We start from the raw sequence: 144,179 nt of genomic DNA, 5'->3' as shown, positions 1-144,179 counted from the left end.
ATTTGGTATCAGACGCTTGACAATGGCTTTTTCGTAAATGCAATGTTATTCGTAGTTGACCGTGAAATAAGACTCAAATAATCGGACTTCGTATTTAAATCGTTTCCAAAGACTGCTGCGGTAGGTGCGGACTCAAATCTAAATTCTCAATATTAGAGTAATTTTGCCAGCCATGTCAATACGTCGTACAGAGGTGACTGTCTACTAAACATAAAAAGTTTACACAGTTAGTTAAATCAGATATATTCAACCAATAAGCCTACAGTTAAATAATTCTACTTACTTTCATAAATATAAATTCTTTACAGAATCGAGTGCCTAGTAAGATTGCAACTCGCAGTGTTCTTATATAACATCAAATATGGCGGTGTGCCAGTCAATGAAATATACGTGCTTCACGCACCACTTATCCAAGACCTCTCCTTCTTAATGAAACATAAGAGTATCGTAATTGTGTTTTTTGTTTTATCAGCGACATAGCGCTGCAGTTCTGTGCCATAGGCTTCATTTATTTGTCAGAGATTAATTATTTAATTAAGATTTCGCGTTTCCGAGGAAACTCACGCACGGCATGCAAATGTGCCTTTATATTGCCCCCTGAATTGCGAGGCGAAAGGACACACCTGCAGGCGAGCAATTCACCTAAAGGTACAAGAAAATCTAAGTTATCTACAACTATTTACATGACATACATTATACAGTATATTATATACAAAATTTGAATGACGCGCGTGCGCCGTAAAAGTTCTTATGTTGGCAAAATAGAGGGCGCGCATGCGCAGAAGCGTCAGTATGCCTCCGGCACTGCCGTTATATCGTAAATTTAGATCACGCGGCTCAGTATTGCGGTTCATATTGTTCGTGTGCGCGCGCATTTCTTAGTCGTTGCACAAAGAAAATATTCCACCAAGATTACATATGAAGACCACATTCTATGACAGGTAACTTAGTTTTAAAATTACAATATTTGTTATAATACAATACAACTTTAGATTGTTGAATGTTCTTAGTTACATAGTATTGCACTTCAAAGAAAAATGTCTTTTTGTTTCAGGTGCGTTGACCTATACACATGGTGTCGTTATTACAGTTTATATTCATCTGCTGCACAATAATTTTTACAGGTTAGTGTCGTCGTGGTAAAGTTTTTTTTTTTTTTTTAATCACAGTAACATCGCTGTATAACAACGTGATTGATACATAAGCATATCCATTTCCTATTTCCATTATAGTCGTTGTGATGCAGTTCGTTGTGACAAAAGGCATTGTTTATTACAGGTCAGACGTGACCCGTCGAGTAATTGGTCCATATGCAGTTCGTTTTCGATATTCCGTGGAAGCTTGGTTGCAGAACCTCGGACGGCACATAGCTGGCGTCGATCCTTGGATAGTCCAGGTAAGTGTGTCCGTCACATTTCGAGAACATTCCATTCCCTGAAGTTCCAACCAAAATTCTTCCACTCGTCGTGTTGTTTTCTGGACAGGCACGTTGTGACCATTTAATCCAGTTAACATCTTGAAGTTAGATACTGTAGTAATGTCACTAGACGATGCACCAATTACGCACTTCACATTTTCAGTTTTTTTTTTTTTTTAAATATAGCTCACCTAAATGTTCGTAGTTACTTATCGAAGAAATCGTTCATCGCGTTTACAAAGGTACGATGCATCATGAATGTCATTAACAGTTTCTTTCACATAGGTTTCTGCGTAGTTGCAGACTTAGTAATGTACGTTAATGTCCGTGAACAGTGGTTCACTACGCATTTTTTTTTAAGTTTTTTTTTTTTTTTACATTTTGGCACTCGTTATTGTTCAAATTTTCACATAGTAACAGTTACATTATACATCAGTTAAAAAAAACATAAGTAATCATACATATACACATCACATATTTTCTTAGCGTAAACATAATACAGTTACACATAAACATGTTTACATCATCATTACATAACTGTAAATTATTACATTGTGTCACATTTGATTACATGAATTGCAGATATTTACGTCCTCTTTAACGGTTTTGCTGGGATTTTATCGATGTTTTTTGTGATTTCATCTGAAATTAAGATAGGTTAGACACAACATTCACTACATCAGTAGGCAAGACCAGGCGTTTTCACTACTCAATAAATATTCAAAATAATAAGAGACGGAAAGCTGTTAGATTCCTCGCGTTTTGTGCGTGTGTGTATAGTGTCTGTGTGGCCTTGGCTACTGGTAGATGCTTTTCTTGCTGAGAGATGTGCGTCTAATCTATTTCTCGAAGTAAAAGATCGCTTCACAGATGACGTCTGTCGGTTCGTCAGGTGTCATACCAAGTCAGTGGTACCTACAGTCACAAATGTTCCGTGAAAAATTAATATATCATTCACTGCTACGGAATCATAAATTTTACTTTAATATTCAGTCTTCTCGGTGGTGCCGCGGCGTTGAAAGAAAAGTTCTTCTGTCTTCAACTGCGTCACTGGAACCGCTGAAATGAAAATTTTCTATACTACTTATTATCTGTGTTGTAGCAAACAGAGTTTTGCGAGTTGCTTAGCAATGTTTTCATGGGTATGACTTTGACATTATTTAGCATGAAATGCTCTAAGATCTCGGTGTGCGTATAGCCCAATAAAATTTTTGTTAGTTCTAGGATGTTGTAACAGATACGCACCAGGATGCGGTATGTTAACAATTTGATAAGGTCCTTCATATAGCAGACGCCACTTAGCATTGCGTCGTTTGAGTGCTACAGATTTATGGTGAGTACGAAGTAGTACAAGCATTCCTTCCTTGATTTTTGTTTTCTTTTTATTATGTTTTTGTGATGTTTGTTTCGTATCTGTGCGTGATGTGCCAGTGTAGTCAATACTTCTTTTATTTTCTGTTCAGGTGTGATTTCCTTGTCTGACAACTTAGGTAATGGTTCTATCCATTGATCGTTCTGTTTGCAACTGAACATGATCTCGTTAGGTGTGTAATTTGTATTGTAAATATTTAAGTTATTGTGTACGTCTTCGAAAAGACTTAGGTAGGACACCCAATTAGTATGTTTTGATGAAATATAGGTCCTCATGAATCGGTTTAGTTCTCGGAAAAGTCTTTCAGTCGCGTTACATTGTGGACTAAACTTTGAAATAAATATACTTTTAATGTTATTGTTCTTCAAGAAATTTCTCCATTTGTACCCAGAGTAGTATGCTGCATTATCTGACAGAATTGCTTTAGGTTTTCCCACGTGCGTCAGGTAATCACTTGAGAATCTTCGTATTATAGCATTTGCAGTGGCGGATTTTAAAGCATAAAGTTTTACATGTTTAGAAAAATATCGTAAAAAGCTAAGATATATTTGACACCTCCAGAGCTTGCTGGATGCGGTCCACTGATGTCAGTACATAGAATTTCCAGGGGTTTACTCGGTAAAATAGAATGTAAATCTGTTTTTGTGGATAAATTCTGAGGTTTTGATTTTTGACATATGACACATGTTTTCAGTTCCCTGTAAATTTTTCTTCTCATATTGCTAAAATAACAGTACGTGCTGAGCTTTGCCAAACACTTTTTCCTCCCATAATGACCCCAAACTAAGTGTGTGTGCCAAATCAGATTACGTTCAGACTCTTTGGGAATGCATACACACCAGTTAGTAGCATTTGGATGTCGGCGATAAAATAACACATCATTGTGTAACTTGTAATACCTAGTCAAAGGATGATTGTGTTTTTCTACCAGTAATGTTATTATCTTATACCAGTGAGGATCAGATTTTTGTAATTTAGCCATGTTTCTGCACATATCAATATAATATTGGTGATACTGCTTGTCTTGCATTAAGAGAATCCTGTAGTCATTTATATTTTCTAAGTCACTGTTGGTTTCATTCATACCTTGTGGAAGTCTAGACAAAGCGTCGGCAATGGTGTTGTCCTTACCTTTTATGTACCTAATTTCAAAAGAGTAGTTGTGAAGTGTAACTGCCCATCGTGATAGTCTAGGATGTACAAGTTTACAAGTTAACAAAAATGTCAGGGCCTGGTGATCGGTATAAATTACTGCATGTTTTCCAAATAAATAATAATTGAATTTCTTGAATGCCCAGACTATGGAAAGTGTTTCTAACTCAGTAGTGGAGAATGTACGCTCACATTCAGTTAGAGTACGACTTGCAAACCCAATAATTCTTATCTGTTCCTTTTCTTTATTCTTTACAACTTGAAATAAGCAACAGCCCAAGCCAGTACGTGAAGCGTCACAAGTCATACAAAAATCTAAATTGAAATCTGGATGGCTCAATATGTTTGCATTTACTAAAGCATGTTTAATTGTATTAAAGTTATTCTGGCACTGTTCCGACCAGATCCAAACTTGATTCTTTCTGAGTAGATTTAGCAGATGTGTACTGTTCAAAAGTGGTTGTGGTAAAAAACGTCTGAAAAATGAACATAGCCCAAGGAATGATTTTAACTGCCTTTTAGTTCGAGGGCTAAGAAAGTTTCTGATAGCATCTAATTTACTGGGATCAGGACGTATGCCCTGTGAATTAATGATATGTCCTAAGTATTTTATCTCACTGCAACCAAATTTTGATTTTCTAAGATTGGCTGTGACTCCAGCTTGTGCAAATTTTTCTAAAATTTTTTGAAGTGTGTCAACGTGTTCATTCCAAGACTGTGTAGCTATCAGTATATCATCTACATAGTGTGTGACTGTCTCAACTAAATCATCGCCAAGCACGGTATCCAGGGCTGTAATGAATACCCCAGAACTGACATTCAATCCGAAGGGTAGAACACAAAACTGATAGGTTCGCCCCCCGAACATAAATGCAGTATATTTCCGAGAATCAGGAGTGATACCTACTTGCCAAAATGAATTAGCGAGAACTATTGTAGAAAAATATTTTGCATCTAGAAATTTCTGTAATTGCTCTTCTAAATTTTCGGGTTTTGTGTGAACCGGTAAAATTATTTCATTAATTGCTCGTGCGTCTAACACTAGCCTAATGCTACCATTTGATTTTTTGACAACAAGTAGAGGACTACAGTAAGGTGAGGTGGATGGTTCAATGACCTTCCAGTCTAACATTTGTTTTAATTCTTGCCACACAGCAGGTCGTTGAGATAACGGTACGTTATATGTCTTGTGGTAGAAGATCTTGTGAGGCTTAACTTCAATCTTGTACACATACGTGTTGATAACACCGAATCGTTTGGTAAAAACTTGTAAATATTTGGATAACACTTCCTGTAGTTTTATACGTTCATGTACACTGAGAGCTGTAGCTTCATTTATCTTACGATCAAGCAATGTTTTCAAGTCCATTAGCTCTGTGTCAGATGAGTGTGTGTGCGTGTCTTGAATGTCATTGTCAAGTACTAACTGAACCTTGTACCCTGTACAGTGTTTGTCATGCTTTAGAGTTCTCCTGTCCAAATCAATAATAATTACACTGCCTTTATCATTTAAAATGCATTTACCTTTCGAGAAGTCTATAATGCAGTCCTTCTCGCTCATAATATCTATTCCTAATATGCAATTTGTCACAAGGTTTTGTACAACCAGGAATGGCCATTGTACGGTTCCATTCCCTATTTTAATGTTTACAAAAACTTGCTTCGTAACCCTACATGACTTATTACCTAGAGCAGTAGTTATTTTACAGTTTTGGGCAGGAAACTCAGGCACAGGCTCCAATTCACACATCTTTTTATAGAAATTAAAAGACAAAACGCTCACAGCTGCAGCTGTATCTAAGATAATAGTAGCTGGAATCCCGCCTACTACACCAGTAGTAGATGCTAAAACAATTTCATTTGTGTTTGAACGACATTGTGTACTGTCCTGCAAAAGTTCATCTGATATATTGTTATTGTGGTTGTATCTTATAAATAAAACAGGTAGTTTTTGTTTAGAATTATTAGGCATATCAATATTTTTTTGTTCAATTGTGGTGTCAAATTACTGATTAACATTGAAGTCACCCCCCAAGAATTCTTCAGCCACGACCCGGGCCATAGAAGTGACTGTTTCTAGTTTGTTGGATTAGCATTTGTATTAGGTACTGACACAGATTGAGGTTGTGTATCAGGTGTCATTTCTATTATATTCACATTCGGATATTGCCTGTTGTGATCTCCAAACTTTTGCGGTTGTTGTTGCTGTTGCGCATTATAACTTACCTGTCGGTCGTAAGGTATGCTCCAATTTTGTCCTGGTGGCTGCTGTGGTAAAGCAGTGTTTGAATGAAAGTATTGATCGCTACGAGTCCAGCCTTGATGCTGTCTTGGCTCGTAGTTATTATTATTTCTATTTCTGCTTGTGTTTTTGTTGTTACATTTGTATCCGTTGTTACCGTTGTTGTTATTACCGCGGTGCCTTTTGTATGGATTGCCGCATGGAGTGTTATTACTGTTGTAACTGTTGTTCGTATTGGAATACGCGCGTTGATTTTGATTTCCGTATTGAGACGGCATGTGAGTTTGCTGTTTTTGCTGTACCGCGTATCCAACTATGGGCGCGCCGGAATTGAGTTGGCAAGCCTGCATGTTTTGCATACCACTAGTATAAACATTGTGGCTGGTGTTTTGCCGCGCGAAGCGCTGATCTTCTAGTAACATGTCGACCGAATCTAAAGCTGTTAAAAAATAATCTGGATCGTCATCCGGAATATGTAAGAGTTTTTCTTTAATGTTGAAAGGCAATTTGGCCTTCAACGCACGGAGTATATCACGTGTTGCGACTGGTTCGTCTAAAAAATGTCCCATGTTCAAGTATTTTTCAAAATATCTGCGTAAGTTACCATTTTTACTGTTAAAAGTTTCAGGTTCTAAAATTTGTCTCCTGAGTCGCTCCTGGACGGATTGCGACCAGAATTTGTTCAGAAAGGCACGCTCAAACTCACTGTACGTGGTACATACGTCAGCTTGACGGTATGCCCAGACAGCTGCATCGCCTTGGATGTAACCGATAATATATGAAATCTTTTTCCGGTCACTCCAAGTGCGTGGAAATGCGTTACTAAAAGATTTAAGAAAAATCACCGGATGAATGGTTCGTTTTTCTGGGATAAAAGCCTGAAATTGCCTGTGTTTTATTAAGCTTTCTTCTTCCTTTGCATTATGATATGGATTTCTTCCACTGTAATTACTGCAATGTTCAGCTGGCGAGTAATTACGATAATGTTGCTGTGGTTTACCATGATAATAGCTTGTGTTTGTGGTTGCACGTCGTGGTATGTGTTGCAGTCGTGGTGTGTTTTGTTCTTGTGTGTTTGTCGTGTGCGGTATGTGTGCGTCATACTCGAATGTATATTGGTTTCTGAACTGTACATTTTGACTGATATCTTCGTTACATTCAGACTGTGGTTGATCGGTGAATTGTCTCATGGGTGCAGTGACGGATTGTACTGCGTCACTAATCAGCTGTTTGTTATTAGTGATGTATTCCGCTACGGAGTCGTGCACAATTGTTGGTAAATTTTCACGTATGCATCTATCAAAATGTTTGTCTTTGTTCCCTACCCAATCATGAAATTCTTTATTAATATTTTGAAAATGAGCTGTGGCATCAGATTGTAAGCTGTCAGTCAGGTGTTGTTCAACATCGTCAAATTTATTCTGCACGTCAGTAATTCGTTTTTCAAGGTTGTCGTGTACTGAAGGATATGTTTGAATTTGTTCAGTAAGAGCTTCACACGTGACATTAAGGTTTTTTAATTGTGTCTGTAAAAGTGCTACGTCATTTGTAGTCTTTTCTTGTATCGTATTAAGCTTGGAAAATTTCGTACTGAGCTCAGTCATCTGTTTGGTCAGTGTGGCGTCTATAAGTTCTACACGTTTACATAAAGTGTCATTACCTGTCTTGATTGCTATGAGATCAGATTTAATTTCGTCATTTTGTGCCTTTAACTGTGTCTTTAAGGTTGCCATGTTTTCCGCGTTCTGTTTCATTAGCATTTGTAACATGTTGGCAATGTTTACTGTTTGCAAGGTCTCTGCCCCCGCCGCGTCATTAGACGTGACGTCATGTATTAGCATGGGCTGTGACTGAGACTTTGAAATTTTTGTGGTGGACGGCCTTTTGTCAAAATTTCCGTTAACACTTGCGTCAATATTTGATGAATCGTCACTACCGGTTGCTGTCGTAAAGTCATTTTCTAACACTTGTCTCTCGTCCGAGTCGGATTGCGTCTGAATAGTCTGTCTTTGCTGTTCCATCTTTACGTATTGTTTTCTAGTTATGACCATGCCACACGTGATATATGTTTCAAGAAAATAATGTTTGACACTGGTTTTAAAATAAAATGCAGTTGAGCATGAATCGCTCGTAGCAACAATGGCTGTTTGTTAATTTAGAAATGTAAACTGAATATGGGATTATTGTTAATGCCTGCTGTCCGTGTTACAACGTATCGTACAGAAGTCGGTCATATTGTACACTCGTGTATTGGTATTGTTGCAGAAGTTATTGTTTAAGGAAAAGTACTGAGAATGAAATTTATCATTGAAAACTGCTACGCGCGAAAGAAATACTACAGAATCTACTGAAGAGCTAATACACTGAATTATGCGTCTGGTCAAGCCTGCCAATGCAAAGATGTTGCGTCTTACCTTATTTTGCTGGAAGCTTCATTGCGTCTTCCCGCAAAATTTTATAATTGGCAAATATCTTCAGATTTTTGTTATTTCTCATATAGTCAAGTCCAGGTCCAGAAAGTTGATTTTTCACATGAAACAAAGAGAACAATGTAACAAATGACAAAATAACAAGTCCGACACGCAGTCGCCAATATAAAATAAATAAAATAAAATAAAATAAAATATTAATTTTTCCATCTGTATGATAGTGATTGGATGTAATTAATATTTGCTTATCTGGAACGTGGACGTTTAATTATTTGGTATCAGACGCTTGACAATGGCTTTTTCGTAAATGCAATGTTATTCGTAGTTGACCGTGAAATAAGACTCAAATAATCGGACTTCGTATTTAAATCGTTTCCAAAGACTGCTGCGGTAGGTGCGGACTCAAATCTAAATTCTCAATATTAGAGTAATTTTGCCAGCCATGTCAATACGTCGTACAGAGGTGACTGTCTACTAAACATAAAAAGTTTACACAGTTAGTTAAATCAGATATATTCAACCAATAAGCCTACAGTTAAATAATTCTACTTACTTTCATAAATATAAATTCTTTACAGAATCGAGTGCCTAGTAAGACTGCAACTCGCAGTGTTCTTATATAACATCAAATATGGCGGTGTGCCAGTCAATGAAATATACGTGCTTCACGCACCACTTATCCAAGACCTCTCCTTCTTAATGAAACATAAGAGTATCGTAATTGTGTTTTTTGTTTTATCAGCGTCATAGCGCTGCAGTTCTGTGCCATAGGCTTCATTTATTTGTCAGAGATTAATTATTTAATTAAGATTTCGCGTTTCCGAGGAAACTCACGCACGGCATGCAAATGTGCCTTTATAAACGAAAACTAATTTCTAAATTGGTTTCCAATCTAGAGTGTGGATTTTCCTGCGACTACCAATTACTGCCACGTGTGTTGTTAATTCCATTCCGTATAAACGCGTCTTCATCAGCGAATAGTATAAATGGAAGCAAATGTCGATTCTCACATAATCACTGAAAAATTTTAAGTAGCGTGGCATTGCCGCCAATGTGAATGTTGTGGACCCGCTGTACGTGAAATGGGTACATGTAATTCCGTCATACACGTGTTCGTGGGACACTGATGCGTGCAGAAAGTCATCGTGTGCTTGGTAGTAGGGCTATCCCGCACCATTTCGACAATGTGTTGCTTTTCCTGCGCCGGTTTGTGAACAACACCTTCAGAAGAAAAATGTGAATTTGGAAGGGTATCTGTTTGACAATGTGTGCTTACAGCTGTGGTAAACGCTCTATGGTCAGAAATTCCACGTCCCGGAAAGCACCTGCGCTACAGCAGCAGGTGCACTATCATCACAGAAAATGTAGACGTATACTATGTCTGCACATTCTTCATTAGTACAGATGTATGGCACTTTAGCCAGTGCTTGAGAGACATTTAACCGATACCTCTCTCTCATGCACTCTCACTCCTTATGCATGCTTCAGTCGCAGCACACGGCGGGCAGCTAAGCGTTTGGCTCTAAGCACTACGGGACTTAACATCTGAGGTCATCAGTCCCCTAGACTTAGAACTACATGAACCTAACTAACCTAAGGACGTCACACACACCCATGCCCGAGGCAGGATACGAAGCTGCGACCGCAGCAGCAGCGCGGTTCCGGACTCAAGTGAGTGCCTAGAACCGCTCGGCCACCACGGCGCAGCTAAGCGTTTCAGTGTGTTTGTTTAATGGCAGAAAGACATCTCGAGTAAAGAGGTTGAAAGAAGCGAAGCAGGTTGGGGTAGAATAAATCGGCAAAAAAGTTGGGTGGGCGAAACCAATAAGTGCGTGGTACTAGGCCAAAAAACAATGTCTTAAATGTGTTCTATAGAACACACCATAAGGCATACTCATATATCAATATGAAGCTTTTGTTTCAAATGGCCGTTCCTGCCTATTCCTAGATATTGACAATTTTTCCTGGGAAACGATGGCAGTTGTAAGTAGCCTGTCTGTATGTTTGTATGTGAGCAGCGCTATAGACTTTATTAATATCTTAGACAGCGGTCTGCACCCACGGCAAGAGATTCTAGCATTTAGCGAGCTGATAGAGAAGGGCTTGGACATGATTTTCTTACGGGAGGCTCAGTGTTGGTAGGACACGTATTGGAAATGGGGATGGATGAAGGTGGTAGTGTTTAGGTAGTGGAATTATTGACAGCTATATAATTTTTTGAACTGGATGTCATATGAATAAGGTAAAATCTTCTAAATACAGCCGCGCGGGATTAGCCGAGCGGTCTCAGGCGCTGCAGTCATGGACTGTGCGGCTGGTCCCGGCGGAGGTTCGAGTGCTCCCTCGGGCATGGGTGTGTGTGTTTGTACTTAGGATAATTTAGGTTAAGTAGTGTGTAAGCTTAGGGACTTATGACCTTAGCAGTTAAGTCTCATAAGATTTCACACACATTTGAACGTTTTTTCTAAATACATTATTTGCTCTGTCTGTTGCTAACCATATGCTTCTTAGTAGTTAGAGTCTGTAGTAGTTAGAATCTTTTTATTTAGCTAACTATAGTTGCTGCTAGCTCTAATTGCTGTAGTTCGTGTTATGAAGATTTTCTGTGAGGTAAGTGACTTACGAAAAAGTATGGGTTACTGTTAGGATTCCCCCATGAACCATGGACCTTGCCGCTGGTGGGGAGGCTTGCGTGCCTCAGCGATACAGATAGCCGTACCGTAGGTGCAACCACAACGGAGGGGTATCTGTTGAGAGGCCAGACAAACGTGTGGTTCCTGAAGAGGGGCAGCAGCCTTTTCAGTAGTTGCAAGGGCAACAGTCTGGATGAATGACTGATCTGGCCTTGTAACAATAACCAAAACGGCCTTGCTGTGCTGGTACTGTGAACGGCTGAAAGCAAGGGGAAACTACAGCCGTAATTTTTCCCGAAGGCATGCAGCTTTACTGTATGATTAAATGATGATGGCGTCCTCTTGGGTAAAATATTCCGGAGATAAAATAGTCCCCCATTCTGATCTCCTGGCGGGGACTACTCAAGAGGATGTCGTTATCAGGAGAAAGAAAACTGGCGTTCTACGGATCGGAGCGTGTAATGTCAGATCCCTTAATCGGGCAGGTAGGTTAGAAAATTTAAAAAGGGAAATCGATAGGTTGAAGTTAGATATAGTGGGAATTAGTGAAGTTCGGTGGCAGGAGGAACAAGACTTCTGGTCAGGTGACTACAGGGTTATAAACACAAAATCAAATAGGGGTAATGCAGGAATAGGTTTAATAATGAATAAAAAAATAGGAGTGCGGGTAAGCTACTACAAACAGCATAGTGAACGCATTATTGTGGCCAAGATAGACACGAAGCCTACGCCTACTACAGTAGTACAAGTTTCTATGCCAACTAGCTCTGCAGATGACGAAGAAATTGAAGAAATGTATGATGAAATAAAAGAAATTATTCAGATTGTGAAGGGAGACGAAAATTTAATAGTCATGGGTGACTGGAATTCGAGTGTAGGAAAAGGGAGAGAAGGAAACATAGTAGGTGAATATGGATTGGGGCTAAGAAATGAAAGAGGAAGCCGCTTGGTAGAATTTTGCACAGAGAACAACATAATCATAGCTAACACTTGGTTTAAGAATCATGAAAGAAGGTTGTATACATGGAAGAACCCTGGAGATACTAAAAGATATCAGATAGGTTATATAATGGTAAGACAGAGATTTAGGAACCAGGTTTTAAATTGTAAGACATTTCCAGGGGCAGATGTGGACTCTGACCACAATCTATTGGTTATGACCTGTAGATTAAAACTGAAGAAACTGCAAAAAGGTGGGAATTTAAGGAGATGTTACCTGGATAAACTGACAGAACCAGAGATTGTACAGAGTTTCAGGGAGAGCATAAGGGAACAATTGACAGGAATGGGGGAAAGAAATACAGTATAAGAAGAATGGGTAGCTTTGAGGGATGAAGTAGCGAAGGCAGCAGAGGATCAAGTAGGTAAAAAGACGAGGGATAGTAGAAATCCTTGGGTAACAGAAGAAATATTGAATTTAATTGATGAAAGGAGAAAATATAAAAATGCAGTAAATGAAGCAGGCAAAAAGGAATACAAACGTCTCAAAAATGAGATCGACAGGAAGTGCAAAATGGCTAAGCAGGGATGGCTAGAGGACAAATGTAAGGATGTAGAGGCCTATCTCACTAGGGGTAAGATAGATACTTCCTACAGGAAAATTAAAGAGACCTTTGGAGATAAGAGAACGACTTGTATGAATATCAAGAGCTCAGATGGAAACCCAGTTCTAAGCAAAGAAGGGAAAGCAGAAAGGTGGAAGGAGTATATAGAGGATCTATACAAGGGCGATGTACTTGAGGACAATGTTATGGAAATGGAAGAGGATGTAGATGAAGATGAAATGGGAGATATGATACTGCGTGAAGAGTTTGACAGTGCACTGAAAGACCTGAATCGAAACAAGGCCCCCGGAGTAGATAACATTCCATTGGAACTACTGACGGCCTTGGGAGAGCCAGTCCTGACAAAACTCTACCATCTGGTGAGCAAGATGTATGAAACAGGCGAAATACCCTCAGACTTCAAGAAGAATATAATAATTCCAATCCCAAAGAAAGCAGGTGTTGACAGATGTCAAAATTACCGAACTATCAGTTTAATAAGTCACAGCTGCAAAATACTAACTCGAATCCTTTACAGACGAATGGAAAAACTAGTAGAAGCCAACCTCGGGGAAGATCAGTTTGGATTCCGTAGAAACACTGGAACACGTGAGGTAATACTGACCTTACGACTTATCTTAGAAGAAAGATTAAGGAAAGGCAAACCTACATTTCTAGCATTTGTAGACTTAGAGAAAGCTTTTGACAATGTTGACTGGAATACTCTCTTTCAAATTCTAAAGGTGGCAGGGGTAAAATACAGGGAGCGAAAGGCTATTTACAATTTGTACAGAAACCAGATGGCAGTTATAAGAGTCGAGGGACATGAAAGGGAAGCAGTGGTTGGGAAGGGAGTAAGACAGGGTTGTAGCCTCTCCCCGATGTTGTTCAATCTGTATATTGAGCAAGCAGTAAAGGAAACAAAAGAAAAATTCGGAGTAGGTATTAAAATTCATGGAAATAAAAACTTTGAGGTTCGCCGATGACATTGTAATTCTGTCAGAGACAGCAAAGGACTTGGAAGAGCAGTTGAATGGAATGGACAGCGTCTTGAAAGGAGGATATAAGATGAACATTAACAAAAGCAAAACAAGGATAATGGAATGTAGTCTAATTAAGTCGGGTGATGCTGAGGGAATTAGATTAGGAAATGAAACACTTAAAGTAGTAAAGGAGTTTTGCTATTTGGGGAGCAAAATAACTGATGATGGTCTAATTAGAGAAGATATAAAATGTAGACTGGCAATAGCAAGGAAAGCGTTTCTGAAGAAGAGAAATTTGTTAACATCGAGTATAGATTTAAGTGTCAGGAGGTCGTTTCTGAAAGTATTTGTATGGAGTGTAGCCATGTATGGAAGTGAAACATGGAAGATAACTAGTTTGGACAAGAAGAGAATACGAGCTTTCGAAATGTGGTGCTACAGATGAATGCTGCAGATTAGATGGGTAGATCATATAACTAATGAGGAGGTATTGAATAGGATTGGGGAGAAGGGAAGTTTGTGGCACAACTTGACTAGAAGAAGGGATCGGTTGGTAGGACATGTTCTGAGGCATCAAGGGATCACCAATTTAGTACTGGAGGGCAGCGTGGAGGGTAAAAATCGTAGAGGGAGACCAAGAGATGAATACACCAAGCAGATTCAGAAGGATGTCGGTTGCAGTAGGTACTGGGAGATGAAGAAGCTTGCACAGGATAGAGTAGCATGGAGAGCTACATCAAACCAGTCTCAGGACTGAAGACCACAACAACAACACTGTTAGGATTTCTTGTAATTCAGGGCCATTCTTTTGTGTTATTATTTGAGGCCATGTTGTCACTGTATAGCAGTGAGATGGCGTTGGGCTTGGATATTGTGGGTAATAAATTAATAGGTTAAGTTTGAGTTGACTTCGTCAGGCAAAAGTCTGTTGGTCAGTATTTTAAATGATAAAAATAAGTTAAGGCTCAGTAGTTTCACCTGCTCAGTAGTTTCAGCTACTCAAAAGTTTCGCAGTCACTAAATTTGTCTGATTGCGGATACGCTCGTATTTTATTCAGACTGCGCTGAACTGTATCGAACGCCCCGAAAAGTCGAGGAACGAGGCGTCAGCCCAGGCGTCGGTATTTACCTCCTTCTAGTTATCTTGGACGAAAAGGTTATCATATAGATTATGTTTACACGGGATATGTCGGTACCCTAGATATTTGCTGAACTGACTCTCATCGTCGAACAGTACAGGAACATATCTTCTGATCACATGCATTTGCTCGTACGTCAGAATGTTTTGAAGGACTTTTGAGGGTAACTGTGTGGTTCCCAAAATCAGTTGGAGCAGTGCACTCCTTGCACACTGCTGTGGGAGAGTTTCGTGAGCTGTGGGTGGCTTTTGGGCTATTGTGGGTCAGGATAGTTGCTGCAATGACTTTAGTGGTTCGCGGAGTCCAAGTCATGGCTCGTCACTACCATCATCAGATCCATATGGTGTGCTGCGCGCTGTAGCAAAGGTGGGGTCTTTCTAATCTTTATGTTTTCTTCCTCCCAAAATTATTATTATTTTTTTCAAATTCTGTGATATCTTCGATATCCTTATTGATATGGGATGTGCACAATATCTAAACATCTCGAATATTGACTCGGGCTTTATCAAAGTTAATTGTATTATCTATTACATTCATTTAGTTATCAGAAGTATAATTAACTAATTAGTTTGCCAAAAAACGTGTTAATTACAAAATATCAGCAATTTCATATTTCGATATCATTGTTAATATGTAAGCATATATCCGTTTACTGACTTCCTGGTAAAGTACATGAAAAAACTATTTAAATAAGTATTCCTACAACCAACGACGAAAAATGCACGGTCCAGTCACATTAATGTGACCACCGCCTATGTTCAATGTCAACGTGCAGTAATCACTCATAGACAGCAAGTGGGAGCACCAGCACTGGACGGTATGTAAAGCGTGCCAGGGGACTCGGACAACAATGCAGTCGTTACCGTAATGAGGAGACGGCGTGATTCATCCGAAATTAGAATTACATTATTACCTTCAGCTGCTGACGGGCGTTGATATATGTCAACGGGAAAAGGTGAAAATGTGTCCCCGATGGGACTCGAACCCGGGATCTCCTGCTTACATGGCAGACGCTCTATCCATCTGAGCCACCGAGGGCACAGAGGATAGCGTGACTGCAGGGACTATCTCGCGCACGCCTCCCGTGAGACCCACATTCTCACCGTGTATGTTTACACACTACATTCGTAGTGCCCACCCCAACACACTCATTATTCGTGGAAGACATTCTTACCAAGTCCCGTAAAAGTTCGGGGAATATGTGTGCACAGAAGAAGAAGGTCGTGGTCGGTCTTGCCAGAACTATATACTTATATGTATATGGTGTATATGTATACGTATATTCGGACATGTCCGAAAGAACAGACACCATATCCATATATTATTCATCCGATGTCCAAAAAGGCATGATAATTGTGTATCTGGCCAATGGTGTAAGCATTTCTGAAACGGCTAAGTTTGTAAACTGTTCGCATGCTGCTGTGGTTAAAGTATAACGTGCATGAAAAATTGGGCTATCCAAAACGGGCGCTGGGCAACTGTGGGTCACCACGGACCATAGATGACACTGTTGAACGACGACTTGGGAGAGGTGTACTGTCAAACAGACGTGGAACTGTTGTCAGGGATATAATGAGCCAAGGGGCTACCGATAGTGTTTGCCCAACGGCCGTTCACTGAACGTTACTACTTATGGTCCTCTTGAGCAGGGGTCAAGCAGCCTGCAATGTGCCGCAAGTACTTCTACTAGCATCCACTGGATGATGAAAGATGGCCTTTTCAGGTAAATCACGTTTTATGCCCTATGGGGCAGACGGCCGTTGGCGTGTATGGCGTGAAACATCCGGAAGTGGACACCCTGAAACAGTTGTTGGAAGGGTCCAGGCTAGAGGGCGTTCCCTGGGTGATCTCGCCACTCTGGAAGGCACAGAGGATCAAAACAAGTATGCATCTATCCTTGGCGACCACATCCACGTCCACTTTTCCTTAGCACGATTGCATCTATCAACAGGACAACGCAACATGTCGCAGTGTACGCGCATAGTTCGAAGAGCAGCAGAATGAGTTTACCGTACTCCTCCGGCCACCAAGTTCGCCGGATTTAGACTCAACCGAGAATCTGTGGGCGCACCTCGATCGGACTTCGTTCTATGGATCCTGAACCGAGAAAGCTACTGCAGCTGGCCTCGTCACTGGAGTCGGTATGGCTCCACATCCCTGTCAGTGCCTTCCAGAACCACACTGACGCTCTTCCTGCTAGGCCCGCAGTGGTCCGCACTGTAAAAGGTCGTTATTCAGGCTTTTGACAGATGGTCACATTAATGTATTTGGACGGTGTATGTTAGTAACATTCGCGCTCATTTAGTTTCGGAGTAATTAAGATCAGCAGATACAACATTATTACTGAAAGACATGCCTATATTTTAGCAAGCTAACCAGCGTAATTCAGCCTAAATTATTATTATACCTGGAAGTCCTCTTTAAATTTAATGTCAGTCTGCGTAAGGTTATAAAATGTGCAAGACCTATGTCCGTCAGTACGAGGAAATATACTGCAGACGATGTAGTAAAAACTACGAGTCGGAAAATTACCGCTTTTTATCTAAATCTCTCCTCTGAGAGACCATTCAGTAGTTTAGTATCTATTAATTGATTTATTGGACAGTAAACGTAGAATTATAAACGTGCACTGAGCCGAATTTCAGTAACGATCGGCATCTACTGCGACAGTGGCGTCACAATGTGAATTGTGGTATTTCCAAGCGATACTGCCTGTGCATGTGTTCCTCATTCTGACGTCATTATCTGCTTGAAGGACAGTGCAATGATTGACTAATACAGCGAATGTGTTAATAGCTTACTTGCCACACATTAATAATTTTGTTTAATTACGTCTGTTACTGCACTCGAACAATGCTGCAGAAAATCAGTGCAGTATGATGCTATCCGTTTATCTATACCGTAATTACAGTAAATGAGACTCGAACTGGACGTAAGTTGTAGCTCATTCAGCATTCAGCATCCACGTGCAGATTAAGTGGGTGATCTGCAAATTTGGTGCAGAACGCATTGCTGACAATCGCCTATTATTCAGCCAATTTCGACGGAGGCGGAACTAACAAGGGCAAATTTGTACAGGTAACGGATATGTTACAAAGCTACGAGGCTGATGACTAATCAGTAGGTGATGGGGCACTGACCTGCGTCCTACTTCTTGTATTTTCCTTTTGTGGGAAGACTGGAGTGACATGCACTAAGCCTTGAAGCAGCAGTTATTGTTTGAAAAAGCCGTCGTTAATAACGGGCACCATGGATTTTTTCTACGCGACGCCCTAATTTCTTAAATACGAGGAGAATGCAAGAGTGATCGGTTAGCATTTCAGACTCACTGCAGCATTTCGTTTTAGTTTTTCTGGGTTGTTGTAAGTTCCTTTTTTTTTAAATTTCATTATGAACTAATCAATGTTCAAAGAAGTGGGATATGGAAGTACTAAGGAATGAAGAGATATTTTTAAGATCTCTGAGGTTAAGGATACTCCCACAATGAGTAGCTCAATATGCAGTTCAGTTGAAGAAGAGTGGACATCTGAGAAAGGACTAGCAAAGAAGTAGGAGAGAAAAACGTAGGTACAAGGAAGGTAACTGCGAAGCAACCGTGAGTAAAAGAAAATATACATCAGTTTACTGGCGAAAGAAGGAAGTACAAAAATATTCAGAGGAATTGGGAAATATAGAAATACAAGTCACTTGAAAATGAAATAAACATGAAGTTCAGGAAGCTATGGCGAAATGGGTACGTGAAAAATGGGAAGAAATCTAAAAAGAAATGACTGTCGGAAGAACTGACTCAGCATACAGAAAAGTCAAAAATTAAAAGCAAGGGCGGTAACATTAGGAGTGCAATGGGAATTCCACTGTGAAATGCTGAGAAGAGAGCGGATAGGTGGAAAGAGTACACTGAGGGCCTGGATGAGAGGAAGAAATTATCGGATGACATGATAGAAAACGAAACAGGACTGGAAAGAGGATCCAATATCAGAATACAGAAGAGCTTTGGAGGCCTTAAAATGAAATGAGGCAGAAGGAATGGATAACATTCCACGGGAGTTCATAAAATCATTGGGGGAATTGGTAACAAAATGACTATTCATGCTGGTGTGTAGAACATATGAGACTTGCGACATACCATCACACTTTCGGAAAAACGTCGTCCAGACAATTCCGAAGATAGTTATAACCGACGAGTGGAGCAGTTATCACACAACCAGCTTAACAGCTTATGCATCCAAGTTACTAACAAGAATAATGTACAGAAGAATGGAAAAGAAAATTAAGGATATTTTAGATGACGATCAGTTTGGCTTTAGAAAAGATGAAGGCACAAGAGGGGCAGTTATGATTTTGTGGTTGATAATGGAAGCAAGAATGAAGAAAAATCAAGACACGTTCATAGGATTTGTCGAGATGGAAAAAGCGTTCGACAATATAAAGTGGTGCAACATGATCGAAATCCTGCGAAAAATGGGGGTAAGCTGAAGGAAAAGACGGGTAATATACAACATGTACAAGAACCATGAGGGAACAATAAGAGTGGAGGACCAACAACGAAGTTTGCGGGTTAAAAAGAGTGTAAGTCATGGAAGTAGTGTTTTGGCCCTGCTGTTCAATTTGTACGTCGAAGAAGCAATGACGGAAATAAAAGAAAGGTTATAAACTGAGACTGAAATTTGGGATGACAGTATATCATTGTTAAATTCACTGATGACGTTGCTATCCTCAGTGAAAGTGAGGAAGAATTACAGAATATGTTGAATGGAATGAACAATCTAATGAGTACAGAATATGGATTGAGAGCAAATCGAAGAAAGACGAAAGTAATGAGACTAGTAGAAATGAGAACAGCGAGAAACTTAACATGAGAATTGATGATCAACTGGCTCAAATGGCTCTGAGCTCTATGGAACAACATCTGAGGTCATCAGCCCCCTAGACTTAGAACTACTTAAACCTAACTAACCTAAGCACATCACACACATCCATGCCTGAGGCAGGATTCGAACCTGCGACCGTAGCAGTTACGCGGTTCCGGACTGAAGCGCTTAGAACCGCTCGCCCACCGTGGCTGGCCTAATTGAGGATCAAAAAGTATATGAAGTTAAGGAATTTTGCTACCTATGCAGCAAAATAACCTATGACGGACGGAGCAAGGAGGACAGAAAAAGCAGAAAAGCAGACTGGCATTGGCAGAAAGGGAATTCCTGGCACAGAGAAGTCTACTAGTATCACCAGGTCTTAGTTTAAGGAAGAAAATTCTCAGAATGTACGTTTGGAGCACAACATTGTGTGGTAGCGAGACGTGGACTGTGGGAAAGCCGTAAGAGAAGAGAATAGAAGCACTTGAAACGTGGTACTACAGAAGAATGTTGAAAGATAAGTAATGAGCAGATTCTTCGCAGAATCGGCGAGGAAAGGAATACATGGAAAACGCTGTCAATAAGAAAGAACAATATGGTACGACATCTATTAGGATATCAAGGAATAACTTCCATAGTACCAGTGGAAGCTGTAGAGGGTAAAAAGTGTAGAGAAAAACAGAGTCTGGTATATATCCAGCAAATAACTGAGAACTTGGGCTGAAAGTGCTACGACGAGATGAAAAAGGTTAGCACTGAAGAGGAATTCATGACGGACTACATCAAACCAGTCAGAAGACTTACAACTCAAAAAGATAAAAAAAGGTGGTATATTTTACGCCAGTTATCTGAATGTCATTCCTTGGCCACAAAACGTGTTTCCTGTTCTTATTGCGTAGTGCTTGTTGTTCTTTCCCAGACCAACGCACAGGTACCGAACGTCCCAGGCCAGGCGGTAGCATAACTCGCAATGTGCGGTCACAGCTGTCCGACGTGGCTCCCAAACCGGTTGCTGGGAGACCGCCGGTTGTGACGGCGCGGCCCACCCCAAGGCGCTGATTTCGAGTTGGTGACGCGCGCTCTGCTGCCGTCTCTCAGTAACTTCCGGGAATCATTTTGCCGAACGCAGCACTAGTGAAAGTATTGCTCTCACTATTATTGTTGTTGTTTTGTTATTATTATTCACGTTTGGGCTCTAATGGGACACGTTGTGTTCGATGTGGCTAAAATCAAACTTTCGCTGATTGAGAGAGCCCCACATGAAAAATGATTGATCGTAGGGCAATGAAACTTTGTGGAAACATTTATAAGGACATATGGAAGAGAAATGACCAATAAACTAGTGTAAGGAACATATTTTAATTTCCACGTGAGAAGGTCACATTAGTAATTGTGTAACACGGATACGTTTCAGGTCACAAGCGTTGCTCAGTGTGACGACGATTTGCATCCTCGGCAGTCTGGAATCGCACTAGAGACTCCTCTACTGCTGCCTGAAACAACGGTGGACCAAGGGATGTTCAGCTGTCGTGACACAGCTGCTCAAAGGTCACACATTGCATCCAATATTCTCTGCCATAGCAAGAGTAACTTCTTCAACAATTGTGGCGCAATTCGGCATCATTATCTCCTAGGAGCAATCACCAAATCGCCACTTAATTCGAACTTCCGTCTCACGTTCTTCAACCCCAGTGTGGAAAGAGGACTTCTTCGAATTCTTCTAATGCGTCGATGCACGCGAAGAGCGACGGCTCTATTGTTGTTGTTTTTATAAAACAGCTCTACGAGTAAAGCCCAGCTCACCTTGTCCAGATCCGTGTTGACTTCTGCAACCGTAATGCACACTGACGGCTGTGTTTCAGTCCAACGACGCCGTAACACTACCGTCGCCCGGCGGCATGTCACGACCTAAAAACGACGGAGAGGCTTCGTCCCGCCGTAGCCCTCAGTTGCCCACAACCCCACAACAGGCCACAGCAGTCCACCCACCCCACCGCCGCCCCACACCGAACCCAGGGTTATTGTACGGTTCGTGCGGTTTGGCCGCCAGTGAACCCCCCCCCCCCCCCTCCGCACCTCCGGGGGGGCGTACGTAGGAATAGTGCTTGGGCAGCAATCGCCGACACAACGTAACTCATGCGGAATAAGGGGATCTAACCTGCATTCGCCGAGGTAGATGGAAAACTGCCTTAAAAGTCATCCACACACTGGACCTCGACATTAATCAGCCGAGCGAATTGGTGGGGGGAGGGGGGGGGGGGGGCGGCGGCATGCCTTCCCGCTCGGGAAGCAGTGCGTTAGACCGCGCGTCTAGTCGGGCGGGCGACGGTACGTTACTAACAACGCAAATCCTGCAGTGCACAGTCTAAACAGCATTCTTATGGAGATGTGTACCCACACGGTAAATAGCTTTCAGACTATATTGGCTGAAGTAGTGAAAGTTTAATTATAACTACTCTGTATAACGAAGCGCATTTTCAGAGTATTGTTTGTGTCCCAATTACTTTGCATGTCTCAGTATGGGCTTCCTCCGGCTCTCCAGACCAAGTAACTTTAGTCTTCTTATGTTAGACCGACGTCATTATCATGAATTTTATGCGTGAAATATTTTCCGTCTCCTATATCGGGTTATTTATTCTCCTACATCAAATTATTCATTGCAGAACTTCGTATTTTCTTCAGAAGACTGTTGACATTCCTAAAATGGACCACTTAGTTTTCAACTAGCTGTAAATTACCTAGAGGCGGCAGAACGAACCACAAAGAACAGCCGAAGAAGTACCTAAACTGTAAAAGGAGACAGGTGAAGAAAAGGGGACACATAACAACAATGTACTGTACTCCCTTAGTATTTTCTTCCTGCTGCCATTCTGAGTACTTCTCTTGGTGTCATATGATTCTTAATTAATCATATCAGGTTACTGCGACCATGAAAGTAAAGAGTCATATCCTCAGGCCGGAAATGAAAATTACAGCTGTCAGAAAAGTGGTGATATGAAGGTGAGGATATCACACATTACTTGCAGAGAAAAACTCAATCCTCCACGAAATATTTGAAAAGATGTGATCAAGCAGCTAAAACCTTTCACCACAAGGCAGGTCTACACTACCAGTTAATGAACAGTTTCTTTCATGCTAGGTTCAAATGGTTCAAATGGCTCTAAGCACCATGGGACTTAACATCTGAGGTCATCAGTCTCCTAGACTTAGAACTACTTAAACCTAACTATCCTAAGGACATCACACACAGCCATGCCTGAGGCAGGATTCGAACCTGCGACTGTAGCAGCCGCGTGGTTCCGGACTGAAGTGCCTAGAACCGCTCGACCACAGTCGCTGGCTTCATGCTAGGAATAAGATCGCCCACTTATTAAAAATTTACTGTAGCTTCAGAACAGCAACAGATAATACAATGAACTCGACTTAATCCGTATATATAATAAAAATTGCTGCATCTATGTGTTTTACCGATCTCCCGCTATATCACCGGACCGGTTTCAACCAACCTCGACACACATATCACTTACTGTCTGGAAAGAATCGCTGTGGTGATAGGACCCACTTCTCTTTCAAAGGTGTGGGGGTGAAAAAGTATCGTAGCTTACGACGCGTAAATAGCCGGAATATGTTCTGAAAGTATCAGAGTTTGATAGTATTTAGAGAGTGGCAACAAACTTTAAAAATAATTTCAAACCTTTACGAGACTTTTTGTCACTGACAGCCCCCACACAGTGATGAGACAAAAAACGTTTATTGCTTACTATAGTTTCGCTGTTCATGCAGTAAAACTACCGCATCACGTTTTAATTTATTACTTCTTTACTACTGACTCTATTCGCAGCGCGTTTCGCAGACGATATCCACATATACCAGTGGATGCACCTGAAAAATTACACTTACTAATGTGACCTCCGCTTTTGTGCAATAACCACGCACAAATGGCAAGTGGCAGCACTGGCCGTGGAGGGTATATAAAGTGTGTCGGGGCAACGCGGAAAACGGCGCAGTCGTTGTCACGATGCCGAAACGGAGCGATTTATGTGTTGTAGAAAATGGCATGCTCATTGGCTTTCGGGGTAAAGGTGCAAGCATTTGCGAAACCGGTAAATCTGGAAACTGTCCGCCTGCCGCCCTGGTTAAAGTAAACCGTGCATGGCAAAATCGTATAACACAAAGCCGGCGCCGAGGCAACTAAGTTGCACAACGGGACGTAGATGACGGGGGTGAACAACAGCTGCGGAGATGTTTACGGATGAACGGACATACAACTGTTGAGCAAGTTACTACGCAGATGAACCAAGGGGATACCAACAGTGTCTTGTCAATGACCGATCAGCAAACATCGCTGCACATGAGCCCCCGCAGCAGGCGCGTGGTTCGTGCGCCCTTGATGATTGCTGTTCATCGGCTATAATGGCTGGAATTTGCACGCCATTACCGCAACCAGGCGTCCACTGAGTGGCGACAGGTGGCCATTTCAGATAAATCACGTTTTATGCTCCATCGGACTGATAGCCGTTGTTGTGCACGCTGTGAAACGTTAGTCAGCTTCAACAGTCGTCAGTAGTGTCCAGACTGTAGGGCATTTCTTGGGTGATCTCGTAATTCTCCAAGGCACAATGGACAGACACAAGTACGCATCTATCCTTGGGAACCATGTCCACCCCTACAAGCAGTTTCTTTTTCCTTGGCGCAATAGCATCTACCACCAGGACAATTGAAGGCGTGACTGCACGTGCATGGTTTGAAGAGCCCCAGAAATGTTGACCATACTCCCCTTGCTACCAAATTCCACTACTTAAACCCAATCCAGAATCTGCAAGACCACCTCAGTTGGTCTGGTCGCATCATGGATCCTCAACCGAGATAACTAGCGCAGCTGGCGAGAGAGCTAGAGTCGACATGGCCCCACATCCCTGTCGTCACCCTGCAGAAACTCACTCTCTCTTCTCATGTCTAGCGGCGGTCCACAAAACGTGCTTTTTCAGGGATTTTGAGAAACGACCAGATTAGTGTGATTCGTCAGTGTATGCCGGCGCGTAACCGAGTTTTGAATTCGGAGAGTGCGTCCACACATGGAGCACCCTCTTCTTCACCTGAGGATGCCCGACATCTATAACAATCAGACGTCTTGGATTCACTGTCACTGATCATCTTCCATACAGTCCCGACTTGGCCCCATACAGTTTTCATCTGTTTGGAAATCTTAAAGAACACTTTCGAGGACTTCTCTATGCCAACAAACTCAAAAATTCTACGGCGACGGTGCCAACAAACTGGTCTCTCGTTGGGAGATATGTATTCTTCACGAAGGTGGCTAAACTAAACTCCTCCCGAACAGGCCATGAAGGCCCAACGGTACTGATCGACCGTCGTGTCATCCTCAACCCATAGGCGGCGGTGCCTACTGTTGTGGACTGGCAAGACAGCCAATCCACAGTGACGGGTAACCGAAAGGCACGCGCTTAAACTCACGCAGGCTGGCGTGAGGTCTGAAACAGGATACGTAATGAATGCTATAAAGAAAAGTACGTAGCTGCTGGAATACTTAACTTTAATCCACAATTGGTGAACATTGGTCTTATTGATGTACATGCTTCATTAGATACATAGCAAAGGATAAATGGCGCTTTGCTAGGTCGTAGCAATTGACTTAGCTGAAGGCTATGATAACTATCGTCTCGGCAAATGAGAGCGTAATTCTCAGTGAACCTTTCCTAGCAAAGTCGGCTGTACAACTGGGGCGAGTGCTAGTAAGTCTCTCTAGACCTGCCGTGTGGCGGCGCTCGGTCTGCAATTACTGACAGTGGCGACACGCGGGTCCGTCGTATACTAGCGGACCGCGGCCGATTTAAAAGCTACCACCTAGCAAGTGTGGTGTCTGGCGGTGACACCACACCTACGTTGAGAAAAAAGTATGCAGTCATGAGGTATAAAAATGTAGAACGTTAATTAAGTTAGTTTCATTTTAAAAGGTTTTAAGATTTTCGCTTAAAAAATTCTAAGAACTTACTTTTCAGCACACCCTCGTATGATCTAGCTATAGTTATGCCACTATTATGGGGGGCGTCTACCGCACACCGCCCAGTGGGCGTCCATATCAGCATCACGCCTGCCACCCGCTAGATTTAATTGTGTCACGTCACCTCATGCCGCCGCCCCACTCTCGAGAAGAAAATACAGGACTCCGTGAAGGCTACACTTATTGTAATGTTAACTCACTAATGGTGCCTGGTTGGATGTAAGAGGATGTCTGAAGACCTTCGTCTATTCAGCTGCAATAACTGCATAGATCAATAAATAATTAATGATAATAATGAGTGCCAACATATATCTTCGAGTTATCGTCTACATTTCGGTGCTGAAACTTCGTTCTGTCGCAAGAGTAGTTGCATGGGAGCGGGGAGGAGAGGGGCGGGATACCACTGCCTTCACAGGTAGGAAGGTCACAAAACTCACACTGAAAACGTCACTGCCGGCCGGAGTGGCCGAGCGGTTCTAGGCGCTTCAGTCTGGAACCGCACTACCGCTACGGTCGCAGGTTCGAATCCTGCCTCGGGCATGGATGTGTGTGATGTCCTTAGGTTAGTTAGGTTTAAGTAGTTCTGAGTTCTAAGGGACTGATGACCTCAAATCTTAAGTCCCATAGTGCTCAGAGCCATTTGAACCATTTGAAAACGTCACTGCACGTAAGGGTTTGAAGAACATCCCACTGACGAGATCACAATACGTCACGTTCAAATTACGTGTCACACCGCCATGGATACATTCGTGCCACAGGTTTCCACTGGTGATCACATCTAAGGCAGGCAGCTTTCGCCAGGAGCAAGTCGCGAGGTGCCTCAGTACTCACTGGGTACTCGGGTTGAGTAATCGGAGAAAGGCGGGCCTGCCACCAAAAGGGCGGGCGTCTCCCGCATACAGCGCAGCGGGCGTCCACATCAGCGTCACGCTTGCCACCCGCTAGATGTGATTTTGTCACCTCGTGCCGCCGCCCCACCCTTTTCTCCCCCGAGATGAAAATAGAGGACACAGTGAAGGCTACGCTACAAGAACAAGAAATGTGGGCCATAAATGTCCACTGAGATTCTCTTTATATATACACGTTTTTCTTATTGATATTAAGGGCAGAGCCTAGTTTTACTACGTTTGTTCTCCATCACCCTTTAATTACGTACACACAAATTTCGTCTACATCGTTACTGTAAAACGCAGATATCCCACGGAAGATACCAGCGATCCGTAATTTCGACTTGCTAGAAAGTCAAAGACAGGCTATATTCCTTTGCTAAAACAAAAAAAAATGTAATTGTATTTTTATTGTTTGAACGCTAGCACCCTCCTGTCTTTTCTCCCGTCTTCCGCGCTGGAGAGTTTAGTTATTCTGTAAGTGTCTGTCCGTGTAGGTATTTTTCGCTTGCTTTAAATACTAACTAGTATCTGTGGCTGATTCTACTGTTGTTATTTATAGAGTACTTCCCTTTCCTCGAATTTTGACATGCATATGCATTCATTCATTATTTTTTAGAATATTCGACGGCTGGAAGAACGAAGTCGATGCCGACTTGTCTTTTTGTCTTTCAGCAAAGTACAGACCGGCCCTGAGATACATTACCAGTCATTTAAAGTACCTTGCAGTAATTTTTGTGCAAGTTTTGCTGAGAATGAATCACTCATTAGTCTCCAAACAACGACGTCGCTGATCTTCAATATCAGTCATACACAGGCTCCCCCTTTATTTATTTAATCGGTAGTGGTAAAAAAACGTCAAGTATTCTCATACTGCACTCTGTACTGAACGTATGTACTTTTTTTTTCGAAGCAGGAACCCCGTGGGATAACAGAGTGACGTACCACCATCAAATAAAGTGTTGGCCTCTGGTAGCGGTTGTTCTCTTCATCTGATACATACATGTCATTTAATACAATTCAGTTCCGTTGCGCCTCTGAAACTTTTCACTGCTTCATCAGGTATCAGGAAGTCTCAGGTTCGAGTCTCACTTTGGTACTGTTTTAATCTGGCAGGAAGTTTCGTTTTGACTCTTGCGCGATCTGAGGTGTCTTGCCACGGTTCGTGCGGCTTCCCCCGTCGGAGGTTCGAGTCCTCCCTCGGGCATGGATGTGTGTGTTGTTCTTAGTTAGTTTACGTAGTGTGTAAGACTAGGTACCGATGACCTTAGCAGTTTGGTCCCTTAGGAATTCACACACATTTGAACATTTTTTTATGTCTATTAAATATCGGTAAGCTTAACATCTAAATTGGCGACCACGAAGAATTCGAAGTTAAGGAATTGTGCTACGTTGGAAGCAAAATAGCAGGTGATGGACGAAGCACGAAGGGCATAAAAAAAGTAGTTATCACAGGCGCAGAGGTAATTCCTGTCCAAAAGAAGTCTACTGAACATTGTCGTTAATTTGAGGAAGACATTTTTAAGAACGTACATTACCAGTACAGCGTTGGACGTTAGTAAGGCGTAGAAGAAGAGAATATAAGCGTTTAAAATGTGGTGCTGTAGAGGGATGTTGATAAGTGAACTGGTAGGTTGAGGAGTCAAGAGGTTATCGGTTTCTCCATGTTCGTAGGGTGTTGTTATTCTGCAGCTTTAGTCAATTAATAAAGAGCAGCTTCATTTGCTAATAGGTACTTTATTAAATCGACTACTGGTTCCGGCCTTTACAATCAGGCCATTTTCAAATGGAATTTGAAACGTGTTTTTTTCATTGACTGAACGAAAAGGTTCCATAGTATCAGCTAAGAAAGGTATGAAAAATACTGAAAAGAAGACGGGACAGGATAACAGAACATTTGTTAAGACATCAGAGTATAATTTCCATGGCACTAGAGGGGACTTTAGATTCTAAGACCTGAATACATAAATTGAAATACATCCAACAAATAAGTGAAAGTGCAGGGTACAAGTATTACTCTGAGATGAAGGGATTGCCACACGGCAGGAATTCGTGGCGGGCCACGTCAAACCGATCAGAAGACCTGTGACTCAAAATAAAAAATAATAATGGCAGATCTTATTGCTTGATTCGCGAAGCCGTGAAGTCACGCCTCACAGCAGCTTTCAGTTGTTGTTACAAATAGACTTCAGAGGCAGATTATTTAGTAATAAATATGAAGTTGCAGTATAGAGTAATTCGAATAAAAAATTCTGTAACCAGGCCTCCAGCTTTCATTGATTTCGGAGATACAGTTGGTTACAGAGATAAGTTTTCGTTTCACGTGTTGGTACTCAAGTTGCTATCGGTTCAGTTATCGACTGTCATTTTTGTTTATGAAGTTCCAGTTTTGAAGTTGTGCTTCAGTTTATATAATCATTTGTTTTGTTGCTCAATATTATAGTACTGTTTAAGCATGCCGCACGAACTGACGAGTGATTTCCCTAAATCGCTTCAGGCAAATGCCGGGATGGTTCCCTTGAAAGGGCACGGCCGATTTCCTTCCCAATCCTTCCCTAACCCGAGCATGAGTTCCGTCTCTAATGACCTCGTTGTCGACGGGACGTTAAACACTAACCACCACCACCACCACCACGAACTGACGAATACTGAGTATGTGGATATAATATTTGTATACCGGTTTTGTAACAGAAACGCAGTTGCTGCTTGTATGGAATATAACAGGCGATATCCTAAGAGCAGAATGTCACATGCTAGAATGTTTCGTAATGTTCTCACAAAAGTGTGTGGGACTGGAACTGTCCCCAGCAGTGCAAATGAGCAGACTGTAGTCGAAGTAGAAGGTATTATTTAGTTGGTAGAACTTGCTCCTTCTGCAGGCTCAATCGATATTCCAGACGAATCGGTGTCCCACATACAAGAATATGACGGACATTTCGCATGCACGGCCTCTGTCTTTGTCATTCATAGTGAATTCACCACCCTCGAGAAGGAGTTGAAGATAGACGATTGGAATGTTGTCTTTGACTAATTGAAAAACACAGAGTAATTCCACTAATACCGTTTACTGATAAACCACTTTCACTCGTGACGATATCAATAATACTCGTAATTTACAACCGTGGTTCGACGAATACCTAGATGGCTTTCTGTATACTCATTTTCAATAACTCTCTTCTATAAATCTGAGGTGTGCTATGACAGATAGTCAGTTGATTGAGCCTGTTTTGTTACAGCATCTTTCTAAGGGCCACTTTTCTGGACTTACTTGATAACGAGCTTGCAGTATTATTGGAAAAGGTTCCTATGAGGATGGTATGCTGTACCAGCAAGGCGGGGCCTCTGCATAGTCTTGTCGTCAAGTGACACATCACCTGAACGTAGCATTCCCTGGAAGATCTATCTGCAGAATTGGTTACGTTTCGTGGCCACCAAGGTCCCTAGACGTTACCACTTTTGATTTTTGCCTGTGGTAATTGAAAGACAGCATCTAGAAAGGAAATGCAAACAGATGAGACGAACTGGTAGTTCGCATCGTGAATAGCATTGCACTCACAAAAGAACACTATGTCGATGTAACAAAACCTAAACGTGGTGCTGCCAAGAAAAATTGAAAGTGCGTTGAAGGCGAATGTGGACCTTATGAACATGAACTCTCGACATAATCATCTGCTTTTGTTTAACATCTTCTGTGCGTATTTATCCGTATTAAATTCTAATAGCTGTAGCTCTGTCATCAATAAGAGCTAGATAAGTCTACATTTTGTATGGAATGCTTAATTCGAATTAGCTACAGTGCTACCGTCATTGATTTTTGCCTGTGGTAATTGAAAGACAGCATCCAGAAAGGAAAAGAAACAAATGAGACGAACTGGTAGTTCGCATCGTGAATCTACATCTACATCTACGTGATTACTCTGCTATTCACAATAAAGCGCCTGGCAGAGGGTTCAATGAACCACCTTCAAGCTGTCTCTCCACCGTTCCACTCTCGAACGGCAAGCGGGAAAAACGAGCACTTAATTTTTTCTGTGCGAGTCCTGATTCATCTTATTTTATCGTGATGATCATTTCTCCCTAACCGAGCGAGGTGGCGCAGTGGTTAGCACACTGGACTCGCATTCGGGAGGACGACGGTTCAATCCCGTCTCCGGCCATCCTGATTTAGGTTTTCCGTGATTTCTCTAAATCGCTTCAGGCAAATGCCGGGATGGTTCCTTTGAAAGGGCACGGCCGATTTCCTTCCCCATCCTTCCCTCACCCGAGCTTGCGCTCCGTCTCTAATGACCTCGTTGTCGACGGGACGTCAAACACTAATCTCCTCCTCCTCCTCCTCATTTCTCCCTGTGTAGGTAGGTGCCAACAGACTGTTTTCGCAACCGGAGGAGAAAACTGGTGATTGAAATTTCCTGAGAAGATTCCGTCGCAATGAAAAACGCCTTTGTTTTAATGATTACCACTCCAATTCAGGTATCATGTCTGTGACACTATCTCCCCTATTTCTCGATAATACAAAACGAGCTGCCCTTCTTTGTACTTTTTCGATGTCATCCGTCAGTCCCACCTGATGCGGATCCCACACCGCACAGCAATATTCGAGAATAGGCCGGACAAGCGCTGTGTAAGCAGTCTCTTTAGTAGACCTATTGCACCTTCTAAATTTCCTGCCAATGAATCGCAGTCTTTGGTTTATTCTACTCACAATATTTTCTATGTAATCGTTCCAATTTAGGTTATTTGTAATTGTAATCCCTAAGTATTTAGTTGAATTTACAGCCTTCAGGTTTGTGTGACTTATCGCGTAATCGAAATTTAGCTGATTTCTTTTAGTACTCATGTGAATAACTTCACACTTTTGCTTATTCAGGGTAAGTTGACACATTTCGCACCATATGGATATCTTATCTAAATCAATTTGCAAGTCGTTTTGATCATCTGATGACTTTACAAATGGTAAATGACAGCATCATCTGCAAGCAATCTAAGACGGCTACTCAGATTGTCTCCTATGTCGTTAATATAGATCAGGAACAATAGAGGGCCTATAACACTTCCTTGGGGAACGCCGGATATTACTTCCGTTTTACTCGATGACTTTCCGTCTATTACTACGAACTGTGACCTTTCTGACTGGAAATCACGAATCCAGTCGCACAACTGAGGCGATACTCCGTAGGCACGCAGTTTGGTTACAAGACGCTTGTGAGGAACGGTGTCGAAACCCTTCTGGAAATCTAAAAATACAGAATCTACTTGACATCCCCTGTCGATAGCACTTACTTCATGAGTATAAAGAGCTACTTGTGTTTCGCAAGAACGATATTTTCTGAATCCGTGCTGACTACGTGTCAATAAATCGTTTTCTTCGAGGTCCTTCATAATGTTCGAATACAGTATATGTTCCAAAACCCTACTGCAAATCGACATTAGTGATATAGGCCTGTAATTCAGCGGATTACTCCTACTTCCCTTTTTGGGTATTGGTGTGACATGAGCAGTTTTCCAGTCTTTAGGTACGGATCTTTCTGTGAGTGAGTGGTTGTATACTGGTATAATTGCTAAATATGGAGCTATTGCATCAGCATACTCTGAGAGGAACCTGACTGGTATACATCTGGACCGGAGGCCTTGCCTTTATTAAGTGATTTAAGCTGCTTCGTTACTCCGAGGATATCTACGTCTATGTTTTCTCATCTTGGCAGTTGTTCTTGACTGGAATTCAGGAATATTTACTTCGTCTTCTTTGGTGAAGGAGTTTCGTAAAATCGTGTTTAATAACTCTGCTTTAGTATCACTGTCATCAGTGACTTCACCGTTGTTATCGCGCAGTGAAAGTTATGATTGCGTCTTGCCATTGGTGTGCTTAATGTACTACCAGAATCTTTTTGGTTTTTCTGCCAGATTTCGAGACAGAATAGCATTGCACTCACAAAAGAACGCTAAGCCGATTTATGAAAACTATACGTGGTGCTGTCAAGAAAAATGAAAAGTGCCTCGAAGGCAAATGTGCTGTTTATGTAATCAATAGAAACTAGATAGGTCTATATTTTGTATCTAATGCTTTATTCGAATTAGTTATAATGCTACCGCCTACTAAAATAATTACTGTTCCTGTTGAAACGTCCTATATATGGAGTGTAGAAAATGACAATGAACAAATAATGGCTTCTCTGGTGGTTGGCCTCATGTTAACCATATAGTTTTACGATGCATCCTCCACTATGAGCGACAAAGAATTTACGGATGGTCCTACAGTGTCCAAGTGTATTCTGATATATGTCACGTTCTGGCCACAGTGCGAAGTTTTGCGGTGAGGCTGCTTGTTATTCAGTACACCTGGTACATGCATGGGCCAGATGGTGAATATCGATCTGCAGTCAATAAAAATGTCAGCTAACTATGATCTTCATGTAGACCATTCCCAAGAGGACTTGACATAGACGATGTAACACTTGGCTTCTTAAAGACTGGACCAATGGGCTGGTGAAACAACGCATTGGCATTAGCGTTGTTAGGTGTGGATTTGTAATGTATTTTTTAGTTGGAGCAACTGAGGAGTGAGGCACATCACTTTAGACGTTGTGCTGTTCGCTTTTATAGCCTACTTGCTGAGTATCCAGCACTGTCCGGGTATGTATTTATTTCAGTCTTGTGTTAGTCCATTTCCTCCTTTCATCTCTGTTCACCTCTTTTCCTCCCCAACCTGTCCATCTTCTCCTGTCCTTCTCCCTGTATATCTGCTCCTTCTCCCTCTCTTTATCCACTAGATCCTCCTCCCTTTCTCTGTCTATCCCATTCTATCTCCCCAACCTCAGAGCCATTTGAACCATTTGACCTCCACTTTTTCTATCCGTCTCCTTCTTCTTCTCTCTGTCCTTGTAATCCTTTTCCCTTTCTCTTTTCACCTCCTCCTCGTCCTGCTTTTTGTGTCCACCACCTCCTCCACCCTCTCTGTCGATCTCCTCCTATTCCCTTCTCTCTCTGTCACCAAGTCATAGCCCCCACCAAATAGCAGGCTAGTTGTTCTTACTCCAAAAGCAATTTCTTTGGCTGAAATAGGTTCAAGGATTTAGAGGAGCTTTTTATCCATAACACAGCCAGAGTACGCACATAATATTTAAAACATATTTGTACACATATTTATCCTGTATCTGTAGCCAATTCTGCCTTGCAGTTTCGTTATCATGCAGCTCCATCTTTATGACGCCTTATCTTCTGAACAATGTTTGGTTCAACAATATAATTTTGCAAGTAAATTGAATGATATATGTATGAATACTGTCTGCAAAATGTGTCGTGAATGGAAGTAAAAATAAAGGAGTAATAAATTAAAATGTCATACCTCATTCGGCGGTTTTACAGCACGAACAGCGAAAATTTATTGAGTGATAAACATTTTTTTTCTTTCATCTTTTCTTCTTTTTCACCCTCAACCCTCTAAACCTCCTTTGATAGGTAGGTAGTTCTTATCCTCCACAGTGGTACTTTAAAGACTACAAACGATGTGTGTCCCAAGTTTGATTGAAAGCAGTACAGTGGGTTAGGAGAAGATGCGAAACATACATGTTGTTGGGTTGTTTTTGGGGAAGCAGACCAGACAGCGAGGTCATCGGTCTCATCGGATTAGGGAAGGACGGGGAAGGAAGTCGGCCGTGCCCTTTCAAAGGAACCATACCGGCATTTGCCTGGAACGATTTAGGGAAATCATGGAAAACCTAAATCAGTATGCCCGGACGCGGGATTGAACCGTCGTACTCCCGAATGCGAGTCCAGTGTCTAACCACTGCGCCACCTCGTTCGGTAAACATACATGCATACATACATTTTTATAATATACATCGATTACACTTTTGGAATATTGGCAGTAAGGGCTGATGGAGCGATTAGGTGGAAGTGTACTGCACATAGGTAGGTGTGAAATTTCATGATGCCACATACGATGGCTAAGACCACTCATTCTATTCAGGAGCAATGCTTCTGGACAGACGTAAATGTTTTTGAAGCATACGTGATCGGCTGCCCAAACTCTTCTTTTGAGACAGTTCTACTCCGCAGGATCATTGAACCGTGAATTTACATTCAAAAAAGATTTTTTTAAAGAATTTACTTTATTTACTGGGGATTCATCAAGAACATTGACACATTTAATCTACATCTACATCTACATCTACATTGATACTCCGCAAGCCACCCAATGGTGTGTGGCGGAGGGCACTTTACGTGCCACTGTCATTACTTCCCTTTCCTGTTCCAGTCGCGTATGGTTCGCGGGAAGAACGACTGTCTGAAAGCCTCCGTGCGCGCTCTAATCTCTCTAATTTTACATTCGTGATCTCCTCGGGAGGTATAAGTAGGGGGAAGCAATATATTCGATACCTCATCCAGAAACGCACCCTCTCGAAACCTGGCGAGCAAGCTACACCGCGATGCAGAGCGCCTCTCTTGCAGAGTCTGCCACTTGAGTTTATTAAACATCTCCGTAACGCTATCACGGTTACCAAATAACCCGGTGACGAAACGCGCCGCTCTTCTTTGGATCTTCTCTATCTCCTCCGTCAACTCGACCTGGTACGGATCCCACACTGATGAGCAATACTCAAGTATAGGTCGAACGAGTGTTTTGTAAGCCACCTCGCTAGGTGAGCGTGGAAGCAGTTGCCAGGAAGTAACTGATGGAAAATTACTTTTAACAAATGTTAATTTTATTCCTAAAAGCTTTTTCAAAACAGATTTAAAATTATAAGCAGAAAAGCACCCTCGAAATATCAAGTCACAGTTTTATTTAGAGGCAAAGAACAATATTAACAATATGAGCCTTCGGGCTGAGAACCTTGCCTGCTTCCTTTCAACACGGCCGTAGTCGTGACCGCTCACAACAACCTCTGAAAGAGTGCACTATTGCAAATCTGCAACACACCAGATTACTTTAAACAAAAAAATTTATAACAGCTCACACAAACACGTAAACTATGTACCCCGTAAGAGGAATGGAAATGGTACAACCCTCAAATTATTTGCCGCCGAAAGTGCAATTTTTTTAAAGACTCTTACGGTGGAAGGGTGGCAAGCTTATAACCTAAAATGACTATTTAAATAAAACCCATAAAATGCAGACTTACATAAAATGTTCATGCTTTACATTACACATATACCACCTCGCAAGATGATAAGCAAGATAGAAACATATTTCAAGAATTCGGCTTTTAAGCAATAAATTCGTTAACACCTAATCCGACAAACATGACAGAGTCAGCTATTAACGTATGGCAGATTGACAGGGGGAGGGGGGGGGGAGGGTTAGTAAACAACCCGAACCGCAGATTTCTCTAAACCTCCCAATTCCACAACGGAAAAACGGACCACCCAATCCACAATAACCACCTTCCCGCGGGTGGGCAAACGGAGAAGAATGGTGGGACGACCCCAAAACAAAGCGGCTGGTGACATCACCAAGAAAACAAGTAGAATTTAACAAGGAAATGAAACAATATATCTCCAATCACTTAACTTCTAATAAACTGCGTTTTTTGGCGAAGACCTGGCGCTCTCCCGAGGCGCCCGCTGCCAGCCGCTTCAACGGACGCAGGAAGGCACACCGATCTCCCGTTTCACGGCGTCGCAGCTCGCCCCGGCCAGACCGACGTCACGGGTTGACTCCTGTTGCTCTCGTGTCGGCCGCGAAGCCACTACCCCTTTCTATACGGCGCTGCCCACTGGACTCACGTTGGGACCTCACATGCGCCGACGCTCAAGGCGTACAAGTCATCTGTGTCTCAGTGCGCTACCAACCAACCGCCCAATCCAACCGCCAATAACCGTTGCCGGAGGACTGGCGGCCTAACGCGCAGACTCAGATGCAGGAACTCAACCCTGACCGGGCGACCACTAGCTGAGTTCTGTTACTGGTGGAGTGGCAAGACTCTCATTTTCTGGCTTTAGGGTTTGATCCAAACGACATACTAGGACTCCAACGACAAACAGACACTAATTGCCGCACAAATGCAAACGAGAGACAGACCAGCAACTGGTGACGCGAGACTGACCTAGCCTCACTCCGACTGCCCCCGTTAACGTACGGCAGACCGACCGACAGACAGACACACACTGCCCGACACTGAGCCGACTAACCAACTGACTAGACTCAGACTGACAGACTGACCGCCTGCGGAGCCTTAAGTGCCCCTTAAATGCACGTGAACAGGCAACTTTCCCACCAGAGGGAGACACCAAAGCGGCGATTGCCACAGCGGCGCCACCGCCAGAAACGGAACTTTACGCGCTGCGGCTGCGGCGCGCTCTTCAAAAAAGCAAATTTTACCACGGCTCAATCATGCTACCATCTACAGTCAGTTGGGTCATCTATTCCCTTAGTTTTTTGTGGACCATGTCATAGCTATTTATTCCGCTGCTTTGGTGGATGGTTGGAGTTTACACAATGATAGCTGAATGCAACATAAATTTCATGTAATAGTATTTTTGCTCATGATACTTTGCAACTTATTTATAATCATAGGTGCTGGTAGCTGAGTGATGAGCCATAGGATTGATGATCTATTTGTTTAGTACACTATCTGACAAAAAGTATCTGGACATCCCCAACAGATGTCATTAGAGGTGGATCCGCCAGTGTAAAAAGAGGGCTGGAGTATTTTCTTGTCATTAGAGAAGCAGTAACATCAGAAAGCGTTAGCCAGAGAGCTCAGTGACTTTGAACATGGTCTCTAGTCAATGAATGTTACCTCAGTAACAAATCTGTCAGAGACATTTCAAGTATACGAAACCTGCTCAGGTCGACTGTTGGCGATGTGACTGTGAAGGGGAAACTCGAAGGAACGACTGCGTCTAAAACAAAACCAGGGAGATCTCAAGTACTGCAGGACAAGGGACGTCGACCATTGCGGAGAGTAGTAGCTCAGCTGAAGGAATTACTCTTTATTTCCAAAGTTCTACCACTAGTCCAGCTAGCTCAATGAGTGTGCATAGAGGAATGTGGTACAATCGTCCAGCAGCTCCTCATAAGCTCCACATTTATATAGTCAGTACTATGTGATACTTCAGATTGTGTCAAGAACCACGCTGCTGGACAGTGGATAACTGAAAAAGAGTGACGAATCACACTACACCCTGTGAAAATCCGATGTAAGAGTTTGGATGTGATAACTGCCTGAAGACGTTACCCACCATCATGTGTACTGCAAACAATGAAGTACATGGGAGGTAGTGCTATGGTACGGGGTTGGTTTCCGTGGCTACAGTGTGATCCGCTTAAAACATTTTACAGTATTGTGTATTGCATACAGTAAAGGAACAGTTTGGAGACAATGACTATCAGTATGACAGTGCACCCCACCATAAGATAGCGTCTGTGAGGCAATGGTAAGTGGACAATAACATTCCTGAAATGGAATGGCCTGCCCTAAGTCCTGACCTGAATCCAGTGGAATACTTTTGCGATGAGTTTGAACATTGACTTGGCTCCAGACACCAGCGTTCAAACTCACAACCTTCTCTAGTTTCGGCTCTAGAGGATGAATGGGCTTCCATTCCTCCAAAAGCATTCAGACTCCTCACTGAAAATGTGACCAGCAGAGTTCAAGCCTTCATAAAGGTGAAGGGTTGGCATGCCTCGTACCCACTAATACATGTCTAGATGCTTTCTATCAATTAACACATGTGGCTCAATTATATAATTTCGGTCTGGAAGCACTTTCTTTGATCAAGTTGCAGGATATCCTCGCTGCTAGAAGTTTCTTGAACAAGATATATAGACCTGATAGGTATTCCTGTCGATTAATGGTTCAAATGGCTCTGAGCACTATGGGACTTAACATCTGAGGTCATCAGTCCCCTAGACTTCGAACTACTTAAACCCAACTACCCTAAGAACAGCTCACACATCCATGCCCGAGGCAGGATTCAAACCTGCGACCGTAGCACCAGCGCGGTTCCGGACTGAAGCGCCTAGAATCGCTCGGCCACAGCGACCGGCTTCCTGTCGATTAGCTTCTGTGATGATGAAGATGATGTCAAAATAGATACGCATGATGATATGTTTCTTACCAATTCTTCTAATATCTTTGGAACAGCGATGGCACACTATCGATGTGGAAAGGCATGTACTGACACTGATAGTGACTGAATGGTGTAGTGATAACAGCTATCTTTCTAGATCCCAGGAGATCTGTAGGCATGCACCTTTGAGATCAATAGTTGAGAACCACTGTCCTCTGGAGAGCTTGGCTAAGAGTTCTTTGGGGTGTGAACTCTTAGCAAAATTGTGTACAGCTGACACATCTTCCCAGAAGTGCTTACACTGTTTGTAAAGGAGAGGCATCTTCTGTCGATAAATAACCTCATACAGTGGTAATTCTGTAGCTTGATGCTCTTATGAGTTGTAGGCTCCTACCACATACAGTAGCAGAGCCGCCAAGTGGGTATGGTGACTATGGGCGTAACAACAATGTCCCTATGTTCCTGTGCATCTGCTCTGTCCTCCCTTTCACTTGTGAATTTGGTGCATTTGTCCACAACTTCCGAAATCGTGAAAGTAGGCACAGCTGTTTCATTAGTTCAGACATAAAATTGGTACCCTGGTGAGCTAAGCTCTCTGGTTTCCCAAACACTCAAAATCTGTTCGTTAACTACTGCTTGAGCTACTATCTCTGCTTGCTGATATGACACAGCAAGCAAAGATAAATAACCCAGAAAGAGACGAACTATAGTCGAAACGTATCAGTTCCCCATCAGTGTCCATGAAAGAAACTAAAATTAACGATACCAATTATTTAGAATGATCTGCTCATCTCTGGTAATCTCTGTAATGAAATTTGCTAATGGCGTGGTTCAGCCCTTTGTGCACAGGGTATGCAGTTTTTTAAATATTTCTTCACATCATATCTGCACATTTTTCACCAATAGTTTTATGCAATGCCCTCCATACCTTACTAACTTAGGGTCATGGGCCAGCCTCACTATTTCATCACATAGGCTTACCAGCACAATTATGCATTGTTTGCGAGTAATTTGTAGAATATTCCATCGTCAGCACAGAACCACTGACAGCTGTAGGAGAAACACCAACGCATTGCCTCACGTGCACCTGCTTTGTATTACATCGGAATTAATCTCACTAAGTTGTAAAGCTTATTGGATTCAACAGCTAGTTGGATATTTAGGTCCATCAGCCATTTTAATGCTGTGTGATGCATTACAGCTTTAAGATGCTTACCATGTACACTTATGAGCCATTGCATTCTGACCGCCTGCTTAATAAGTTGTTTGTTTGTCTTTGAATACATCACTGATTCTGTATATCACGAATCCGACAGTTTGTTGGTAGGTTTTTGATGGTATGTGGCACTATATGTAAATTACGGGCCGCTGACTTGTGTACGCGGTGATGGCACCAGATAGCGACCCAAATGGGTTCCATAGGATCCACATCATGTGGATTTGGTCGCCAGGAGTTCATTACAATGCTCTTCAAACCACTGTAGCACTGCCCAAAACATGGGCCAGCCTCGCTATGCAATCGCTATCTCGGAAGACATCGAACATAAAGGGATGCAAGTGTTTTGCACCTGTCAGCGTGTCTTCGATTACAGTCATAGGTCCCCTGCAAGCACCCTGCCGCGCGGGATTAGCCGAGTGGTCTAAGGCGCTGCAGTCATAGACTGTGCGGCTGATCCCGGCGGAGGTTCGAGTCCTCCCTCGGGCATGGGTGTGTGTGTGTGTGTTTGTCCTTAGGATAATTTAGCTTAAGTAGTGTGTAAGCTTAGGGACTGATGACCTTAGCGGTTAAGTCCCATACGATTTCACACACATCTGAACATTTTTGAATGTCACCCATAGCATAATACTGCTTCCAAAAGCATGCATCTATTGCATACTGCACATTTTGAGGCACCGTTCACCTCGATAACGGCATTTGTGGAAACGACCGGCGACCTAGTGTAGAAAAAGTATGATTCACCCAAAGAGCCGACACGTTTTCACTGATTGGCGGTCGCATCCTGGCGGTACTGCGCCCACTGCAGTTGTAACTGACTATGTCGTTGGGTCAGCAAGCATACCTTAAGGTATGCTTGCTAATGTCACAAGATACCATGAACTGCTTTTGATAACATGGGAAAGTGAAACCCGGTCTAGAGGTCAGTAAGTCTTCATCACAATTCAGAGTATACTGAAACTTTATTCCCTTCTTTAACAGGCGTATAAACGGGTTTGTTAATTCTGCGTGCTTTAACACAAACGTTTTGTAATAATTAGCCAAATTTGAAAAGTACTGCAATTATTTTTCTGTCTTGGCAGCAATAAATTCCTGCATGGCTTGTGTGAACTCGACGTCTTTTTGCGCTTCATCCTGTATGATAATGTGGCTCAATTAGTGAATTTCTTTCAATAGGAAATGACACTTTTAGAGACTGTCAGTTGTACTACGTGCAATCAACTAAAACATGCCATATATGAGCCATGCATTCTTGGATGTCTTTAGACAATACTGTATTATTGTGTAAGCATACAATATACTGTCTCAGTATGAAGCTCCATAGTGCTCCGTCCAATAGGCATTGGAAACTGGCCAGTGCATTCTTCAACCCAAATAGCACTGTGGAGCACTACCAGTGGCTGCATGGAACTGGAAATTCAGCCTTGGGTTTGGCCTCATGTACTTCCTGCAACCGATAGTACCCACTAACAACTATTGTTTTATGTCTCTATCGCTTACTTGCAAATATGCCTGGTATGGTAACTTGCTGGTTATGGACTACCAAGCAGCATGCAGTACCTAGGCAGGTAGCTTGCCATAACGCTGTGCCAGAATATTACCACAAGTGGCTCTCTTATAGGAACGACCCCTTTCCCTTAGCACACCCCTTTAGAACACTCCCCAAGACATACAAGTCAGGCGGACACCACAATCACCAAATATGTAAGCTGCCTATCTATCAGTGATTGAGCATGATGGGACAGAGGCCAGGTTAGGCTGCATTACCAGAAACATACATTAACAATTGTGAGAATAGCAGACAGTAGTATGGAACACTATCCTCCAAAAGCATCTGATACATCTATGGTCGTTTCGTTCAGGCTGCATTAAAGTTGCAGAACAGTTACATAATATTAGATTTGCTGTACAATAATATATGCATAGGGGTATGACCCTTGGGTAGATCATATACAGTATGTGAGTCAAGCTTCATGTAGCGTCGTTCTTTCTAAGAGTTCACAATTTCTTTTTGTAATTTATTAGACATGTTCCATTTGGTCAGTGCTGTAGGATTATTCACCTCTTATATAAGTTTGCAGTCTTTCGTTGCTGCTATTTTTGATGGTCAGGTCACGACATAGTCCTCTTCAAACCTTCATAGTTTGACGTTCATCTTCAGGGTTCCACCCTGGATGGGTGTCGAAAGGACAGTGTTGATGAATAAAATATTCATTGGATGAGTATTCAAAACAAATATTGAAAGAGAGGGGGACTCATATTATTTTTGCTGGTTCACCACAGTTTTTACTTTATTGTTGTTTATGTTCCTTGCTCTCCATGGCTGGGTGTTTAATTCCTTGATAGTGAGTATCCACAAAGACGTAAGCCCGAGAGGCTACCTCCGGTGACATTTGATAAATTCTTCGATATTTCGAACGCTTTCCGGAATTTACTTCTATAAATATTATTAGGCTGGTGTATAATTTCCTATCTTTTTGTTTTGCATTTTGGTATTCCAGCTACTATGGGTTTATTTATCGATTGTCATTTTTGTTTGTAGTTCACTTTTATTATTTGATTTAACATGTTGTCATTTTGTCATTTGGACATAGTGAGTGGAGCTGTGGACGCTAGAAAATGAAGCGCCAAATGGAAAAGTAGGAACATTCCAGGCATATTCTGTTTGAGTTCAGTGGAAGGGTGACAGCAGCGGAGGCACCCAGAAACCTGTGAATCGTGTATGGGAATAATGACATTGGACACAGGATGGCAAGAAAATGGTTTTCTAGTTTTAAGGAGGGTCTTTTTGACATTAGAGACTCTCCACGTTCAGGACGACCTTTGAGGTTTGATGAAGATCGTTTAAAAGCATTAAACTACAATGATGCAAGTCATTATACTCGAGAATGTAAATGGGAAGAACTGTGATCATTCCATCATCGTGCGACATTTGTATGCAACGCGGAACGTTTAAAAATCGAGTATATGGATACCGCATGCTTTAAACCAAAATCCCAAAAATCAAGGGCCGATGATATGTGCATCTCTGCTTGCTCTTTATCAACTGGATCGAGAATAACATTGACCATTCTCATCCTGTAACGCTACTGGTGACGAGAAATTGTGTCTTTATGCCAACATAAGGAACATAAAGGAATGGCTGAGCCCAAACAAAGCAGCAAATCCCCGTTCAAATCCTACGTGTATCTACAAAAGATAATGTTATGCATTAGGTGGAACAGCGACGGTGTGGTGTACTAAGAATTGTTTCTCCAGGGTGTAACCATCACTGCTGGCATTGTTACCAACTAAAACATCTTTCATGCGCAACGAAGAACAACGACAAGGAAGACGGTGTGAAGCTACTTCACGATAACGCCTGCTCGCATTCTGTTAGACTGACCGAAAAGACTACAGATATTGGATTGGGAACTCATTCCGCATCCATCTTATTCACCTGACCTTGCACCCGCAGATTTTCACCTTCTCTGCAATTTATCGAACAGAGTAGAAGGAACTTTCTTTCCAGATGAAAATGCAGTTCGATCAAGGCTTGACGAGTTCTTCGCCTCAAAACACGTGATTTCTACCATCTCAGAATCGAAAACTTAGCGTTGGCAGACTCTTGTAAATAGTGAGGGAGAATACGTCTATAACTAAAGTCTTTGTTATGTGTATGTTATGGAAAAACGCTACGAACTTACGCACCAACACAATACTTTCTCTGGCGGGCACGCGCATGTTCTTGAGTTTCGAAACCTGGTCACATTCTTCTTCATGCTCAACTACCATTGATTTTACATTTTTTGTCATTCGTAGTCATTGACCTATTCCTTTATTGTCCTTTTAGTTTCATCTGTATACACCATACTCCCGCTGTGTGGAGGTGTTTTTCTTGTGTTCACTGAAATATGTAGTCTTTATACAATTCTTCCGAAGGCTTATGTCAGTGCAGTTGATTACTCTAGTGAGAAATGTTAACAGAACATAATGAACAGCAGATCCTTCGTTCTTCTTGTTTACAATATTATTGTTAGCATTTCGTTTGAAGGCCGTATTTATGAGTAGGTCATCATAGAAGTTGGGCATCAATGTTTCTCTGAGGACGTGTAACTTTGATCGCAACCTTTTGCTCTTACTTATGTGGAATGCACGTGAAACCAGAGTGCTGAGGATGGCTTGCCTTTTGTAAGTGAGCGCCACGGTGCGTCTAAATAGTGAGCAGCCATCCAGGGTCACCATTGTAATCTTGAAGGAGCGCAAAGCATTGAAGAAATCTGAAAAGCAAACTGACGCGGTTAACGACTGGTAGTATTTCACCATCGATGTTAAATGTTTTGGAAATTTGTGGTAAGTTCCTATTTGACCAAACTGCTAAGGTCATCGGTCCCTAGGTTTACACACTACTTAATCTAACTTAAACTAATGACAACATACACACCCATGCCCCAGGGAGGTCTCGAACCTCCGACGGGGGGAGACCCGCGAACCGTGGCAACGCGCCCTAGACCGCACGGCTACGCCACGCGGTCAATGATGTTCAATTCCTGTTGTTGTTGTTGTTGTTGTTGTTTGTGGAAATCTCATCATCTCTGTAAACTACATCCTCTTCAGTCTGCTTGTCGTAGTCAACCTTTCATCACCATCTACAGTTTTTACCTCCCTCTCCCCCTCGCATATTTTCTTCCAGTACCATACAAACTATTTATTGATGCCTCAGGAGGTGTCGTGCAAACCAACCTCGTCTTTTAGCCAAGTTGTGTCATGAATTTTGTATCTCCTTGATTCGGTCTAATACCTCGTCATTAGTATTCTGATTTACTCATACAGTCTTCATCATTTTTCTGTTCTAATCTATACTGTTCATCTTGTAAGTTTCACTTCCATGACTCGCTACAATATAGATAAATACTTTCAGAAGAGACTTCCTGTAAGTTAAGTTCATAGTGTCAACACATTTCCATTCTTCAGAAAATCCTGTTTTTGTTATAGCCAGTCTTCTCTTTACGAAATTATCAGCGATAGGCGATATACTGCAGATCAAAGAAATACTACCTCCCGTCTCCAGTTTTAGTCAATTACAATGTATCACTACGATCGTACTGAAGATATAATACCTCCGATGCTCATACTTCTGAATGAAACATGCAACACAGTCTATACTGTATCAAGCACTTCCTTTTTTCACTTCTCACAATAAGGAATGAATATCATTTAGAGCATTTCACCGGGGTGCCAGGTTAGGATCATGATACGCACTGATGGAACCAAATCTATTGAAGAAACAGGACTTGCATGCATCTGTCTCACCGTGGAAACCACAGCTGTGTAAAAAGTTCATCTTCAAACGAAAAGATTTATAGCCAGTGTTCTACCAATAAAACTGGCTCAGATATTCATTTATATTCATTTCATATTGTCAACGATATTTTGAAAAACTTGGAAACGAACTCTTCTCTCTTTAATGTACAGAATCTAATTTATCAGTGTATAGAACAACGCATAAGAGTGATACGTTTCAGTGACTGCATTTAGGAGTCATAGACATCGAATTAGTCGACAAATTGTCGAAGAGCCGTGTGACGAAAATGATATCGTTAATTGTACGTCTAGATTATAAGACTTTGTAACTACAGCAAATAAAAAGACATTTTATAAATGTTACCGATTATGGGAATATGAGAGGACGATACTTCGTAAGAATTCGAGCGTTCATACCTAAAAGAACATGATATTCGAAGTTCAAAGTTGCAACAAGAATTAGAAACGAACAGAGACTTCACGCTCCACCTCCCCACAGAATGAATCTTTTAACCTCTCCATATTACGAACATCAGACTTTGATGGCAGATCTGAATCACGTACTGCTCGTCTGTTTCCCGTACGGCAGCAAGCAGGCCAAACTCTGTAAGACAATCATCAAACTGGGAGGAATTCCTGTAGCCGCAAGCGTAACAAACCTTTTTCAGCCGTTATCTGTCTTCACATCGCAGTATACACTATCTGCCAATGGAAAATCCAGGATGTAGTGTACCAATATTATGAGAAGGAAAGTTGCTATTTGCCATTTAGCGGCGATGCTAACTCGCAGATATGCACAACAAAAGGACTCTCACAATTAAAGCTTTCGGCTATTAAGGCCTTCGTCAACAATAGACACATATGCACAAACACACACACACACACGCATACATACACATACACATACACATACACACACACACACACACACACACACACACACACACACATACACACACACACGGTCACGCAAAACGCAACTCACACACACGACCCTGACAAAGAAGAAGCGCTTGTAAGAAGACGAGGAAACGAAACTACAAAGGTTGAGGAAGTGTATGGATGGTATTTCAGTGCTTACAAAATCGAGTCAAATGTACGAAAAACTGGAGTATGGGCCTAGTCATCGGTATGACGTTGCACATCTTCTGGCCCGTATGTATGCACTGATTTGGTTGGCAGAGTGTCATAAAGTCTCTCCTGAGGGTAATTACTTCACAACTGTTGTAACTTTCTATTTAACAAAGAGATTCGCCAAAAGGTCTTGCAAATTTAGAAGTTATTTTATTTAATTTTTGCCACTATTTTCGGAAATTCAGTTTGCACTTCTCAGATATTATCGATATTGGCATACTTGGGCCATATGTTTCTGAATATCGTGAATTCTTACTTCATGTGCTTCCTTGGGAGACTTGACTACGAGGAAGCACTTGAGGTAAGAATTTACGACATCCAGAAACAGGTGGCTCAAGTATGCCAATATCGATAAAGTTTTGAGAGGTGCATATGGAGCCCGAAGATGGCATACTGAATTGACGAAATTGGTGGCGAAAATTAAATAAAATGACTTCTCAATTTGCACAGCTGTTTGGCGAATTTCTTTGTTAAGTATTTGACCAGCCGCTGTCCCACGTCCGCAATGAATCAACAGAGGCTGTAACTGGTCCTTGATATCCTGAAAACTGGTACTGGGATGGGGTTGACGTCCAAGCTGGTTTTGTACATGTTCTGTTGGGGACAGATCTGGATATCTTGATGGCCACGAGAGTACCTCAACATAACACAGTTCACACAGACATATTCCATGCGTGGGCGAGGACTGTTATGCTGAAAACAGCACTACGATACTGTCGCGTGGGACGTACCACGTGAGAATATAGGATGTACCTCCGTGCCATAAGAGTTCCCTCAGTCACTGTCAGTCGTAACTTGTAGTCATACCCGATGGCTCACCTCACCATGACGCCAGGAGTAACTCCTATTTGCCTGTCCAAACCGTTGGAAGAATGGAAAATCTCCATACTCACCGGTGATGGTCATCGCTGAACATAATGTGATCACATTCAACAGCAGTCTATGTTCCCGGTCACCGCATCACTGAAAACTCATCCCTTTGTGTAGTGTCAGCCTACACATGGGATGATAATTCTCAAGTTCGGGTGCTTCCAGTCTCCGACCAATGCTGTGGGAATGTTGCAAGGAGACCATTACTCGTTCTCGGGTGGCAAGTGCGTATATGAGGGGTTATGATGTTGTTGGTGCACAAAACAGGGATCCTCCCTTGTGATAGAATTGTTCGGAACTTTAGGACATGTACACCTGCCCTCACATCCGAAAACCCAAAAAATCTGGATAATACACGATTAGACCAGCTGGCCAAGTGGAGACTCACAGTGAAGCCCCTATCAAACTCAGTCAGGTGCTGATAACGCAGACTCTCACGAGTACTCGGATCTCAGTGTTCTTCACAGTAATCACTAAACATCTGCTGCTGCTCACCCGTTATATACTCTACGAGATCTGGTAACAATACTAAACGCAAGCAGCACTACTGCACTCTGATAGCCGTTCTACAAGTCACGGAGAATTTCAAGCCTAATTGTTTACATATGCACCGACGGTGCATACGTGTACGAAGTTTTATTGACATCCAACCACCTTTCTGGATACCTCACTTTTTTGGCAAGCCGTGTATTTTCAAGAGACAGGCTCTTACCTCGAGATGTGAAGACAGGCACAGTAGCGCATTATTTGATTGACCCCACAGGTGTGCATTATTCAACTGATGCCAGAGGAAGTAACCGCTTACACTCATTTTCACAACTGGTGACTTTTCACAGAGGCTTACCTCGAGATGTGAAGACAGCGAGCCACAGTACCCCATTATTTGAATGACCCCACAGGTGTGCACTAGTCAACTGATGAGCTGATGCCAGAGGAAGCAACCGCTGGCACTCATTTTCATAACTGGTGACTTTTCACAGCGATCTCTATTCCTGTTGTGTATCTCCACAAATAAAACATTTAAATATTATTATACATGAAAAATGATTGCCAAGTACTAACAACCTGGGCTTAAGAACATTGTATCGGGTGATAAAGAAATAATAATAAGAATTAGAATAAGGAAGTGTCCGTATGTACGAGGGTGTGCTGAAAAGTAGTGGTTCCCAAATTTTATGTGAAAACTATTAAAGTGGTTTAAATAAAACAAAGATTATTAACATTCTGAATCCTTGTTCCTCATGTCTACATATTTATTCCACAACACAATCGCCCTGACGACGAACACATTTCCCCCTACTAGAGATCCGTTCCTTGACAATGTAATGCAGAATTTTTGACTTTACGAACTTGCATAATGCTACAAGTGAAAAATAGGTCCGCAACATCTCTTGCAATTGAAATGAATGGTTGTAGTTCCGTCATAAGTTGCAACTTAAGATGGAGATACAACTATTTATTTCAAGTTTTATTTTCTTGTCGGAGCCACAACCTCACCTCTTGCACCACTTCATCGCTATCAAAGCGATGTTCTCGAAGGATTTTTTAAGTTTTGGAAACAGATGAGAATCGGGTGGTGCCAAGTCGGACTGTATAGAGGCTAATCGGTAACAGCGAACCCAAAGCATCGAATTGTTGCAGATGTCACAGCGCTAGTGTGTGGTCTGGCACTGTCAAAAAGGAGAGGGTCTCCACGTGTGAACGAACTCTTCGGATTTTAAACTCGATTACAGCACGCTGTTTGTCACGCACCGGCACAGTCACGTTACACACCACCGTGTTACGCGCCATTATTCGGAGTCCTCTAGCGGCAGAGGCCTGCAGATACAGTATGTAGACTTGTAGAATGACTATGTAAAGTGTTAATAACGTTTGTTTTATGTAAAAAGCTTTAAGATTTTTCACATAGAAAATCCGAAGACATTGCTTTTCAGCACGCTCTCGTAATTGAGAAAAAGAGTGGGTGGTATAGAAACTTTGGTGTAAACAGCTCGAATGAATATATAGTCTGTAAACATAGTAACAGTGTAGAGTATGTAGCTGAGTAGTTAGAGCCGCGCGAAGTGGCCGCGCGGTTTGAGGCGTCATGTCACGGACTTAAGTGGTGTGTGAGTCTAGGGAACGATGACCTAAGCAGTTTGGTCCCTTAGGAATTCACACACATTTGAACATTTGAGTAGTTAAAGGCTAAATAAACAAAATAAAAAGTTATTCTCTTTTCTTCAGTTGCTGTCAGTTTTACAGTTGTCGAAAGAGCAAAGCTCATCTCCCATACTACTTTTAGTGTCTCATTTCCTAATCTAATTCCCTTAGAAGCACCTCATTTAACTCGACTACATTTGTTGGTGTGCATCTAATAAGTGTCAATGTTATGGTTGTAACACTAATATTGATGTTACTTATACTTATCTCATGCATGTCTGCTTACATTTAGTGTGACTTCTGTAAACAAGCTATTTGATGTAACATGCATGTGAATGTTTTACTCATCATTTACAGCACCTTATGCCAATATAATGAATCTTTGCACGTAATTTTAAAAATAATGTTCTATAAAAGAATGAAAGTGTTAAAACTTTGCTTGTAATGCTGCATAGGAATAGTAGGTTTGCAATCATGTAAAACTTGGAGGCAAGTCCCTTCACAACGAAACTTTCTTGGCTGAAACAGAAAAGGTGGAATTGGCAGTCGAACTGCAAGGCTCCATTGTGGGAACAGTCAGTCGGTGGTTGGCAGCCAAAGCGTTCGCATCTTGCGAACGGAATCAAGAAGAGCAACAAAAATTATTTAATATAGAGCCTCGGATGTGTAAGTAACGCTACTTGCATATATCTTGGAAATAACAATCAGTAGAAAAAACATAATTATCTGAAAACCTTTTCATTGACAGCATTTTTCAACACGTGATCTGAGAAAAGAACTTCATGTGCAAGTTAGTGGTGCTCCATCACAAGCAAATGCATATTTTACTTGTAATGATCATTACTTTGGTGCTTTATTAAACAGATAGTATTGAGAGCCAGTGGTTCCAAAAATGGTTAATATTCCTGCTTTGTTGTTCATACCAAACTACTGCTAAAGAGTACTGTTGTCTCCTGTCTTATTTGCAAAACAGAATTTCAGTGTCCAAATATAGACAATCACAGTCGTTAGCTTTCTTTATGAACAGCGCTAGGACTTGGTACAACTTTGCCTAATTCGCCTGGCGACCATTCTCTTTTACGTAATTGCAGTTTACTTATAAGTGATAGAATCTTGGCTCGAGTCCCGGTCGCTCTGCTATTGCTTCCTTTCAACAGCAATCCTTTGAGAAACGAAAAAAGTCCGATACTTTCCGTCATGCACGATCACGGTGAAATTAAAATCCTTTCACAGGAGTAACATTATCGGTCCACTGCTAATTTAATAGTAGGCGATAATGCTATATTTGGCTTTTCCCGTGACATGACTACGAGTATCGTAAGGAGAGACTGTTATGTGGTCTTTAGGACGACGAGTGGTCTGATGCAGGTCTCCACGCTAGTCTATGCTGTGCAAGCCTCTCTATCCCTGCATCTCTACTTCAACCTGCAACCAACTGAACCTGCTTACTATAATCAGTCATTGGTCTCCTACAATTTTTATTCCCCACTCTTTACTTCGTTACGAAATCGCGGGTTTCCTCTATGATTCAAGAGGTCTCACATCAAACGACCCTTTCTTTTATCCGTTTGTGCCATAAAACAATCTTCTCCCAAATTCGATTCAGTAGATTGCCTTTAGTTATTCGATCGCTCGTCTCATTCTCAGCATTTCTATGTGGCAACACATTTTGTAAGCATCTACTCTCTTCTCATCAGTATTGCTTGTCACTCACGTTTCACTTCTGTACAGGGCTCCAGTCCAGTTAGTAACTTCTGCAATAATTCCTAACATTTAAATTTGTGTTAGGCGTTAACAAAGTTCTCATTTTCAGAAACCCTTTTCTTACCGTCGCCATTCTGTATTTTTTATCCCCCACACATCACCCATAGTCGCTATTTTTCTGTCCAGTCAGCCAACACGTCGATTGCTTTTAGAGTACCATTGTCCACTCTAATTCCCCCACCACCACCCACTTTAAGTCAACTGCATTCGTGTGATCTTTCAAATTCTTTGCAGTCTCTAACCGAAACACAATGGCATCGGCCAAACTTGAAGTTCTACTTCTGCACTCCACAAACCACCTTACGATGTGTAGTGGAGTGTTCTTTCATCTGGTACCACTACCTCTTTGCTGTATTTTTCACCTTTACCTGCTCCATTTGCGAATGTAGCTTGGGAAGAATTATTTCAGTAAACTTCCTTATAAGCCAAATTTCTTTGATTTTTTTCTGGTTTCTGACATTTCACTGTAGGTACGTGGTGGGAAGCAATATGTTGCCTGTCACTTCCTGGAACATATCATCTCGTAATTTCAATAGCAGACCTATCCGTATTGAACAAGACTTCTCTTGTATCGTCTGCCAGTGGAATTTATTGAAAATCTCAGTAACGCTGGCTAAAGAATCACGCGGGGAAACTCTGATCAAGAAACCACTGCGAGAACCCTGCATGGAGCAACTAAATGGCTCTGTATTCAAAAAGAAAGATTGTATATTGTCACATAATTTTTTCAATATGTATGCAGAGCATGTTATGAGGGATGCCGCATTAGATGAAGAATGAGTCGGAATTAAAATAGGTGCAATGAATATAAATAACTTTAGATATGCAGAGGATATCTTCGTATTTACGAGGAGCAATGAATGTTTTATAAAATTTCGGGCGTGCAGCGGCATAACTCTCACTTCTTCTTCTAATATTTCGGCTGTATATCGTCCAGTCAGCTTCAGACTGAGCCGAGATTACTGACGCTCCAGCACGTGCTCCGTCCTTTTAAATCCGCAGACGACTCCACTGCGCATACGCCCACAGATACACAAGGCGCCAGAGACGTTGATCAGCGGCAAGGAGGTATTACATATGCATGGAATTAGATCTGTGGCTGCACGGTCGATCCGCGCGGTGATATCAATGTATCACAGCGATGTGCACCGTCGTAACGTCTCTGTGAGTTTATTACAAAAAGTACCGGATTCCGTAATTGGTCGAAGCTGAAACCGCTATCTCTTTTAATTAAAAAGAGTAGAGGTAGCACCTTTAGCTCGGACAAATCATGGAATCCGGCACTCTTTGTAGATGACGCAGGAGGCCTCGTCCGATGATGTCCGATGTGTGGTCGACTGAAGACCTAGAGATCGAGCAGGCCAAGGCAAAATGTCGACACTCTGTAGCAACAGCGGTATGTGGCCGAGCGTTGTTCATGAATGGCAGCACAACAGGTCGAATCACGAGATTTGCCGTCAGGATGCTTGGGATAACCACGAGAGTGGTCTTGCTGTCATACGAAATCGCACCCCAGGCCATAACTCCAGATGTAAGTCCAGTGTGTCTAGCATACAGAGACGTCGGTAGCAGGCCCTCAACTGGTCTCCTTGTAACCAACACACAGCCATCACTGGCGCCGAGGCAGACCCAGCTTTTATCAGAAAACGGAAGAGACCTCAACCTGCCTTCCAATCTCCTCTCGCTTGACGCCACTGAAGTCGCAAACGGTGGTGGTTAGGGGTCAGCGGACTGCACGCTACTGGCCGTCTGACTCGGTGGTGTCCTTGAAGTAACAGATTTATAACAGTTCGTTGCGCCACTGTGGTGCCAACTGTAGCTCAGATTTCTGCTGCAGATTGCAGGCTTTGAAATAAAATTAAATGACGTGTGATGTGGTGGCCCTCAACTACGCACCCTCTGACTCAGAGTTGAAATATTAAAAGTATGGCTGGTTTCATTGTCTAGGGGCTGGGATACGTGGTTGCCGCATTACAAGCCAAATAGTGCTGAGTCTAAAGTATACAATATGAACATGCACATGAATCGAATGGTCGAAGGTTTCTATCACTCGGCATTTGCGAATTTTGAACGTTACATACACATTTATAAATGAAACATTGCAATTAAATAAAGTCTGAAAGTACTATTTTAACTACTCTAAATGATGAGTACGTTAGCAGAAGTACTTTTGTGAATGCCGTATATTTCTGCAAAACATCTGTTGGTGTCGATGGTCCAGCAATTAAATTAAATGTAAGTTGAATAATAGAGAAACAGTAGATCCGTACTGCAGGTAATTAGTTATGAACGACAACATAGCTCGCGAGATATTCACTTCTAAAAGCATACTATGTCTTCACTGTACAAGCCACGGAAATCTCACAAGTTTACAAGTCAGCACAGCCTTAATTTCCAGCACCGTCTCGTGTCCTGTCCCGTACTGTCCGTGTCCTGTGCCGTCCTGCTGAGAACTCTTCTCCCGCTTCCATCCAGTCTTCCCATTCACGAGCGCTGTGATTGGCTAGAGCGCTCCGCTCGCGCCATGTCTTCAAGCCAACACACCCGCACAAACATAATGAGACACATTCGAAATACTGGATTTACATTTAAATAACTTGAAATTAAATAAATATTCCTACGGCTGGACCATAAACACGCTCTAACATACATTATTAGATACATAAACAAATTAAACAAAAATTTATCAAAGGAATAGAATAAGAGGTAGGCCAGTAGCCTAATGTCTCCGTGCTTTCTAAAACACAGTAAATATTTGACCAATTTCTTCACGAATAGTATATATCAGATATAAACAAAGACATAGACGAATAAATATATTTATAAGCATGCTGCTATCGTTTTTTCGTGTCACTGTGGAGTACTTACGGCCTGACGCCATCGATTGTAATCGGCCAATTTGACCTCCAATAACTCATGTACTATTCAAGTTACATGCCTGTAATTTATACCAATTTAGGTTAACACTAATAGCTTTCCAAAGACACGTCGATTGACAAAATCGGATGAACCGTATAGATTTTGGAAATTCATTGCTGGATGTTACTTGTATAATTTACAGTCGGATACAAAACTATAAACTAATAAAGATATTGAAAATCGTATTACACCATCAGGATCGTCGTGCAAGTAATGGTAATGTACATGTTTCTTTTTGAGGTTTCATGATTCCTCTGGCTACTATTAATCTCTATATGAACTGTGAAATGTCGGCCATTATGGTCTCACGAAGTCCGCCATCTTTGGAGGAGAAGTCTCTTTCATCGACACAGCGCCACCAGGGAATTCCCAGCCACGTGTTCGATGGACCAGGGCGCCACGGCTCGCCCGTTACCTCACAAGATATAGTACGATGCGCCAGAGCCGTTCGCCGAACCCGATGGTCTTCCTTCTTGGCAGTGCCACGTGGCCGCCTGGAGCCCGGTCTTCCTGCGACTATACATTCTCGTGACCGCTCGTGTCGGCAATAATATACACTGGCTATATTCCTACCAAGGCTTTCTGCAGTATCGCAGAAGAAACATGCAGCTTCTCGTAGCCCTGTTACACGACCTCATTCAAACTCATCGAGGTATTGATAATGGTGTCTTTGTCGCCTTAAAGGCATTCTTCACTCTCATCAACTCAACTCGTCCAATCTCAAACGTAACTAACACTCATGACTGTTACAGCTTTACAGAGCGCATTTAAATCAAATTTGCAAATTCGCATACTCATAAAGGAATTACTAGCGTCAGTCTTATGCAATAAGCGTGAAATTTGAAAAGGCTTCAACTTTCAGAGGTAGAAACACGCCTACCAACTTTCGTTGATGTCGTACAACTCCTTTTTGGTATCGCGATTTTCTTCCGTCCGGGTAGTAAGAACTGTGGCCTTTCCGACTGTGATGTACAGGTATGGGACGTGGACCATAAAAAGGTGGAACATCATATAATATATTTCTGGAATTGTGATGTTGGTGGGAACTCCTTAGATTTCGATGTATTGCAAAGAGCGAATTGGTCAGTATCACAGATTGTTTTTGGATGGAGTGATGCTGCAGCAAAAACTGACCTACTTATGGCACATTATGAGAGGACATGATTCAGTGGAAAGGACGTTAGTGCTGGGGAAGATAGAAGGCACAAGGAGAAGAGGACGGCTGAGGATGAGATGGATTGACTGGCATCACAGAACTAATGGATTGCAAGCTGTAAGGTCTCCGATAGTGTTGGACGGAAGAAACTGACGTTCTTCAGTTGATGGGGTCTCGGAAATGCAGAATCGGCTCAATAACGAGAAAGAGAGAGAGAGAGAGAGAGAGAGACCCATTTATGTCGTTTCAGGTGCTTTTTCCTAGGTATTTTGCAGTAGTTTCTGTTTCCGTCGTAATCGATTAATAGTGGATTTACTTGCTTATATACACCGTACCATCAAAAATATGCAGACAGCCCTACGTTACGCGAAACTGGCCACTAGATGTCACTAAAGGCGCAGCCGCCAGTGTACGTAGAGACAGGGCACCTTGCGGTGCCAGTAGAAGCAGAGTGGGGTAACCAGCAGAGCTCAGTGAGTGCGAACGTGGACCAGTAACTGGATGTTACCTGAGTAAGTAGGAAATCCGTCCCAGACTTTTCAACCATTCTAAAGCTCTCCAAGTTGACGATGACACGATTGTGGAGTGGAGACAGGAAAGAAGAACACAGCTAAGTCAGATCCAGTTGGACGTCGCGTACTGACGGACAGTAGCCGTCGAATATTGTCGAGCTTGTAAGACGTCGCAAGAAATCAGCGGAACGAATCACTGACATTAGGAGTGCTACCATTATTCCAGCCAGCACTGTGAGCTCTGAGTACAACCACCGAGAAGCATCTCATGAGACAAACACAATTTTGGGGTCATTTCTAAAGGACGCTTGAGGTGATGTAAAGTGCGACGCTACCGTGGTCTATGTTTGGAAAAGAGTGATCTCTAGGTCTACATCTACATCCATACTCCGCAAGCCACATGGCGGTGTGTGGCGGAGAGTACTTTGAGTACCTCTATCAGTTCTCCCTTCTATTCCAGTCTCGTATTGTTCGTAGATGCCTCTGTGTAGGCTCTCTCTGATTTTATCCTCATGGTCTCTTCGCGAGATAGAGGGATCGATGACGCTATAGCCTTTTACAGTCCGATGGAAGTGTCTGGGTTTGGCCAAGGTCTGAAGAACGTTACGTGACATCAGCTGTAGAGCCAATAGTGAAATTTGGGGAAGACGCCGTTATGGTGTGAGGGATTTTTTGTGATTAAGGTGTGGTCCCCTTAAGAAAAAGGTATCTGTAGCCGTGGAATGATATGAGAATATCTCACAGCACTGTGGACTGGGTATAGTAGAAGAACATTCCGGAGACAACTGCTTGTATTAGCAGGAGGATGCACTCCGCCATAACGCAGCATGTGTGTGGCAAAAATTTGTGGTCAGTAACAGTTCTGAAACGGACTTTTCAGCCCAGAGTTCTGATCTGTATGGAGCGGAACGCCGTTGGGAAGAGTTAAGAAGTCGAATTCGCTTCAGACTGCAGCGTCCAACTTCACCACCTTCTCAGGTTTCAGCTCTTGAGCAAGAATGGGGGACCATTCCTCCACAGAGATTCAGACGCCTCCTTGAAAGTGTTCCCAGCAGAGTTCACGCCGTGCTAAATGCGAAGGGTGGACACACCCCACATTCATGTCCTTAATAAGTATCTGGATACTTTCGAGCGGGTAGTGTATGCACAGTTAAATTTAATTTATTTTCGAAACTTGTGCTGTGTTCGGTTTCGTTAGTAACAAGATGTAAGGGCTGATCGACAGGAATTCGGTCTACCTCTTATACAGTGAGCGCTATAAGCCGTTAGGTGCGCTCAGCAGCGGGTAGCGCCGTTTGGAGGTTCGCAGTCGACCCTCGGCGCGGTCCAGACAGCAGACAGGCGGGCGGCCACGCAGCCTTCGGCTGGAGCGAGGCTGCCGGGAACCGGTCTGCTCTCGCACACTGCTCTGGTTTCACTTTCGCCGCCCCCAGCTCCCCCTATAAGAGGGCGGCGCGCGGCCGCCGGCGAACGCTCTTCGCTCAGCGCAGCCTCCACTCGCCAGCACACCTCACAGCTTCCTCCACCTCACCTCACCAGGAGCACGCTACGCGGCGGGGCTTCGCCATGAACAACACGCTCAAGGTCAGTAGTGCTTGCGTCTGTGTCTAAAATAGAGCCGAGTGTCCGTCAATAAGTGTTCTATCACCACTAGTAGTTCAGAAGAGTCTTGGAAAAAGCACCGACGTGTGGCAGTACTCATAAAAAAAATACCTCCGCGATCAGATCCAGTGCAACATCTGCCGCGGCCGGAACATAAGCCAATCTTATATATATATATGTTCTGGCCGTGGCAGATATATATATATATGATATCGATCACGCACTCAGTTGTTGCAGTACGTATTTGCTACAATTTTCGCTTTCACCGACAGTGGGAGGAAAACAAGAAAAGTGTTACTCGCGAGGAGAACACGGCAAGTGCCATAACCCGATTTCCAAGAAGCTTCGCTCAGTGGAAGAGGCATGAAAATAAGCGAAGGCGTGTCTCAGCTTATCCGTAGATACTCGACCGTTTCTAAGAAACCGACGGTCAATGTTTTCGAGGTACTTCATTTATATATAAGGCTCATCGGCCATTTGACCATCTTCTTCTGTACGGTGCACAAACAGTGCCCCGAACTCTTACGGCAATCGGCAAAAAGCCGCGAGTAATGAGTATAATGGCCATGGGCACTATGAATATAGTGCGGGGCAGTGAGTTGGGAATTTGGGTTTCACGGGAGGCGTGCCAGAGATAAGTCCCTGCAGTCGCGCTATCCTCTGTGTCCTCGGTAGCAGATGGATAGCCGGCACGGTAGCTCAGCGTGTTCGGTCAGAGGGTTTAGCTACCCTCTGTAATAAAAAAACTGAGTGAATGGATCAACGAACAACCTGACCAAGTGTCATCGGACGTCCACCACGAAGAAATTCATCGAACAATATAGAACAAAATAAGATAAAAAAAAGATTAATAGAGCGTCGTTTGCCATGTAAGCAGGAGATCCTGGGTTCGAGTCCCGGTCGGGGCACACATTTTCACCTGTCCCTGTTGTCGAATATCAGTGCCTGTATGCAGCTAAGCGTAGTGATTTAATTGTAATTTCATAAGTAGTTTAACAAGGAAGCAGCTAATGGAAGCGGCGGCTCCGTGATAACCGTCGCAGCTTCACTCTTTTGCACTCAGTGTTCAAAACCCGACTATTTTTTTTAATTTTTGCGTTCATGTACCGACATATATCCACAGAAGATTGCTATACGAATTTCTTCCAATGTATATTGAAATAAAATTCTCCGTATTCGTCTGCCAATCGTATGGTGAATGAATTAAAAAGATAAAAGACAACAAATGAATGGAAAAAATTTATTTGAAGTGGTTTTTGGTGAAATTTCTGTGGTGTGTCTTGATTTATAATCAATAGCAAGCACCAGTTTTCGGAAAAGTGAGCCGTTATCCGTGGTTTGTCACTAAATTATTGCTGATACGAGAAGTCTTCAACAATAGTAACGACGTTTCTTTCCTGAGGCAGATTCATAGGAAATGTCGCTGTGTCAAACCTGCCTTCGCGTGGTGCACGTATTGGTCTGAATTTGTATGTTTCTAATGATTTTACGATCGGTATCAGCCAAGAGAATGCGTCAAATCTTTGCAGAATAAACATAACAATAAAATTTAAGAAATGATAAGACAATGAAATATAGAAATGCGAAAATTTAAAAGATTTTAACCCCTGAAAATAGGTAACACATACATTATTTAACCAATATATGACCCTATTGTCAAAGCTAGTTGTCATTTTACAATTAATATAACGCCAATGCATCCCCTAACTCGATATGAAACATACGAGTAATAACCTTCCCTTCTACGGGCATGGCTACATAAATGGAAAAATAAAATAAACAGAAACAGTAATCGGGTTTCGAACACGGAACACAAATAGTGAGAGGCCGCGTCGCAAACCACTGTGCCACGAGTTGGGCTGCATTCGTTGCCCCCTAAAAGACGTTTAATTTGAGCGGGAAAGTTTGACAGTCGTTTTTCTCAGAACCGGTCGAGTATCAACGGATAAACCTCGACAAGTGTTCGCTTATTATGACTTCTCTTCCACTGAGCCAAGTTTCTGGACAATCGTGTTATCACACTTGCAGTGTTCTCTTCTGCATCTGATTTCCCTCAATATACAGAGTGATTATAAAGTACAATTACCCCATATCGCGTGTCCACATATTCATAGATGGTCGCATTGTATTAATGTGAAATCATGACGGAGGACAATTTTGAGCTAGTGTGACTATTCTTTATTATTTGTCTATGCACCACCGTTTTCACAAACGAGTATGGTTCTGCTCTATGCACGATGTGAAATTCTCCTCAACATTGATGGCGTGGTGGCAGTAAATTCACACCGAACAGCATTCGTAAGTTTGCCAACTGTCTCGTAATGTATGGCAACAACCTTCTGTTTTATGAACCATCTTAACGCATTATCTCAATATGACAGTTCAGGACTTATGGGCTGGTGCCCCATCCTGCTGGAACCATACACGACCGAGCAGACCCCGAGCTTGCAGATGTAGAATAAACCAATCACGTAACATGGTGAGACACACTGGGTCATTCACAGCACCGTCAAAGAAATATGGACACATAAAGTGGATTGCAGACATTGCAGTCCATTTCATGACACGGGATGGGTTGCGTTCAAGTTCTTGATAAAAATGTGGCTTTTCTTTACTCCAAAAAATAAATGTTTCTCGCTTTTACACTGTGGTACATTGCACAATCGCCCGAGAAAAAACTTTCCCTCTTGAAGGAAAAGCTGTAAAGTTATCAAACATTCCCTAATAAGTCTGATGACGTTTTTGCTCGTCATTATCATTAAGTCTGGTTACAAAAGAACGTTTAAACGTCTTTATCTTCAAATCGTTCTTCATATGTTTTTGTAATGTCGAGTATGGAATACCTAATTCCTGTGACCGCTGACGAGTGGAGGTTTTTGGCGAACGTTCGACAGACGCAGCAGCCACACACGTTTCCAGTCGTTTTGGTGATCGTCCTGAGCCGGGCTTGTCTTTTATGCAACCAGTTGCAAAGAACTGTTTTGGCGGGGAAGGTTTCTGAAACCTTGCAGTGAAATCATGCTACCTCTCATTGATTATTCTGTATAGGACTGTTCGTAAGACCATGTGCTCATTACGATCCGTTCCTCCGTGTTGTAAGTAGACTCATCGCCAATGGTTTAGATGTAGGCCTGTATCAGCACCTGCAACAATAAGAAATAACAACTCATTAACATCTATGTAATGCATAGAGAATAAGGAAACTTCGTAATCACTCTGTAATGGTGAGTTGATGAACAGCTTGCCATTGTGTACTTCGTTTCAAGTGGAAGACTGTTGACGCTATCTCTTTTCAAGCTCATCGAGAGAGCACGAACGAAGTGTGGAGAGCAGATTCCAGACGTAAAACTACTGGATATATAAAATTTGAGAGAACGGGAGGAGGAGAGACTCAAAAAATATATTGTCCTAGCTGATCACTGCTTCGAACGGTTCCTGCTCATTCGATTAACTCCTCAGTTACTGTCACGAAACTTAGTGTTTTCAGTTCCAGCCCTTCCACCAATGCTTGACTCTATTAGGAACTGAACACGGATCTGCTATATGCCAGTCCGACAAAACTCATACGGGCTGAAAATTCCGCTGTTCGCGTGGTGCTGGGTTTCTTTTCTTTCTTCCGTCTCTTTACTGTGTATGCACTGAAACAACTTTGTTGCCTCTAACGGTATTATGAGAGTTCTTAGAACGGTAAACAGAGTGATATGACTCTACGGTCAGTTATTCCTAATAATGCGCAGAATGAGAGAGAGAGAGAGAGAGAGATTAACTAGCACGACAGCCCATTCTTACCGTACTGCCATGTAACCATCGCATAATGGAGCTCCACCTAGCTCCTTGTCCTATCTAGATCTAGCAACTATGTATGCGAGCTTCATGGACATTTTTACATATTTTTTTTTTTTTTTTCCTGGGAGACATTAGCGAACATTGCATCGACGTAGTTTTCTTTTTCTAAAGCTTTGCAAAGACTTTACAACATTACACTGTTGGCAGCTCGGAAGCTAAATAAATTTTGTATAATAAACATCATGCTTGCTAATTCTCCTTTGAATACTAACGCTTATGGGGAACTTGTTTCGAAAATTTTAACCGTTTCCGAAAGAAAACAATTTCAGGAACTTTGAGCACTTCTAATCGTAAACACTGCAGATTTATAAGTGCAGAAATCCGAACAGATAAACAACGTTTGATGTAAAAACTAGCAGCTGACTCTACGCGCAACCAAATATAATGTGGAGGCGCAAAGGTTCCATTTTCATGGAATTCCCCTTTTGACGATAGATCTCTTCGAATAAAAGACTGCCTGAAATATCTGGGAACACCCACAGAAGCCTGTTTGTGGGAATGAAGTCCTCTAATTGTGATTCATTGGAAGATTGCTAAAGGATTGTAATCAACTTATGGAAGGGATACCTCACGATACTGACCCCCAGTCGATTGTGTAAAGTTCTTCATCACCCGGAATCCTAATCACTTTCCATTAGAGAATAAACAGGAACTTTTCAAAGTGCTCGTGGTCTCGCGGTACCGTTCTCGCTTCCCTAGCATGGGGTCCCAGGTTCGATTCCCGGTGGGATCAGGGATTTTCACCTGCCTCGAGTTGACTAGGTGTTGTCGTGTCGTCTTCATCATCATCATTCATCGCCATTACGGTCGGAGGAAGGCAATGGCTAACCACCTCCGCTAGGATTATGTATAGTGCAGCGGTGCGTGTCTCCCGCATCGTCCCCTACGCTCTGTCAAGGACTATGGGACTTTATCATCATCATTTCAATCAAAGAAGATGTCTGCGTTTCTTCACAGGTATAATTGAGAAGCAGAAATAGTCAACAAACTCTCACGCGAGGCACTGACGGTAAGATACAGTGTTTCGCGGGGAGAGTTGGCCATAAGATTTGAGAATGCACGCTATGAGTCGAGATACGAATTACTTCCTCATATATGTCACACATATCATGAAACAACCATGATGACAATACCTTCGAGAGTTTCGGATAACCAGGATGAGGTAGGGGGAACAAAGAGAGGCGTGGGACACAAAGCTGCTGACGCAATGAACGCAATTTCGCACACACTATGTGGCGAGCAGCGTAGTAAAGATTTAAAATCCAGCTCTGACGCGTGCTGAAAGCGTGTCGTGAACAGAAATAGTCTCCTCGCTCATATATGTACTACGCTTCACATGTACGACATACATGCTACGAAAAATTTTTTTAAAAACATTAAGATGTGGTGTCACGAACAAATTATTCGAATGGAAAGAAAAGCGGTATATGTGATTCACATGTACAGATAAACAAATTATTACACTTTCGTAAAAACTGAACGATTTATTCGAGAGAAACAACTTCAAAAATTGAAAAACTCAATAACGCGTTGGTCGACCTATGGCCCTTACGCAAGCAGTTATTCGGCTACATAGTGATTGACAGAGTTGTTTGATGTGCTTCTCGGGGATATCGTGCCAGATTATATCCAACTGATGCGTTAGATCGTCAAACTCCCGAGACCATTGGAGGGCCCTGCCCATAATATTTTTAAGCGTTCTCAAATGGGGAGAGATCCGGTGCGCTAATGGCGAAGGTGCGGTTTGACAAGCACAAAGACAAGCAGCAGAAACTCTCGCCATGCGCAGACAGGCACTACCTTGCTGAAATGTAGGTCTAGGATGGCTTGCCATGAAGGGTAACAAAACATCATCGACTTACCACTTTGCTGTAAGTGTGCGCGGATGACAACAAAAAGAGTGCTGCTATGAAATGAAACGGCACACAAGACCATCACTCCTGCCGTGTACCGCAAGTCTCTAGAGGAACGGAAGGTTCCAAATGATTGGAAAAGAGCACAGGTAGTCCCAGTGTTCAAGAAGGGTCGTCGAGCAGATGTGCAAAACTATAGACCTATATCTCTGAAGTCGACCTGTTGTAGAATTTTAGAACCTGTTTTTTGCTCGAGTATCATGTCGTTTTTGGAAACCCAGAATCTACTCTGTAGGAATCAACATGGATTCCAGAAACAGCGATCGTGTGAGACCCAACTCGCTTTATTTGCTCATGAGACCCAGAAAATATTAGATACACGCTCCCAGGTAAATGCTATTTTCCTTCACTTCCGGAAGGCGTTCGATACAGTTCCGCACTGTCGTTTGATAAACAAAGTAAGAGCCTACGGAATATCAGACCAGCTGTGTGGCTGGATTGAAGAGTTTTTAGCAAACAGAACACAGCATGTTGTTATCAATGGAGAGACGTCTTCAGACGTGAAAGTAACCTCTGGCGTGCCACAGGGGAGTGTTATGGGACCATTGCTTTTCACAATATATATAAATGACCTAGTAGATAGTGTCGGAAGTTCCATGCGGCTTTTCGCGGATGATGCTGTAGTATACAGAGAAGTTGTATCATTAGAAAATTGTAGCGAAATGCAGGAAGATCTGCAGCGGATAGGCACTTGGTGCAGGGAGTGGCAACTGACCCTTAACATAGACAAATGTAATGTATTGCGAATACATAGAAAGAAGGATCCTTTATTGTATGATTATATGATAGCGGAACAAACACTGGTAGCAGTTACTTCTGTAAAATATCTGGGAGTATACGTGCGGAACGATTTGAAGTGGAATGATCATATAAAATTAATTGTTGATAATGCGGATACCAGGTTGAGATTCATTGGGAGAGTCCTTAGAAAATGTAGTCCATCAACAAAGGAGGTGGCTTACAAAACACTCGTTCGACCTATGTTTGAGTATTGTTCATCAGTGTGGGATCCTTACCAGATCGGGTTGACAGAGGAGATAGAGAAGATCCAAAGAAGAGCGGCGCGTTTCGTCACAGGGTTATTTGGTAACCGTGATAGCGTTACGGAGATGTTTAGCAAACTCAAGTGGCAGACTCTGCAAGAGAGGCACTGTGCATCGCGGTGTGGCTTGCTCGCCAGGTTTCGAGAAGGTGCGTTTCTGGATGAGGTATCGAATATATTGCTTCCCTCTACTTATACCTCCCAAGGAGATCACGAATGTAAAATTAGAGAGATTCGAGCGCACACGGAGGCTTTCAGACAGTCGTTCTTCCCGCGAACCATACGCGACTGGAACAGAAAAGGAAGGTAATGACAGTGGCACGTAAGGTGCCCTCCGCCACACACCTTTGGGTGGCTTGCGGAGTATAAGTGTAGATGTAGATGTAGAGTAGGGCGGGCGACAGTCAGATTGGTATCGCACTCATGCTCATTGGGGCCAGTTCGACGCAGGACTTATCACTGAAGACAATTCTCCTCCAACCAATGAGATTCCAAGCGGAATGTGCCCGACACGTTGCAAACAGGCTTATTGGTGTACAGAGAGCTCAGCCCACTTTCTGTGAGCTGCCTATTAACGGTCCTTGTGATCAATGAAGCACCTGTTGCACGTCGGATCGATGATAATTAAGAAACCGGGGCTCTAAGTGCCTATCTGATGATTGCTGGATCCTCTCGTTCTGTCGTCTCTTCAGGTCGACTGCTTCCCACCTGACGCTGCATTCGGCCATGGTTCACTAACCCATCACTGAGCCCAAATAAACTTCTTCTTTCGAATGCCGACATCTGCGTATATTGTACGCACGCCTGTCCACGAGGTGTAGTTATTGTCCAACTGAGTACAAAATTCGCAAATACGTTATGCCCTGGTGTCGACACGTCCTCTGTTTATTACCCTTGCCAACTGCGCGATGAAACTGCGGTGCAGCGTTACACGTTCGTCCATCAGCGGCCAAAGTTTTGTATTTTTCGTCGATACATGTATGAATATCAATTTGTCATCAATTTGCATAATTCTTTCGTGGCACAACAATGAAACAAATTACGTTCTAAAGCTCTGTGCACCAATATTTACTAACTTTGAATCGAATGCGATGACTTTGGATCAGACACTGGATTCGTGTTATTAGTGAGCGCGGTCCAAATAATGGTAAAGCCCCCTTAATTAGTATTGCCGAAGTTTATACAAATAACTTCATTCCAGTTCCCACGCGCCATTCGCGGGTGGAATAGGGTAGGGGGCGATCATCTGTTAGTGGTACCAGAACTACCGTCCGCCACACACCAGTAGGTGGCTTTCGGAGTATGATGGAGGTGGAGATGCAGACGTAATTTCTTCAAGTACTCACAAACGAATCATTCCTCTGCTCTTGATATGCATTTAAAACATGTAACCCTATAGTTCCTTTCGTTCCTTCGGGATGTTGCTTTTAGGCCATCTCCAGTCTTCCATTCAAATAAATCATTAACACATTTAGCATTAAACGGTTTGTTTGTTTACTCTTGATTCACATAAATTACGGATCAGAAGCCGTGCTTATTACATAGTTTCATTTCAATATTCTGCCTCTGTTTTATAAAGCAGTAATTTTTTAATGTCCTTGTGCAATGTATACTCTCAGTATACAAGTGTGTTAAGTAACGTAAAGGCGGCCAAACTTTGACTTAGACATGATTTGTGATTGGTGTAAAGAATGGCAGCTTACTCTAAATATAGATAAACATAAATTAATGCAGATGAATAGGAAAAAGAATCCCGTAATGTTTGAATACGATATTAAGAGGGACAAGCATGTAATGGCAGTTGTGGGGAAGGCGGGTAGTCGTCTTCGGTTCATTGGTAAAATTTTGCGAAGATGTGGTTCATCTGTAAAGCAGACCGCTTATAAAACACTAATACGACCTATTCTTGAGTACTGCTCGAGTGTTTGGGATCCCTATCAGGTCGGATTGAGGGAGGACATAGAAGCAATTCAGAGGCGGGCTGGTGGTAGGTTTGATCATCACGCGAGTGTTACGCAAATGCTTCAGGAACTCGGGTGGGAGTCTCTGGAGGAAAGGAGGCGTTCTTTTCGTGAATAGCTACTGAGGAAATTTAGAGAGCCAGCATTTGAGGCTGACTGCAGTACAATTTTACTGCCGCCAACTTATATTTCGCGGAAAGAACACAAAGATAAGGTAAGAGAGATTAGGGCTCGTACAGAGGTACCCTCCGCAACGCACCGTGTGGTGGATTGCGGAGTATGTACGTAGATGTAGATGTAAAACAGAGGTTAATTTCTGCAACTGTACGAACTTCTGTTCATTTTCTGAAAGCTGAAGTGCTTTGGGGAGCTATTCTGCTGTGAATCCAATATAATTTTTGCGCCATTGCTGAGTGGAATTCTATAAAGTCCAAATAGTGATATTTACAGGGTGTTTCAAAAATGACCGGTATATTTGAAACGGCAATAAAAACTAAACGAGCAGCGATAGAAATACACCGTTTGTTGCAATATGCTTGGGACAACAGTACATTTTCAGGCGGACAAACTTTCTAAATTACAGTAGTTACAATTTTCAACAACAGATGGCGCTGCAAGTGATGTGAAAGATATAGAAGACAACGCAGTCTGTGGGTGCGCCATTCTGTACGTCGTCTTTCTGCTGTAAGCGTGTGCTGTTCACAACGTGCAAGTGTGCTGTAGACAACATGGTTTATTCCTTAGAACAGAGGATTTTTCTGGTGTTGGAATTCCACCGCCTAGAACACACTGTTGTTGCAACAAGACGAAGTTTTCAACGGAGGTTTAATGTAACCAAAGGACCGAAAAGCGATACAATAAAGGATCTGTTTGAAAAATTTCACCGGACTGGGAACGTGACGGATGAACGTGCTGGAAAGGTAGGGCGACCACGTACGGCAACCACAGAGGGCAACGCGCAGCTAGTGCAGCAGGTGATCCAACAGCGGCCTCGGGTTTCCGTTAGCCGTGTTGCAGCTGTGGTCCAAATGACGCCAACGTCCACGTATCGTCTCATGCGCCAGAGTTTACACCTCTATCCATACAAAATTCAAACGCGGCAACCCCTCAGCGCCGCTACCATTGCTGCACGAGAGACATTCGCTAACGATATAGTGCACAGGATTGATGACGGCGATATACATGTGGTCAGCATTTGGTTTACTGACGAAGCTTATTTTTACCTGGACGGCTTCGTCAATAAACAGAACTGGCGCATATGGGGAACCGAAAAGCCCCATGTTGCAGTCCCATCGTCCCTGCATCCTCAAAAAGTGCTGGTCTGGGCCGCCATTTCTTCCAAAGGAATCATTGGCCCATTTTTCAGATCCGTAACGATTACTGCATCACACTATCTGGACAATCTTCGTGAATTTGTGGCGGTACAAACTCCCTTAGACGACACTGCGAACACCTCGTGGTTTATGCAAGATGGTGCTCGGCCACGTCGCACGGCCGACGTCTTTAATTCCTGAATGAATATTCCGATGATCGTGTGATTGCTTTGGGCTATCCGAAACATACAGGAGGCGGCGTGGATTGGCCTCCCTATTCGCCAGACATGAACCCCTGTGACTTCTTTCTGTGGGGACACTTGAAAGACCAGGTGTACCGCCAGAATCCAGAAACAATTGAACAGCTGAAGCAGTACATCTCATCTGCATGTGAAGCCATTCCGCCAGACACGTTGTCAAAGGTTTCGGGTAATTTCATTTCAAGACTACGCCATATTATTGCTACGCATGGTGGATATGTGGAAAATATCGTACTATAGAGTTTCCCAGACCGCAGCGCCATCTGTTGTTGAAAATTGTAACTACTGTAATTTCGAAAGTTTGTCTGCCTGAAAATGTACTGTTGTCCCAAGCATATTGCAACAAACGGTGTATTTCTATCGCTGCTCGTTTAGTTTTTATTGCCGTTTCAAATATACCGGTCATTTTTGAAACACCCTGTAAATCTAAAGCCAGATCATTAACAGATCTTAGTCTATTCGATACTTCATGTATCACTGTCGAGATGGGAAACCGCATACTTAATTGTAAATTAGACAATGGCTCTTTCGTCCTATGACGTATTTGAGTAAACTCCCACAATCAATGCAGTAAATAGACAAACTGCGATCCTTAACACTGTACCCCTAATTTCTTCCGTCAAAAAAATTTGCTTGAAGAAAAGAGGTGGGGTGTTGAAAATGAGCACTTTTGATTTGTCTGTAGGAAACCAAAGTTCAGAAACGAGTACCGGAGTTGCCTCAATGCTTGACTGAACAACATTCGTTGTTGCTCCGCGATGTACCGTCTACGTCTCTGCGAAGTGTAACCTGCAACTGTGTGGGTGTGAAATGGTGGGTTCCTAACCATTCGCATGTTGAGCGCACCAGCATGTTGACAAGGAATTGCACAGTAACTAGATTCGAAAGCACAGTTTCACCCAGCAGTAGGCAAGATCGTAGGATATCACTCCGCTCTACTTTTCTAGCGGCCGCTCACCGAGTCGTTAGTGTAATTAACGTAAGTAGAAATTGAGAGATACAGTTATTCCTAAGTCGCTATATGGCTTTCAGTCGGCTGTCTAACAGATACATGTATCCAGGACAAAGAGAGGGTAAATTCCGTACGCTCTTTAGACTCATTTAGACATTTCATGTGAAACCCAATTCTCAACTCGTACTTTCCTCACATTGTTATTTTTCTTCGGACAGCAGGAGTAATTTGGATAGTTAGTCAGCTGTGAATCCAATGTGCTTATTCCGTCATCTCTGATTCTGTGTTCTCTAAATGACGTTACCTAAAACAAACCAAGTCATTTGCTGATTGTAGTTTATCCACTGTGGAACTAGCTGAGGAATGCGTGTCGATACCAGAATGTTCACACTTTACTGCCAGTTAAACACTGGGTGTCTTGAAAGCCATGGATCAGAGTGATACGAGGATGCAGTGTTTCTTGAATTTACATAAACTGTGGTGTCACCGCCAGACACCACACTTGCTAGGTGGTAGCCTTTAAATCGGCCGCGGTCCGTTAGTATACGTCGGACCCGCGTGTCGCCACTGTCAGTGATTGCAGACCGAGCGCCGCCACACGGCAGGTCTAGAGAGACTTCCTAGCACTCGCCCCAGTTGTACAGCCGACTTTGCTAGCAATGGTTCACTGACAAATTACCCTCTCATTAGCCGAGACGATAGTCAGCATAGCCTTCAGCTACGTCATTTGCTACGACCTAGCAAGGCGCCATTATCAATTGCTATTTATCTTGTGATGCATGTACCGTCAGACCGATGTTCACCAATTATGGATTAAAGTTAAGTATTCCAGCAGCTATGTACCTTTTTTGCTAGTCTCAATTCCTTGTCATTTTCCAGACCTCACGCAATCCTGCGTGAGCTTAAACGCGTGCCCTTCGGCCTCCCGTCCTCGTGGATTGGCTGTCTTGCGTCCACAAAATAAACCACTTGACTGTGAACGACTTCAACGCCTATTAACGAAAGTACGATCATATGCAGTATCAAACGAAATTTGTGATTGGGTTGAGGATTTGAGACTTTCTTGGTAGCGAGGAGCTGCGTTGCAATCTTTTCCTTTCATGTTGTGCATTACTAGCCTGGAAGGCAATATTACTTGCTCCACAAACTGCGACATGGTCGCGAATTGAACAGTGACTCGAATGTAGAATAAATTTCCTTTATTCAAGTCTATGGTCACAAAATTTTGTCATCAGACTACCGGTTTTGGTCTATAATGACCATCTTCAGATCTATTTTATACAAACATGTTGTTCTAATATAACCTCAGAATTTTTGCACGTGATGAAGTATCATTCGAAAAATGTTGCACAAATATTCTGACAACTCTTGACAAAATTTCAAAGCAGTGCAAATATTCGCAACTCACTTTAATGTTCAGAAATTTGAAAGTATGCACTTCGAAAATGATTATATCAACGAGTAATAACTGGAACCGGGGAACTCATACAGATACCTTGGTGTACCAGTTTGTTGGGATATGAAATTAATGATGACATAGGCCAAGTCTCGGTTCATTGGTAGAATACTAGGGAAATTCAGTCAGTCCACATGATTACTAGCAAAATATTAACGCGATCCATCCTAGAATACTGTTCATGTGTGTACGATCCATACCAAATATTATTAACAGGGGACATTGAACGTATACAGGGAAGGACAGCGCGAATGATGACAGGTTCATTAGAAACACAGGAGAGCGTCACGGAAATCCTGAGAACTTGAAATGGGATATATACGTTAACCAGCCCGCGAGAGCCTATTTACACCGTTTCAAGAATCTCTATTGAGAAATCTAGAAATATACTACTACTTGGGACGCATCGTTGCCGACAAAATTAGGCTAATTATTCCAGCGCTTCATAAACGAATGGCATAATACTTGGTACGATGGAAAAATTTGCGGAGCATAGATATACACTCCTGGAAATGGAAAAAAGAACACATTGACACCGGTGTGTCAGACCCACCATACTTGCTCCGGACACTGTGAGAGGGCTGTACAAGCAATGATCACACGCACGGCACAGCGGACACACCAGGAACCGCGGTGTTGGCCGTCGAATGGCGCTAGCTGCGCAGCATTTGTGCACCGCCGCCGTCAGTGTCAGCCAGTTTGCCGTGGCATACGGAGCTCCATCGCAGTCTTTAACACTGGTAGCATGCCGCGACAGCGTGGACGTGAACCGTATGTGCAGTTGACGGACTTTGAGCGAGGGCGTATAGTGGGCATGCGGGAGGCCGGGTGGACGTACCGCCGAATTGCTCAACACGTGGGGCGTGAGGTCTCCACAGTACATCGATGTTGTCGCCAGTGGTCGGCGGAAGGTGCACGTGCCCGTCGACCTGGGACCGGACCGCAGCGACGCACGGATGCACGCCAAGACCATAGGATATTACGCAGTGCCGTAGGGGACCGCACCGCCACTTCCCAGCAAATTAGGGACACTGTTGCTCCTGGGGTATCGGCGAGGACCATTCGCAACCGTCTCCATGAAGCTGGGCTACGGTCCCGCACACCGTTAGGCCGTCTTCCGCTCACGCCCCAACATCGTGCAGCCCGCCTCCAGTGGTGTCGCGACAGGCGTGAATGGAGGGACGAATGGAGACGTGTCGTCTTCAGCGATGAGAGTCGCTTCTGCCTTGGTGCCAATGATGGTCGTATGCGTGTTTGGCGCCGTGCAGGTGAGCGCCACAATCAGGACTGCATACGACCGAGGCACACAGGGCCAACAGTCGGCATCATGGTGTGGGGAGCGATCTCCTACACTGGCCGTACACCACTGGTGATCGTCGAGGGGACACTGAATAGTGCACGGTACATCCAAACCGTCATCGAACCCATCGTTCTACCATTCCTAGACCGGCAAGGGAACTTGCTGTTCCAACAGGACAATGCACGTCCCGTGCCACCCAACGTGCTCTAGAAGGTGTAAGTCAACTACCCTGGCCAGCAAGATCTCCGGATCTGTCCCCCATTGAGTATGTTTGGGACTGGATGAAGCGTCGTCTCACGCGGTCTGCACGTCCAGCACGAACGCTGGTCCAACTGAGGCGCCAGGTGGAAATGGCATGGCAAGCCTTTCCACAGGACTACATCCAGCATCTCTACGATCGTCTCCATGGGAGAATAGCAGCCTGCATTGCTGCGAAAGGTGGATATACACTGTACTAGTGCCGACATTGTGCATGCTCTGTTGCCTGTGTCTATGTGCCTGTGGTTCTGTCAGTGTGATCATGTGATGTATCTGACCCCAGGAATGTGTCAATAAAGTTTCCCCTTCCTGGGACGATGAATTCACGGTGTTCTTATTTCAATTTCCAGGAGTGTAGATATAAATGCAGATGCAAAGAAGTTAGTGACAGCCATTAAGCATGGTTACTCGACGCCGTATACTCTTCATGGGTATGAACGTGTGCGGAAATGCCTTAATTGATCAGACACATGCAGCGTCAAGCGAAAAATTCTTTTGGTTAAAAGCGCACTTGTTTTTCACAGTAGTTCTCTTTTGGGTCAATGCACACTGAATGATTTTCCATTACCTGCACTTCATATACGACGATCAGCTCGGAAGTTCTCCACAGCGCCAATCTACGGCCACTGAACAGTTTCCAATCATCATTTTCTTTAAATGTAAATCAGATGAAAGTCAGATGGTGTCAAATCAGGTGTACAACATCCATATCTAACAAATTCGTATCTAAAACCGCCTCGATTGTATCACTGCTAAAACATGCTTGTGCACAGATACGTTCCTCTCATGGAAGGTCATTACTTTTAATTTTGAAATTTAGGCTACTTCTGCGTGTCTTCCACCTAGTTGGTCCAGAAACTTTATATTGTAAAAATAATTCCTTTTGCATAATAGAAAACACCGGTCATAAAATTTTCAGTAAATGAACTCAGCTTTTCCGTTTTTGGTATAGACATCAAGAACTGGACACACGGCTCCTTAAGAAATCGAACAAAATTCACTGGTTGTATTTTAATCGTTCTGAATATAGCCTATTAAATTCTTTTTGCACTTGGTTTTTCTCAGCATAAAACAAATGCTCGAAACTTATCCGCAGTTAATTCTTCAGTTACTTCGAACATCCTTAGCTGGCAATAGTCCTATACTATAGTATTCATTTTCCTAGGTTTCTCGTCTGAAGTTGCCGTCAACTTCAACATAAGTATGTTCACGTTTTAATTGAGTCACCTGTTTCTGAATGAGGGCATGAAGGAGCAGACCCCTTCTAAACCTTGTGACGAAACTCGGTTGGCAATATACTGTCCAAATCAAATTTACTTAGTTTCAACGTAAAACAAACTACTCGCAGAACACGTTGATACTTGGCTTAAGCAACTGAATAGCATTCATCAACGTAACCAAAACAAAACCTGATTGCTGTGTCATTGATAGCTCTGCGCCAGGAAGATAAATATTCTCGTATGTGTTAGATCCTGTTTTCTTTTGATTTATGTTAACCAATTTTTTTTCTTTTTTGTTTAGATTTTTTTATGCATGTGACAACTATGTTTTTGTCTGTTTGAAATACAATGCAGCTACAATCGTTGTCCCACGCTATTTGTTAACATGTTATCTGGTAAACCGGCCCTTTTCACCTTTCGTTTCCTATTTTAAAGCAGCCAGTTTTTTACCCTCCTGTCGTCTGTTTCGTTATGAACCAACAGGTTAGAGAGAGCCTATGGTTATCGATGTGTTACATTATTAAGTTACCTAGCTCAGTATCTAATGTGCTATCACATTTAAGGAAAGTAAGATGTCTGAATAGATAGTCTTGAACTGTAAAATATTTGATTTTACAAGAAGATTCATCCAAATTCACAAGCCTATACCTTCTACGTCAATGAAGATAGGAACTTGGGATAAATTTAATAGGACCAAAAGAAACATTCGATTTTACAAGGACATATCTTTCACATGCATGCACATACAACTTAGGATGCATTTCACAATTACGTTTAGATTATTTATTGTTGTCTCAATCGCATATAATCAGACTAGGTAACTAGTTGTGATAACATTTATAATCATCTTCAGATCTTATCTACCAGGAGCTGTTGGAAGCATTTTTTTTAAAGAAACAACACAGTCATTAGCTGTAAATAATCGGAATAACAGTACAGTCCACTAGTAAGAACACAGCGTGGCATCTAGCATTTTACTAAACCCACATTGGATCATAAAGATCCATGTGTCATGACTGGAATAGTGTGACTACTAAACGAACACGAGTTCCATGGCTGTCTCTATTGTGTAATATTCTACCACTATCAATGAGATGAGAAGCAGGAGCTGCGATAGATTTCCAGAAGTGTACCGCTCATCATAACCTACTTCTGTATAACCCGCTACAGAGTACATCTGCCACCAGTCTTACATCCAGGAAACCACCCCTGCCAACGCAAGATGCGCCTCTTCTTTCTAGTGCGTACCAAGAATGGAAAGAAGTTTGACAGAAGTTTCCTCCAGCACTTAGTCTCCCTATTACTGATACTACGAAACGTGTGAATGGATTTTGTCTTCACAGGAAACTATGGACATCTCTGAATCGATCCCATAGAGGGCATGGAAGGTGCGGTGCCTCTTTGTAGACGCGCGGGGTAGTTGCGCGCTCTTCGGCGCCTTGCCACGGTCCGCGCGGCTACCACCGTCGGAGGTTCGACTTCTCCCGCGGGCGTGTGTGTGTGTGTGTGTGTGTGTGTGTGTGAGAGAGAGAGAGAGAGAGAGAGAGAGAGAGAGAGAGAGTGCTGTCCTTAGCGTTAGCTAGTTTAAGATAGATTAAGTAGTGTGTGAGCCTAGGGACCGAAGACCTCAGCAGTTTGGTCCCATAGGAATTTACCACAAACTTCCAAATTCCCAATTTCCTATTTGTATGAATGGGGATCCAAGGACGCCCTGACGTGCGACTGTGGGGTTGATGTGCAACGTACGCTGCGTGTGGATGAAGAGTATTTATTACAAAAATTTCCCGGTGATCTGAATGAGCTGCATTTGGTAACAACAAGCTCTGTGGACTGATTAAGAGATACAGATATTCAGTTACAGAATTTTGGTGTCTGTGTACGTTATGTTTTACGAACATTTAACTATGTTGTATACGAAGTCTTTATATAAAAATGTAACATGTAAGCTGTACGATAATAATAATAATAATAATAATAATACACCTTAAAATTATCTGCTTGCTAAAAAAAATTTACTTTTCACAAGTCATGATTAACCATATCTGTAGATTATAATTAATTGTGGTCCATATTATTTGTCAAGTGTGATTAATTGCATGTGACAGTATTACAATAAATATTTCGAAAAAATTTATACGGCAGCTCTCGTGACAATATGTCAACATTATTATTATATTTACCATCCACAAAATGTTGAATTTGACCTCCACCGAACTAGCGAAAAAAACATCTAAACGATTACCAAACTCATCCCATACTTTTATGGGTATTATTTAATTGAAAACCTCTCCAGTTGCTCTGCAGAACTTCATTTAGTACGCTACCGGTTTGGCTTCACCAGTAAACCACTTTCCACTATTTCTGAAAACAGCAGTAAATGTAATAGATGTATACACATGTAGATAATGAAAGAAGAAAAATTGAAGTTTACATATGTGTAACTACAGATAGAACTTAGATTATGCTATACAGGAACAACATCCAAATGAAAAAAATATATGTCTGGTGGATTTAAAATCTTACATTCAGAAAGGTATCATGAGAAATGCGGGTATCTTAACGCAATATGAAATACAGGAAGTAACTCCATCTTCACAGCTCCTGTCATACAAGAGAATCACAAGGTGTACAACATCGAAAATCATCCCGAAACCCTTCGTAAAATGAAGAAGGAACACTTTATGGACATAATGAAGACATAGAAATGTACGACCACCTGAAAAACTGCAAATCAAATACGCTCAATGAGCAATGTACACTTAAAAGCACGAGTTTCTGGATATCTGCCACCGCGTTATTGATTACTTCTTTAAAGTTATTCCACAAATTCTTAACTGTATCCAGATGTTTACCTAGACGTTTGTTAATATGCTCTGTAAGCAGTCCACGATCCATCATAGGTACGCTACCGACCTCTGTAGTTCCTTGTACCTCAACTTTTGAACGCTAGACAGTTAACTTCTTAAATACAAACTTTTTAAATCCAATAAATGCTTATAATGTAATGTCTTGAGACGTACATATTTCTCAGTATATCACTGAGCACGTAAGGTTCTCAGCTCAGTAGATTTGTACTTTCATCATTTGGACGATGCTTCTGTACATTATGATGTAAGTTTTGTGCTCTGTCTATGGTTACACATATGTAAGCCTTACTTTTCCATCTTCTATTATGTACATGTGTATGTATCTACCATAGTTATGGCAATTTTCAGAACTACTTGAAAACTGCATAATAGCAAAGCCGAAACAGGTAGCGGTAGCGGACCAGATAAAGTTCTACTAGCAACTAGAATGGTTTTACATTAAATCAGCAAACAGTTGCGGAGCACGAGGAGAAACTATTAATTTTTTTTTTTCTGGAGTGACTGTTTTCACTGTTGCTGCTAGACATCGTCACAGTTTACACGGAATTTCTGGAAGCGAAGGCACATATACAGAGTCCGCCACACACACACACACACACACACACACACACACACACACACACACACTTATAGGGCGACCCTGGAGGCCAGTGGTGCAACGCGTGAGTTGTACGCCCTTTACAGATGGCCCATTGTGAGGCCATACTCCGGACTAACATCGTGCCTCCCAGTTGTGATTGAATTGCACCTGTCGAATCGGAGACCGCAAAACGCCTTTTGTTGCTATGTTATCGCAATCTTGACCCAACGCACACAGGGTATAAACGAACGAGCTACACTATAACAATCCTTACAGACCCCACATGAACCGGCACTTAAATTAGTGCGAAGGCAAAGTTTCGACGTGTAAACTAAAATTAACTCCAACTTTTTACCTTTATTATGGACCGCAAATTTCTCACAGTTAATTGTTAACATCCACTGTTAGTCTTTAAAACTTCAACACTGAGACAGCGTGTAATATACTTCATGTCGCTATAAGGTGTATAACATGCTTGGATACGCAAGTGATTAGCATTTCAGCGCAACCGCACAAAGAAGAGAGAAGCAATGCTATCTACGTTCTGTTTAATTTTTTTTTTAATTTGTGGTAAGATGGGCCCAAACTGCTTAGGTCATCGGTCCCTAAGCTTAAACACTACCTAATCTAACTAATCTACGCTATGGACAACACACACATCCATGCTCGTGGGAGTACTCGAACCTCCGACGGGGGAACCCGCTCGGGCCGTGACAAGAAGCCCTAGACCACGCGGCTACCCCGCGTATCTACGTTCTGTACTTCTGTACTTACCCAGTGGCTTTGACTGTTGTTTGTCTGTGAGAAGATCGTGATATACCTCGTGTAAGAAGTAGAATTGGCTACCAGTACACGTTGTAGGGGAGCGACGTATCCTACTGAGAATATGGTTTATCATTCCACGATATTGCTGCTCGCATTCGTCGTTGTGCTGCAAATGTCATGCGAATATCCACTCAATGGATTCAGGATGCTACGGTCGCAGGTTCGAATCCTGCCTCGGGCATGAATGTGTGTGATGTCCTTAGGTTAGTTAGGTTTCATTAGTTCTAAGTTCTAGGGGACTGATGACCGCAGATGTTAAGTCCCATAGTGCTCAGAGCCATTTGATTCAGGATGGGCATACTCAATGGTTTGCCAGATCTCAAAGACAAGAAGCAAGTAGCGCCCGATATGGCACGCATTTTGTTCGCACGGCTGTTTGTGATCAGGGACAACGCGAGAACTCTTGGAACACTACGGACTGTGAGTACGGTATACTATCTGGAGGCTTTACTTGACGCGGCAGCAATGAGTGGCGCGCCGACGTGCTGTGCCCAAGAACATCGCAGGACACACGCGTTGGCCCATCTTCAATCTCCAGAGGAGTCTCCTTTCTCCGTACACTGTGGCGATGGACGTGTCTGTGTGGCCATTCCTAGGAGAACGAATGTTACCAGATTGCATTCTTCATGGTTATATAGGCCCACCACTTCAGCTGATAGTATGGCGTGCCCTTGGGTGCACAACACGTGAATTTCTGGTTCGCATAGCCATTAATTTGCTCTGGAGATGTCATATTTATGACGTGTTAAGACCGTTTGCTGTGTCATATTTTTCAGGTTATCGTGATGTTATCGTTTAACAAGATAATGCAAGACCTTGTGGTCCCCATGGTGGCCTGACCTACTTGCATACAGAACGTGTTCGACTGTTACCGTGGCCGACATCTTCTTTAGGTATCTCATACACGAGAATCATCTGCTCGTGGGGTCTCCGTAGAGTGGCACAGAACTACTCGCCAGTCAATACTACTTTTCAACTTTTGCATAAAAAATGGTTCAAACGGCTCTGAGCACTATGGGACTCAACTGCTGAGGTCATTAGTCCCCTAGAACTTAGAACTAGTTAAACCTAACTAACCTAAGGACATCACAAACATCCATGCCCGAGGCAGGAGTCGAACCTGCGACCGTAGCGGTCTTGCGGTTCCAGACTGCAGCGCCTTTAACCGCACGGCCACTTCGGCCAGCCAACTTTTGCATATATTTAATCGTGATGGAATGTGATAGACGTATATTTCATCCAATCTGAGTTCAGCTCGATAGCCAAATGGGATAATCCGTTGTTGTCACCAAAGCGCGCAGCAGTGTCTTAAATTTCGCATCATATATACCCATAAATCACCTCAAATTTAGTCATCTATTGTTTCTACTAGTCTTACACTATTTAAAATTTAATTATTTGCTGCCATTCCAGCTGTCGTGTTTAATGTTAGAGCAGTATATCAATTCCATACATTTTCTACATTCTATTGAATGTTGTTAGCGCTGTCTCTTTTATATTCGCCTATGTACTCAAAGAAATATACCGAAGACCTCATTAAAGAGCTGCGGGTGCTCAACTCGAAATCTTCAGCTTCTTCCATCTTTCTCTAAGCGTTATTTAATCGGGAGTCAGTGGCCACCAGAGAAGTAGGAGAATCGAAAAACGTCTGGAGAAACAACAATGTACTGTACAGGCTTTTGAGGGTCACTTTGGCGAGGTACAGCGCCGCTTGTCGAAAGCAGCCGTTCCGTTAGCCAAGTCGAAGGTTCCAGTGGAACAAGTAGGCTGCTGCTTTCAAACGAAACCCGAGAAGGCGGTACGAAGCTTTTCTCTGGAAGTAAGCGAGGTCGTCGGATTACGCTCTCCATGCTACGTGCTGGGACGACTTACAGAGAGAGAACCACATTCAGCAGAGGTATCGAGTGTACAGTCTGATCGATTCGAAGTGTCAAAGTGAAACGTGGGCCACTAAATATCCCTTGAAAGACATTCCTCTGCAGAATAAATGTACTTTTTGTTTAGGCAGGTAACGTTACAACGTAATACCTCTTGAACATTGAGAATGTGCTAACTGTATTTATTAATATTTATTTATTCCGGGAAAAGTGGGGCCACTAGCAACCCCACTCACATCTTACCATGCCCTTTTCATATAAACAAAAGAAGATTATGGTCTAACTCCGCTGTAATTAGAATCGGGGTACACATTCGGTCTGACCTGACCGATAGTATCCGGAGATGTATTAGCGGACATTAAAACGGGGTATATTCAGGTTTCTCCTTTATGACAGTTTGAACTCTATTGGGGAAACGTTCAGTGAGATATCTGAATATCAGTGGAGGAATGGGAGTCCATTCGTCTTCAGTATCCGAAACTAGAGAAGGTAGTGATGTTGAATGCTAGGGTGTGGAACAAAAGTCGACGTTTAACTGATCCAAAAGTATTCCACTGGGTTCAGATCGGCCCATTTCAGGGATATTACTGTGCACATACCATTGCCTCATAGATGCTACTTTAAGACAGATCACATTGTCATCCAGATATAAACGTCGTCTCTGAGTTGTTCCTCTACTATACGCATTACGCAATACTGTAAAATGTGCACACATCATTCTATGTAGATATAATGGTTCCTTTAAGAGACCAAATCCTAACCACAAGAGACACCCACATACGGCATCACCACCTCCTCCATAATTCACTCTTGACAGGACACACGACGGCTGGTAACGTTTCCCAGGCTTCCATCACATCCAGGACCTTCCATCGAATTACCACAGGCTACAGCTTGATTCAGCACTGCAGTCTCTTCTTTCCATTCATGCACTGTCTTGGCTTCCCTCTTTCTACCACTATAAGCGTCGGTTAGCATCGACTACAGATACGTGTAGCTTAAGAGGAGCTGCACGTCACTCTTTTTAACTCTTTAAGTCATTGCGCTAGCTTGACTGCTAGTAAGACTTTGGAACTCACGAGTCATCTGACTTTTTACAACTTTGCCGCGTGTGATAGCCGTGCGGTCTGAGGCGCCTTGTCACAGTTCGTGCGGTTCCCCCCGTCGGAGGTTCGAATCCTCCCTCAGGCATGTGTGTGTGTGTTGTCCTTAGCGTTAGTTAGTTTAAGTTAGATTAAGCACTGTGTAAGCTTAGGGACCGATGACCTCAGTAGTTTGCTCCCATAGAACGAAACACAAATTTCCAAACTTTTACAGCCAGCCTCCGAAATACTCAGCGACCCGTGTCCGTCAGTACATGATTTTTGTCTGGTCTTAGTTTGGCTGTGGTTGTTCTTTTGCATTTCCGTTTCACAATCACACCACCAACAGTCAGCTTTAGAAGGGTTGAGTTGTCCCTATCAGGTGCCATCCAGTGACTAGTCAACGTCAGAAGTCACTGAGCTGTCCTCGCCGACATATTCTGACATTTCTGCTTCTCTTTTGACAAGAGAAGATGCCACGCGTTCTTTTATACTTGGGAGTCTGCCTCTTGTGATACGTTGTCAGTTTCGCGTAACATAGGGGTGTCGTGATGTTCTGCATCAGATAATGTAGATCAGAGGAAACCGGACGTATTCTATCAAACATACTCTCGCATCATTCGCATTAAGTGATTTAGGCAAGTCACGGGAAAGTTCAATCAAGCTGATCTGACAGGTATTTAATCCTGTCGTCCAGACTACGACTCCAATTTCTTACCACTACGCCACTTTTCTCGGTAGAAATATATTCACTTTTTGGGCAGAACATTTCAGAAATATTTCACGAAATGTTTTCCCCCTTTTGTAATCCAAGACGAGAAAACTGATTCGGCGCCAAACGAACACGTAGCTACTGCGGTTGACTCATCATCAAATGGCTCTGAGCACTATGGGACTAAACATCTGTGGTCATCAGCCCCCTAGAACTTAGAACTAATTAAACCTAACTAACCTAAGGACATCACACACATCCATGCTCGAGGCAGGATTCGAACCTGCGACCGTAGCAGTCGCGCGGTTCCGGACTGAGCGCCTAGAACCGCGAGGCCACCGCGGCCGGCTGACTCATCATCAGCGGTGCTACTGAAATCGTTGTAATGCCATAGACTTGTTCATAGCAGATTTTGGAAATGTTGAGTCTCAAAGAAAAGAATTAATCAGCACTGAATGAAATACGAAATAATGATAAGTGTACACCGGGTATTTCAAATCCTTTGTAAAAAACGTCTAGCAATGATAGATCACGTCACTTGGAACAACTTTCGCTAACGCCTTCCGGCGATTCTAGACGTCGTTTATTACCCGCCTGTGATGAAGAGCTTTCACCGACCTAACGGGGTCACATAATCAGGTGTGCTGCTTACTACGTACCCCACTAAATAGACTGAGCGATTTTCCACAAGGAGACCATAAGAGTTAGTGCCTCTAAGCGGAGAAACATATTTTAGAAACAAATCAGGAACTTTAACTTTTCTCGGTCCAGGATTTTTTTCACAATGAGCAGATGTCTGGCTTATAGATAACGTCCGTTGCACATTCACGCAACACAGTGCCCATATCCTGCCGCCTCTCAGGGGTTGTAGCTGTTGTGGTCTTCAGTCCGAAGACTGGTCTCATGCAGTTCTCCAGGCTACTCTATCCTGTGCAAGCCTCTTTATCTCCGAATAACTACTGCAAGCTACAACCTCCTGAATCTGATTGCTGTATTCATCTCTTGTTCTCTCTCTACGATTCTTACCCCCCACCCCTACACACACACTTACCTCCAGCAAAACTGGAGATTCCTTGATGCTTCAGATTGTGTCCTATCAATCGTTCCCTACTTTTAGTCAAGTTTTGGCACAAATTTCTTGTCTCCCGATTTTATTCAGTACTTATTCAGTATTCAGTACTTTATTCAGTCATTAGTTGCGCTAGGTACCAATCTAATCTTCAACATTCTTGTGTAACACCACAATTCAAAAGCTTCTATTCTCTTCTTGTGTAAATTGTTTATCGTCCAGGTTTCACGTCCATACATGGCTACTCTCCAGATAAATAGCTTCAGAAAAGACTTCCTTAAATCTGCACTCGATCTTAATAAATTTCTCTTCTTTACAAACGCTTTCCTTGTCATTAACCAGTTTACATTTTATGTCCTCTCTTCTTCGGCCATCATCAGTTTGTTTGTTACCCAAACAATCAAAATCGTTTGCTACTTTATGTTTCTCGTTTCCTACTGTAATTCCCTCAGAATCACACGTTTTAATTCGACTACACTCCATTATCATTGTTTCGCTTTTGTTGACGTTCGTCAATCAGCGGCCCGTTATTTACGTGGCCTTTGCGTAGACATGCACTACCTCATACCTCCGTAAACCTGCAGAAACTGTCGGATCTCTGATACGCAGAATCAGTGATGTATTTCGTTCCAAAGACGGAGAAACAAGCTATTAAGCAGGTGGTCACAATGTTTTGACACATCAGTGTAGAGGTATTACCAGAAACCAGTTACAAGTTAAATACGTGTTGAAATCGAAAATATTGGAAACCCTCACAACGTAAAATTGTTTAGACATTAGACCTTACATCCTAAAATTGGTCACTAGATTGAAACACCGAGTAGGAAACATAATGCATCCCTAGGTGTATTTTCCTCAGGGTACAACATTCTCCCTTCCCTCTCGTTAGTTCTGCGTGGCCTGCGGAACTTTCTTTTCACAGCACAAAAGCGTCTTGGATAACTCTAGAGACCAGGCCATGGAACTAATTACTGCGTACATTCTCTTCGTAGACGTATGGACCAGCCAGGTTGACTGGCACTGTCTACAACAGAGGCTATTCTAATTCAGTGGTTGTTTACCAACGCCGTCACCAGCCAATAACGACACTGATAATCAGTCACTACATGAGAGTACTAAACAGGTCGAATACATTCTATTCAACATACAACATTAATACAGTATGCTTAAACTAGATATTAAAACACTACAAGAGTTATATGCAGCAATGCGTTGGTAAGGAAGGGATCATCTGGAATTTCACGCCTGCTGGTGTCGGCATCAGATCTTCTACTTCCCCAGTTCAGTCTAGTCAGCCTGTGCAGGTAGTAGCGGAAAATCAGTATTCAGAAACTGTACATACTAATACGAGGGACGTTCGATAAGTACTGGGGCACATTTTTTCTTCTGTCAATTTTGGTTGAAAAAATTCGGAATTTGTTGTGGAAAATCGTGAATTAGTTGCAGAGAAGTAACAAATTAAAATGTTCGTGTTTCATGCGGTAGCCTTACTGCATGAGCAGTGAAAATGCAGTAAGCGTTAAACTTATTTCCTTTCATCAGTTTGTGGAGGGCGTCAGGGAAGAAAAGTTTCGTAAAGGCTTGAAATTATGTGTAAGGTTTGTTGCAAGTTACTACGTGCTATCATTCTCAAATACTGGATGAAGGTAATCTGGGTATTAACGAATCGTGTGCTACTATTCTTATTCACCCCCAACCCTTTGATAGGTATGTGGTTCTTACCTCCACAGCGTTTCTTTGCTGACAGTATATGTTGTGTGTACCAAGTTTGGTTGAAAACTGTCTAGTGGTTTAGGAGGAATGGTTCAAATAGCTCTAAGCACTATGGGACGTAACATCTGAGTCATCAGTCCCCTAGACTTAGAACTACTTAAACCTAACTAACCTAAGGACATGACACACATTCATGCCCGAGGCAGGATTCGAACCTGCGACCGCAGAAGCAGCGGGTTCCGGACTGAAGCGCCTAGAACCGCACGGCCACAGCGGCCGGCATTTAGGAGAGAGATGCAATATACATATGTACATGCGTATAGACACATGTACATCCATTCTGGAAAATAATTTGAGATGGAGATGACATATAGTAAAATGTTTTAGATGAAAGTTGTAGGTGGCAATGAGAGTGACGCATTGCCACTAATGGTCGTGACCTTGAACGTGATTCTGAAGGTGATTTGAAGGTTAAAGTGATTTATATAAATGGAAACCCTAATGTTTGATTCAATATTTGGGAAGATCGGCAAATTTGACATCTAAAATAATAAATTATTCAAGGTCATGGCTAGTTCAATGAAGAGCAAATAAGCAAATATGTTTTATTTCTAGTAGGGATTAACTTAGGAGGGATACAGCAAAATACAATGTTAGATACAAATTAGAAGGGGCATCCCAGGGAATGAGAGTCGAGGGGACTCATTCAACGACTTGTAACTTAATGATTTGCCTCGGATGTCTACAATAACATTTATACACTGTGCGTATTTATTTTTAACTCGTTAATTACTAGTAATGATACGTGACCCCTTACGCCCCTTCCAATCTGCATCTAACATTGTATTTCGCTGTGTCCCTCTATTCTAAATTGATCCCAGCCAGAACTAAAAACGTATTTACTTATTTGTCCTTGATTGAACCTTGCCATGATGTTGAGTAATGTATCATTTTATGCGTGAAATTTGCCGCTCTTTCCGAATCTTAAATTAAGTTTTTGACTTCCCATTTTCAAAAATCACTTTCACCTCGAAATAACCTTCAAAATTGCGTTCAAGTTCACGGCCGGTCGTAGAAATGCGTGTCCTTCTTTGCCACCTACAATTTATATCTAGAACATTTTGCTGTCTATCATCTCCATTTTGTAGAGCAGGGGTCACCAAACTTTTTAGTCCGCAGCCCAGATTGACTCCCCCACGAAGTCATAAGGGCCAAGATCTACCTAGTGGGATTAAAGCAGCCTAGCACTCCATGATCACCGTAATGTAAGGCTAAAGGAAAGATGAAATCGCAAAAATCTAAGGTTGTGAGAATAGCTAGCACTGAAACGAACTACGATTTTTATTTAATTACATAATATTGATTGGTGGACGTACCTGACCGAAATTCTGGCGTATTTTATTCTGGCGAATTTCACCGACAAAAAAGTATGTCACTACACATTCTGTGTGTATTTTACAACGTAATCAAAAGAAAGTGAAACCTCGCTTAAGTTCTCTGCCTCGTGATGACTGGGTGTTGTGTGATGTCCTTAGATTAGTTAGGTTTAAGTAGTTCTAAGTTCTAGGGGACTGATGACCATAGATGTTAAGTCCCATAGTGCTTAGAGCCATTTGAACCTCGCTTAAGAAGCATCTTCCATAATGATTGATTAGTAAAGCTAGTCGCCGAAGTGGCGTCCATTTGAAAGACTTGCACCAGACTCGTGAGCAGAATAAAATGAATTTTTTTACTTAACATGTTTTCGCCAAACTAGTCTGTTAACCGTTCCTTTTTTTTCCACTATCGCACGGAGAATGGTCTGTCTGTTTATTGTGGATAGCCACAAGTTTAACCATGACCTTCCGCTTTGTAAAGATAGAGCTCCGACAATGTCGCGGTGTATTGGTCGCGATAGGCCCCGAAACTCAATTGTTGGCAGTATAGGTACCACCTCAAATATTTGGCGGGCCGGATACCGGGGATGACCGGCCAGCTAACGCGGGCCGACTTGTCGGCCCTCGCGGGCCGGTTTCGGCCCGCGGGCCGTAGTTTGGAGACCCCCGTTGTAGAGCACATGGATGTTGTACTAAGTGCGAAGATGAGAATCCTGACTTTCTACGTGTTTTATAATCCTTTGACTTGGTTAGCAACTCGATGCAAATATGCTCGTTTAGTTATCTCTCAACTTTGACATCACAAACTTCACAGCAGTGTTGTGTTAAGCTTGAAGTGGAGACAAAGGAGAGCCAGTGCCTTACTGTGTGCTGGGCGTGTTGCAGGTGGTGGTGTGGGTGGCTCTGGCGCTGACCGCCAGGGCGCGCGCCGGCGGCGTCACCTACGTGTCGGCCCCGCAGCCCGCGGCGGGAGCCGCGCCCCAGCAGTACCAGGTAGGTTACCGAACTCTGTAAATTTACTAACCAGCGAGCTTTAAACCGTGAACCGTTTTCCATGGTCACACTCCATTCCAATAGAATTAAAATTCAGGAAGAGGAAACAAATCTCACCAACTGTGTTTTTAATACAAACACTGATCCAATACTGTCAAATGTTTTTTATTTCCAGTCTTTGATCACAATATGAATTCTTTAGACGATGACCGGTTTCAGTCCGTAATGACCATCCTCAAATCTACACTACTTGCCGTTAAAATTGCTACACCAAGAAGAAATGCAGATGATGAACGGGTATTCATTGGACAAATATACTAGAACTACCATATGATTACATTTTCACGCAATTTGGGTGCATAGATCCTGAAAAATCAGTACCCAGAACAACCACCCCTGGCCGTAATAACGCCCTTGATACGTCTGGGCATTGAGTCAAACAGAGCTTGGATGGCGTGTACATGTACAGCTGCCCATGCAACTTCAACACGATACCACAGTTCATCAAGAGAAGTGACTGGAGCATTGTGACGAGCCAATCGCTCGGCCGCCATTGACCAGACGTTTTCAATTGGTGAGAGATCTGGAGAATGTGCTGGCCAGGGCAGCAGTCGAACATTTTCTGTATCCAGAAAGGCCCGTACAGGACCTGCAACATGCGGTCGTGCATTATCCCGTTGAAATGTAGGGTTTCTCAGGGATCGAATGAAGGGTAGAGCTTCGAGTCGTAACACATCTGATATGTAACGTCCAATGTTCAAAGTGCCTTCAATGCGAACGAGAGGTGACCGAGACGTGTAACCAATGGCACACCATACCATCACGCCGGCTGATACGGCAGTATGGCGATGACGAATACACGCTTCGAATGTACGTTCACCGCGATTTCACCAAACACGGATGCGACCATCATGATTCTGTAAACAGAACCTGGATTCATCCGAAAAAATGACGTTTTGCCATTCGTGCACCCAGATTCGTCGTTGAGTACACCATCGCAGGCGCTCCTGTCTGTGATGCAGCATCAAGGATAACGGCAGCCATGGTCTCCGAGCTGATAGTCCATGCTGCTGCAAACGTCGTCGAACTGTTCGTGCAGATGGTTGTTGTCTTGTAAACGTCCCCATCTGTTGACTCGGGGATCGAGACGTGGCTGCACAATCATTTACAGCCATGCGGATAAGATGCCTGTCATCTCGACTGCTAGTGATACGAGGCCGTTGAGATCCAGCTCGGCGTTCCGTATTACCCTCCTGAACCCACCGATTCCATATCGATCTCGACCAACGCGAGCATCAATGTCGTGATACAATAAACCGCAATCGCGATAGGCTACAATCCGACCTTTATCAAAGTCTGAAACGTGATTTTACGCATTTCTCCTCCTTACACGAGGCATCACAACAACGTTTCACCAGCCAACGCCGGTCAACTGCCGTTCCTGTATGAGAAATGGTTGGAAACTTTCCTCATGTCAGCACGTTGTAGGTGTCGCCACCGGCGCCAACCTTGTGTGAATGCTCCGAAAAGCTAATCATTTGCATATCACAGCACCTTCTTCCTGTCGGTTAAATTCGCATCTGTAGCACTTCATCTGCGTGGTGTAGAAATTTTAATGGCCAGTAGTGCTATAAATACAAATATATACACCTAGTGAGCAGTATGTCTTTCGACAAATGATGCCTCGCGTATTGATACCTAGCCTTACTTGATGATTTAGGTCGAGAACAGTACTTCCTTACTTCCATACATTAATCGCACTAATCCTGTAACTGATTATGTCCTACCTACTCATTGTATGTATAACCAGACTATATAATTTTATTTATTGACTGTTAATATGTGGTTTAAATGTTTTCTATGGGAGACGCATCACGTTGTATGTAAAGCCCAATAGTAGTTAAGTTCTTAATTCTTTTTCCTTTATTCTATTTCGATTCCCCCGAAGGGGGCGGGCTGGCAGCAGCTTATTACGCTGCTCTGCAGCCTATAGACTTTTTTAAAACGTAAGGAGAAGTTAAGAAACAATATAAGCAGACGATAAAACGGAGACTTTTATTGTAAAACGGCGGAAAATTGTGGAAAGTTAAAACATAAAGCGAGGGATTGGCAAAGCTAATAAAATACACAGGATGCAGACAGGTAACATAGTGGAAACACAATTAAAAAACATGGCGACGGTCTGGTTTCTGTTCGCAAGAGATATAAAATCACACCCAGCGACAGTATGATGGCCGTTAGCAACACTTCGGAAAAGACACAAACTGAACACTCATTGTAAACACTGCACTAAAATGTCGGCACAAAGAGGACACACCATAGCCTAGGGCAGATGGGGAGGGGGAGGGGGGGACCTGGACAGATGAGGGGGAAAACAAGGAGGGAGGAGAGGAAAAACGAAAGGGGGGGAGGGGGATTAAGTTCTTAAGATCGGTACGCGCCTGAATAACATCCTGGCGGCCAATCCAACAGACGGCGCTGATCATTGATCTGTCCCTTTTTCAGCTGTCATATAGACATTTTATCTTTCATAGGCAATTTATAGGTTGCTACAGGCAATGTATTACGTATATTAATTGTTGACTGTAAATTTAGCATAAAAAGGATCGGTCCTATTCTATTCATATATTTCCTTTTAATAATTTTATATGGGTAACTGTATTCGTCTTTTAATGTATCACAATTGTTTTCTATGATAGTTATCAATTTTAAAAGTCTGCTACATGTAATTTATATTATGTGTTTTTATCAGAGTATGTTTTTTTTGCGTAAATGACGACTACATCTAAGCCGATAGTAGCGACATCTAGGGAGGATGTAGGCAAAAAGATAACTGGTAGCTATTGTGCTTCAGTAGCCAGTTGCAGTAATGACTGTGCGGACGATGTGACCTATTCTACACCTTATTTTAGATCTATATGACGATGTTATACTGATTATATTTATATGTTTTGACGATGCCATTATGGCCTTATCACTTTAGGACATGGTGTAAAAAAGGTACGTTTTACCGTATTTTCTGTACATTCCCCTGGTTGTATGATAGTACATTGTGATACGTATTGCTGTATTATGTTGAAAGATGCACTGCTCACTAGGTGTATATATTTGTATATTATAGATCTGAGGATGGTCATTACGGACTGAAACCGGTCATCGTCTAAAGACGTCATATTGTGATCAAAGACTGGAATAAAAAACATTAGAAGAAATAAATCCTTTGTGATTTGATGATGATATTGTAATTTTGTATATATGGTGTCTCTTCGTTCGGACATGTGGGATAGAACAGACACTATTCTCATCATGCAGCCACCATGAATAAAGACACAATGGAATTAAAGATTTTAGCTGCCAGTGGGCATTGATCTAGATGAATCGGGAAAGGATTTCGGCACTTTCTCCATTGATATAAACCAATGCCCACTGACAGTTAGTATCATTAATTTCTTCATACATTGTACTTCTATCCATGACAACAAAGAACTTAGAAGATATGTTGAATGAAAGGGATACTGTCTTCAAAGAGGGTATAAGATGAACCTCAACAGAAGTAAAGGCAGGATAATAGAGGGAAATAAAATTACGTTAAGTGATACTGAGGGAATTACACTGAGGAGGCAAAAGCCATGGCATAGCAGTATGCACGTATGGAGATGGCAGCAGCATCGCGTACGCAAGGCATAAAAAGGCAGTACATTGGCAGGGCTGTTATTTGTACTCAGGCGATTCACGCGAAAAGATATCCGAGATGGTTATGGCCACACGACAAGAATGAACACACTTTGAACGCGGGATGGTAGTTACAATAGATGCATCGGACACTTCATTTCCGAGATTGTTAGGGAATTCGAGTATTCCAAGACCCACACTTTCATGAGTGTGCCGAGAACACCAAATTTCAGGCATTACTTCTCACCACGGACAACACAGTGGCCGACGGAATTCACTTAAGGACCGAGAGCAGCGGCGTTTGCGAACAGTTGTCAGCGGTATAAGACAGGAACACTGCATGAAATGACCGCGGAAATCATTGTGGGCCGTACGTCGGACGTATCCGTTAGAACAGTGAGGCAACATTTGGAGTTAATGGGCTACGGCAGCAGACGACCGATCCGAGTGCGTTTGATAGCAGCACGACATCGCCCGAAATGCGTCTCCGAGGCTCGTAACCATGACGGTTGGTCAGATGAGTCACAATTTCTGTTCGTAAGAGCTAATGGTAGGATTCGAGTACGCCGCAGACGCCACGGAGTCATGCACTCAAGTTGTCAACAGGGCTCTGTACAAGCTGGTGGTGTCTCTGTAATGCTGAGGGCTGTGTTTACATGGAATGCACTGTGTCCTGTGGTCTAACTGAACCGATCATTCAGCTACTTCAAGATCTTTTGCAGCCATTCATGGAATTCGTGTTCCAAAACAACAATGGAATTCTTATGGAAGGCCATGCGCCATCTCACCGGGCCACAGTTGTTCGCGAACGGTTTGAAGAACATTTTGGACAGTTCGAACGACTGATCTCTCCAGCCAGATCACCCGACATGAATCCCACGAACACGTGTCGGACGTAATCGAAAGGTCAGTTCGTCCACAAAATCCTGCTCCGGCAGCACTTTCGTAATAGAGACGGCATGGTTCAATATATCTGCACGGGACTACCAGCGACTCGTTAAGTCCATGCCACGTCGAATTGCTGCATTATACGTCGCAAATGTAGGTCTGACACGATGTTAAGGATGTATCTCAGTGAAGACTGGGAAAGAAGACGCTAAAAGTAATACATCAGGTTTGTTCTTTGGACTGCAAATTACTGACATTGGGCAAAACAGATACATTATGAAATTCGCACTGGCATCAGAAAGACAAGGAATTACTGAAACAGAGAAATATTTTACCGTCAGATATCAATTTTAGTGATAGGACGGTATTTGTTCGTAGTGTAGCCTTGTAAAATCTTTAGCCAAGTAAAATGTAGGTGATCAACAGTTCTGATATGAATAAAATAGAAACTTTTGAAATGTGGTACTATATACTAATCTGGAACATTAGATACGTACGTTGAATAGCTGTTGACGAGGTACCAGGTGAGCAACTCACCAGCAAGTCGAGTTCAGGTGTCTAACTGTGTTGTCTGTGTCGTAGGCGCAGCCGCAGGCGTTGTCCGCCGGGCAGTACCAGGCGGCGCTGGCCGCTGCTCAGCAGCAGGCGCAGTACCAGGCAGCGGCAGCTCAGCAGCCAGTCCAGTACCAGGCGGCAGCGCAGCCCCAGTACCAGGCAGCAGCGCAGCCCCAGTACCAGGCGCAGTACCGCGCGGCTGCTCAGCAGCAAGCACAGTACCAGGCTGCAGCGCGCCTCCAGCCTCAGTACCAGGCTGCAGCGCAAGCTCAGCCACAGTACCAGGGCGCTGGTGGACAACCTCAGTACGCAGCAGCTGGGCCGCAGCCGCAACCTGGTAGGCCGCAACTCCCTGAGGACTATGACGTGAGTACCACTCTACAAGTCGATAATCTTCTCCATGATACTAATGCTATAGATACACTGCTGGCATGACTCCCCAGTTATTTATATATTTGAGTTCTTTTTTTTTTTTTTTTTTTTTTCCCTAGGCTGATAAGAAGCTGGAGTTATATTCTGGTAGGTTCATGATGCCACCACCTTGACATCAAATACAATCGTATGGGGGCACAACCGCGTGTCTGCCTCTGCACTTGATACACAGGATGTAAACAATTTTACTGTTTGTAACGTACCACAATGGTAATGGGAAAGTCGACAAGGAACAATTTGATACAGCACACTTGCAGTCTATCAAGCTGGGAAACAACCTCAAAGTGACCTACAGGGTCAGCGAGCTGCACATGATTTTCAACTTCCTCTCACTACCGGCTTAAAAGGTTACTTCGTTAACATTAGCAAATTAATGAAAGAAAAACGACTTTTGCAACTGTTACTCAAACACCAGTTACGTTTACAGTCCGAAAAACAAAACTATTTAATTGTTCATTTAATTTTTAATTTTACGTTGCTAAAATTCACAATATTGTGAGGTAAAAGTTACACAAACATTATGTCACATTTTGTATGGACGATAACATGGTATTTTCAATATTCAAAGACGATTTGAGCCAGTATCTTGCGTGGCACGCATGCTCTGTGTCTTAGTTGGCTTTTGTAGGACAGCTTCAGGCTGGTTCCCAGCTTGATAGAACACAAGTGTTCTAAGTATATCACTTACACTACTGGGGTATGTTATAAACAGTCATTGTTTACACCCTGCATATTTCCGAGTAGCCGCCCGGGTGGCCGAGCGGTCCTAGGCGCTACAGTCTGGAACCGCGCGACCGCTACGGTCGCAGGTTCGAATCCTGCCTCGGGCATGGATATGTGTGAAGTCCTTAGGTTAGTTCTAAGTTCTATGGGACTGATGACCTCAGAAGTTAAGTCCCATAGTGCTCAGAGCCATTTGAACCATTTTTTTTTAATTTCCGAGTTGTTTGCATTTAATACTGTTTCACGCTTCGCAACCCCCGTAGTTCACGATTTTTGTAACTCCTCTTTCGGAGCTTCCTGGGCTCCACAACTTGCTTCACAGCTGTCACCCATCCTTTACGGGGTCGGACTTGTTTCCCTTTTCCATCTTGAATCAACCTGCATACCTTCACTGGCTATCTATTATCATCTACTGGTTGTCGACGATTACAGAATAGCAGTTTCTTCCTTTGAATAGCTTCCATCATGTTCCCTTTCGCTCCAATCATTTTCATGATTTCTTCATGTACGATAAGGCCTAACCTTCAGCATATTGTCTCCACTAATCCATTTCCATTATTAGCAGTTGATCTTATTCTGTTTCTCTTATTGACTAAACTTTGGAACTACGATTCATACCATACCTATACTGACTGATTGGGGCACTTCCAAAGAATATTAACAGCATCTTATCGCATGTGTCATATCAATCTCAATGTGTTATGATGAACAGCTGCTCATTCAGATTTCCAACAGGATCTGCATGAGCAGGTGGAAAAATTTCATTTGTCACTTAAAGTTTCCACTTTTGTTATTTGCAAGTCTCGTACCCTGTAGGAACTAGGGGAAACAATGATATCAATCATTTCTGAAAGACCCTGATTTCCAACCGGTGGACCGCATGGCTAACTTAACGGATGAATATTCGTCATTTTCTAAGAACGTGCTGCATTACAAAGAACTGTTCGGCTCTGGTCTGCTACACCTCAAACTATCTCTCCTGTTTTCTTGTTCTCTGTTCTGTAAAGTCTGTGAACATATCGTGTCATGTGTCCACAGCTATTCACCAACATAATTAGCAGTAAAACATGTTGTTTATTTACAGACAGTTCAAATGGTGACGACCTGTGCTGATTTGAAGCCATACTCGCCGTTTTACACAGATAAGAGAACCGTCGATTGACGTTTTCTGGGCTCTTCTTTGTGTAACCAAATGATCCCTTAACGCCATAATGTCGTGAATCCAGTATCAAACGAGTCGAGAAATGTTCAGCTGTGCGTAATTGAAGTAAGCATACTGTCCACATGAAAGTGTGAAAAATCGTCTAAACATTCATGGATGGTAAGACGCTCGATGTCAACATACGTCACCGCGGCGACATAGTGCACAGCCGACGCAAGGGTGAACACATCTCCAAGCTTGGGCAGGCACTAGCGCTCCACTAAGAAAGTTGTGCACCATGAGAATTTCTGAAAGTCACCGACAGGTGTCTTCTTGATGATTACACGCGTTTTCACGAGTACTGTAGATTGCAGCGAAGGATAGAAAGTCCGCTGTCCAGCAAATCCTATGATACAGCACTTCAACCGATGGGTTGAGGCGTCTCATCCGAACGAGGTGCAAAAATATTTCTTGAGATTCAGAGCTTGGAAACAAGAGCATCACATCGGACACTTGATTACAGTTAAATGCATGAAGCTATACATACCAGTTGCCACCATGGCGCCATTCAAGCAGTGGAAGAATTATTCATGTTTGGACGATATTTTACGATATACAGGGTGGTCCATTGATAGTGACCAGGCCAAATATCTCACGAAATAAGCATCAAACGAAAAAACTACAAAGAACGAAACTCGTCTAGCTTGAAGGGGGAAATCAAATGGCACTACGGTTGGCCCGCTAGATGGCGCTGCCATAGGTCAAACGGATATCAACTTTTTTTTTAAAATATGAACCCCCATTTATTATTACATATTCGCTTTGTGATAGATGGAGCTGTTCTAGTCACAAACGTGGTATCACGTAACATTCCGCCAGTGCGCACGGTATTTGCTTCGTGATACATTACCTGTGTTAAAATGGACCGTTTACCAATTGCGGAAAAGGTCGATATCGTGTTGATGTATGGCTATTGTGATCAAAATGCCCAACGGGCGTGTGCTATGTATGCTGCTCGGTATTCTGGACGACATCATCCAAGTGTCCGGACCGTTCGTCGGATAGTTACGTTATTTAAGGAAACAGGAAGTGTTGAGCCATATGTGAAACATCAACCACGACCACCAACAAATGATGATGCCCAAGCAGGTGTTTTAGCTGCTGTCGCGGCTAATCCGCACATCAGTAGCAGACAAATTCCGCGAGAATCGGGAATCTCAAAAACGTCGGTGTTGAGAATCCTCAAACGGCTCTGAGCACTATGGGACTTAACATCTATGGTCATCAGTCCCCTAGAACTTAGAACTAGCTAAACCTAACTAACCTAAGGACATCACACAACACCCGGTCGTCACGAGGCAGAGAAACCCCCTGACCCCGCCGGGAATCGAACCCGGGAACCCAGGCGCGGGAAGCGAGAACGCTACCGCAAGACCACGAGCTGCGGACTGATAATGGTACATCAACATCGATTGCACCCGTACCATATTTCTATGCCCCAGGAATTGCACGCCGACAGCTTTGAACGTCGTGTACAGTTCTACCACTGGGCACGAGAGAAATTACGGACGATGGTAGATTTTTTGCACGCGTTCTTTGTAGCGACGAAGCGTCATTCACCAACAGCGGTACGTGAACCAGCATAATATGCACTATTGGGCAACGGAAAATCCACGATGGCTGCGACAAGTGGAACATCAGTGACCTTGGCGGGTTAATGTATGGTGCGACATTATGAGAGGAAGGATAATTGGCTCCCATTTTATCGATGGCAATCTAAATGGTGCAATGTATGCTGATTTCCTACGTAATGTTCTACCGATATTACTACAAAATGTTTCACTGCATGACAGAATGGCGATGTACTTCAAACATGATGGATGTCCGGCACATAGCTCGCGTGCGGGTGAAGCGGTATTGAATAGCATATTTCATGACAGGTGGGTTGGTCGTCGTAGCACCATACCACGGCCAGCACGTTCACCGGATCTGACGTCCCCGGATTTCTTTCTGTGGGGAAATTTGAAGGATATCTGCTATCGTGATCCACCGACAACGCCTGACAACATGCGTCAGCGCATTGTCAATGCATGTGCGAACATTACGGAAGGCGAACTACTCGTTGTTGAGAGGAATGTCGTTACACGTATTGCCAAATGCATTGAAGTTGAAGGACATCATTTTGAGCATTTATTGCCTTGATGTGGTATTTAGAGGTAATCACGCTGTAACAGCATGTGTTCTCAGAAATGATAAGTTCACAAAGGTACATGTATCACATTGGAACAACCGAAATAAAATGTTCAAACGTACCTACGTTCTGCATTTTTATTTAAAAAACCTACCTGTTACCAACTGTTCGTCTAAAATTGTGTGCTATATGTTTGTATTACAGCGCCATCTATCACAAAGCGGAAAAAGTGGTCCAAATACAACATTCATATTTCTTTACGTACTACACAAAAATGTAACAAAAAATGTGGGTTCCTATTTTTAAAACATGCAGTTGATATCCGTTTGACCTATGGCTGCGTCATCTAGCGGGCCAACCATAGCGCCATCTGCTTTGCCCCTTCAAGCTAGACAAGTTTCGTTCTTTGTAGTTTTTTCATTTGACGCTTATTTCGTGAGATATTCGGCCCGGTCACGATCAATGGACCACGCTGTATATGTATTTGAATACACATGCCTATACTAGTTTCTTTCGCCCTTTAGTGCTTGCTTAAAGCAGGTTAATACCAACGCCAAAAGTACTCGATTTTGAGGTGGCGGTGAGGTCATATGTTCAGTGCTGTTGCATTGCGAAGTCGTCCAGTGGTCTGTAGGCGTCCCCTGCTTAATGAAAGTGTAGCGAGCCTGTACCGCGGCTACTCGGCCGCAGCCCGCAATTACCGCTGTCCGGCCAGCAGAGCTCCCCTCGGCGTAGCATTGATGTGCGCTGACCTCGCGCCTCGCCGCGCCACGCCGTGTCGTAACTCCTGCTTTCGCCGAGGGGCTTCGCTCTCCGCGGCTGCCCTGCGCTGGCCGCAGCCGCACCGGGCCAATGGCAGCAGTTGCGCAACCCGCAGGCTCTTTAACTGTGCCTGCGCCGTGAGCTGAGCCGGGCCGAACGCAGGCCAGCGGCCGGTTTCTCTGCACGACGCTCCGTACCGGGCCACGGCGCCGCGTCGCTTCCGCTTCCTGTCCCGCCGTGTCCAGCCGCCGAGAAGGCGGCCACGGGCACTCGGGTCTCCTGCCACGCTCTCGGGGCGGAAGCCTTCCAACTGGTCTGACGTGGCCCGACACGGTCTTCTCGCGTGCCACTCTCGTCGTTTCAAAGTAGCACTTACACCTCTAGTTATTGTGTGTACTCCGATCAGATGTCGAAAGGCGAAGTGGACCCACCAGTCTGTGTTATTTATTTTAATAGTCTTGATCGCAATAAAATAGAAAATTTACAGTTCGTTGTTTATCGGTTTTGGGTTCATTAAAAAACATCTTCAAATCATATGAAACTTCCTGGCAGATTAAAACTGTGTGCCGGACTGAGACTCGAACTCAAGACCTTTGCCTTTCGCGGGCAAGTTATCTACCAACTGAGCAACCCAAGCACGACTCACGCCCCGTCCTCGCAGCTTTACTTCTGCCAGTATCTCGTCTCTTACCTTCCAAACTTTACAGAAGCTCTCCTGCGAACCTTGCAGAACTAGCACTCCTGAACGAAAGGAAGGTTCGCAGGAGAGCTTCTGTAAAGTTTGGAAGGTAGGAGACGACGCACTGGCAGAAGTAAAGCTGTGAGTACCGGGCGTGAGTCGTGCTTGGGTAGCTCAGTTGGTAGAGCACTTGCCCGCGAAAGGCAAAGGTCCCGAGTTCGAGTCTCGGTCCGGCACACAGTTTTAATCTGCCAGGAAGTTTCATATCAGCGCACACTCCGCTGCAGAGTGAAAATCTCATCTTCAAATCATGCTTTCTAAACAGCCAGTAGCCTACCTATACTGATAAGCCAAAACACTATGAGGACCGCCCTCCGCGACGCTGCATACCGCCTGGTGCCGTTGCGGTAACGAAAGTACGAGGGCTGTTCGGAAAGTAAGGTCCGATCGTTTTCGAAATGAACCCAAAGTGAAAATAAAATATTTTTATTCGCAACAGTTAGCCACACCTTCCAGATACCTCTTTAAATGGTCGCCGTTCCTGCTTACACATTTGTAGTGGCGTTGTACAAACTTTCCAGTACCGTCGTCACAGAAAGCAGCCGTCTCCGCTTTCCGCCAATTCTCTACGCAGGTCTGCCTTTCGTTGTTTGTGCCAAAACGTTGTCTTCGGTGCCAGCGGTTCATGTGAGCAGAGATGAACAGTGGAGGGAACCAATTAAGGGCTGTATTGTGGGTGATCAGACACTTCACATCGAACACTCTGCATGAGCGTCTTCATTGCCCCTGCAGAGTGCGGCTGAATAAAGAAACGCATGACATTTATGTTATGTGGGCTGCATAGCTTCAGGGGAATTCTCTCACCATATCCACATACTTGGTGGGAGACACCTTTGTTTTAGGCATTGCTATGTGATCACTTCGCGCTCTGACCTGAAGAGAGCGACATAAGGCGATCGACAGTCACATTAAAAACACTGCCCTATACATCTGTGCAAAATTCCATCGAATTTTCACAGTAGATACCATTTCGCTCCCAGTCGGACCTTACTTTCCGAATATGCTTCGTATATATGCGGAACGTACATGGACGGGAATCATGCTAGCGAAGATGTGGGGTGGAAATGGAGAAATCCATTGAGATAAGCGACTTTGAAAAAGGGTAGATTATTATTACATATGGCTTATGAACGAGTATCTTGAAAACGGTGAAGCTGGTCCAATGTTCACGTGCTACAGTCGTGAGCATCTACAAAAAAAGGTAGAAGGTCTGTAAAAGTACCTTTGGGCGCTAAATGGTTGGACGTCCACGACTCTTTACGGAACGTGGAGTTCGGACGCTTCTCTGCTCTGTAAAGTAGGATAGGTGGTGGTGATCTGTGGCATCTCTACCGAAAGAGCATATTGTGGTGCACGCAGAAATATTTCGGAGCACATAGTTCGTCGTACACTGTTGAACATGGAGCCCCTAGACGACCACCCCCCACATGGTGGCTTAATGAAGTCGTCAGTTAGACTGCAGTGGGTACGGGACCACCGGTATTCGACCGTCGAACAATGGAAACGTGTCGGCTCTTCGGTTAGGGGGACCTGTGGTAGTAATCGAAGACACGCTGACAACTGCCAACCACCTACATCACTTTACGCTTGACCTCTTCCCCGATGGCGATGTTATCTTTCAGCAGTACAATTGTTCGTGTCTCGGAGCCACAACCGTTCTATAGTGGTTTCAGGAACATTATAGTTAAATCAGCTGATGTTTCGGATACCAAATTCGCCTGAGGTATATCCTAAGGAACCCATCTGCATCGCTATCGGGTGCCGTTACCGCGCACGCAGATCAGTTGCCCATTATTTAGGCAAGGTACATGACCTATGCGCAGACATCTAATGCCGCATGCCTAGACAAACATACCAACAAGCTGTTGGATCCCGATCAGCAGAATCAGTGATATATTTCGTTCCAAAGACGGACAAAGAAGCTATTAAGCAGGTGGTTGGTTCAAAAGGCTCTGAGCACTGTGGGACTTAACTTCTGAGGTTATCAGTCCCCTAGAACTTAGAACTACTTAAACCTAACTAACATCACACACATTCATGCCCGAGGCAGGATTCGAACCTGCGACCGTAGTGGTCGCGCGGTTCCAGACTGTAGCGCCTAGAACCGCTCGGCCACCCCGGCCGGCTAACCAGGTGGTCATAATGTTTTGACTCATCAGTGTATGTACACTGTTGGTCATAATAACATTGTAACTGAAAGGGCACCGCACTTACTCTTCATCACCGATTTCGGCCAAATGTGTAGTACATGCAGGGATTGGTCGGAAATGAAAGTGACAGAAGTGGCCAATTACACTTTGAGGTGCCGTGGTTGTGCTTGTAGTGAACACACCCCTGAGAGGCAAAATTGAAGTCCCAATGATCGGAAAACGGAATAAAGCTCTCTATGCAACAATGCAAATACAATTTTGAAAGGTAATGAAACAGTCACGCAACGGATAACTCCTTATTAAATCTGAGCTTAACAGTGCTAGGCCCACTTTTAAAAGTTAATAGTCATGCATGAAGTACACAGGCCAACGCCTGCCCGATTAGCCGTGCTGTGTAACGCACTGCTTTCCGGGCGGGAAGGCGTGCCGGTCCCCGCTCCGAAGCCTCCCGGCGCATTAGTGTCGAGGTCCGTTGTGCCGGCCAGTCTGTGGACGGTTTTCCATCTGCCTCAGCGAATGCGGGCTGGTTCTCCTTATTCCGCCTTAGTTACACTATGTCGGCGATTGCTGCGCAAACACTTTCTCCACGTATGTATCATTACTCTCTGCCAAGTAAACATTGGGGTTACATTCGTCTGCTGTGTGACACTCCCGTGGTGGGGCGAGGGAGGGGGAGGGGGGGGGGTCCGAACCGCACAATAATAACAACGGGGTTCGGTGTGTGGCGGCGGTGGGGTGAGTGGACTGCTGTGACATGTTTTGGGGTTGTGAACCACTGAGGGCTACGGCGTAGACGGAACCTCTCCGTCGTTTCTTGGTCCCCAGTTCCGTACAATACACAGGCCAACGACCACATGACACCACAATTTAGTTAGGTGAGGCATCTAACTAATGCATGACAATTCACGTTTATGAAACACGTTATTTATCTCCCTTAACGAAAATTCATGAGCGAGATCCTTGAACAAGATAGAAATGAATACAAAGGTAGAGAAGAGTTTTGTTTAATTTTGATCTTAGTAGCAATTTTAGTATCGGGTAAAGAATATTGCCAGTGGTCAAACAAAGAGCATATCAGAAAGGGCTAATGATAAGTGAACTGGGAAAAACAAAGACTGGTCACAAATGCAAAGTATAGTCTGCAAATCAAACAAGTATGTGTGATAATCAGTTACTGAAACGACTAACCCCTCAGACTTAACGTCACATTAACGATTCCACGGAAAAGCACTGCTTCCAGAATCTCATCAAATAAACTTCCAGCACTCGGCTGCATGCGTGCCGGCTGTGAGCGGCAGTCAATAGCGTACTGGACTCATCTTCTCCTTTGCGGCCCGCGAGGATGCCAATAAGACCGTCGTCTGTCAACACAGGAGGGAGAGTGTCTTTTTAGAGCTCCCAGTCATCCACCAGTGACGGTAGTGATTCCGAACGCCATCCAACTTGCAGCTAAGTTTTGCCGAGACTGCAGCCACTGCTCCTATGAAATTTGAAGATTGCGCCGGAGCGCCAGCAAAAGTGTGACTCTTTGTTTTGGGGAAGGGAGCATGGGCTGAAGCTAACCGTCTTTCTAGCAACGTTCCAGAGCAGCCTTTGAGACGCAAAACTTCCAACTGCCGTTTTTTTTAAAAAAAAAAGATAAAGGAGACTTTCCTTCACATTGGTCTTTGCGTGAGCGCTTTCTAGCCTCCCAGCACGTTATCTCCCATTGCGTTGACGTGGCGAGCCCCGAGTCGGGGGAAGCACGATTGTGGAGGTAACATCTCAGTTACCCATTAATTATGTTAATGGGTCTGGGGAGTACTATTAGAGCACAAAAATATAAGTAAAATATGTAGGGTGCCGCTACATGAATAATGAAGCCTCCTTACAATTGTCAGAAATGGAAGAACACAAGTGTGTCCCAGATGTTCAATTTATGTTGGCTTACATTCCAGGAAACGGATGGCGCAGAACCGTAATTCGAGAGTCGTCGAGTCAATCCCCATGGGAACTTTTATTTTCAATTCTTATAGTTGTTACACTGAAAATAAACCGAAATAAATTTCAATACATTGTACTTACTAATGTTTCATAATAGGCAAAGGAAGATTTGGAAGGGGAAATAAATTTCCTGGAAGAAATCATAAGGCGTAGAAAACCTCGTATATAAAATTACTTTTATTATTTCACAGTTGATGATTTTTACGTACTACGGTGGCATTCATCGTAAAAACAGGGGAAGCAGTAATTTTTTCGACATCCTGCACACGTTGTAAACGCCAAATTCTAACAATTAAATGATTGTTTTTAAGTGTCTATAGAAAACAAAATTTTTTTACATTCACGAATGGTTGTCACTCATTGTACAGTTTGGCACCAAACAACACATAACGCACCATTTCGCTACATATTGTCGAGAATAGCTTGCGATGTGCAATGGAGTGTATTTTGATGTCATCTCCTGGGGATATTACGACGATATAAGAGCAGTTTCCAGAATTTTTGATCAAATTCTTTACCTGACCACAAAATCGAAGATCGCAAGGTTGTACTAATGGAGTACCGCGCCGTATGCGAGTGGGTTTCTTTGTTAATACTTCTATTATTTGCAGTGTAAGTAACGTAAAAATCGAAAAATTTAATTATTTATATATAGTCCACATAAGGACTCGATCCCACAACCCTCGTATTACCGCTGAGCACTCTTTGCGCTGCGCCAATCGCTTCCTGGAAACTACGCTAACATAAATGGTTCATGCGCAGCCCGATCCGTGTCTAAAATGTTAATTTTTCATAACACTTGGCCAATCCCAGTATATGCTATAAATCTGGACGGAATTGCCTACTCATTACCACCGAGTTCGTCCAAATTTGTGATATATGCTGGGCTTGACTAGAAATGAAAGTGACAGAAGTGGTCGCCTTGTAAGTGTAATTCATATCACGCTTACTAAGAAATCTACATGGCCAACACTTTACTTACGTACTGACCTTTTATTAAACATGATATGAATTGCACTTAGTAAGATGTTGTTGTGGCCAACATTGTACGAAGGTACTATTTCTTTAGTAAGCATGATCTGAACATTGTTGTTGATTAACCGATCTTTCGTTGGCATCTTCGGGTTTGTATGAACGGTATTCTACCGAAAGTAAAAAAAAAAAGAAAAGAAAAAAAAGTGCCTCAGGAATGCCTGTGTCACTGTTGACAGTGATCATACCTCCTTTGACTCTTCTGTTAACATTTCAGCAAAGCGTGGGTGTGGACTGGCGCCTGGTTTACGTCAAGAAGCTGAAAGTTTACTGCCAAAGCTTGTGACTGAAAGTGAACCGGTACCATACGAAACTGATGAGGACGATAATGCACTGAGATAAATTTCTGCTTCTTTTCGTAATACATGATAAATATTTCCACAATTTGCGATGGAATTTGGGACGATTCTGTTACTAACACCCATCGATGTTGTCTCATACTTGTTACTGCGAAGGGCACTTGACTTGAGTCACCGATTGGGCGGTTTAATGCGTGTTTTTGACCCATGTTGAGTTACAGACATCAGGAACGTGAAACCCATGGAGACTGATAGCCTATTCCTCTTGATTAGCACCGAGAGGGCAACCGAGCTTAATATCCGTATCTCACATACGGACGGAATAAACAGTGTCATGTACGTGTTTGGAAAGGTTTTTGACTTAGCCCAGGACACGCGGACGTGGCAGTCAGGCCTCAACCTCTTCCATCTGCAGCATTCATACATACAGTACGTCTACAAATTACGGCGAGTAATGCCATTTCACGCCTTTACGGAAAGAAAAATAAATTACTGACGCAAGAGGTTATGATATTCTTGAACAGAAATAATTTGCCAATTACGGCCATCGCTGTTTCATGCCTCTCTTTCTCTCTCTCTCTCTCTGTCTCTCTCTTTTCGGGACACCATTAATTACTAATGGTTAGTCTTCTACAAAGCAAATACGAAATAGGTAACGCAACTATGGATAATCAACATTATTTCCTGCTGTCAGAGCTGTTTTTCAGTCAAGAGCAATGGTGTTGCTAATTTCACTAGCCATCACTTAACATGGCTTCGGCTTCAGGAATAGTGTGTATGTAATCAAGCCACTTCAGTCCGGAACTGCGCTGCTGCTACGGTCGCAGGTTCGAATCCTGCCTCGGGCATGGATGTGTGTGATGCCCTTAGGTTAGTCAGGTTTAAGTAGTTTTAAGTTTAGGGGACTGATGACCTCAGATGTTACGTCCCATAGTGCTTAGAGCCATCTGAACCATTTTAATCAAGCCAATTCAATCGGTCTTGCACGAAACGTTACAGGGTTTCGTAAGAAACTACACGCATCGAGCAATTAACTTTCCTTAACTTGGATGGGAATACACTATTTCCTAAAATTCAAAAATTCGTCGATGAATTACCACTGCATCTACCAGACATCTCCATAACGTTTGTATTTACCAGTAATGAAGTACGAGGTGTGCAAAACATAACGACGCAAGTAACTTTCGTGTGATATGTCACGTGTTATAGCCCGATGAAACTTGGTCCGTGAGTACAAAGAACTGCTGCAATAGTACTAAGGGTAACTGAAAGAAATACGCTGTGAGACGAACACAAATGACAATACTTATACTGAAGTCACCGCGATTTATGATGGCCCCTTGGACTGAGTGATCACCACGGACCGCAGTACACTTTGATAACTTGGTCCCATGCTGGAGTTCTTGTGGTAGAGAGGTTGACAACTTCTGGAGGTGGTTGGTTCACGCGGAAGTGCCGCAATACTTCTCCCCAACACATCCCTCATCCCATACCTGCTCGATGGCATTTACGAGGTGCGACAATAAAGTAATGAGACTGATGTGAAAAAAAATGTTACTCACCGTTTTAGTCAAGTTTGGTGTTGTCTCCTTCAAAGTATTTCCCTTCTGATTGCACATACTTTTTCCAGCGCTTCTGCCATTGATGGTAACATTTCTGGAACTCATCTTCTGTAATAACCTCCAAGACCCTCGTCACAGCTTTTTGGACATCCTGTGTTGTTTGAAAATGGTGTCCCTTGACGGCCGTTTGGACTCTTGGAAATAGAAAAAAGTCGCACGGAGCGATATCTGGTGAATAAGTTGGCTGTGGTAGTACTGAAATTTGTTTTGAGGTTAAAAATTGCTGTACTGACAGAGCAGTGTGGGATGGCGCATTATCGTGATGCAGAATCCAATTATCAGCAATGTTGGCACGGACATGTAGAACTCATTTACGAAGTCTCTCTAAAATTTCTTTGTAGTAATTTTGGTTAACTGTTTGTCCAGGAAGCAACCACTCTTTATGAACAATTCTCTTGGAATCAAAGAAGGACGCAAGAATGCACCACTTTCGACTTTGACATGCGAGCATTTTTTGGTCTGCGTGATCCCTTTGAGCACGCTTGCGAACTTTGGCGTTTTGTTTCTGGATCGTACTGAAAAAACCAACTATCATCACCAGTCATAACACGACTCAACAATTCTGGATTGATTTCCGATTGCTCTAACAGATCGATTGCCACATTTTTCCGTGTTTCTCACTGTTGTGGTATGAGATTTTTGGGGACATTTTCGCACAAATCTTTCTCACACCAAGATCTTCAGTTATTATTAGATGAACCATTTCTCGATTGATGTTCAGTTCTTCTGCAATCATTTTCACGGATAATCTTCGATCAGATCGTACGAGTTCACTCACCCTGGCCAAGTTGACATCCGTCCGTGAGGGTGATGATCATCCGCTGCATTCTTCATCTTCAACGTTCGTTCTGCCTTCACTAAACCTTTTACGCCAACGAAAAACTTGAGCTCTTGATATAACCTCCTCTCCAAAAGCCTTCTGAAGTTTATCGTAAGTTGTCATCTCGTTTTCACCCAATTTAACGCAAAAAGAAATGGCATACCGTCGCGTAATATTATGCGGTTCCATTTCCGTGACGAGGGACGCAAACACGTGTTAACTTATTACAGCACAACTCACCATTGAGCAGTTGCATCGATGTGCCGCTTAGACTAGAAGTAGCTTGTAGACCAAAGTCAAAGATATTGTGCCTACACAAGCCTGCAGGGTTGTCACATCTTGCAAAGGAAATCAGTCTCCTTACTTTATTGTCGCACCTCGTAAGTCGGGGGGAAGGGTAGATCAGTCCATTCGCCGCATATCCATTCGCTCCAAGAGCTGCTGCATTTGCGTTTTCGATCTGGTCGCACACTGTCTTCCATGAAAATGAAGTCTTAACCGAATGGACTCATGAAAAGATGCACGTGGGGAAGCAGTACAGAGTCACATTAACGACCAGTGACTACCATATTCAAAGATCTGCAGGTCTGCAGCATTATGCCTCTCGACACTAGGATGTATAGACCATCAAAACGATCATTGTCGACAACGTTCCCCGGTGCATTACGTGTGCCTACCCTCGCCATACGAGAGTATGTCCGACATTGTCGAGTGAGATGGTTTTGGTGGTCCAGGTCTTACAGATGGGGAAATATAATGTTCCACGGACATACTGACTCCGAATCTTTGAACACGGTATATTCGTCGGTCAACGTTATTGTGACCCAGTACTCCCCAAGCGTGTCTTTTCAGAAGGGCGTTCGGCTCAGACATAATTTTTATGGATGACAATGCACGGTCGCATCGAACAACGCAACTAGAGGAGCCCTAGGATCGAGAGGATATTCGGCGAATACATTGGTCTTCCCCCCCCCCCCCCCCCCTTACTAACATCCCATCGAGCAAGTATGGGAAGCGTTGGGTAGACATACGGCAGCATTCCACACGAATCAACAGTCATCAAGTAGTTTTCAACCGCGCTGGAGGAGTAATGTAACACCCTAGCCGAATAGCTCCTTACCAACATTTTGGTCAGCATGTGGCCACGTTACCGAGCGTTCATAACCATCTGTGGTGTTCACACACTCTTAAGAACAATGTCTCACCTTTTGCAATATCCAAGGGAGCTTCATGAATCGCGGTGACTTCATCGTCTCTGAATAAGAGTACCATTTGTGTTCGTCTCATTGCATAATTTATCGATTGCCTCCTTTACAATACTGTAGCAATTCTTTCTATGTATGGCCCAAGTTTCATCGAGATATGTTACTTGGCAGTGATATATCTTGTGAAAGTTACTTTCGTCCTTAAGTTTTGCCCACCAGTGTAATTGGTGATTATGACTGTTTACGTCGGCTCATTACACTGCAGAAGTGACGGAGCGTCAGACAAGTAGGCTGCCGCGGCCGGCTGGACGGGCAGGTTGCGGGGTACAGGTTCCCGCAGGAGCGGCCACGCCCACGCCAGGTAGCGGCTTTCGCCGTCGCCGGGCGACTTTCGCCGCTGGGCCGACCCGAGCCTTGCCGCCTTTCTGTCCCCACACCTGTTCCGGAAGCACGTGCCGCACCCGCTTGCAAAATACGCACCTTTTCACCGTCCATCGGGCCAACTGGTTCAGAGAAAGGCTCTGGACCTGTTTTCTGCTCGATTCTGAACGCTGTCTCAGTTGCGTGAGATAAATTTCAGTAACTACTGAGCCGGAAGCTGTGGCGATAATGAGCAAATGCTGCCGTCTGCTGCTTTCCACTACACCGACCACTGCCATCACACACTCTCGAGCTGTGAGTACCTCTTAATATCCTGAGAAACAGCTGTTTGTAGCACACACATCCAGACCAGTACATGGAGACTGAAGAGCCAAAGAAACTGGTAAATTTGCTTAATATTGTGTACAGCCCCGCGAGCACACAGAAGTGCCGCGACACGACGTGGCATGGACTCGACTAATGTCTGAAGTAGTGTTGGAGGGAAATGACACCATGAATCCTGCAGAGCTGTACTAAATCCGTAAGAGTACGAGAGGGTAATAATCTCTTCAGAACAGCTCGTTACAAGGCATCCCAAATACGCTCAATAATGTTGATATCTGGGGATTTGGGTGGCCAGCGGAAGTGGTTAAACCCAGAAGAGTGTTCCTGGAGACCCTCTGTAGTATTTGTAGACGTGTGGGGTGTTGCATTGTCCTGGTGGAATTGCCCAAGTCCGTCGGAATGCACAGTGGATCAGACAGGATGCTTACGTACGTGTCACTTGTCAGTCGTATCTACACGTATCACGGGTCCCATATCACTTAAACTACACACGCCCCACACCATTATAGAGCCTTCAACAGGTTGAACAGTCCCCTGCTGATATGCAGGGTCCATTAATTCATAAGGTTGTCTCCATAACCTCACACGTCCACATTCTTGATTCAATTTGAATGGAGACTCGTCCGATAAAATAACGTGTTTCCACTCATCAACAGTCCATTGTGGGTGCTGATGGGCCTAGGCGAGGCGTAAAGCTTTGTATCATGCAGTCATCAAGGGTGCGCGAGTGGACCTTCGGTTCCGAAAGCCCATATCGATGATGTTTTGTTGAATGGTTCTCACGCTGACACAGCTGATGGCACAGCATTTAAATCTGCACCAATTTGCGGAGGGGTTGCATTTCTGTCACGTTCAAGGATTCTCTTCAGTCGTTGTTGATTCCGTTCTTGCAGGATTTTTTTCCGGCCGTAGCGATGTCGGAGATTTTATGTTTTACCGGATTCCTGATATACACACGTGAAATGGTCGTACGGGAAAATCCCCACTTCATCGCTACCTCGGAGATGCTGTGTCCCATCGCTCTTGCGCCGACTATATCACCACGTTCAAACTCACTTAAATCTTGTTAACCTGCCATTGTAGCAGCAGTAACCGATCTAAGAACTGCGCCAGACACTCCTTGTCTTATATAGGCGTTGCCGGCCGTAGCGCCGTATTCGGCCTGTTTACATATCTCTGTATCTGAATGCGCATGCCTGTACCAGTTTCTGTGGTTCTTCAGTGTATTATAACTGGAGAGCATTCCACGAAATTCCTGAGCAAAGTAAGTACTTCAGATAGTCGACAGGGTCTTATAGAAATTTATACAGATACACTATATACTCATAAGTCTGGCGTCTGTTTTGTCGGACATGCCATATGGTTCCCTTAAGACAACTGGTTGGTGAACAATATGGTTGAGCTGCGGCTATCCTAGGCCTATTACTTTGTTGAAATACTCTGCTCTGTGGATGAACGTGATACCCGAGGATTCATTCGTAACCAAATCGTCACGAATCACATCCACATAGGTCAGCTGTCCTACACAAGCCAAGAAAATTTTCCCGAGGCCACCTTGATTTCTCCATCCCCGTACGCTACTCCAGAAATGGCTTCGAAGGTTCTGACTTTTCTTGGCTAACACGCAAACGTTCATCCATTCTACGAAACTGAAAATGTCACACGTAAAGTACGCTACTGCCAATGACGAGGAGGCCAGTTTCGATACTGCCGATCAATTTTTCACCTTTCTCATCAATTTACGGTCGTTACCAGAAGATAAATGGTGCTATTTGAAAACACTGACTCCGTTAACCCTAGAGCTTCGCGTCAAGTAAGACGCTTCCTTCCCCATTGAGCAATGTGCTTACAAGCGGTCAGCACACATATTTCGCCAATCTCGTCATATTCTGCTGGCATCGTATTTCTGATAGAGTCATAATAATGGGACTACAAAATGTACTTCGAGCATTCCGTCTACAGCTGCAACTGTTAATAGATGAGTGTGACGATGCAGGATGCAGGATATATTAAACTTGTGCCTCAGCCCATGAACTTAAAGAATGTCATCCTGTAAGAGAAAAATGATCTCTTTTAAGTGCAATATTTGAGCACAACTGTCTTCATAACAAAGGAAATAATATCTTCCAAAATGTTGATTATATTACTACGTGTTCACTTAGTTTTGCACTTTTTTACGAGAGATCACTTTTCTCCTACAGGATGTTATCAGCCCAACGAGATCAGTATGTGTGGATATGACAATAAAATAATTTTCGATAAATTTGGCAGTTTACACCCACAACTCAGACGTTCAAGAATCATCCTTACGTACCCCAACTTTCCTACCCTCATCCCCAAAAACAGTGTTCCGTACAAATAACTTAGAGAAAGTGTCTGTTAACATAGAGGTACCGATGGAGAAAGGATGGGATAAGCGGTGCATTGTAAGCATAGCTCTTGAGTGCCTGGAGTAATTAAGACTAAACATCGGCTGGAATAAATGCTATTGGAATAAAACACGTTTAGGCTCATTAGGCGCGGGATGCGAGTGTAAAAGAGGCGACATGCAAACACAATCTGAAATTACTGCAGCGTCGAATCCAAGGTTTTCGGGCTCATTGGCCTGATGATTCGTGACAGTCTTGATATCACTTAACCCCTACATGTGCAGATGGTGGTAGAAAGGGTTGACATGTAAAGCATAAAACAGATACGTTTTAAGCAATATCACCACAACCATATATATTAGGATCGTTCAATAAATAACACACAACAATTTCTACAGGCGTTAATACAGACTGCCTGACAAGAAAGTAAGGCATATGGAAGACACTGCCGGATTCCAACATAACGTCGTAGACGCACACTCCATTGGAAGGTATGTGAATGTTTAGAGTTGCAGTTCTCTGTGGCAGGTTGATCGCCCACGATGACTTTACTGCTGTTCGTGTTTCGTGTTCTTCGTGTTTAGTGTTGTCAGCGTACCTAGTAGGGTATATACGGGCCTCAACAGCGTCAGACGTTGAGCAGCCACTGTGAAGGAAACGGAGATGCGGCGTACTCATGTCATCAACATCTGAGAGAGTTTGAGAAGGGCCTCGTCGTGGGTCCCCATACGGCCGGCTGATCGGACCGTGCAATATCCAGATTTGTGGGACATTCTGCATCGACATCTCCATTATACTCCGCAAACCAGTATGGTGGAGGATAGTTCTGGTATCATTAACAGATCCCCCCTTCCCCTTTCCACTCACGAATGACGCATGGGAAAAATGATTGTCGGTAGGCCTCTGCATTGGTTCCAATATCGCAAATTATCTCGTCGTTGTCATTTCGCGAGATATACATGGGAGGAAGTAATATGTTGTTCGGCTTTTTCCAGAAAGTTCTCTCTCGAAATTTCAATTTTTAACTTCTCAATGATGCACAGTGCCTCTCTTGTAACGTGTGCCGACTAAGCAGTCTTGTGACGAAACGCTTCGCTCTTCTTTAGATATTCTCTTTCTCTTGTATCAAGTCCTATACAGCAAGGATTGCAGATAGATGTACAATAATCAAGAATCAGCGGAACAGGTGCCTTGTATGCCATTACTTTCGTGGGTCAGTTACATTCTTTCTATGGCATCTGATTTTCATACTGTTTGCTTTATGTGGTAATTCTACTTATGGTCTGAACAGTTGGATTTATTTGAGGCCAATGGTGATATCCCTCTGTCACCTATCGTTATAGATACACAACCTGGGTGCATCACTTTGAGCTGGAAACGAAAAAACAATCACTGGAGAAACATCACCAGGAATCACAAAAAAAGAAGAAATTCGAGGTAGCTACCTCTGCTAACAAAATCAAGACGCCAGGGATAGTGATGATGACATTCTCATCAATGTATTGCCATAAGGAGTAATCATTAATTTACAGGCTTCTGCGAAGACTCTGATCACGTGAAAAACTGTTTCCGACGGGTCTGCCAAGAATTCAGAAGAAATCTCCCTCCAGTACGATACGGTACGCCCACATGCTTCAAACCCGGACACATCGCCAAATTGGTTCAGGCATCATTGTCAGCCACTCTGGCGCCATCTGATTTTCACCTGCTTCGATCACTAGCTGATTCTCTACGTATCAGACACTTTGGAAATAATGACAGTGTAATTCTTACAGAGAAAACCTGGCTAAGGGCAGAGGACAATATCTTTTGCCAACAGCAATATGTGCTTTTACACGATGATCGCCTAAGTCCGTAGAACATGAAGGATACTATACGGAAAAGTAGTACATGTAAAAGAAATGTTGACTGATATTAAAACCAAATTCAACTTTTAGGAATAAATATATTCCGATAGGAAAATGTAGGGATATTTGCTTATTTGCTGAGAAGTGGAGCCAGCATCTCTCTCCCTAATGAATAAGATGTTGTGGTCAATAAAAGGATAAAGTGTTCGTATTACACACTGCAAAAACCAATTGCTTAACTGTGGTGTGAAATAACAGAAATCTATTTTATTATTACTATTATTATTATTATTTACTTACGTTACAATTTTACCAATTTTTTTATTCTTATCTGTACAGCATGTATTGCTAAACAGCTCGTTTTAGCTGCCTTTTTAAACAAGTTTTTCTTGGTAATCTTTTTGAACAATTTTTGTACAATTTCTTTACTTGGCAAAAATCGCTATAATGGTTTTTTTTGTTTGTTTTTCTCGGTGGTGTTAATTCAGTTTATATCGTGTTCCACGGACAGAGCTGTTTTTGAAGTTTTCGATAAATCTGTTTTGGAGTGACAGCTACAGGATGTCCCAGGAGGAACGGTGAATATTCAGGGATATGACAGGAACGCACATTTGAAGCAAGAAATTTCTCCTGAATATCTGTCCTATTGCGAATGGTTTCGAGTAATAGACCACTTTTTAAGGTACACATATTGCTAGGTGCAGCCATTTTAGAAGAGCAATTGACGTGATAAAATTTCTCACACTTTTTAGAAAATTAGTTTATTGAACACCTTGAGGACGTTCCTTTAGCCATGAGATGTAACACCTATATCGATGTCCGCAGCTCGTGGTCGTGCGGTAGCGTTCTCGCTTCCCACGCCCGGGTTCCCGGGTTCGATTCCCGGCGGGGTCAGGGATTTTCTCTGTATTGTGATGACTGGGTGTTGTTTGATATCCTTAGGTTAGTTGGGTTTAAGTAGTTCTAAGCTCTAGGGGACTGATGACCATTGATGTTAAGTCCCATAGTGCTCAGAGCCATTTGAACCATTTTTGAACCTATATCGATTAGAAGTAGGTTTATATTAAGTAACTGTGTATCTGTGATTATGAAGTGTTTGTTGCTTGTTGCTTAAGTTCGTTGATTTGTGACAGGAAATTTAAAGTTTGTAATGTATGTAGGGAAGAAACTAAATAATATTTAAAGTAATCAAATTTTATAATATATTTATCTTTATAAAGAAATCATTCCGTACTGGAAGCTGATTCATGCTTAGGACACTTGTATTGCATAACGTAAAAGATGTAGGCTAGTCCCTCCGTAACGGAAGTGGCTTGGAGCGATGTAAAAGGTGGTTTTAGCGGTCGGACTGGGCGGCTCCTTGGTGGGAACGGTACGCAGTCAGTGGCTAGCCGTTGCACGGTACACATCGAGGGTGCCAAGGGAGGCATTTGGAAGCCTCTTCGCAATGAATTTTGCCTCTGATGTAGAATTGTCTGTGGTGTGGTACTCTCGGCAATGAGGAATGGATCTAACACGTTAAAAATCTGTCACTAAGAAGAAATTGTAAAGAGCATTCAGACATTAAGAGCCGTGAGAACAGTTTGCAGCCACGTCGCTTGCCACCACTACTTCGCCACTGCTCCACCAACTTCATGCATACAGATGAGTATCAGAGCATGGACCAGTTAATTTGTGTGAGTGATTTAATAATAATCCAAATGCTATAAACCTGTGTTTAGAACCGTATCTTTATCCTAATCACGAACCTATGCAGGATCCCCTCCTAAGTGTTCAGAAAAACGAGTATCGTGTTTCAAACAAACTAGTAATTTATTTATGTGTATTAAATGTGCATAATTTCAGTGCCAGACTGTGTAAATGTTGCTGTCAAAAATACCTGCTTCACAGGTGATGAAAGAAGACAACTAAGTTATAATCATTTGAAACTTAATTTAGCTTTGATTACTATCATGAACGACTTTTTTGTAGTTAATTGGGCATCAGTGTTGAATAAATTGCCTTAAAAATAGTAAAATCATAAATTATTCCAAGTGAAGTTAAGAATTAAATTTAGTTGAATTGAATTTTGCCGGTGAAATAACCATAAAGTTTGACTAGTGACAATATCAGTTTATGGGTCCCCACCAAATTCTTCTCATATTAGGAAGATAATTGGAATATTATTGCTACTAAGGAAGTCTGATATATTTCTATAAATGGGAGTATAAGCAGTGTGATTTATTTGAATTGTGGTATTTATGTGTTAGTTAAGTCAGAAGTCCCTCCTGGCCAATTTTAGTTCTGCACTTCCTGCAGGAATTTTTCAGTAATGATCCAAGTAACAATATTGAGTGTAGCTCTTATTAGTGTAAGTTTGGTACGATTTTGCTTTCTATGATTACTAGTATGTGTATAACTGGTAACTACTGCTACACACAGCTCTGAGTGCCCTGCATCCGTTTGTATCCTGTGTACTATCCAAAGGGGAATATTAATGAAAGTAATTTCAATAACAAATATTTAATTTTTTAAACATATATTCCAAAATTCATGTGCCTAATTTGACTGGCGACCGTTCATTTTTTTCATTCCTATACGAAATTTGCTTGCATTAAACCCCAAAGTTTAAAGCCTGTTTATTTTTTGTATTAATTGTACTGTCTTCAAAATTAAAGTCCGATACTTTCGTCCATTAGACACACGCGCGGTCAGAACTGTAAATCCTCCCAGAGGGTAACATTAGCTTATGCCACAGTAGGCTAGTGTTATACGTGGCTTTTCCCGTGACAGGACTAAATGTTCAGTTGTTGGGGAAGAGTGACGTACCACGGGGTAGTGACGTATAACAAGCTAGTGTTATAGAGACTGCAGTAAACTTACAGCACAATGGAGCCGCTCCATATTTTTACCAGCCGTGTGAAGGAACACCACATCTGCACTTACCCTACTCGCTGGATTGGTCGTGTTAGTATAATTAACTGGCCACCAAGATCACCAGAACATACGCTATTATGTTTTTCCCTATGAAGTTCGATAAGTCTGAGCTGCACAAACAATATGTAAATACGCTATATGAACTGCTTGGTTGCATTGTGGACGCTGCTGCGTTCGATAGGCAACTTGAAAAGGCACTCAGAACACAACATGTTCTCCCTATAGTGCACAAAGGCAGTGAAGCTGAGCGTGGGATATTCGAGCCTTTATTGTGAACTGTACAACGGCTGTTGAGGGACGTGTACGAAAATCCCTAGACGTCAATGTGTTAAAAATACATATTTTTCAGTTGATACTTTGTAAGACGCATATTGTAATTTTTACTAACTGTTGTACTGTGTAAACCTGACAATGTGGTGGATAATACAGCAAATAAATAAAAATGCACAGTGGAAGCCATTCAGTGTAGGAGATATGTCCATATGGAATTTTTTGTTTCAAGGAAGCGTTCCTGTCGTATCACCGAATACTGTCCATTCCTCCTGGGATACCGTGCATGTTCTGGAAGTGTGGATTATCCGTGGAAGCTAAATACCTTGGGTAGCAGTGTAGATTGCCAACGGCCTTGCCGCAGTGGTAACACCGGTTCCCGTCAGATCACCGAAGTTAAGCGCTGTCGGGCTGGGCTAGCACTTGGATGGGTGACCATCCGGTCTGGCTAGCGCTGTTGGCAAGCGGGGTGCACTCAGCCCTTGTGAGGCAAACTGAGGAGCTACTTGATTGAGAAGTAGCGGCTCCGGTCTCGTAAACTGATCTACGGCCGAGAGAGTGGTGTGCTGTCTACATGCCCCTCCATATCCGCATCCAGTGACGCCCGCGGGCTGAGGATGACACGGCGGCCGTCGGTACCTTTGGGCCTTCATGGCCTGTTCGGGAGGAGTTTTAGCAGTGTAGATTAGTTGCACACTAGCGACCAATGTTTGCTTTTGACTAAGCGCTGGCCGAGAACTAACAGTTTGTGTGTACGTCTGTCGCAGCCGAACCCGCAGTACCAGTTCGCGTTCGACGTGCGTGACGACCAGTTCACCAACTACCAGAACCGCAAGGAGCAGCGCGAGGGCGACAAGATCTCCGGCAGCTACAGCGTCGTCGACTCCGACGGCTTCATCCGCACCGTCAAGTACACCGCCGACCCACTGGAGGTGAGCTTCGCTTTCGTGCAAACACCAGCAGCCCGCGCACGGCGGGCTGGACATTACGCCCATGACTGACTTCCACACAAAGCTCTACTTCAGGCATACACGCTCAAAAATAAGACTAGCAGACGCTAGTGTAACACGATTTCTGGTCTTAATAATTAACTCAGTTAAGCGAAAAAAGGACCACGGTCACAGAGCTATTAAGCAATGTTGATTGCTACGTTTCACCTGATGTTTCGAGTAGTTCCAGTCATTAAGATGGAGTGTACACCTTCGTGTTTTGGTGGTGCAATTATCGCTACATTAAATTTCTGCGCTGCAGGTGCACAAATTCCGCCTCTCCTTCTAATATTTCGGCTGTATATCGTTCAGCCACCTTCAGAGAGAGCCGAAAGACTGATACTGTAGCTTTTTTTCTCCTTTGTTGTTCTTTCATCCACCCTTTCCCAGTATGGGCAACGGTATAGTCAAGCCGCTCTTCAGCCAGTTGCCAAAAAACTAAATGAGAAGAAAAAACACTAACAGGACGGTGAGATATTTACAACAGATTTCAAAAATTTTAAAGGGAAAATTAAAATGGATATTTTTATATATAAGATATATAACTTCTTTCACTTTTAGTTAACAACAATAATAGTAAAACGCAAAAACGAAATACAATAAGAGTACCTTTAAAGACGTTTGGAACGTGGTACAAAACACTGATGTTTAAAAGAAGCGCTTCACTGGCCCTGAAACAAGAAGGACCTACCCCCTACCTTGGGATATGTACTCCGTTGTTGAAGGGAAAGAGATGGATCGATGGATCGTTGAGGGTGGTGAGGTAAGGATGCAGCACTGGGATAGAAGTGACAGTTGCGATACAAGACGGGGGGGGGGGGGGGAGGAAGTAGATATTGGTGAGGCTAAAATCTGAAGAGGTAAAATCGGGTGGGGAAAGAAGGGTGGAAGGGGAAAAAGGAAGGGAGAAAATATGAGGATGAGAGAGGGAGGTAGCCTTAATGAAGTGGAACCGGTGGGGTAGATTTAAAGTTGGTAGAATCAATAAAGTCTGGGCGAATATCATGATGTGGGAGGGGGAGATGGTTGAAGTTTGTAAGAGAAGGCGTATAGGTTTAAAAATGGAGGGACGCGTAGGTAGTGGTGCGACAGCGTATGGGGATTGGAAATTACACGGGAAACCAAAGGATTGTTGGAGTCGAGTTTGCGAATGGTGTAGGTTGTTTGGAAGAGCGGTATGAGTGAGGAGAGGCAGCGATGTGATGAGTTGGTAAAGGATCCTCATGCTGACGCTGTAACCGTCTATAATTACGAAACTGTTGCTGGGGTAGGATTGGTGCTCGAACTGACCTCTCCATGATGTCCCATAAATGCTCGATGGGATCAGTGTCGGGTGTCGGTTCGAATCCTGCGTATGGCATGGATGTGTGTGATGTCCTTAGGTTAGTTAGGTTTAAGTAGTTCTAAGTTATAGGGGACTGATGACCTCAGAAGTTAAGTCCCATAGTGCTCAGAGCCATTTGCACTATTTTTTATCTTCTTGTGCCAATTTTACTTACACATACCTGTTACATCCAACATCTTCTACTGCCTGTTTTGCATCTTTTCGTCTTGCTATTCCTCTACTGATTTTTCCTCTGACAAACCTTCCAGCTCCAAATTAGCTATTCCTCGATACCTTTCGTGACTGCAGTTCCTATATATCATGGAAAATGCCCCGCTAACTCTTCCGGTATGAGTCTCCCAAAGATCCCTTCTCTTACCCAATGTCTTAATACTTTGTAGTTGGTACTTCACATATTTGGTTCTGTATATATTCATTTAACTTTTAACCGTATTCGATAGCAACGTGTACAAACGGTTCCAGTTTGTTGTTCTCTTGACTTCTGAGGCTCCATGTTTCACTTTCATAAAATCAGTATCTCATGTAAGAAGAGGTCTTTTATTGAATAACTTTTTCATTGCAAGCATCAATCTTCTGATTTTTCGGCCATACTGTATAATCATGCTTCCTTGGATAGAGTTTGACCGTTGTGGTCTTTAGTCCGAAGACTATACTACTGCGCCCTTCATTCTGTCGCTATTTGAACTTATTTGCTGTGCACATGTCTAAGTAAGTTTTCCTCTACACTTCTTACACCCCCCCCCCCCCCGTCTCCTCCCTCGCTCAGCCAATCCCCCCCCCCCAACCAACCCCCTCCCCCTCCAATCCGCCCCAAACACTCACACACAGAAACATTTCCTTCCATTACCAGAGTCAGTATTACATGACGTCGTAGGATGTGTCGTGTCGCTTGATCCCTTCTTTTAATCAAGATGTATCATAAACTTTTTTTTCCAGCAATAGATTCAATACCTCCACATTACAATACACTACCACACTACCAATACAATTTCCAATATTCTTCTGTAGCGCCGCATTTCGAAAGTTTCTGTTCTTGACACTGCCGGCTTGTATTTTATGTTCTCTCTATAGCTGCCACTATCGGTTATATTTCACAAGTAGCCAAACTCATCTAAAGCCTGTCGTGTCTTATTTCCTAATCTAATTACCTCAGCGTCGCCCAATTTAACTCGACTATGTTCCATTACTCTTGCTTCACTTTTTCCAAGATATTATCCTTTATGTTCAACTAATCTTCCTAATCATTTGCCGTCACTGTCACAATTAAAAGTCATCCACAAATCCTATAGTCTCGAATTCTTCTCCCTGATTTTTAATTCCGTATCTAAATTTCTCTTTGGTTTCCTTCACTGTCTACTTAATGGACAGACTGAATAACGTTCGGGATAGGATGCAACCTTGTCTCAGTCCTTTCTCAACCACCACTTCCCTTTCATACCATTCGACTCTTATAATGGCAGTCTGGTTTCTGTACAAATGGTAAATAACCTGCTGCTGTATTTTGTCCCTATTACCTACAAAATTACAAGGAGCATAGTCAATTCAGTATTGTCAAAAGCGTTCTCTACATCTACAAATGTTATAAACTTGGGTTTGCCTTTTTTCAACCTATCTTCTAACAACAAGTGGTAGAGTCAGTATTGTCTCACTTGTTTCTATACTTTATTTCCAAGGTAGTTATTTCGTTAATTATCTAATAAATATTAGAGACTAATATTTGGAGATTCGTACCCCAGTCGATAAAAATGGAACACTTACAGTAGCACTTTGTGGTCCTTCTGTCGGTCGGTCTGTTAAGACCCATTTTTCTCAGGAACGGTTCGAGATATGAAATTGAAATTTTTGTCAAACACTGAGATCTACTGTTCCTGGGCGTTGTAAGAAATGTAAGCTTCTAAGTCAATTGATTCTAATGATACGGACATTATGCTACATATTTTGAGACTCTCATCAATTAAAATTTGTGGATGAACTATGTATACACACTCTATGCCAAAATAAATAAATAAATAGTCGCACCACGAGGGAGTTACGCAAATTGGTCCTAAATTGATCTTGATACAGGTATCGACGGAAAATGCCAAATGTAGACTTTGGCGGCCGATGGATGAATGTGTGATGCTGCAGCGCAATTGGAAAGGTTAGTGAATAGGCGACATTCGATGCCACGGCATAAAGACTTTGCGAATTTCATTCCGTGTACTCAGTTGGACACGCGATGAGCAATATACACAGATGTCAGCGTTTGATAGGGGACATATATGTGGTCTCAAAGAAGTCGGTCGGGTAAACGGCGAATCACTCCATATTGAAATTGGAGTGAAGCCAGCATTCAACCATATTGGCAGGAATAGTTGCACCAGGGCCGAACACAGCGTCGAGGTTCAACTACAGCCAGACAATCGAGCAATTGTCAGAGAGGCACTCAGAGCCCCGGATTCACCATTAGCATCGATTCGACTTGCAACTGGTGCTTTAGTGACTACAAGGACTATTAACAGGCGGCTCACAGAAAGGGGGCTAAACTCACACCGCTCCTAACGGTGACTGCCGTTGACCTCTGTACGTCAACAAGCTCCAGAATGAGATTTTCACTCTGCAGCGGAGTGTGCACTGATATGAAACTTCCTGGCAGATTAAAACTGTGTGCCGGACCAAGACTCGAACTCGGGACCTTTGCCTTTCACGGGGAAGTGCTCTACCAACTGAGCTACCCAAGCACGACTCACGCCCCGTCCTCACAGCTTTACTTCCACCAGTACCTCGTCTCCTACCTTCTAAACTTTACAGAAGCTCTCCTGCGAACCATGCAGGACTAGCACTTCTGAAAGAAAGGATATTCCGGAGACGTGGCTTAGCCACAGCCTAGGGGATGTTTCCAGAATGAGATTTTCATTCTGCAGCGGAGTGTGCGCTGATATGAAACTTCCTGGCAGATTAAAACTGTGCTAGTCCTGCATGGTTCGCAGGAGAGCTTCTGTAAAGTTTGGAAGGTAGGAGACGAGGTACTGGCGGAAGTAAAGCTGTGAGGACGGGGCGTGAGTCGTGCTTGGGTAGCTCAGTTGGTAGAGCACTTGCCCGCGAAAGGCAAAGTTCCCGAGTTCGAGTCTCGGTCCGGCACACAGTTTTAATCTGCCAGGAAGTTTCATCAACAAGCTCATTTGCAGAGATGTCGGGCACATTTGGCCTGTAATCTCATTGGCTGGAGTAGAATTGTCTTCTTTGATGGCTCCGCTTCGAACCGACCGGCGACAGCGTGTCTGGAGACACCCCCGACAGCGCTGGTATACCAATTTGACTGTTCTTCGCCATATGGGCTGACATCCTCGTATGGTGGTCTGGGGTGCCTTGTCACTTTTCTAAAGCTGTAATCACTCGTTTCTTTGTACATGTACATCACATCTACCAATTACCGCCCTGTTGGGATAATTCCTTCGTGGTGCGTCGTTTCTTTCTTTCTTTTTCTTTCTTTTTCTTCTTCGAGCGTACATATTTCAGCTGACACCGAGTCGTTCACGCACTTGCTCGATATTTTTAAAATAATCTTGTTTAGTTGCTGAACATTTATCCGAACACTTTTTATTCCTCATAAAATGTCATTATCTCCCTCCCCCCACTTCAACTTCCCATTCCTAGCGTGTAATTACCCTGTGGTTGGGAAACACTGGTTCATTGTATCTTTGTGTAATAATAAGAAGCACAGGCATGGCAGTGACATATCGGGACAGACGTAGAAAGCTGAAACGCACTCCATCACCTGGCGACTGGAATCTCTGACACCTGGGTAACGCCCGACGTGCCGTTGTGTTGCAGGGCTTCAAGGCTCAGGTGACGCGGGAGCCCACCGACATCGTGGTGAAGATCCCGACGCCGACGCCGCCTCCGCAGGCGCAGCCGCTCTCCATCCCAGCGGGGCCGCAGTACATACAGGTACGAAGCAACCTTTACACGCCACAGTGTGTTAATAACGTGCATCGCACGACTACAACTTCCTGATGCAAAAAAACTGTCGTTTTCACTGGTAACCACCTTTCTAGCTGATAAGGAGGCATTGCTCCATAAATTGATCCCGCACGAATATATGGGCCATAATTCTGGTAGTACGCAGTTATGACCTTCTGCAAGTACTTCACTACTTTCAAACTTCCACGCGCACCGATTGTCACTGGATGATGATGATGATGATGTTTGGTTTGTGGGGCGCTCAACTGCCCGTACAAATTGCCAATCTTTGCTCAGTCCAGTCTCACCACTTTCACGAAGTTGTCACTCGATCCGCCCCATTGCCGTCTTTCAATCCCCGAACGGGAAGTACTGCGCTGTGGAGTGAATAAAGATTTGTGAATTACTGTTCTGACACAGTAACTTGCTTTGCTCATTGTGTAAAAGCGCGCAGTTTCTAACCTGTAACTGGTGTCAGAAACCTCTCTGCTTTCCAAATATTTATGTCGCAATTATCAAATGTAATGTAAATGATTGAAAACGTTAGTGTATCACTAAAGAAGTAATGTATCGCTATTTAATCACGTTATTATTTTTGCATTTTAAAAATGGCACTGTTAAATTGAAATACATTTGCAGATGCCCTACTCTTCGACGTTATTTGCATCATTAAACCGTAAGTTGGAAATCACGAATTTCATTACACAATAATTTTTCAATTGTTTAGGTTAATTCACTCTGATTTAGAAGTGTATAAACAGGGTGAATGACTAAAACTTGCACCGAAATTGTACAGAAATGCAAAGTGCTATCGATATGTGATCTTCACAGAAAGGTTTGGTAGTCAAGGTCTCGTATTGTTAGCGAATCAATAGACTTTTATAACACTTAAAAATTGATTTTTTTTTTGCAAAGATGTACTTTTTTAAACGTAACACTTCTATTGACATTAACGAAATAAAAATAGGGTAAATTAGACTGTCAGGGGTGTTTGTTGCAGGAGACTAGTGCGAGTCCAGTACGAGATATCGTATTTTGAAAGGTTCCCACATCGACACTTGTACAATACCTGTGGTATCACACACTAAAGAACGACACAAGTGCATACAGTAGTTATGCGGATCCTCACCAGTAACGAGACAATTGACCATCACAGATTGTGTTCAAAATGACCACCGGCAGCGGAAACACACGCTTCCAGTCTGGTATGGAACCAGTGCTGCACACTTGGCTAGCGTTTCGTCGGAGATGTCCAAACGGGCTGCATTAATACGTAATTGTATATCATCAGGTGTTTCTGACATGTCCTTGACAGCGTTTTTCAGTTTTCCCCACAGAAAAGTCTACATGCGTCAAATCCGGGAAATGAACAGATCATCCACGTCCAATACAACGATTTGGAAAAAATTCTTGAAGAAATGCTGTAGTACTTCTTGCAATATGGGCTGGAGAGCCATAATTTTGGTATCACAGGTTCTCCTGGTCTGCAGCACAACGCTTTCTAGTAACCGTGGAAGATGGTCCGTAACGAGGCTGCGAAACGGACGAGTGTTCCGTCTATCAAAAACGGGCCTCTGTGCTGATGGTTAATTCTCCCACACCACACGTTTACACTTCATGGACGCTGACGTCACACATGACGAAGCCAACGGGGATTGTCAACCGACCAGCAGTGCATCTTCCGCGTTTTGCCTGGCCATGAATGGTAAAAGTGGCTTCATCACTAAACAATATACGTTATACATCTGGAGTATTCTGTCTTAATTCCCAAGTACAGAAATTACCACGATTTTCATATTCGTTTTGTATGCAGCTCTTCATGGAGAGGGGTATGACAGGGACGGAACCTATGTCGATGCAGAATGCGTGGACACTTGCCTGACTCATGCACGTCTTCGTGCGATTGCGCGGGAGCTAATAAGTGGATCAACTGCAACTCCAGCATGAATATTAATTTCCCCCTCTTCTGTCTTTACTAGTAACTGCCAAGATATGTGACTTTTATTGAGATATCTTGAGCATACACCGTATTTTGGGTATTGTGAGCATAATTTTGTTTTTAAAGCTGCTTGCTATTTTTACGTAAAACCTGGTCATACAGGGACTTCGTTTCATTATGACGGGGAAAACGGAGTAAGTATACACATGCCCTCATTTAGGACACTTCTCCGCTGCGAGTTGTTGCAGGAATACAGCCAGGTCGGCACTTCCTTTTTGTTCGCAGTATTCCAACAGCTGACTTCGTTGTCCTTCTTGCTTTCATTCCCCAACCAAGAGGGCATGTGAGCTGTTTTAAATTCGGGTGGTTGTAAATCTTTCCTATTTTCGGAGAAGACCCAAATGTAGACAGGGGGTGATGTGACTTTCGTGTGTGTATGTGTGTGTGTGTGTGTGTGTGTGGGCGTGCGTGCGCACGCCCATGCGTGCCTGCTCATAAAAGCTCAGGGGAACAGCAAACGCAAAAACAAAAGAAAGACGATCGCATTCCGTGCGATAAAAATAAAGTACACGAGATGAATGGGTATTTACAAAACAAAAAATTATAGTTAATGCTAAGTTCAGTGAAGTGTAGTCTGATACAAGTCGAACACCTGTGTGTAGCAGACCGTTAGGGAGTGATGTAGGAGCGAAAACAACGTTAATAATACTAGTAGGTTGAAATATAAGAAAGTTAATGATCTCACCAAAAGGATATGTAATAAAAACGACAGTTCTTACAGTGACCACCGAAGCTGCTTTAAAATAAAGCGAAACGCTTCTGACATATATATAAGTTATATTACAGTTGCGAAGACAGAAAATATCCCACATTATTAGTAAAACAGCGAAAGCAGAAAAGAGACCTAAAAAACGTCACAAGGGCAGCTATAGGTTGCTCCACTGGGTTATACGGGCTCTTCTGGAGTGCGCCTTTTGAATTAATGGCAACGGAGCACGCAGACACATCCTGTGAGTCATATTTTCTACTAAATGGAGCATAGAATTAAAAATTCTTCCAGTCCATATGTGGCTTACAGCAAACCAGTGCTTAACACTATTGGTTAAAAACAATCTTAGTTGCAATTTTAGTTTTTGTAGTTGTTTTTTTTTTCGCTTCCATCTAGAAAAGTTTTTACTGAGTTTAACGATGGCGATGTTAGCCTGATATATTCGACGATGCCCTTTGGCTAAACTAAAGGATCCTTCTAAGAAATACAAAATTAAGATAACCTGTAAATGCCTAAATAAGGTGAAACGCGTAGTTGAAAAATAAATAAATAAAATTGCAACCAAGAATGTTTTTAACCAACACAGAATTAGTATGTAATGAAAGATTATTTGTATGTACCTCAAGGGTTTCAGGAGACGATCATGTCAAAACTTCAAGACTTACATCAGAAGGGCGCCAGCAGTGGATAGAGCATCTCTTCGAGTTTCGATTCATAGAAAGCTTTTTGTCATAGTTCTAGAGCTTGCCACTATGGGGAAAATGTTTAAGAACATGCAGAAAAAATATATTGTCGCAATGAATTAGTAGGAGTCTGCAGATAGGAAACCCTATAATAGATTTTGAAAGCAGTCTGCTGTAGTTGTGAATTCCTAGATGCAGCAGCGACTCCAGTGGCTTGTTCGCACTTATTAATGTTTTCCAAGTCACAAATGCTGTCCGTGCTGAGCACCTGTAATGTGAGTTGGAAACTTGGAGAGACGCTCTATACACTGATAACTGATAATCGTCTGTTATTATCTGTCTTGTACTTTTCACACAGTTATTTTCTGACACTCCGGAGGTTCTTCTGAATAACCTTGTACAACTAAAGGAAGAAATGCACTAGGACAGAATCTACAGGGGATGGATAAAAATATGGAAACACTGCGAGAAATGCGTCCTTGAACAGAAATGCAGATGTCAGCTATGATTCCAATTTACGCTGTTGTACCTGACGAGGAACGTCACCTGCGCATTGTCCTTAATACGATGCAAGTCGGCGCCAGAACAGTCTTATATGTAGTCGTGAGTGCATAATGTGGAATCTAAGTGAATTCGAACGTGGGCAAATTGTTGGTGCTCATTTGGTGGGTGCTTCCGTAACAAGGGAGCAGAAGTTTTTGGTGTTTCAAGAGGCACCGTAATCGAAGATTTATACTCCATACGAGGAAAGCAGAAAAGCAATCAGAACATGGATGAAAGGGTGCGTTGAGTGATTGTGACAGACGTTTATTCAAAAGGACTGTGATGAAAAATGAGAGGACGACTGCCGTAAAGGTCGCAAAGTCATTGCTGAACTGAATTTCGTACTCCCCAACCCTGTCAGCAGCAGAAAGAACTTAAAGGAACCTCCGTAAGCAGGGAATTGCTGGACAGGCCGGAAAATTACAAAACCACAGGTCAGTGGTGCAAAGGGATGAATCCAGGTTCTGTTTACAGCATCATGATGGTCGCATCCGTGTTTTGTGAAATCACGGTGAACGCACATTGGAAGCGTGTATTCGTCATCAACATACAGGCGTATGACCCAGCTTGATGGTAGGGGTTGCCATTAGTTACACGTCTCGGTCTCCTTTGGTTCGCATTGACGGCACTTTCAATAGTGGACGTTACATTTCAGATGTGTTACGACCCGTGGCTCTACCCTTCATTCGATCCCTGCGAAACCCTACATTTCAGGAGGAAAATGCATGACCGCATGTTGCAGGTCCTGTACGGGTCTTTCTGGATACAGAAAATGTTCAACTGCTGCCCTGGCCAGCACATTCTCCAGATCTCTCACCAACTGAAAACGTCTGGTCAATGGTAGCCGTGCAACTGGCTCGTCACAATACGCCAGTCACAACTCGTGATGAACTGTGGTATCTTGTTGAAGCCGCATGGGCAGCTGTACCTGTACACGCCATCCAAGCTCTGTTTGACTCAATGCCCAGGCGTGACAAGGCCGTTATTATGGCCAGAGGTGGTTGTTCTGGATACTGATTTCTCAGGATCCATGCACCCAAATTGCGTGAAAATGTAATCATTTGTCAGTTCTAGTATAATATATTTGTCCAATGAATACCCGTTTATCATCTGCATTTATTCTTGGTGTAGCAATTTTAATGGCCAGTAGTGTATTTGCCAATGTCGCTATATAAAGACAATTACTGGATTACTAGTTTCGGAAGTATGTATTGCCATCCTCAGGGTCCATAAAACTAGGCAATTGTAGCTAGATGACACAGTGCTTACACCAAATTGTCACATGACGAGTATACAACATGTGTAAAAGAGTCGCAGCATTACAGCGACGTATTCTTGAGCCTTTGTGGTCTACTTTGGAGAATGATGAGTGATCTCTAGCCATCTCTATCAACGACAGCTTAACCTCCTGGTATGTTGCAGAAGGAATGGTATAACATTCCCTTGAAAATCATAAGGTCCTTTATTTAACTGTTCCGAGACGACTCGAAGTTGTTTTTAATGCCAATGGTTTTCCTACACCATGTTAGGGAGGGTAACGTGTTGTATTTTCGGTGTTTCCATATTATTGTCTAGCCCCGTCTGTAAATCGTACCGCTGTTAGATAGGGAACTGGTTCGTCGATGTCTCGTACAGCAGCTGTAGCATTATCCCGGAAGACACTACAGCTGCTGGCTTTTCAGTTTACAAGGCAATATAGTATCCAACATTGGAGGACAACTCAACAGAGTCTTCAGTGAGTGAGCTTATATGCAGCTCCATAAGAGATGTGCCGTCCAGAATCAGCGAGTGAACAGCAGTAACGTCAGCGTCTTCTGTCCGCAGGGTGGATCGGCAGCCGCGTACCAGCAGGCGCAGGCGCAGGAGCAGGGCCAGGCGGCGGCCCAGCAGAGGGCGCTGCCTCCGGGGGCGGGCCTGGGCGTGCTGCCCCCGGGAGCCCGCGCCAAGGCGGTCGGCTACAGCGCGCAGCAGCCCGGCGCGCCGCCCGTCCACTTCCAGGCCTACCAGCAGTGAGCGCAGCCACGCCACGCCGCCTCATCGCCACCTCATCTCGCAGTCACCACATGTAGAATCACAACACGATGTAGTACCCATCATTTGTCAACCATACCTGCAGTCCAGTCCAAACAGTTATAAACCTTTAACGACTGATCCGTTCCTTTAATAATTATCTCTGCTATTCTTTATCTCAGGAACAATACCCAGCAACCTTCAACGTTGCCTCTAATGTCTATAAATTCAGCAATTGAATCCTCTCGTTGCCATTACTTTATCTTTGGACCTTCACACTGCCGGGAAGTAAAAATGTATCACCGTCAAGGACAAGGTCATTTTAGTGACAACTGACGTGACACGTCATTGTAAAAGTATACGGTAACAAATTCAGACCAAATGAAATGCACGGGTCACAGTAAAGGGTGGCCAAACTACCGCATCAGTACACATAGAATTCCGCCCCCCCCCTCCTCCCCCCCCCCCCCCCCCCACCTGGCGGCAATGCATGAAAATGATTGTGGAGGAGCCAGTTGGCATCCTATGATAGATTGTTTCAAGCATCATGGGCTGCTTGATGCAACTCAACAATGGTTCTTACAGTCCCTGGAGAACAAGTAAGCTCCGTCTTCAACATATCCCAATTGACAAAGTTTTAAACATAGCTGCTTGGTTCAGCGACCGTTTCTAAATTAAAATTGAAACAAATGAGCCCTAGGTCACTATTATTTTTAGTCTTATGGACCAGGTTCCAACACTTCTAAGAGTGCCTTCATCAGAATTAAAACAATTAAAATGGCCTATAACATAGTTACAAATTTATAGCAAAAGACATTTTTATATAAAAAGTGTAAGTACTGACTAACAATAAAAGACAGAGACAGTACTTACATGTCATATATAAAAAAATTAACAAGCCAGAAGGGCTTTACCAGAAAATATATAAAAAGGAATGTGTGAAGGCGATCCACTATGGCGACGTCACTGGTCAGGGCAGTTGTAGCCCATGGAGAGCACCTTGCATTGCAGCACCTGTATCCAGACAGGCTGATGGAAAAGCACATCACGCTTCCAGTAGCATGGCTATAACAGCCTGTGAAATGCAGCTGGTACTGGTTACTTTTCCATGCAGGAACACGAAATGTGATCGCGAGTCGTAACTAACGGACCACCACATCATAAAACCTGGGACGGAGCCTGTGTGTCTTGGGCGAATGCGTTCTGAAACAGGCAGCTCAGTTCAGCTACGCCGCTCACGTGCACGTCCATCACTCGCTTGCAGGGGGAACATACTCTCATCACTGAAGACAACGCCATTCCAGTCTCTAGTCAACTCTTTCATACCACCAGAGTAGCCCTGCTTGGCAGTGTTGTCGCATCAGTGCTGGCCAGAGGCAGACGTGATATTAACCCCAATGGTCCATGGTGTCACAACAGATGTAGCATGTGTCTAGATTCCTTCCCTGGATAATGTTCGGTCGGTCACCACTGCTTGCACTATGCGTCGATCTTGAGGTGCGTCTGTACGACTGAGACGTTCAGAACCTGCTCTATGGGGGTGTGGATGTTCTCCACACTACAGTTGAGATCAGCAACATACCAGTGATACACTGTGTCCAACATGTGCAGCAATCCTTCGACACGTTTTCCAGCTTCCTGCAGGCCCACAATGCAACCCTGTTCAAATGGCTGAAGCTGTTCAACAGGAGTGTGTACTCATTGGTGGGGCATGATTGTAACGTAGGGTGAATGTTGCAAACACTGTTCACCTCGAAAATCAGCACAGTTACTGCCTGCAGGATCAAAACGGAGGGTGCACAGACAGTCCACCTACATGCTATCTGATCGTCGATGACCGTGGCAAATAATAGTGCCATCTCTCAGTATCGACACCTTATAACCTGGTGTCTCTGAACACAGTCCTTGAGGGTGCTATATTTTTTCCGGCAGTGTGTATTATGTCATAATAAATGGTACACTTCCGTTTTCCTTTTTCTATTTTTGTTCATTCTTTGAGCTTCCTACAACTAAAAATCTACTCCATTTTGAAGACTAAAATAAATAACTGTAGCTATGGCGTGTACCTTACCAACGCTTGAACCTCTAACAACGGATGCTTGTCATTCTGAATCATAGCAGGGTACGCCACTATTACGTTCTAGGGCTCCCAGCATTCCTCTATTTACTAAAACTCTTCAAAGTTTCAGTCCATATCCTCCCAATGTAGCAGCCTACTTGTATTGTCAGAATAACTATGAATTTTTTAAACCGAATTTCTACTCTTAAATTCATGTGCTACTTTTGAGTCACACAACCTATGCGGCAGGCATTATCTAGCAGAGCACATATTGTGACGAGGCCCTAAATAACCGTCCATAATTTTTAACTGTCAAGAAGATAAAGTGTGCTCCAAGACGTGTTATTGTATCAACTCTTATCAGGTTATTTCATTAACAGATAATTGTGTCCGATGTACAGTTTTTATATATTAGTCACCTACCTAACACTACCTGCTTCCCAGTTCTTCATTGAACTGAACCTACTGTCACTTTAGAAAACAGATTAGTCTCCCTCCGATGTAATTTGTTGATATTTTCTAATGCTTACACAGTTGCAAGTCCGGTTTCATTAATCGCGTTTTATTTTCATTACCTTTGAAGTTACACAACATTTTAAACATACAATGCCTAAATATATCCTGCAAAGGATTTTGCTCAAACGTTTTAAAATGTAGCCACTGTTACGTTCATATGACAAACTGTGTGATGAGAATCTACTAGTCCTCAAAGAACTACAATCCTCTCTGAATATTATGAGCAATTACATAGCGGCTTTCTCTGATTTGACAGAGTTAACAAACTACAGATGTAACTACTAGAAATTACCACTTTAACCTCATCCAACTAATGACGTTTATAGCTCTCCACACCTCTAATGGATTCTTTGAAACATCCATTCTCATACATCAAATATCAATCGACGTCATTGTATCTAAGGAAAACATTGTTTGCATATGTAAATAAGAATGAATCGTGTGTGAAACGTTATTTTGATTGTGTAAAATTGTAGTGTAATGTCGTGTAGATATATTTTTGTGAATAAAGAAATTTTCACAAGTTTTTGTGCTTGACTTATTGAGACCCAAGTCTGTATTCTAATGAAATGAACTGGTTATATTCTTTAGGTTCATGCAACTCATGTTGACACAGCAAAGGTGTTATCTGAATGGTGACATGTGTAGACTGAATATTGGTAGTGCGATTAAAATATCGTTTATTTTTTGATCTCCATTAGTGCGCAGTTTCAAGAGAGTATAGTATAACCCATAAAGCTGACACATTTGTTCTACTGAACGCTCGTCTATCATCCATTGTTAAGATGTAATGGGCTGACCACATAAAAGTGCAGAACGTGCTGGACTACGTACACAACAGCTTACAGCCAGCTTACTCGAAAACACAGTCGAAAAGTGCTCTGCGGTGATGATCACAAAATAAAAGGATATTTTAATCCAACTAATGAACAGCCAATGGGACAGATTGTTATTCCTGTAGCTACATTTCGTCACCAACGTCTCTGCTGACAAGAAACACCTAGGAACCGCTGAGGTCAGTATAAACAGGGGCTCTAGTCCTAATCACACACAAGTTACGCATACGTATTACCACAACTACTGAAATGACTACAGTACCAATTCCAGAAACGGTATTCATTCAATGACACATAAACATTTAAGCTCAAAAGGTCGTTGTAAAATATTCCCAGTGTGTGACAGTCGTGCTTTGAGGCAACATCCCATTCTTACACGCTAGTCTCATTTCCGGCATAGGCACTGTCGTGGTGGTGTCGTGTTGTCGAACAACGGTGGATCCTTCTTCGGACAAATGAGCTGCCATGAACAGGAGCAGTAGAGGCGACAGCGAGTGAAACTGGAACTTTACTGTCTCTCGCTGGAACTCTTTTAGCAACACTCTCCATCATATTTGCCGTTAAGTCACGGAGTACGGCTTATGGTGTATATAGATCCTAATTTCTGCATCAATTGTTCCAAGTGATGCACGACGTAAAACGTAGTTCCGATCTTCTGCCGACCGCTGCCGCAGGCTGCAGAATTTGCTCACGGGCTGCTCACCTGACGAGTCGGCGCCCCGCGTAGTTTACGTTGTTTGAGGGAAGTCTAACTTGCAGGAGTTGCGACTCACGGTCAAAAAATTCGTCATGTTTGTAGATACTTTCTTCAAAATAACGAAATATAAATTTAGTAACTCTAATTACCTTGGCAAAGAGTAAAAATTGTTGCAAGAAGAACGATTCAAACCACGCGCGCGTTATTCCGGCTGCTAATAAACGTCATAGTTTGGTGAATTTTTCTTCCTCAGCTACATGCGCAATGGCTCGAAATTCCTATCTTTGCGATTTCTCGGAAACAGTTCACCTGCGGTCGCGATATGTTCAAATAAAATTTTTTTAGTTTCTAGTGTCTAGTGGAACGGGTCCCGTTTGTCTATGAACGATGATAAAGAGTATAGTTTATGGAATTATGGCAGTGTGCCTTACCGTCACTACCACAACTTCGTCCGATACCCGATACAGTCTGGCTTTATGTCGTTAATTCCATGAAAATGTGCATGTGTGCCCCATTTGAGGAACAATATGGTAAATGAATGAAAATTATTTTCGATATTTAGTTTCAGACTAGCGGTTGTACTTGACTTTAATACGAAGATTGTCTGGAAAAGTAAGTTCCGATAGGTCGCTAAATGTAAACCACAGTTAAAATCAGAAACATTTTATTTGCAAGAGCTAGATACACATTCCAGATACTTCCCCACATTGTCGCCGCTCCAACGTAGACATTTTATACCAAATTTCCAACACCATCGTCATAGAAGGCAGCCGCCTGACTTTCCGATAATTCTCTACGCTGGTCTATGGCGCGTAGCCTACGCCCAAGTGTTGTCTTCATATCCAGCGCTTCATGTGAACAGAGATGATACTCAGGACAATTAAGGCTGTGTTGTGGGTGATCGAACACTTCGCATCGAAAAGGCTGCAGGGGCGTCTTCACTGCCCCTGCAGAGTGCGGCTGAGAATTGCCATGAAGAAAGAAGTGCGTGGCAGTTGTGTTAGGTGGGCTGCATTCATTAAGGCGAAGCCTCTCAGCAGGCCCTCCTACTTGTCGGGAGACATCGTTCTTCTAGGCACCCTGACTCGTTCACAGTACGCTCACAACTGAAAAGAGCGTCTTGATGCGATCGACGGTCATACTACCCAACACATCTGTGCAAAGCTTCACCATTTTGTGGTGTCTATTTCACGACCGATCGGAACTTACTTTCTGGACAACCCTCGTATTTTGCACATTAATGTAACATATGATTTTACCGGTAATCGGCGTACTTTTCACTAACATACAGTTTAAAGCTTCATTCAACGCCTGAAACACAAAACTATTTTTTTTGTGTAAACAATTGTCCTCGAAATATTAAAAACAAAAGACGTTCTTCTAACTTTTAACACCTCTCAGATTAAACAATTTTTTCATTCACATCTAACCAGTTGAATGAAATAACATCGTAGGCACAATTGAAATAATATTCTCCTTAGATCTATGAGGTTGTCTGTAACAATGTTACAACTTTCAGCAATGATGGAGAAGGGTTATGTATCAATCTGAGGTAAGGAGCTATAGTCCGGAAACCTCCGAGTCGAAAGATATAAGCGAAAATCTACTCCACCTCAACATCGTGCAGCGCTCAGACTAAGGCCACCAATTTCCGAATCTTGATCATGATGTACCGAATTCCCCCTGAATATACCCTCCAACACCTTCAGATAATTTCTCCTACTAATGGTTTAGTAACGGCGCACGTAATTTGACGCCAGAGAGACCGAAAATTGTAAAACTACGGTACAATAATAATGAACTCAATTTACTTGCACAAGTTTCACAAGCAGCTATATTCACAACAGCTGTCCTAAATAGCGTCTCCCAGCGTCAATGCAGGCATGGAATCGTCGAACAAAGTTCGCTCGTACCCATTCTAATACCCCCCCTGTAGTTAGAGTAGTGCCAAACGCAGTGAGAATTCATGTCAGAATATCGTCTTCAGTCTCGACAGGCGTCTCGTACAGAACGATTTTCACATGGTTCCACAAAAAGAAATCTACACTCCTGGAAATTGAAATAAGAACACCGTGAATTCATTGTCCCAGGAAGGGGAAACTTTATTGACACATTCCTGGGGTCAGATACATCACATGATCACAATGACAGAACCACAGGCACATAGACACAGGCAACAGAGCATGCACAATGTCGGCACTAGTACAGTGTATATCCACCTTTCGCAGCAATGCAGGCTGCTATTCTCCCATGGAGACGATCGTAGAGATGCTGGATGTAGTCCTGTGGAACGGCTTGCCATGCCATTTCCACCTGGCGCCTCAGTTGGACCAGCGTTCGTGCTGGACGTGCAGACCGCGTGAGACAACGCTTCATCCAGTCCCAAACATGCTCAATGGGGGACAGATCCGGAGATCTTGCTGGCCAGGGTAGTTGACTTACACCTTCTAGAGCACGTTGGGTGGCACGGGATACATGCGGACGTGCATTGCCCTGTTGGAACAGCAAGTTCCCTTGCCGGTCTAGGAATGGTAGAACGATGGATTCGATGACGGTTTGGATGTACCGTGCACTATTCAGTGTCCCCTCGACGATCACCAGTGGTGTACGCCCAGTGTAGGAGATCGCTCCCCACACCATGATGCCGGGTGTTGGCCCTGTGTGCCTCGGTCGTATGCAGTCCTGATTGTGGCGCTCACCTGCACGGCGCCAAACACGCATATGACCATCATTGGCACCAAGGCAGAAACGACTCTCATCGCTGAAGACGACACGTCTCCATTCGTCCCTCCATTCACGCCTGTCGCGACACCACTGGAGGCGGGCTGCACGATGTTGGGGCGTGAGCGGAAGACGGCCTAACGGTGTGCGGGACCGTAGCCCAGCTTCATGGAGACGGTTGCGAATGGTCCTCGCCGATACCCCAGGACCAACAGTGTCCCTAATTTGCTGGGAAGTGGCGGTGCGGTCCCCTACGGCACTGCGTAGGATCCTACGGTCTTGGCGTGCATCCGTGCGTCGCTGCGGTCCGGTCCCAGGTCGACGGGCACGTGCACCATCCGCCGACCACTGGCGACAACATCGATGTACTGTGGAGACCTCACGCCCCACGTGTTGAGCAATTCGGCGGTACGTCCACCCGGCCTCCCGCATGCCCACTATACGCCCTCGCTCAAAGTCCGTCAACTGCACATACGGTTCACGTCCACGCTGTCGCGGCATGCTACCAGTGTTAAAGACTGTGATGGAGCAAACGGCAAACTGGCTGACAGTGACGGCGGCGGTGCACAAATGCTGCGCAGCTAGCGCCATTCGACGGCCAACACCGCGGTTCCTGGTGTGTCCGCTGTGCCGTGCGTGTGATCATTGCTTGTACAGCCCTCTCGCAGTGTCCGGAGCAAGTATGGTGGGTCTGACACACCGGTGTCAATGTGTTCTTTTTTCCATTTCCAGGAGTGTAGTTTGGTGAGATTAGGTGAACTTGCTGGACACGAAACAGGATCTCCTTTTCCTATCGTCAGGGGAAGTCGAACTCAGGTGTTCACTAACCTTCAGTCCAAAGTGAGTTGGAGCTATCAGATTGGATCCACATACGTTGACGAATAACAAGTGGGATATATTCCAGGAACCTGGATAATATGTCTCTGTTAAACACTGTATACAGTGGTGCTTTAGGCTAAAGGAAGGCGAAACGGGTATAATATGTAATCAGTGACTATACCTTTCGTGAAATCTTCTCGGGTGATCAGCCGAGTAAGGGCGTCGTCTTCTCGCAACGTTCCGAAGGGTTTCGTACCCATCATCTTCAAGCGAAGTGTCGAGATGCTGTGTTGCGCGGTCCTATAAAGGCTCCTGGACCAGTGACTGATTCCGGGCGCCGACCAATCAGGTACCTGCGGAATCGGCCGCCGCGCCAGTGGTGGAGGGTTCGCGGCGCGGACCGGGCGTCGAGTCCCTGCCGGTTCCTAATACGTCTGTGGCCGCTACCGTCTTCGTGCCGGAGCGTTCTCTTCTAATTTTAGTTATTGCGGGATTCCAAGCTGTACTAAGTTGGAAACCAGTGTCTCGATTGATCAGGTTGCTGTTCAACCGAATTTCTACAGCCTCTTTGAAAACTGAATCCCAAAATCCTTTAGCGTCACACAGCTTCTTCGTACCCTCAAAGAGGATGGTGTGTCCTTCGTTAAGGCTATGTTCCGCTACCGCCGATTTTTCTGTCTGACCAAGGCGTACATTTCTAATGTGTTCCGAGCGCCTCTGCGTGATGCAGCGCTGCGTTTGTCCGATGTATTTCGTACCACATTCACATTCAATACTGTATACGCCCGGAGTCTGCAGTCCTAGGTGGTCTTTGACTGAGCCAAGTATGTCCTTAATTTTACTTGGGGCATGAAAAATTGTCTTGATGTTGTGTTTCTCCAGAATGCGGGCAATCTTGGCTGTTGGCGGTCCCGCGTATGGTAGAAATGCCAGGCATCTGGTCTCATCTTCTTCTTCTGGTGTGTCTACCTTCCTGCTCTTGTGTAGGGCGCGCGAGATTTGCGTCTCATTATAACCGTTGCTGCGGAAGGTCTTCCTTAGGTGTTGTAACTCTGCAGGTAGGCTGTCATCATCACAGATAGACTTGGCCCTGTGCACAAGTGTGTTAAGCACTGAGTTGCGTTGTGCTGGGTGGTGGCAACTCTGTGCATCAAGGTATAAATCCGTATGTGTCTTCTTCCTATACACAGCGTGACCCAAGGTGCCATCAGGGTGCCTCTTGATTAGAATGTCAAGGAAGGGCAAGCTTCCGTTTTCTTCAACCTCCATGGTGAATTGTATGTTGCTGTGTATGCTGTTGAGATGTCGCAGGAAGTCTTGCAGGTTCTCTCTGCCATGTGGCCACACGACAAAAGTGTCATCCACATATCTGTAAAAGGCTTTAGGTTTCAATGGGGCGGTGTCCAAGGCTATGTCTTCAAAGTGCTCCATGTAAAGATTAGCGATGCCTGGAGCTAAGGGGGACCCCATGGCTACACCATCCACTTGTTCATAAAATTTGCCTCCACACTTGAAGTAGGTGTTTGTTAACACATGCCGGAACAGCTTTATTGTGTCCTCACTAAAGCGTGTTTCGAGCAGCGCTAGGGAGTCTTCCAGCGGTACTCGTGTGAAGAGTGAGGTGACGTCAAAGCTGACAAGAAGATCTTCTTTATCCAGGCGAAAGCCTTGTAGTACCTTCACAAACTCCGACGAGTTCTTGACATGGTGCTCACAGTGACCCACGATCGGTTTGAGCAGTTGTGCTAGGTACTTGGCTAAACCATATGTCGGTGAGTTGATGGTGCTCACTATGGGTCGCAATGGAACTCCGTCTTTGTGGATCTTAGGGAGCCCATATAGCCGTGGTGGTGCCGGTGCTCTGGGTTACAGCTTCCTGATGACGTCCTTTTCCAGTCCAGAGTCATTGAGCAAGGCGATGGTCTTGCGAGTCACGGAAGCTGTCGTGTCCTTGTCCAGTTGCTTGTAGGCAGTATCTTGTATCAGTGAGTTTATCTTCTGCCAATAATCTTCTTTCCTCAGTATCTCCGTGGCATTGCCTTTGTCAGCAGCTAGAGCGACAGTGTCCTCATCCTCACGTAGGGCCTTAAGAGCCTTCCATTCAGCAGACGTTATGTTGTTCTTGGGCATTTTTGCCTTCTCCAGGACCCTGCACGTCTCTCTCCTAACTTCCTCAGCTGCCTCCGTAGGGAGGCCGCGCACGGCTTGCTCGATGCTGCTGATAATGTCTCGCTTAGGTAGTGTCCTGGGTACTGGAGCAAAATTAAGTCCTCTCGACAGCACTGATATTGTGGTCTCGTCCAGTTCTTTGCCTGCCAGATTGATGACAGTCTTGGCATTGGTTGTGTGGTCGGCATGTTGCCGGGCTCCAGACAGTCTGGTGAACTTGCCACATTGTTTTTCCGTGGCTTTTCTCTTGTGGATCTCACTGCTTGCATATGTGTTTCCGTCGATCCACTCCCATGTGTGTGGTGGGAGATAGGATGCCAATCGAAGGTGTTGAGTAAGCAGCATCCTTGCGTTCTTATCTAACTCCTGCCTGGTGACCCGTATGTGTTCGCGCACCAGGGCCGCACCGGCTCGTTGTAGTATGCGTCTGGATCTTGTCGTGCTAACAGGGTGTCGCAAGTTGTGACTATACCTGCCCTCACATTATCTAATAATCTGTCTTGATGACTCTTCAAAATCGTAGCGTGAGAATTCTCCTGGGTTCAAACATGACTATTTAGCATACTGTCTCTGGTAAAACAGGCTTTTCCATAGGAAAATGAATACCGGCTGTAAGACACTGCAACAACCATTAGCTGAACAAGACACGAGATCAGTCAGTAGGAGTCAAAGCATGTGTGTGGTAGGGCTGTAGCTGCACTTCCCGATACACTCGCCACACACAGCTCTGCGAAGCATTCAGTTCATGTGCTACTGATCAAGTGCTGGTGGCAGGCGCCTCATCCCCTCGAGAAAACACTGCATCTTCTAAGTCAGTGGTCAAAGGCGTTCGTTCTCCTCTTCGGTCGTCGTGCTGCGGTACCATTTGTCCTCTTTCACTTAATCGTTGGAACAGTCTTGGAAACATGGTGTGATCCGGATGTCTTCTACGCGGATATTTGATCCTCTACGACCTTTCCGCTTCTCTGCTGCTTCCATTTGCTTGCCCATACAAGAAAATCACGTCTGCGAGTCCTGTCATCATCGGGCACAGTTCCATTCGGTCAGAGCTGATCAACGTTAATACTAGCAAATGCAGACAGTCTATAACGGTATAGGCATTGTATGCTAGGACTGCTCATGTCAGTGTGCAGTACGCCATTTGCATTAGTTGAGTTACTATTCCACCTCCACACCAAAGTATCTCCCGTATCTTCGGATGTTGTGCCTATCGTAGTCAACGCCTTCGCATCGAAATGGCTCCGCCATCTCTTCCGAAGGGAAAAGGAATGTAGCGCACGGCTTGCGCCTAGCGATCCAGCTACACGTCACACAATGCAGTGTTGCGGGTTGCCGCTACGTCAAGACGCCAGAAGGTCGAGGCAGTTCAGCTTGTCTGCGCCAGTAGCTGCAGTACTGAAGTCTCAACCACATTCGCCGTATACAGCCGTCGCTAGCTCGTTTCCGTAGGCCACATGATATGAGACTATGTCCTGGTATGCCTTCGCCAGGCAGCCCTTATAGGACACAGCCAAGCAGCTCGCCAGCCAGTGCACATCCGGCCACGACTTCGACGTATACTTCAGAAGCATGGCGAGCCCCTTAATCCGAGAGCAGTGCATTAAATAAGAACCAGGGCATCACCAATGTAGCCTATACTGATCATGACTACGGCAGTGATTCTCCGACTGTGAAAGACTGACGAGGACAACACGGCAAGTGCCACAACCAGACTTCCCAGAAACTTCGCTCAGTGGAAAAGAGATTAAAATTGTCTCGGCCTATCCGTAGATATTCGATCGTTTCTGAAAAAACGGCGGTCAAGATTTCCGACGTATTTTCCATGTACTTTATGTGCCTTTTACCGCACGATATCCTCAGACGAAATGGTGGCACAGTGGTAAGCGTTACGCCTTCTTAGTTTTGCTCCCCATGTTCGAATTTGTTATTAATTTATATACTCATGCCTGTAGAAGATTAATAAACGAATGATATCCAATGTTTACTGATATAAGGTGGTCCTTATTCGTCTACTAATTCTAACTCACATGAATGATTTTTTTAATTAGAACGTTATTTGAAATTGTTTTCGGTGAAATTCTTTCCTGATTCATTACGAACTGCAAGCGCCAGTTTTTGGAAAAGTGGTGCGTTGTGTAAGGTTTGACGATAAATTATTTCCAATGAGCGAAATGTTCACGAATGTTAACGACGTTTCTTCCACGAGCCAGATTTGTGCGACGAAGTGTCACTGTCGCAAACCTGCCTTCTCGCGACGCTCCGGAGTATCTGTGTTTCGAATGTTTCTACAATCGGTATCATCCAAGGGAATGCAGCAAATCTTCCTGAAGAATAAACATATGAATGCAATATAATAATTAATATAACAATTGATATGAGAATGAAAGACAGCCGGCATGTGTGGCCGAGCGGTTCTAGGCGCTTCACTTTGTAACCGCGTGACCGCTACGGTCGCAGGTTCTAATCCTGCCTCGGGCATGGGTGTGTGTGATGTCCTTAGGTTAGTTAGGTTTAAGTAGTTCTAAGTTCTAGGGGACTGATGATCTCAGAAGTTAAGTCCCATAGTGCTCAGAGCCATTTGAACCGTTTTTGAGAATGAAAGTCAGAATAGGACAGTTTAAAGAGACTGTAACGCATCAACATAACATATACCCATATATTTAATAATAAATGTATGACACGTATTGTGAAATCCAGTTCTAACATAACGCCCTGCATACCCTAAATTGACAAGAAACATTCGTGTAGTGACATTCTAAGGACGTGGGCAGATAAATGAAAACAAAAATAAAGTAAAACAAAATAAATGGAAACAAGATTCGGGTATTGAATACGGAGCCCAAAATTAAAAAAACCACGACACCAACCACTGAGTCACCATTTCGTCTGAGGTTATCGTGCTTTTTTCAGAAACGGTTATTTACGGATGAGCCGAGATTAGTGTTTGCTTATTCTGACTCCTCTTCCACTGATCGAAGTTCCTGGGAAATCGGTTAATGGCATTTGCCGTGTTCACCTTGTGAGTGCTCACTTACACCTTCCAAAACCATATTTTATTAGTAACAATGATTTCTCTTCTTGTGTGCGCATTACCAAAATGGGATACTTTCTATCCTACCATTTTAGCAGCAACAGTAGCGGTACACGCATTCCACTGTCAGAGATATCAGAACGATTTTCGTTTATAACTTCCGGCTCGATCGTTTCATCACGGAATCACTCTGTATAAAGCAGTTTGCATCGTTCAAAGAATATTATTTGTTTTTAATAAACATTTTAACTGGGTCTATTCTCACCAAAAGTATGCAATAGTAGGTCAAGTAATAAAAGTCTTAAATATATTTTAGATCATATACATAATAAATGCGAAATTTTGTGTGTGTTTGTGTCAGTGTGCGTATTCGTGTGCGTATCTGTTTGTGTGTTTGTGTGTTAGTATGTTTGTCACTCTTTCATGCTCAAACAGCTGGACAGATTTGGAGGCAACGTGGACTGGAGACAGCTTATACACTGAATTAACACACACGCTATCTTTCTTATACCTACTTATCAAAGGGATGGGGGTGCTCGTAAAAAAGAAGTGAAACACACGACGCGCGAATAGCCATGCTTTATCCATCCAGTATTTGAGAATGACAGCACTGAGTGACCCTGACAACCTCCTCAAAACGATGAAAAAGTAAAGTTATGGCTTAAGACGTCTTTACTGTTAATGCAGTAAAACTACCAATGATACACGACCTTTTACTTTATTACTTCTTTTCTGTTCGAGACAAATTTTGCAGGCAGTATTTGCATATACCCCTGAATGTACCAGCAAAATTATGCCGTTGTACGACACATAGTCAGGAGATGTGACATTATAGAGACTAAAGCTATGTGAAAATCAAATTGCAGCGCGAAATTCTCAAGAGATGCAGGTGAAATATGTGTACAAATACGTGAGAAATATGTTAAATATATGTGAAAGATATTTGACATGTGTGGGCGCGGGCAAAGCCATGGGTGAAAAGCTCATCCTAAACCGCTGGAACGTTTGGACCAGATTCGGTACAAATATTAGTTAGGATCTGGAAAGAAATTCTGTGGGGGTAAGAACCACCAGCCTCCTACTGTGTGGGAGAGGGGGGGGGGGGGTGATAACGTGGAAAGAGATGGGGGTGGAGCTAGACAGACAGCGAGAGGTAAGGAGGAGATGGGCACGACTAGGGTGTAGAGAAGATGGACAGAGAGAGAGGGTGAAGGAGGAGATGGACAGGAAGAGGGTTGAAGGTGAAATTAACAGATAGTGTGGGGAAGAGGAGGTGGGCAAAGATAGGGGAGGAGGAGGTGGAGAGAGAGATGGGACGAAGGAGATGGACGAAGTGTGGGGAGAGGAGAGGAGGAGATGGACAGAAAGGGGCAGAAGGAGGAGATGCACTAACAGAAGATAGTATTATTTTATAAACATCTGTTTAACGGCGGGTAGCACAGCGGGGTGCACATAGTTCATTCCATAAATGTGAACTTGATTCCAGACTCAGCAAGAAGAGGCTCAATACGTTTTAAAGTCATACATGACATTTCACACTTGTTCCATCACCAGGTGATAATCGCCGCAGGAGATATGGCAAAACTCCAGACTTCTTACTGTGATGTACACCTGTCGATCACCAGGCTACCGTATCCGGCGATGAGTTAAAACATGCTGTGTCAAGTACAGCTTTCAGTGCTCGGCAGTTCTCTGCGTCATACATGTAAGAAATAAAAACGAAATAGTTTGTAGTTTGCATTAAACACAGTTATTATAATCATAAATTCATTACCTTAATTATACACACTACCACACAACGCGTGGGGGACAAAGTTCTCTATGATACTACGCAACTTTTGAACCACTAAAAGTATTCCAAGCGGTCCGTTTTGGAAACGGGAAGAGTAACTTTCAAGAGATCCCTGGTTTCTCTGCTGGAGCTTGTCCGAGTTAGTGAGTTACAAAGCCTGGGCTCTGTTAAGCTAAAAAACAAAACAATACAAAGAAAAGTTATTAAATAATGTGAGGACATTGTATCTTCAGGCAAGGTGAACATGCAAGCATTGTAGTGAATAAGATGAACGGTCTACTTCGGTTTATTTGGAGAATTTAAGGAAAGTGTGGTTCATCTCTAAAGGAGACAGTAGGACAGTAGTGGGAGCCATTGTTGAGCATTGTTCGAGTATTTGGGATCCGCACCAGGTCGGGTTAAAGCGTGACATCGAATCAATTACGAGGCGGGCTGTTAGATTTGTTACCATTAGGTTCGAACAATACGCAAATATTACAGAAGTACTTCGAGAAATCAAATGGGAATTACTGGAGGTAAGGTGACGTTCTTTTCGAGGAGCAATTCTGAGAAAACTTAGAGAACCGGCATTTGAGGGTGAATACATAACGATTGTACCGCCGCCAACGTACATTTCACGTGAGGGCCATGAAAATAATATTACAGAAAGAAGGGCTCGGAGGGGACTGATGACCTGATGTTAACTCCCATAGTGCTTAGAGCCACTTGAAGGGCTCGTACAGATAGTCGTTTTTCCCTTGCTATATCTGCGAGTATAACGGAAAAGAAATGGCTAGTAGTGGTAGGGGGTACCATACGCGAAGCACCATGGAGTGGCTTACAGAGTATGTATGTAGATGTAGACGTAGAAGTTAGCAGAAAAATAATATTTTTATTTGTGACTGCAATGAAACAAACAATGAAGGAAAACTAGAATATTATTCACATACCTAGAAAGAGCCTTCGACGAAATAAATTGGAATAGGCTATCATGGAATTCTTGAAGATGATATGAAGTAAATGCAGAGACAGATAAGTTACAATGCCTAAAGAAGCAGAACAGGGTATATGTAAAATAAATAGCATGTATTACGAACGGTGTAAGACAGGGCTGCAGCTTATCGACATTTTTGTTCAATTTGTATTTTAAAATTTCAGTAAAACAAACTAAAGATGCTACTTCAGAATTGTAGCAAAGGGCAAGGTATACAGACATCAGTTCTAAGTTTCGAAAACAATTTACATCAGATTGAGAGCGAGAGGTTAAAAACGTGATTGACGACAAAAGTGTGCTGGATAGATTACTATGCAGTGAAGGTGTCGAATTTGCAACTCAGAGAGAATGAACAGGACGTATATTAATACGTATGTTTTGTTAAAGAGCGATTTACAGACAAGTCCTAACGCATCATCGACACTGATGTTGGAAAAGGAGCAGTAAATCAGTTGGGCTGAAGCGGGGCTTGCTGATGTAATCGTTCCATGTTACGGAGGATTATTACAAACGACACTAAGCGCGGAGTACGAGGCTGCGCCGGGTGGGTTCCGAAATACGTTTAAATAAATAGACAAACCAGACTATGGCTGTCGCACTGAATTTTTGAAGCACTGTCCCAACGAAAGACGTTCAGCACTGACACACGTACCTGCTGACGATGAAATGGTAAACGTCCGGTCACTCCCGCAGTCTCCAAAATTTTATTCTGCTGTGACTGTCGCCACAATGTGCAGTTTTTCACGCAAAAGTTAATCCCTCCTTCTATCAAGGAGGGTACACAAAACACAAACGGACAGAACTAATAAGGGCTCACCGCAATCGGATAATTGTAATCTTTTATATTTATGGTAAGTGAAGTTCAGAACTCCAAAAATAGTTCGACGCCACTGTCAAAAATTCTCGAGGGAAACGACTTTGAAGTTTCCCGTCCGCCGTTAATACGCTAAGGTTCAAATGGTTCAAATGGCTCTCAGCACTATGGGACTTAACTTCTGAGGTCATCAGTCCCCTAGAACTTAGAACTACTTAAACCTAACTAACCTAAGGACATCACACACATACATGCCCGAGGCAGGATTCGAACCTGCGACCGTAGCGGTCGCGCGGTTCCACACTGTAGCGCCTAGAACCGCTCGACCACTCCGGCCGGCTACCCACAAGTCACCCTTCATTTTAACGTATCTGCAATATAGGTCAGAGCCATGACTCCCAGCGCTGAAATCACGCGGATTTATTTTGGGTGGCCGAGGAAAACATTTCAGGTACACCACCGCTTCAGAGTCGATACGAAAAGGCCTTCGTGGGTGGCATAAAGAGCGTCAATGAAACCACCCCTTTCCTTGGGGCGTTTCTTCCCCAACATTTCGTCGTCGGAAACGACTTTTCACCGTATGATAGGCAGCTGGACGACATTCCTAACAGCCTTTGACACTACTGTCATATCCCTAACAGTTTAACGCTTTCTAGAGACATCGTGGGCCACCAACATCTTTGAAAATAGTCGCAGTGCAACGACTATTTTTTCTCTGATGTACGAGGTGGAACTATTAGGAACGGTTTAAAACACAGCCCTTCCAACAACCCTCCAATCCTGGATGGCCTACTACCAGGCGCAAGAGAAGTAGCGTAACCTGACTGCAGCCGACTAGGACTCATGTCATGCGTTCTGTCTGTAATGGTACATTTTTGAGCTGCTCATTTTTAAGGTGTTCATCAAAGTTTGTCTCGTGGCACTGAGAGTCTTGGCAAACTGGATGGTCTCCGAGGGACCCTCTGCAGTTTTGCTGTTCCTTCTTTGTTTTGTTTAAAATATTCATGTAACCACTGACGTAATTTTTTGTATCGGTTATACCTTCTGGGCATGGCAATTTTAAAAGTGTCGAAACGTAAGTCGAGAGTTCCAATAAACTTTTGTCTACAGCTGGTTGGATGATTCTATCAACCTCTCCAAGTTTATTGTAGTACAGTTGCTGGATTTACAGTAATGTTTCACATTTTATATGCTAATGGTGATGAGGTGCAACACTTTCTCGTATTCTTTTTTACACCAACTCCTCTTCCTTTTTTTCCTGTTTTATTTCTCACGCTGACTTTTCGTAGATGCTGTATATTCCATGGCTTTCA

At 43.3% G+C, this 144,179-nt stretch overlaps 1 protein-coding gene and 1 pseudogene across 1 annotated transcript; both read left to right on the top strand.

Annotated features, from left to right (window-relative positions):
* The first annotated feature begins 57,158 nt into the window (after positions 1-57,158).
* Positions 57,159-129,540, top strand: LOC126419178 (uncharacterized). Its single transcript, XM_050086307.1, has 6 exons — positions 57,159-57,265; positions 85,791-85,898; positions 91,041-91,379; positions 114,987-115,151; positions 120,367-120,483; positions 126,254-129,540. Exons 1-6 carry the CDS (start codon positions 57,248-57,250, stop codon positions 126,440-126,442), a joined length of 936 nt encoding a protein of 311 aa, XP_049942264.1. The 5' UTR covers positions 57,159-57,247; the 3' UTR covers positions 126,443-129,540.
* LOC126420137 (5S ribosomal RNA) lies at positions 114,565-114,682 on the top strand (annotated as a pseudogene).
* Positions 129,541-144,179: the final 14,639 nt, after the last annotated feature.

This window comes from Schistocerca serialis, chromosome 9 (genome assembly GCF_023864345.2).
Source record: "Schistocerca serialis cubense isolate TAMUIC-IGC-003099 chromosome 9, iqSchSeri2.2, whole genome shotgun sequence".
Classification (NCBI taxonomy): domain Eukaryota; kingdom Metazoa; phylum Arthropoda; class Insecta; order Orthoptera; family Acrididae; genus Schistocerca; species Schistocerca serialis.
This window is presented reverse-complemented; position numbering and strand designations above follow the sequence as displayed.

Excerpts from the sequence above, each read along its gene's own strand:
- LOC126419178 (XM_050086307.1), top strand. Across the intron at positions 91,380-114,986 it reads AACTCCCTGAGGACTATGAC|CCGAACCCGCAGTACCAGTT; the intron begins GTGAGTACCACT and ends CGTCTGTCGCAG. Across the intron at positions 120,484-126,253 it reads CGGGGCCGCAGTACATACAG|GGTGGATCGGCAGCCGCGTA; the intron begins GTACGAAGCAAC and ends TTCTGTCCGCAG.